Below are 140,444 nucleotides of genomic sequence, written 5' to 3'. Positions count from 1 at the left end.
TCTGAGCCACGCCCCCAGCCCCTCACTGTGGATCCTAGACAAGTGCTCTACCTCTGAGCCACGCCCCCAGCCCCTCACTGTGGATCTAGACAAGTGCTCTACCTCTGAGCCACAACCCCAGCCCCTCACTATGGACTCTAGGCAGGTGCCCTACCTTTGAGCCACGCCCCCAGCTCCTAACTGTGGATTCTAGACAAGTGCTCTACCTCACCCGGCTCCACAAAATATTTAAAAATAGAAATAAAAACAAGATGGGCATGGTGGCACACGCCTTTAATCCCAGCACTTGGGAGGCAGAGGTAGGAGGATTGCCATGAGTTTGAGGCCATCCTTAGACAACATAGTGAATTCCAGGTTACCCTGAGCTAGAGTGAAATCCTACCTAAAACAAGCTGTAAGAAAAAAATAAAAAATAAATATTAAAATTTTGTTGAGTAAACCTAAAAAGGATAGAAAAGGGACCCCCCTGCCAAAATAAAAAGATTTGTTAAGCACTTGGGAGGTGGAGGTAGGTGGATTGCCATGAGTTCAAGGCCACCCTGACATAGTCATTCCAAGTCAGCCTGGGCTACAGCAAAACCTGATCTTGGGAAAAAAAAAACAAAAAACAAAAAAAACACACCTGGAAGATGAAAAACAGGGGGACTGGAGAGATGGCTTAAGTGGTTGAGGCACTCACTTGCCTAAAAAGCCAAAAGACTCAGGTTCAATTTCCCAGGACCTACATAAACCAGATGCACAAGATGGCACATGCATCTGAAGTTTGTTTACAGTGGCTGAAGGTCCTGGTGTGCCCATTCTCTCTCTCTCTCAAATAAATAAAATAAATAAATTTTAAAAAACATTAAAAAAAAGAAAAACAGCCAGGCGTGGTGGCGCATGCCTTTAATCCCAGCACTTGAGAGGCAGAGGTAGGAGGATCGCCCTGAGTTCGAGGCCACCCTCAGAATACAGAGTTAATTCTAGGTCAGCCTGGGCCAGAGTGAGACTCTATCTCAAAAAAAATAAAAACAAAACAAACAACAACAAGCAAACAAACAAAAACAACCAGGGTACTGCCAGATGGTAAACGCAAACCAGTGGTTTCCACAGCCACAAATCAATGTAAATGAATGCTCTAAGTGGAAGGCAGGGTCAGCAGATTGAGTAAGAAGGCAAGACCTGCCGTGTACAAGACTGAAACATTTCAAAATCTCTCTCTGACCGTAAAGGAAGCCAATTTTAGGAAGCTATCTCAAAAAACCCACAAGTATTCAGAAAGTAAATAACCCGGAGGTCAAAAGAAGAAATCACAAGAGGAAGGAGAATAATATAAAACTAAATGAGAAAGAAAAATAGCGCTGGCCGTGGTGGTGCACCCCGTTAATCCCAGCACTCGGGAGGCAGAGGTAGGAGGATTGCCATGAGTTCGAGGCCACCCTGAGACTCCATAGTGCATTCCAGGTCAGCCTGGGCTAGAGTGAAACCCTACCTCGAAAACCAAAATAAATAAATAAAATAATAATAATAAAAATAAAAAGGAAGGAAGAAAGGATATGGCAGGATCTGGTGGACATTAGCAGTGTTGGAACCTGAGGCAGTAACATGGCTGCAAGTTGGAGACCAGCCTGGGCTACACGCAGAGACCCTGTCTCATCATAAATCCCAAAACTAAAACAGTCCAAAAGAATAGTTCATGGGTCTAAGGAGATGACTCAGTAATTAAAGGCATTAGCTTGTAAAGCCTGTCTTCTTGGGTTCGATTCCCCAGTACCCACGCAAAGCCAGGTACACAAAGAGGTGTGTGTGTATGGAGTTCACTTCAGAGGTAACAGGCCCTGGTATGGCCATTCTCTCTCTCTCTCTCTCTGTAATAAGTAAATAAAGACCAGCAGATTTTTTATTTGTTTGTGTGTTTTTGTGAGGTAGGGTCTCACTCTCTGTCCAGGCTGACCTTGAATTCACTATGTAGTCTCAGGGTGGCCTCGAACTCACAGTGAGCCTCCTACCGCTGCTCCCGAGTGCTGGGATTGAAGACATGTGCCACCATGCTTGGCTCCTGTTTCCACTTTTAAAAAATTAATATTTTATTGTTACTTACTTATTTGAGAGAGGGAGAGACAGAAAGAGAGAGAATGGGCATGCCAGGGCCTCCAGCCACTTCAAACGAACTCCTGATGTACACACCACCTTGTGCATTTGGCTTACTGTGTCCTGGGTAATTGAACCTGGGTCCTTTGGCTTTGCCGGCAAATGCCTTAAGTGCTAAACCATCTCTCCAGCCTCCCCGCTCCCAGTCCACTTTTTTTTTTTTTTTTTGATTTTTCGAGGTAGGGTCTCACTCTGGTCCAGGCTGACCTGGAATTAACTCTGTCATCTCAGGGTGGCCTTGAACTCATGGCGATCCTCCCGGGTGCTGGGATTAAAGGCGTGCGCCACCACGCCCAGCTCCCAGTCCACTTTTAACAATGTAACCTGGAAGGAAGACTGGGCCGTGGGATGTGGCTCGGATGATCAAGTGTTTGCCTAGTGCACACAGAGCTCTGGGTTTCACCCCCGCAGGGCATGATGTGTGTATGGTGTCCCGTGTATGTAAACCTGTAATCCCAGCCAGGGGTCATCCTTGGCTAAGTAGGAAGATCAAGACCACCCTGGACTGCATGAGACCATGTCCCCAAAATGAAATTAAATTGGTTGTGACAATTGTTGTTCAAGTGTGAATGTAAAACAGGCTACTGAAAGGTGCACCTTTCTTTGAGGTAGGAGACACTCCAGTCTCACCTCTAACTTGCAATCCTCTGCCTCATTCCTCCAGAGTGCTGAGGTTATGGGCCTGAAGATATGGCTTTTACTTCTTTATTTTATTTTATTTATTTGAAGGAGAGAGAGAGAGGATGGATGCACCAAGGCCTAAGCCATCTCTCCAGTCCTTTTTTTGTTTTGTTTTGTTTTCTCTTTTTCACCTAGGGTCTCACTCTAGCCCAGGCTGACCTGGAATTTGTTATGTAGTCTCAGGGTGGCCTTGAACTCATGGAGATCCTCCTACCTCTGCCTTCTGAGTGGTGAGATTAAAGGCGTGCACCACGCATCTGGCCTTGATATGGCTGTTTTTAAACAGGAGAGCAAAATTAGAAAAGAACAAAAGAATATGCCCAAACAGATTAATACAAATGTAATTTTGTGCTGGGCATGGTGGTGCACACCTTTAGTCCCAGCAATCAGGAGGCAGAGGTAGGAGGATCGCCGTGAGTTTAGGGCCATTCTGAGACTACATAGTGAATTCCAGATCAGCCTGGGCTAGAGCAAGACTCTACCTCGAAAAACCAAAAAAAAAAAAAGCAATTTTGTAAACACCCCCAAGTGCAACATCTTGTGGGTTCAATGCCCATCAACGACATTGAATGTGTCACTTTCAAGGGGGGGAAACACTGAGAGGGAATCCTCTGGACAGCTTACCTTGACCTGGGCAAAGAGAAGTCAAGCTATTCCCAGGGAGGGATAGGAGCCTCTGCCTAGAGAAGGACAGCTTCCTGTCCACCGTCCACCAGCCTGGAGGCTCCAAGAGTCCAGTCTCTGCGTTGTCGCCAGAGTTCAAACATGCGTGAGGTCCCAACCCCAGCGGCCATGCTGACCCCTGGCTGCCTCCTCTATCTCACTTCTCAGGGAAAAAAAATAAAATAAAACACAACTCAAGGCAGGAAGCATCCATCATGAGCTGTCCAGTTTAGGCCGGTGGGGCAGGGGGTCAGCAAAGAGATGACCTCAAGGTCTCCCTGAGGACCAGGATATGGCCGGGGCCGGGGGTTGAGAAGCTGGAAATTTTCCCACCCCGAGATCTTCCTGCATCAACCCAGGAGGGTGCCCTGGATGCCGCCGGCCCAACCCCCAACCTCCTTCCTTTTTGGACACAGCTTCCCGCTAAGGATGGATGGGGAGGGCCATGCCAGTGTGGCACCCACCGCCAAGCCCCGAACAGGCCACGCACGTTGAGATGAACAAAAATGACGGTCCTTGGCTCAAGGAGTCAGGGGACCACCTCAGAACCAACCTGCCACGATGACATGGTAGCAAAGGACAGCGGGCAGTAAGTGGCCTTCTCAGAGTTCCTCCCATGTTTACTGTACGGCCTGGGAGTTGGACCCTGGCCCTGGTGGCCTTGGGTGTGTGCAAAGCCCTTGGCCCTGGGCCCTGCCCCCGTCCTTCCTCCCCCACCCCCAGGCACTTGGGACTCAGCCCTTCCTAGTGTTAAATAGAAACCTCTTTATTCCAAGTATCGAACATTCCTTAATACATTGGATTTGGGCCAGACCTTGAGGTGAGGGGGAGAGGGGTGGAGCTGAGATATTTGTGTAGTCTAGAGCCTTCCAGAACACCACTGGCCATGCTGGCCTATGGAAGGGGACGTGGGGGGAAAGGGGTGCTGGGAAGAGCTTCTCTTGCTCTGGCCTCTGTCTCCCTTCTGGAAGGGAAACTCGGGGGCAGGACAGGACTAGTAAGCTTGCTCCCATGTCAGGGGGACCTCGGAGAACGGCGATCTCTCAGCAGCACGGTGGGAGGCAGCCCGAGCCTCAGCGCTGAGCCTGGGGCCTTGCCCTGGAGGGGGGCCGGGGGCGCAGGGGCAGGCAGGCCAGCCTGGAGACGGGGAGGCGGCCCAGGAAGAGAGGGAGACTGAGGCAGAAGGATGCGCGGGGCACAGGGATGTCGGTGAAGAAGGCACAGTCCCGAGGGGGCGACAGGGCGCAGCTCTCTGACAGCTCCAGGTCCCGGGCCACTGCCAAGATCTCCTGGCGAGCAGCTGCGTTGTGAAGGCCTCGGACATCAAGGAGGGCGGCCACGTGTTTCTGCCTGTGGGTAGAGCCACGGGTGAGGACTTGGAAGGCCCAGGTTCCCGAGGAGACATCCAGGCCCCCTGAGGCCACCACAGTCCTTTGGTGCCAGTCGCTCCCTTCCCGCCAGACCCCTCTCATAATTCCCAAATCCTCCACTTAGGATCTTCGCCTATGGGATGCCGGAGCAAGCCCTCACTTCCATCTTCACGTTCCTCCCCAGCGGCTTCACCAGCATCACTTCCAAAGGAGTCCTGTCCCCGGCCATCCCAAGCCTCTTCTTCCTCAAAGGCAAGTCTGTCTGTCTGGAACCAAGTCCTGACCACACTCAGTTGGAGAACTTTCATTTCAAGCAGAGCACTGGGCCTTCACACTGACATCTTCCATACAGCTCAGTATCTTCCTGTTTTTAATTTTAATTTTTTCGAGGTAGGGTCTCACTCTAGCCCACGCCCACCTGGAATTCACTGTGCAGTTTCAGGGTGGCCTCGAACTCACAGCGATCCTCCTACCTCTGCCTCCTGAATGCTGGGATTAAAGGCGTGCGCCATCATGCCCGGCTCTTTTTCTTAAGGATTTATTTTTATTCATTTATTTATTAGAGACAGAATGGAAGAGAGAGAGAGAAATGGGCATGCCAGGGCCTCCAGCCGCTGCAAACGAACTCCAGACGCGTGTGTCACAATATGCATCTGGCTTATGTGGGACCTGGAGAATCGAACCAGAGTCCTGAGGCTTCGCAGGCATGTACCTTAACTGATAAGCCATATCTCCAGCCCTTAAAAAATATTTTATTTTATTCACTTGTTTGGCAGAGAGAGAGATACAGAAACAGTCAGGTAGAGAGAGAGAGAGAGAGAATGGGTGCGCCAGAGCCTCCAGCCACTGCAAACGAACTCAGATGCATGTGTCCCCTTGTGCATCTGGCTTAGGGGTCCTGGGGAGTCAAACCTGGGTCCTTTGGTTTTGCAGGCAAGTGCCTTGTCCGCTAAGCCATCTCTCCAGCCCTAGCTCGGTATCGTTATCTTCCTTGACCCTTTGTTTGGAGTCTCCGCTTCTCCAGGATGGCACACAAAACAGGACTCAAGAACCTTTCGAAGCCAGGCATGATGGCATACACCTGTAATCCCAGCACTCAGGACCCAGAGGCAGGAGCATCGCCATGAGTTAAATACCACCGAGATTACATAGTGAATTCCAGGTCAGCCTGGGCTAGAGTGAAAGCCTACCTTGAAAGAACAAAAAAAAGAAAAAGAAAAAAAGAAAAGAAACTTCCAGCTCAAGCACAAAACACAATAACTATACTGACTTCACAACCCAGACGATGAAGTCTCAAACGCAGCATCAGCCTGAAGTTCTCTCACCTCCCCCCATCCAAGAGTTTCCTTTAACAGGACGCAGAGAGACCTTAGGGATTGACCATCTTCAATTCTCTCCCCAATCCAGTCTCTGGACGCCTATCCTCCACCTCCAAGCTCAGCCTGTTTGTGTCTCATGTCTTCCTCCTGAAGAGTGTGCAGCCACGAGTGTACCAGGTCTGGATGTGACACGGACCAGAGCAGTGCCAGAGGAGCTGTTGCTGTCCCTGCCACTACCTAGAGAGTGTCCACCACTATACACTTACAGATGACAAGTGCTGTACCTCTGAGCCACGCCCCCAGCCCCTCACTGTGGATCTAGACAAGTGCTCTACCTCTGAGCCACGCCCCCAGCCCCTCACTGTGGATCTAGACAAGTGCTCTACCTCTGAGCCACGCCCCCAGCCCCTCACTGTGGATCTAGACAAGTGCTCTACCTCTGAGCCACGCCCCCAGCCCCTCACTGTGGATCTAGACAAGTGCTCTACCTCTGAGCCACGCCCCCAGCCCCTCACTGTGGATCTAGACAAGTGCTCTACCTCTGAGCTACGCCCCCAGCCCCTCACTGTGGATCTAGACAAGTGCTCTACCTCTGAGCCACGCCCCCAGCCCCTCACTGTGGATCTAGACAAGTGCTCTACCTCTGAGCCACGCCCCCAGCCCCTCACTGTGGATCTAGACAAGTGCTCTACCTCTGAGCTACGCCCCCAGCCCCTCACTGTGGATCTAGACAAGTGCTCTACCTCTGAGCCACGCCCCCAGCCCCTCACTGTGGATCTAGACAAGTGCTCTACCTCTGAGCCACGCCCCCAGCCCCTCACTGTGGATCTAGACAAGTGCTCTACCTCTGAGCCACGCCCCCAGCCCCTCACTGTGGATCTAGACAAGTGCTCTACCTCTGAGCCACGCCCCCAGCCCCTCACTGTGGATCTGGACAAGTGCTCTACCACTGAGCTACGCCCCCAGCCCCTCACTGTGGATCTAGACAAGTGCTCTACCTCTGAGCCACGCCCCCAGCCCCTCACTGTGGACTCTAGACAAGTGCTCTACCTCTGAGCTACGCCCCCAGCCCCTCACTGTGGATCTAGACAAGTGCTCTACCTCTGAGCCACGCCCCCAGCCCCTCACTGTGGATCTAGACAAGTGCTCTACCTCTGAGCCACGCCCCCAGCCCCTCACTGTGGGTTCTAGACAAGTGCTCTACCTCTGATCCACGCCCCCAGCCCCTCACTGTGGATCTAGACAAGTGCTCTACCTCTGAGCCACGCCCCCAGCCCCTCACTGTGGATCTAGACAAGTGCTCTACCTCTGAGCCACGCCCCCAGCCCCTCACTGTGGATCTAGACAAGTGCTCTACCTCTGAGCCACGCCCCCAGCCCCTCACTGTGGACTCTAGACAAGTGCTCTACCTCTGAGCCACGGCCCCAGCCCCTCACTGTGGATCTGGACAAGTGTGGATCGTTCCAGAGACAAGGCAGCCTTCTTTGAACACAGGCACGCGGCCTCTGGAAGCTGGCACAGAGTCCCCACCATCCTCCTCTGATGACAGACAGGCCTATTGTCCCCAGGAGGTGGACGAGGATCGTGACTTTGTGAGGTCACATCTAAAGGAAGTGGCCCACCAGGATCGGGAACGCGCCTGTCCTGGCAGATGTCCCCTTGCCTTTGCGCCCCCAGCGTGCCCACGTGTGCGTCCCCGGCGGCTCCCCTGCAGGGCCAGCCCTTCCTGCCCCAGGGCGGCCTGGCGCCCCCCTGCCCTGGGCTTCCTGTGACCGCTTGTTTGTTTGCAATCCCGGGTGGAGGTGGCGGTGGTGGCGGCAGCAGCAATAGAAGGAGGGAAATCGTATTAATAATGCCCTGGTTGGGCAGGAAACGGCCGTCAGACACGCTCATCCGAGGGGGGCAGGAAACGCGGGGACGGATGCCAAGGCTTGCCAGAGACCCGCGCGGCAAAGGGACGGCCTCTCTCACCTGATGTCCGGGTAGTCGCGCACCAGCACCCCCACCTCCACCTGGATACTCGGGGTGTCTTCCAGCTGCAGGACTTCAGCCAAATGTGGCACCACCGCGTCCAGCCACGAGGCCTGGGACTCCTGGGAGAATGACAAGAGCTCACAGTGGACCCCATGTTCCCCTCCCCCCAGTCACCCTTCTCGAGCTGGGGCCTGTGTTCGCCCATGCTCCTCACCCTCTGGGTCCTTCCCATCCAAAGGGTCAGAAAATGGGGCTGGAGAGGTGGCTTAGTTGTTAAGATGCTTGACTGGGAAGTCTAAGGACCCTGGTTCGATTCCCCAGGACTCATAAAAGGCAGCTGCACTAGGTGGCACGCATGTGTATGGAATTCATTTGCAATGTCGGGGTGCCCATTCTCTCTTTGCCTTTTGTCTTTCTCCCTCTCAAATAAATAAAATATATTTTTGTTTTGTTTTTTAAAAGGGATCAGGCTGGGCGTGGTGGCGCACACCTTTAATCCCAGCACTTGGGAGGTAGAGGTAGGAGGATTGCTGTGAGTTCGAGGCCACCCTGAGACTCCATAGTGAATTCCAGGTCAGCCTGGGCTAGGGCGAGACCCTACCTCAAAAAAGAAAAAAAAGAGGGGGGGTCAGAAAATGGAGATGCCCCAGTGGTGAAAGGCACTTGCTTGCAAAGCCTGACCACTTGGGTTCGAGTCCCCAGAACCCACTTAAAACCAGATGAACAAAGTGGTGCATATGTCTAGAGTTTCTTTGCTGTGGCACTAGCTCCTCGCCCACCCATTCTCATTCTCTCTCTCTTTCCTTTCCTTTCTCCCTCCCTCTCTCTCTCTCATCTTCCCTTGCAAATAAATAAAAAAGCATTAGGAGAAGCCAGGCTTGGTGGCTCACAAGGTTAATCCCAGTCCTCCCGAGGCTGTCATGAGTTTGGGGCCAGCGTGGGCTAGAATGAGACCCTTCCTCAAACAACAACAGTAAAAGGGTCAGGCAACAGACTGGCCAGGGGTTAGCTAGGACCTTCTGGTTTGTTTTTTTTTTTTTTTTTTTTTGTTTTGTTTTTTGTTTGTTTGTTTGTTTTGAGAGCGACAGACACAGAGAGAAAGACAGGTAGAGGGAGAGAGAGAGAATGGGCGCGCCAGGGCTTCCAGCCTCTGCAAACGAACTCCAGACGCGTGCGCCCCCTGGTGCATCTGGCTAACGTGGGACCTGGGGAACTGAACCTGGAACCGGGGTCCTTAGGCTTCACAGGCAAGCGCTTAACCGCTACGCCATCTCTCCAGCCCACCTTCTGGTATTTTAAGGAAAATTCTATTTATAATCACTTCAGAACTTTTCAGAGAACCTGTTAGGTAACTCAATTTAAAATCTAATTCCTGGGCTGGAGAGATGGCTTAGCAGTTAAGGTACTTTCCTGCGAAGCCTAAGGACCCAGGTTCTATTTTCCACTACCCATGTAAGCCAGATGCACAAAGCAACACAAGTGTCTGCAGTTCGTTTGCAGTGGCTGGGGGCCCTGGCGTACCCATTCTCTCTTTCTCTAGCTGCCTCTTTCTCTTGCTCTCTCTCTCTCAGTCAAATAAAGTAGCCGGGCGTGGTGGCGCACACCTTTCATCCCAGCACTCAGGAGGCAGAGGTAGGAGGATCGCCATGAGTTCGAGGCCACCCTGAGACTACATAGTGAATTCCACGTCAGCCTGGGCTAGAGTGAGACCCTACCTCGGAAAAACCATCCAAACACACAAACAAAAATTCGATTCCAGCTGGGAGTGGTGGCACATATAACCCAACACACAAGAGGCTGAGACAGGAAGGACTGGAGTTCTAGGCTACTCTGGGTTACATAATGAAATCCTGGCTCAAAAATAAGTCTGTGAGGGCTGGAGAGATGGCTTAGCAGTTAAGGCACTTGCCTGCAAAGCCAAAGTTCCTAGGTTCAACTCCCCAGGACCCACATAAGCCAGATGCACAAGTTGGCACATGCATCTGGAGTTCGTTTGAAGTGGCTGGAGGCCCTGACACACCCATTCTCTCTCTCTCTCTCCCTACCTGCCTATTTCTGTATCTCTCTCTCTCTCTCTGTGTCAAATAAATAAATAAAAATAAAATACTAAAAAAAATAAGTCTCTGAGGGGGCTGAGGAGATGGTTCAACAGTTAAGGTGCTTTCCTGCAAAGTCTAATGACCTGAGTTTGATCCCCCAGTACCCATGTAAAGCCAGATGCACAGTGATGCATGGGTGCGGAGTCTGTTTGCAGCAGCTGCCACACTCATTCATTCATTCTGTCTCTCTTCTTGCAAATAAATAATATTTTTAAAAAGTTGGCCAGGGAGATCCCTGATGCTTTCAAAACATTATAGGTCATTTCTGAGGCCCTTGGTTTCCCACCAGAAATAGATGGTAAGACCCTATTGTTGAAGACTCCACATACTTGGGCTGCAAGGCCACTGAGAAATCCTGCTGGAACTGAGCTGATAACCTCCTCCATGTAGACCAGCTGACAGAAAGCTGGGAAAGCCATGCTGCATGCAGTTCAATGGGAGAAAAAGAAATCACCAGTGAAGATACTCAACAGTGGACACTGCAAGCCTTAAAATTGGCCAGCCAGGCCAAAAGAGCCAACGGGTGCAATAGTGGCACATCTGTCATGGTGGAAACCAACTGCCCTCTAATTGGACTAGAGACCTGCTCCATGGGAGGGAATACATGCCTGATACTGAAAACCTACAAAAGGGGTAGTCATGAGCCCTAGGGGTGTAACGTCTGATGCTGTCTGGTTAAATGCATATACTATGCTCATGAAACTGCCCAGTAAGCACTTCTCTTAATGTTCATACACATATATTAATGTTACTCTCACTTTTAGTTCTCTTTTCAGATGCCAGTGACCTTGGGATGACTCAGAAGGCACTATGGTGCTGAGAAGTGACAGAGGAGTGCTCAGCACTGAAACATCTCTATCACACCTTCCAAGGCTCAGGGTCCATTGCAGAAGAGGTGGTGGAAAGAATGTAAGAGCCAAGGGAAGGGTAGGACACCTTACAACGTGCTCCTCTGGACACAAAATGGCCTGGATCTCCATGACCTCACAGTGCCTGACACTACCTACATAAGACCATCCTAATAGGAGGAAAAGATCATGACATCAAAATAAAAAAGACTGGGCTGGAGAGATGGCTTAGCGGTTAAGCACTTGCCCGTGAAGCCTAAGTACCTGGTTCGAGGCTCAATTCCCCAGGACCCACTTAAGCCAGATGCACAAGGTGGCGCATGCATGTGGAGTTCGTTTGCAGTGGCTGGAGGCCCTGGTGTGCCCATTCTCTCTCTATCCATCTGCCTCTTTCTCTGTCTGTCGCTCTCAAATAAATAAATAAGAATAAACACACACAAAAAAATTTCAAACAAAATAAAAAAGACTGATTGAGAGGGGGCGGGGATATGATGGAGAGTGGAGTTCCAAAGGGGAAAGTTGGGGGAGGGAGGGCATTACCATGGAATATTGTTTATAATCATGGAAGTTGTCAATAAAAACAAAACAAAATAAAATAAAATAAATAAGGCTGGGACTGTAGCTCAGTGGTTGCTTATCACAAGGCCTGGGGTTCAGTGTGTGTGTAGGGGGGTCATGACAAAATAAAACAAAACTGTTTCAAGGCCTTGGGGTCCAGGCGGCGGGGGAGGGGGGGTTGAATCAGCAATAGAACGCTTGCCCAACATGTACAGAGCTCTAGTTTCCGTCCCTAACAATGCCAAAAGAAAAGAACAAACAAACAAACAAAAATACCCTTAAGTTTGCAAATTGTTATCATTCCAAGAAAACTGGATAAAAATACAGAGGAGGGCTGGAGAGATTTCTTAGCGGTTAAAGCCTTTGCCTGCAAAGCCAAAGGACCTCAGTTCGATTCCCCAGTACCCGTGTAAGCCAGATGCAAAAGGGGGCGCATGCGTCTGGAGTTCCTTTGCAGTGGCTGGAGGTCTTGGCACACCCATTCCCTTCCTCTCTCTCAAATAAATAAATAAATAAAAATAAAGTTTAAAAAATATTTAAGGGCTGGAGGGATGGTTCAGCAGTTAAGGCGTTTGCTTGCAAAGCCAAAGGACCCAGGTTCGATTCCCTAGGTCCCACGTTAGCCAGATGCACAAGGGTGCGTACGCGTCTGGAGTTCGTTTGCAGTGGCTGGAGGCCCTGGCGTGCTCATTCTCTCTCTCTCCACCCCTTTTTGTCTGTTAAGTAAATAAAAATAAAATATTTTAAAAAACTGAAGTTAGGCATGGTGGCATACACCTTTAAGCCCAGCACTTGGGAGGCAGAGGTAGGACGATCACCATGAGTTCAAGGCCACCCTGAGACTACATAGTGAATCCCAAGTCAGCCAGAGCTAGAGTGAGGCCTTACCTTGAAACAACAGCAACACAATAAATAAATAAAATAAGAATAAATAAATAAATAGATAAATATAAAAAAGAAAAGAAAAATTTATAAAATATACAGAGGAGCACTGTGCCTTGTTTCTTACAATTATCCCAAAAGCGGTTTAAAAATGGTTAGAAGCTCTTGTACCTGGTACATTTTCCTGCTCTTTTTCCAACCAACTGAGGATGAAGGAAACCTGGTGGCTTGTGTTGTTCTTGTTTGCTTGTTTTGTTTTTCTTTTATTAAGGAGAGAATGGCTGCGCCAGGACCTCCAGCCACTGGACAAATTCCAGATGCCTGAGCCACCTTGTGCTTCTTGGCTTATATGGGTGCTGGGGAATGGAACCTGGCTCCTTAGGCTTCACAGACAAGTACCTTAACCACTAAACCATCTCTTCAGCCCTGGTTGAATGCTTTCTCAAGGTAGGGTCTCTCTCGTTCTAGCACAGAGGACCTGGAACTCACTCTGTAGTCCCAGGCTGGCTTTGAATTCATGGTGATCTTTCTCACTCTGCCTCCCAAGTGCTGAGATTAAAGGTATGCACCACCATGTCTGGCTTTTCTGAATTTCTTTCCTTTCTTCTTCTTCTTCTTTTTCATTTTTTCTCCCCTCCCCCCGCTGCCCCCCCCCCACCCCCCGGGCCCCGAGGTAGGGTCTCCCTCTAGCCCAGGCTGACCTGGAATTCCATTCTCCTACCTCTGCCTCCTCAGTGCTGGAATTAAAGGCATGCACCACCAGGCCTGGCCTGAACTTTTTATTTTTCCAGGTAGGGTCTCACTCTAGCCCAGGCTGACCTGGAATTCTCTATGTAGTCTCAGGCTGGCCTCAAACTCATGGTGATCCTCCTACCTCTGCCTTGTACTTTTTATTTTATTTTACTTATTTCAGAGAAAGAGTGGGCACACCAGGGCCTCTAGCTTACTGGGGAATTGAACCTGGGTCTTGAGGCTTCGAAGGAAAGCGCCTTAACCTCTAAGCCATCTCTCCAGCCCCTGAACTTCTTTAAAAAAAAAAATAAAGCATTTATTATTTATTATTTTGTTTTAAAGGATAGAGAAAACCATGGACATGTCTGGGCCTCCCACCCATCACTGCAAATGAACTCCGGATGCATGTCATGTGCCACTTTGTGCATCTGGCTTTACGTGCATACTAGGGAATGGAACCCAGGCCAGTCAGGCTTTGCAAGCAAAGGCCAATAACCGCTGAGCCATCTCTCCAACCGCTAGGTTTGTTTACTCGAGACAGGACCACGCCACGTGGCTCAGGCTGGCCTCAACTGGCCATCCCCCTGAGCCTCTGCACCCCTAGGCCCTGGTGGACAGGGGTGCTTCAATCACCTGCACATCGCCCCCACGTCTGCAGCCCAAGGCCCCCTCCCTCCCGGAGCCCCACCCCGGGGCGCTCACCAGCCTCCGGAAGAGCCGCTGCAGCTGCGCCGCGTCCTCGCGGAGCCTCCCGGCCACGCGGCTGCGGGTCCTGGCCGAGCGGCAGCGCAGACGCCCGCGGAGCAGCGGCCGCACGTACTCCACCAGCGCCCGCCGGTGCAGCTCGGCCACCAGCGCCTGGAAGGATGGCACACCTTAGGATGCCCCCAACTCCCCAAACTCTGCACCCCAGATCAGGGAGGCATGGTCCCCCTGCTAGCCCCAGTCCCTCCTCCCCCCAGCCAGCTGCTCCCTACTGGGGAAGGGTCCTTACAAGCCCACCTTCCGGCCGCCGCAGCCACCAAGTCCCCCACCTGGTAGGGTTCATCCTGCATCCGACGCAGTGCTAGGGCCTGGGCTCCCAGGGTGCCCACGATGCCATCCAGGGCCTCCGTGCTGGTCAGCCACTTCCTGCGCATCAGCTTCTTGAAGTGCGGCTGGGGGACACAGACCACGGGGGAGGGTCACAGCTCGCCTCCCTTCATCCGCCCTTAGTAACTTTGTTGTTTTCGTGGTAGGGTCCCATTCTAGCTCAGGCTGACCTGGAATTCACTATATCGTCTCGGGCTGGCCTGGAATTTTGGTGATCATCCGACTTCTGCCTCCCAAGTGCTGGGATTAAAGGCATGGGCCACCAAACCCGGAAGTGACGCTCTTTAAACTATTTCTATTTATTTATTTATTTATTTGCAAGCAGAGAGGAAGAGAAGAGAGAACGGGCTCACCAGGGCTTGCGAACAAACTCCAGACACATTGACCACTTTGAGGAACCAAACCCTGGTCCTTAGGCTTTTCAGGTAAGCGCCTTAACTGCTGAGCCAGCTCTCCTGTCCCAGTAACTCCAGGGCCTCCAGCTGCTGCAACCGAACTCCAGATACATGTGCCATCTTGTACATCTGGTTTACGTGGGTTCTGGGGAATTGAACCTGGGTCTTTTGGTTTTGCAAGCAAAAGCCTTAACTGCTAAGCCAATTCTGCAGCCCAGCTCTTTTTAAAAATGTTTTTGGGCCAGGTGTGGTGACTCACACCTTTAATCCCAGAATTTGGGAGGCAAACTAGTGTGAGACCCTACCCTGAAAAACAAAAAAAAAAGGAAAGAAAGAAAAAGAGGAAAATTTGGGGGCTGGGTGTGGTGGTGCACGCCTTTAATCCCAGCACTGGGGAGGCAGAAGTAGGAGGATCACCATGAGTTTGAGGCCAGCCAGAGACTACATAGTGAATTCCAGGTCACCCTGAGCTAGAGTGAGACCCTACCTGGAAAAACCAAAATAAGTAAATAAACAAAATATATATATATATATATATATATATATATATATATTTTTTTTTTTTTTTTTTTTTTTTGCAAGGAGAGGGAGACAGACAACAGAATGAGCATATCAGGGTCTCTTGCCACTGCAAATCAACTCGATGCATGTGCCATTTTGTGCATGGGGAATTGAAGCTGGGTCATCAGGCTTCATGAGCAAGTGCCTTTAAGTGCTGAGCATCTCTCCAGCCTCAAGTAATTCTTTTTAAGATAGTAACTTATTTATTTATTTATTTATTTATTTTGGTTCTTTTTTCCGAGGTAGGGTCTTACTTTAGCCCAGGCTGACCTGAAATTCACTACATAGTCTCAGGGTGGCCTTGAACTAATGACGATCCTCTTACCTCTGCCTGGGATTAAAGGCATGCGCCACCATGCCTGGCTTATTCATTTATTTGAGGGAAAGAAGCAGAGAGAGAGAATGGCTATGCCAGGGCCTTCACCCACTGCAAATGAACTCCAGATACATGTACCACCTTGTGCATCTGGCTTACATGGGTCCTGGGGAATTGAACCTGGGTCTGTTGGCTTTGCAGGCAAGCGCTTTAACCACTAAGCAATCTCTCCAGCCCCTCAAGTAATTCTTTTTTTATTGAGGGGTTTTGGGGTAGGTTCTTGCTGTGGCTCAGGCTGACCGGGAATTCAGCATGCAGTCTCAGGGTGACCTTGAACTCACAGCGATCCTTCTACCTCCGCCTCCCGAGTGCTGGGATTAAAGGCATGAGCCACCATACTGGCTTTAGTAACTCATTTTTATTGACATAAGGTCTCCTATAGCCAAGGTTGGCCTTGAACTCCTGATCCTCTTGCTTCTGTCTCCCTTGTGCTGTGAGTATAGGTGTGAGCCAGCATACCGGGCCAGGAACATGTTCCCTAAATCCGGACTGGAGATGAAGCAAGGCTGTGGGACATATACTTGGGAACATCTCACAGCGAAGACAGTCCCTGTTGTGCCTTCCTGGGACTTCTCATCAGAGAGGGAGATGGACTGACGCCCAGGTAGTAAGAACCCAGAGCTTCTCCTGTAAGACCTCTGGATCCTGACTAGCCCAGGAAATCAAGGAGGGCTTTCTGGAGGAGGAATCCCAAAGCTGAGGCCTGGAGGATACTAAGTATGGGGTGAGGAAGGACCAGGCTCTGTCAGAAGTACAGATTGCAGAGCAGGAGACATAGCTCAGCAGTTAAGGCGCCTGCCTGCACTGCGTAATGACCTGGGTTCGATTCTCCAGTACCCACTTAAGGCCAGATCCACAAAGTCATGTATACATGTGGAGTTTCTTGACAGCGGCTAAAGACCCTGGTGTGACCATTCTCTTTCTCCCTCTCTCTCCTTACAGATAAATTAATATATTACTTAAAATGTCCAGATTTCAGATGGGCACTGGCGGGCCCTCCTTCAAAAACAGCCTGAGGGGGCTAGAGAGATGGCTTAGCGGTTAAGCATTTGCCTGTGAAGCCTAAGGACCCTGGTTCGAGGCTCCATTCCCCAGGACCCACGTAAGCCAGGTGCACAAAGTGGTGCATGCATCTGTAGTTCGTTTGCAGTGTCTGGAGGCCCTGGCGTGCCCATTCTCTCTCCCTCTCTCTCCTTCTCTTTCTCTGTCTGTTGCTCTCAAATTTAAAAAAAACAAAAACAAACAAACAAAAAAAAAAAAAACCAGCTCAAGATTACATACTGAATTTCAGGTCAGCCTGGGCTAGAGCAAGACAAAACAACAGCAACAACAAAAAACAACTATTAGCCAGGTGTGGTGGCACATGCTGGGAAGAGAATTAAATGGTTAAAGGAGCTTGCTTGCAAAGCCTGATGGCCCAGTACTCAATTCCCAAGCCACCCATAAACTGGGAGCAAGAAGTGTCACAGTCTCACAGTCCCTTGGCAAGTGGTTCTGGCACACCCAAACACACACAAGTAAATAAGCAAAAAAAGGAAAAAATCAGGGTTGGAGAGATGGCTTAGTGGTGAAGGCACTTCCCTGCAAAACCAAAGGACCCCAGTTCATATCCCCAGGACCCACGTAAGCCAGATACACAAGGTGGCACATGTATCAGGAGCTGGAGGCCCTGGTGCACCCATTCTTTCTGCCTCTTTCTCTTAAAGCGCGTGCACACACACACACACACACACACACACACACACACACAGTTTTTCAAGGGCTGAAGAGATGGCCCAGGGGTTAAGATGCTTGCCTGAAATGCCTTAATGCCCTGGCTTTGATTCCCCAGTACCCACGTAGATCCAGGTGCACCCAGCGATGCATGCATCTGGAATTTGTTTGCAGTGGCTGGAGGCTCTGGCCTGCCCATTCTCTCTGTCCCTCTCCTCTCTCTGCTTGCAAAGGAATAAATAAAAACAAAATGAAAGAAAAAAATAAAAGTTGTTTTTTTATATAAAGGATCCAGGGGGTGCTGGAGAGATGGCTCAGCAGTTAAGATGCTTGCAAGTTTGAATCCCCAGTGCCGATCTTTCCTTTTCCCTTTATAAATAATAAATGAGTAAAAATAAAATATTTTTAAAAGGAATCCATATATTGGAGAGATGGTTCAGCAGTTACAAGATGCTTGCTTACAAAGCCCAGGGATCCAGGTTCAATTCCTCAGTGCTCACCTTTCTCTCTCATACACAAATGAAATAAAATGTTTTTTAAAAAGGAACCATAGGGACTGGAGAGATGGCTTAGTGGTTAAGGCACTTGCCTGCAAAGCCAAAGGACCTCACTTCGATTCCCCAGGACCCACATTAGCCAGATGCACAAGGTGGTGCATGCATCTGGAGTTCATTTGCATGGCTGAAGGCTGTGGTATGCCCATTCTCTCTCTCCCTCTCTCTCTCTCCAATAAATAATTTTTTTTTTTTAGGATCCATAGAGTTGGGCGTGGTGGCCTTTAATCCCAGCACTCAGGAGGTAGGCAGATTGCCATGAATTCGAAGCCACTCTGAGACTATATAGTGGATTCCAGGTCAGCCTGGGCTAGAGTGAAGCCCTACCTCAAAAAAAAAAAAAAAAAAAAAAAGAAGAAGTAATAGGCTGGACGTGGAGGCACATACCTTTAATCCCAGCAAGCACTTGGGAGGCAGAGATAGGAGGAATGTTGTGAGTTCAGGGCCACCCTGAGACTACATAGTGAATTCCAGGTCAGCCAGGGCCAGAGTGAGACTCTACCTCAAAAAAACAAAAAAAAACCCACACCAAAATATAAAAAATAAATAAAAATAGAGAGTATATGTGAGACCCTACCTCCATAAACAAACAAACAAACAAACAAAAAGACTCCGTAAACTGAAGAGATGGCTCAGCAGGTATAGGTGCTTGCTTGTAAAGCCCAGCGGTCCAGGTTTAATTCCCCAATACCCACATAAAGCCAGATGGAAATTGTTTGCAGTGGCAGGAGGCCCTGGTGTGTTCATTCTCATCTGTCTCTCTCCTTCTCTGTTTCTCTCACTCTCTCTCAAATAAGTGAAATTATTTTAAGATGAAAAAGTAGCCAGGTGTGGTGGCACACGCCTTTAATCCCAGCACTCGGGAGGCAGAGGTAGGGGGATTGCTGTGAGTTCGAGGCCACCCTGAGACTACATAGTGAGTTCCAGGTCAGCCTGAGCTAGAGAGACCTTATACTGGAAAACAAAGTATCCAGTGAGAAGCTGCGTGTGGGGTCCCACACCTGTAAGGACAGTACTTGGAAGGGGACAGCAGCAGGATGCTGAGTTCCAAGTCAGCCTAATCCCCTTGTGGCGTTCAGAGCCCAAAGATGGCTGAAGGAGGGTCCAATGGACGGAGCCAGGCATGAACTTGGGGAGCTCAGTGAGGAGGGTCTAGTAAACCCCATTCCTAGGGCAGCTGTCTACCCACCCTCCGGCCACACCCTCCCACCTCTTCCTTCCTATTCCCCCCTCTTCCCGCAAACAGCGCCAGCATGGCCCTCACCCCCACCCCTGCCTGCTTCCCCACACTGAGTCACAGGCTGGAGGGAACCGGGCAGCTTGCTGCTCGGCCCTGGCACGGCCTCGCCCCAGCCCCTGCCTCACCTGCAGCTCCTGGAACAGTAGGTCAGCCAGGACTCGATGGCAGAGCCGGGTCACACGGTCCAGAGCACTAGCTGAGGCTTCTCGCGCAGGCTCACTCTCGGGGGGCCCCACCCTGGCCATGCGCTCAGCCAGAGCCCTGTGAGGATGAGGAGAGCCAAAAGTCAAAAGTCCCAACATCCCAACTCAAATGCCAGGGCCTGATGCTGCAGACCTGTGATCTCAGGTATCTGGGAAACTGAGACAGGAGGATTGAAAGGTCAAAGCCACCTGGGGCTATAGAGTGAGTTCAAGGCTGGCCTGAGCAACTTTGTGATACCCTTTAATCCCAGCACTAGGTGGGCCAGGTAGGGAGTATCGTTTTGAATTTGAGGCCAGCCTGGGTGGACATAAAGAATTCCAGGTCAGCCGGGCATGGTGGCACACGCCTTTAATCCCAGCACTCAGGATGCAGAGGTAGGAGGATCGCTGTGAGTTCAAGGCCACCCTGAGACTACAGAGTTAATTCCAGGTCAGCCTGGACCAAAGTGAGACCCTACCTCGAAAAACCAAAAAAAAAAAAAAAAAAAAAAGAGAGAGAATATCCAGGTCAGCCTACCTAAAACAAAGGCGGGGGGTGGGTGCTGGAGAGATGGCTTAGTGGATAAGGCATTTGCTTGTTAAGCCAAAGGACCCAGGTTTGATTCCCTAGGACCCACTTAAGGCAGATGCACTAGGTGGCGCGTGTGTCTAGAGTTCGTTTGCAGTGGCTGGAGGCCTTGGTGTGCCCATTCTGTCTCTCTATCTGCCATCTCTCTTTCTCAAATAACTGGCTTAGCAGTTAAGGCACTTCTCTACAAAGCCAAAGGGCCTTGGTTCTATTCCCTAGGACCCAGATGCATAGGGTAGCATAAGACCCTTTGTTCAGATTTAATAAATTAATTAATTAATATGTGTGTATGCACACATGCATCCTTGCTAGGTGCAAATGACAAATGAATTGACTTTTTTTTCTCAATTTTTTTTTAAATTTTTATTTATTTATTTGAGAGCGACAGACACAGAGAGAAAGAGAGATAGAGGGAGAGAGAGAGAGAATGGGCGCGCCAGGGCTTCCAGCCTCTGCAAACAAACTCCAGAGGCGTGCGCCCCCTTGTGCATCTGGCTAACGTGGGACCTGGGGAACCGAGCCTCGAACCGGGGTCCTTAGGCTTCACAGGCAAGCGCTTAACCGCTAAGCCATCTCTCCAGCCCATTTTTTCTCAATTTTTATTAACATCTTCCATGATTATAAAAAATAACCCATGGTAATACCCTCCTTCCCCGCACTTTCCCCTTTAAAATTCTATTCTCCATCATATCCCCCCCACCCATTCTCAATCAGACTCTCTTTTATTTTAATGTCATGATCTTTCCTCCTCTTATGATGGTCTTCGGTAGGTAGTGTCAGGCACTGTGAGGTCATGGATATCCAGGCCATTTTGTGTCTGGAGGGAGCACGTTGTAAGGAATCCTACCCTTTCTTTGGCTCTTACATTCTTTCTGCCACCTCTTCCACATTAGACCCTGAGTGAATTGGCTTTTTTACAAAATATTTTTAAATAAAATATTGTTTTCGGTCGGGCGTGGTGGCGTACGCCTTTAATCCCAGCACTCGGGAGGCAAAGGTGGGAGGATCACCATGAGTTCGAGGCCATGCTGGGTCTACATAGTGAATTCCAGGTCAGCCTGGGCTACAGCAAGACCCTACCTCGAAAAACCAAAAAAAGAAAAAATAAATAAAATATTGTTTTCTTTTTTTTTAATTTGAGGTAGGGTCTCACTCTAGCCCAGGCTGACCTGGAATTCATTATGTAGTCTCAGGGTGGCCTTAAACTCACAGCAATCCTCCTACCTCTGCCTCCCGAGTGCTGGGTCCCTGCTGCTTAAAAATATTTAAAAAAATTATTCTCACTTGTTTATTTGAGAGAAAGAGAATGAAGCAGACACAGAGAGAGAATGGGTGTGCCAGCACATTCAGCTGCTGCTAATGAACTCCAGACCCATGCACTCCCTTGTGCATCTGGCTTACATGGGTCCTGGAGAATTGAACCTGGGTTCTTTGGCTTTGCAGGCAAGCACCTCAACTGCTAAGCCATCCCTGCAACCCTTAAAAATATTATTTAGTTATTTGCAAAGAGAGAGAGAGAAGGAGAGAGAATGGGTGTGCCAGGGCCTCTAGCCACTGCAAATGAACTCCAGATACATGTGACACCTTGTCTATCAGGCTTTATGTGGATCCTGAGGAATAGAACTCCTGTTGTTAGGTTTTGCAGGCAAGCACATAATCACTGGGTCATCTCTCCAGCTGCCCACTTGGCTTTTTTTTTAAATATTTTTTTAAATTTATTTATTTGAGAGCGACAGACACAGAGAGAAAGACAGATAGAGGGAGAGAGAGAGAATGGGCGTGCCAGGGCTTTCAGCCTCTGCAAACGAACTCCAGACGCGTGCGCCCCCTTGTGCATCTGGCTAACGTGGGACCTGGGGAACCAAGCCTCGAACCGGGGTCCTTAGGCTTCACAGGCAAGGGCTTAACTGCTAAGCCATCTCTCCAGCCCTGCCCACTTGGCTTTTATGTGGGTGGCAGGGGAGTTGAAACTTGGTTGGCAGGCTATGCAAGCAAACACCTTTAACTCCTGAGCCATCTCTCCAGCTCCCCACTGCATCCCCCCAAATAAATAAATAAATATATATATATTTATATTTATATATATATATATATATTTTTTTTTTTCAAGGTAGGGTCTCGCTCTGGTCCAGGCTGACCTGGAATTCACTCTGTAGTCTCAGGGTGGCCTTGAACTCATGGCGATCCTCGCACCTTTGCCTCCCGAGTGCTGGGATTAAAGGCGTGCGCCACCACGCCCGGCACCTTGTGTATATTTAAAAATTTTTTTATTTAATTATTGGAGAAAGAGAGAATATGAGCATGCCAGGATGCTGGAAACAAACACCAGATACTTGTACTACTGAAAAAAAATTGTTTATATTTATTTATTTATTTGAGAACAACAGAGAGAGAAAGAGACAGTTAGAGAGAGAGAGGGGACAGAGAGAGAGAGAATGGGCACGCCAGCACCTCCAGCTACTGCAAGCAAACTCCAGACACGTGCGCCCCCTTGTGCATCTGGCTTACGTGGATCCTGAGGAAGCGAGCCTTGAACTGGGGTCCTTCAGCTTCACAGGCAAGGTCTTAACCACTAAGCCATCTCTCCAGCCCCCCTTGTGTATTTTTAAAAATATTTACATCTGTTTTCTATTTTCAAGGTAGGGTCTCGAACTCATGGTGATCCTCCTACCTCTGCCTCCTGAGTGCTGGGATTAGAGATGTGCATCACCATGTCTGGCTCATGATTTTTGTTTTGTTTTGTTTGTTTTTTGAGGTAGAGTCTCCCTCTACCTCAGGCTGATTGGGAATTTGTCTCAGGGTGGCCTTGAACTCATGGCGATCTTCCTACCTCTGCTTCCCAAGTGTTGGGATTAAAGGTGCATGCCACCACACCTGGCATGAATTGCTTTTTCAAAAATGTATTTATTTATCTGAAAGAAGAACGGAGAGAGAAAGTGGGGAGAACGAACAAACCGGGGTCTCCTAGTACTACAAACACACACCAGATGCATGTGCCCCTTTGTGCATCTGCCTTCACATGGGTACTGGGGAATGGCACCCAGATTGTTAGACACTGCAAGCAAGCGCCTCTAACCACTGAGCCATCCTTCCAGGCCATGAATCACTTTTTTTTTTCTTCCAGGAAAGTCTCAGTACAGCACAGAGTTAAAGGTCTGTGCTCAAGCATAAAATCAAAGCTATAGAGTCAGGCGTGGTGGCACACGCCTTTAATTAATCCCAGCACTGAGGAAGCAGACGGAGGAGGATTGCTGTGAATGCAAGGCCAGCCTGAGACTACATAGTGAATTCCAGGTCAGCCTGGGCTAGAGTGAGACCCCACCTCAAAAAACCAAAATAAATAAATAAATAAGTAACAAAAGCAAAAACCAGTTCACAGAAGAAAAAGATTAGAGGCACAATATGTGTGTGTGTGTGTGTGTGTGTGTGTGTGTATCTCATAGAGCCTTTGAGGGCAGTTCTTGGAAATCACTCTCATGGTAACACAACAATATTCTCCCAGGCCTTCCGAGTGTGGGGATTGCAACTGTGACCAACCAAGAAGTCTGGAAGTCTCAGAGATATGATGCCTCTGAGGCTCTATATCGAACCCCCTGCTATAAGATCCCCAAAATGGAACATGGTTTCCCCATCCAGCGGCCACCCAGGACTCTTACACACACACTGTGGGGGTGTTCTCACCTCAAGGGGGGCCCACAGTTTACCAGAGCGATAGTCTTGCTGATGTACGTGTCGGGTGGCAGTTCTCGTATTACAGGGTTCTCATGGAATCGTTCCACGCGCTGCTGGAAGCTTTAAGGGGACAAGATGATGGGCAGGAAAGATGGATCATGGACCTTGTTGGGCACCAGCCTGCTCTACTTCTGAGCCACGCCCCCAGCCCCTCACTGTGGACTCTAGACAAGAGCTCTACCTCTGAGCCACGCCCCCAAAACCTCACTGTGGATCTAGACAAGTGCTCTACCTCTGAGCCACGCCCCCAGCCCCTCACTGTGGATCTAGACAAGTGCTCTACCTCTGAGCCACGCCCCCAGCCCCTCACTGTGGATCTAGACAAGTGCTCTACCTCTGAGCCACACCCCCAGCCCCTCACTGTGGATCTAGACAAGTGCTCTGCCTCTGAGCCACGCCCCCAGCCCCTCACTGTGGATCTAGACAAGTGCTCTGCCTCTGAGCCACGCCCCCAGCCCCTCACTGTGGATCTAGACAAGTGCTCTACCTCTGAGCCACGCCCCCAGCCCCTCACTGTGGATCTAGACAAGTGCTCCACCTCTGAGCCACGCCCCCAGCCCCTCACTGTGGATCTAGACAAATGTGCCGTAACTTCCCTTCACCCTCACACTTGCGTTTCATTTTGCCCGTTAGTGTGTCCAGGTCCTGATGCCCCTCACCGTCAGACTCTCCCCCCTCCCCCTACCTCTGCAGGAACTCGGCCAGTCCCCCGAGGCAGCAGTGCGCCATCCGCTCCCCAAACTCCTGACTGATGCGGGGTGCTTTCTCTGTGTGCTCTTCCAGCAGCTGGGGGGACCAGAGGGAAGAAAGGAGGCAGGGTGTGAGGCCCCCCTTCTTCGCGGTGCGGGGCCCAGCTTCCTCCTCCGTCCTCGTACCTCGCACACATCCTGGGCCAGGCTGCTGGGCGCGTCCTCCGCGCAGGGCCACCGCTCCGCGTCCTCCTGCAGCGCGCGCAGGAGCGCCGCGCGCGTCTGGGCCTGCGGGGAGCGAGGCAGGGTGGGCCCACTTACGTCGGTAAGTGGGGCAGTTCCATGAACCTTTGTCATTGCCCTTTTAACCTGGGGCCTCCAAGCAGCTCTGGGGTTCATTCCACCCAGGGGCTCCAAGGGCCAGGCAATGCTGTGAAGACAGGCTGGCCAGGAAAGTCCCCTAGACTCTTCCTAGCCTGTTTGGAAGTTGAGGGCTTGATAGTAGGCGGGTTTTTTGTTGTTGTTGTTTTTGTTTTTTTTCCCCCTGAAGTAGTGTCTCTCTCTGGCCCAGGCTGACCTGGAATATTCTATGTAGTCTCAGAGTGGCTTCAGACTCACAGAGATCCTCCTACCTCTGCCTCCCAAGTGCTCTCTCTCTCTGAAATTAACATATATATATGTATGTGTGTAAATATATATATATTTCCCCTTTTTCTCACGGTAGGGTCTCACTCTAGCTCAGGCTGATCTGGAATTCACTATGTAGCCTCAGGGTGGCCTCGAACTCACAGCGATCCTCCTATCTTGGCCTCCCGGGTGCTGATATCAAAGAGGTGCGCACCACCACTCTGGACCAAGCCCCTTCTCATCCCAAAGTACAATGCCAAGTTCTAAGTACCTTGACATCTGTGACACATTCATCTTCCAAACCCCGTAGTGTTCCCGGGGACAGAAGCGGCCCCAGCTCCCCGTTCTCCAGGGCAACCATATCCACCAGGCCTAGGACTTCTCTGTAAGTGGACAGATAAGAGGCAGCTCAGTGATAGGTGGGTCTGGGCCGTGGGATCCGTCTCCATGTCCCCGCGGCCGCTGCGTGGTGACCCGGGGCCACTCCCTTCCTTGTCTGGGGGCCAGCTTTGCCCATCCTTCAAAGGAAGCGTTTGGAACCTTAGCTTTTCCCTGGCTCCAGCTCTCTGAGTCAGCTCTGTGACCGATGGTGTCCGGGCAAGACCTATGGGGGTCAAGTTCAGGCTTGATGACAAGACATGCCAAACCTCGCCCCCGCTCTGCTTCACCAGGCCCTAGCTCCCTTCCACCTTGGAGTCCAGAAACTTCAGCTCACCTGGCCTCAGGCCTCCCCAGTCCTGCCCCCAGAGTGCCCTCATGGCCCTGCCCACCCCAGCCCGCTACCCTCCCTGGAACCAACTTTTCCCACATGGTGGCGTCTACTTGGCTTTCCTGTGAATCAGACTCAACCCATGTCTTTGTGATCCGGAGAACATTCCAGACTCCATATCCTGCCCCACTTGTCATGGGTGGCCCCGGGACCATTACTGACATGAATTTCCTAAATAGAATCTGTATCAGTAACTGCTGCCTTGTCATTGTTTTGATGACCGTATCCTGATTTTTTTTTACTTATTTTTTGGAGGGGTTTAATATTATATTTTATTTGTTTGAGAGAGAGAGAGCAGGGAGAGAGAGAAAGCAAGCCAGGGGCTCCAGTCACTGTAAACGAACTCCAGATGCATGCGCCCCCTTGAGCATCTGGCTTATGTCGGTTCGCTTAGGTAGGTCCTGGGCAATTGAACTGGGGTCAGTTGGCTTTGTAGACAAACACCTTAGGCGCTAAGCCATCTCTCCAGCCTTAGTATTATTATTTTTTGCTTGTTTGAAGTACGCTCTCTCTTTAACCCAGGCTGACTTGGAATTCCTTATGTAGTCTCAAGGTAGTGTTGAACACAAAGTGTTCCTCCTGCCTCTGCCTCTAAGAGTACTGGGCTCCCTGGCATGCGCCACCACACCTGGCCTGATTGATTGATTGATTGATTTGAAAAAGAGAGAAATAAGCTCCCTCTATCTGCCTCTCTCTCTCTCTCTTAAATATTTTTTTTTTTAAAGAAAGCATTTCTAAGGGTGTGTCTAGGACCTCAAGCCTCCAGGGCTGGCAGTCATACCAGACCTTGGGCGTGTGGGGGAAGGGGCGGGGAAGGGTTACCCTGGCTCACCTGGGGTACACCTGATTGTGCCAGTGCAGCAGGGCATAGCGGTCGGCCAGGGGCAGCCTCCTGCGCGCCGCGGCCCCCAGCCAGTCGGCCAGCGCTCCGTGGTAGCCTCGCAGGTAGACGCCGAAGGCGCCCAGGCCGGCGGGGTAGGCGGGCGCCAGGCGACCCCGCACCGCGGCCATGTCCTCCAGCAGGCGCGCCCTCAGCGCCTCCAGCTGCCCGGCCAGACCCCCGGGGGCCCCGGGCGCCGCCGCCTCCAGACGCTCCCGGGCCGCGCGGGCCACCGCGTCCGCCCAGCGCGCGCGCAGCCTGCGGGCCGCCCCGGGACCCCGGCGCCCGTCGGCCGCCTCCTCCTGCACCAGCACCTGCGCCAGCTGCGCCACCGCGCTCGCCCCGGCGCCCGCGCCCGGACCCGGGCCCGCCAGCGTCTCGCGAACCAGCGCCCACAGCTCGCGCTGCAGAGCCTCGTACAGCAGCGCCACGTCCCGCGCCCGGCGACCCCCTTCGCTCTGCGGGGCCCCCGGGGAGACGCCCCCCGACGCCGCCAGCTCCTCGGCCTCCAGCTCCAAGATGTGCTCGTCCGCCCGCGCCAGCTCGCGCCTCTGAATCAGGCTCAGGATCTCCAGGACTGCGGGCAGGGGAAAGATGGGGGGCAGGAGAAAGGGGGGGGTATCGAGGCTCAGGACCCCTGCGCAGAGCCACCAGAGAAAGTGAAAAACGGTGGTGGGGGGTCCTGCTGGAGATGTGGCTCAGCTATGGACGACCCTTGCCTGCGGAGCCTGCAAGCCCAGGTTCAATTCCCCATTACCCACCTAGGGCCGGATGCACAAAGTGGTGCATGCATCTGGGGTTCACATACGGCAGGAAGAGGCCCTGGCACGCCTGCCCATACCCATTCTCTCTCTCTCTCAGATAAATAAAGGAGCTGCTCCGGATGTGCTGACGCACACCTTTAATCCCAGCACTTGGAAAGCAGAGGTAGGAGTATCAACGTGAGTTCGAGGCCAGCCTGGGACTACATAGTGAATTTCTGGTCAGCCTGAGCTACAGGGAGACCCTTCCTCGAAAAAAAAAAAAAGTGCTGGAAGACTGGAGGGGATGGCTTAGTGGTTAAGGCACTTGCCTGCAAAGTCAAAGGACCCAGATTTGATTCCCCAGGACCCACGTTAGCCAGATGCACAAGGGGGCGCACACATCTGGAGTTCGTTTGCAGTGGCTGGAGTCCCTGGCGCGTCCATTCTCTCCCTATTTGCCTGTCAAATTATATATATATATAAACTGTGCTGGAGGGATGGCTCCGCGCTTAAGGCGCTTACCAGCGAAGCCTAAGGACCTGGGTTTCATGATTCCCCAGAACCCACGTAAACCAGATGCACAAGGTGGCACATGCGCCTCGAGCTCTTTTTGCAGTGACTACAGGCCCTGGTACATGCGCTCTCTCTCTCTAAATGCCTCCTCTCTCAAATAAGTAAATAAAATATTTTTAAAGCCTTAAAAAAAAAAAAAACACCCAAAGAAGTTGGGCGTGGTGGAGCACACCTTTAAAAAAAAAAGATATTCTTTTATTTCAGACACAAAGACCTTGACTTTTTTGTTTGTTTGTTTTCAAGGTAGGATTTCACTGTAGCCCAGGCTGACTTAGAATTGACTATGGAGTCTCAGGGTGATCTCGAACTCACGATTATCCTCCTGCCCCTGCCTCCTGAGTGCTGGGCTTAAAGGCCTGTGCCACCACACCCGGCTTGGAGATCGCCTTTAATCCCAGCACTCAGGAGGCAGAGGTAGGAGGATTGCCATGAGTTCGAGGCCACCCTGAGATTCCATAGTAAATTCCAGGTCAGCCTGAGATAGACGGAGACCCTGCCTCGAAAAAAAAAAAAAAGAAAAGAAAAGAAAGAAAGAAAGCAAAACAAAATTCTGAGATCAGTTCTAGGGGGGAAGAGACGAAGGGAGGAGGAAGAGAGAGATGGGGGAACTCGGGAAGATGGGGAGAGTGGGAGCGCAGAGTTAGGTAGAGAAGAAGATAAGCCAGCCGTGGTGGCGCACGCCTTTAATCCCACTAGGGAGGCAGAGGTAGGAGGATCCCCGTGAGTTCGAGGCCACCCTGAGAATACATAGAAGTGAGGAAGGGGGGCAGGCATGAGGGCTGGCGCTGGGGGTGGGGGAGAGAGGGAGAGGAACTGGAAGGGAGAGAACCAAAGAGGCAGCTTGGGAGGGGGAGAGGGCGAGGGGCCTCCTAAGGGGATGGAGGCCACAGGGATGATGTGACAAGAGAGTGTGGCATGGGTGGACCCAGCCAGGTGTGAAATCTCAAGCCTGTCTCCCCAGGACACCCCAGGCAGAGGCAGGAGGATTGCCTTGAGCTTGAGGCTGGCCTTGGCTGCATAGTGAGCCTCGAAGTCAGGGGGTGAGGGAGTTGGGGATGGGGGGTGCTGGGCCAGAAGGGAAGGGTTATGGAAGATGTCAGGATTGGAGAATTCATTCATTTGTTTATTTATTGAGAGAGATTGGGATTCATTTAATTAATTTATTTAGTGAGAAAGAGAGACAGAGGCAGACAGGGAGGGAGGTCAGAACTGGAGGACAATCTATCTATATATCTTATTTAATTAATTAATTTTGGTTTTTTAGTGTTTCACTCTAGCCCAGATTACCTGGAATTCACTCTGTAGTCTCAGGGTGGCCTTGAACTCATAGCGATCCTCCTACCTCTGCCTACCAAGTGCTGGGATTAAAGATATGCACCACCACGTCCAGCTAGAGAATTTATTTATTTATTGAGAGAGAAAAAGAGAGAGAGTGTGCCTCCTTCCAGGACCTCCTGCTACACTTCAAACAAACTCCTCACACATGCACCACTTTGTGCATCTGGCTTTAAATAGGTTCTGGGGAGTCAAACTCAGGCTTTCAGGCTTTGCGAGAAAGAACATTCAACCACTGAGAGATCTCTCCAGCCCTTGGATGTGAATTTATAGGAGTGCGTGAAAGATGGAAAAGTTATGAGAAGGAAAACCATACCCATCAGGACTGGAAGGAGGGGGGTCCTGGGGAAGTGGGAGGAGCTAAGATCAGGAGGAAGATCAGACCAGTGACACTCCCCCCCCCCCCACCTTCTGAAGACAGAGCTCAGAGCCAGGTAAGTGGAGAAGGATGGAGGTGGCCACAGGAGACAGGCAGGGTTTGGGTTAGGGGTCCGGGCAGTGGGAATGGCTGTGGAGTGGGGTCCACTCTCTAGAACGGCTGGTCACTCCTGAAAGGGGAACCACGGGTGGGAGGCCTTAAGTGGAGGCAGAGGGAAGATCCCATGAAACCAAAGAGTTACCCCTCAACACCTCCCCCCCCACACTTCCTCCCTGGCAGAAAACTGTTTCCTGACCACAGCTATTTCTGCCCATCCGTTTCCAGAAGGCGGGGGCTTCAATCACCCCCTCCTCACCTCCCTCAGTCCTTCAGTGCCCTCCCAGTCCCCAGGGAGCCGAGGCTGAAATAGCCTCTGTCCAGGATGTGAAGGGCATCAGAGGACAGAAGGAGCTCTGTGGGGGGGGGGGTCCTCTGGGCCAGCAGGAGCCTGGGGGGCAGGGCTGGGGAGGAGGCGGGCAGGGCTGAGTCAAGAGGGAGTTGGGACAGCGCTGGAGGTGAAGACAGTTTTAGGGTTGGGACAGAAGAGAAGGTAGGAGGCAAGGTGTAGTTGAGATGAAGGCATTTTCTGTTTTCTTTTCTTTTTTAAAATATTTTTTATTTTTTTGGTATTTTTCAAGGTAGGGTCTCGCTGTAGCTCAGGCTGACCTGGAATTCACTATGTAGTCTCTCAGGCTGGCCTTGAACTCATGACCATCAATCCTCCTATCTCTGCTTCCCAGTTCTGGGCACGACCATACCAGGCCTAGAAAAAGGCATTTTAACTTGGGGGTGAGGTTGAGATTAGAGTCTAAAGCCAGGCCTGGGGGCATAGGTATATATAATGCCAGTTATTAGGGAGGTGGAAGTTGGAGGAAACCAAGTTCAAGGCCAGTCTGGACAATTTAGTGAGTCCTAGTCTTAAAATAAAAAGTAAACTAGAGCTGGGCGTGGTGGCGCACGCCTTTAATTTCAGCACTCGGGAGGCAGAGGTAGGAGGATCGTTGTGAGTTTGAGGCCACCCTGAGACTACATAGTGAATTCCAGGTCAGCCTGGACCAGTGTGACCCTACCTCGAAAAAAAAAAAGTAAATTAGAGTCCAGGAGTGGTGGCGCACACCTTTAATCCCAGGACTTGGGAGGCAGAGGTAGGAGGATCGTTATGAGTTTGAGGGCACCCTGAGACTATAGCGAATTCCAGGTTAGCCTGGGCTAGAGTGAGACCCTACCTCAAAAAAAAAAAAAAAAATAGGAGAGCTGGAGAGATGGCTTAGCGGTTAAGCGCTTGCCTGTGAAGCCTAAGGACCCCGGTTCAAGGTTTGATTCCCCAAGACCCACGTTAGCCAGATGCACAAGGGGGCGCACGCGTCTGGAGTTCGTTTGCAGTGGTGACTGGAGGCCCTGGTGGGCCCATCCTCCCTCTCTCTCTCTGCCCTTTCTCTGTCTGTCCCTCTCAAATAAATAAAAATAAAAAACAAAAATAATTTTTAAAAAAACCCCAAAAATATATATAAAAAATAAATGAGATCTCAAGTGGGGAAGATGGCTTAGCAGTTAAGGTGCTTGCCTGGGGGAAGTTGTCAGTAAAAAAAATTTTTTAAAAATTTAAAGATAGGCATCTTTATAAAAAGGAAGATTTTTTTTTCCCCCCACAGAGTATGAGCCTTAGTGAGGCAGTTTAGGAGTAACAGGGTCCCCAAAAGAAAAAGTGGGGAATGTCCTTGACCCTGACAGGGATAATCTGGTTTTTTCCTGATCTCTCCTTTTTTATTTAAATATGCATCATTTACTTATTTGAGAAGGAGAGACCGTGGGCCCACCAGGGCCTCCTACAGCTGCAAATGAACTGCAGACACATGCACCACTTTGTGTGCCTGACTTTAACACGGGTGCAGGGAATCGAATCCAGGCTGTCAGGCTCAGGCAGGAACCTTTCGTCATTGAACCATCGCTCTGGCCCTCCTTATCTCTTTTCACCTAAAAACCTGATCCGAGGATATAATAAGTTGGGATCTGTTTTTTCTTTAATTTTTTGTTTTTTTTTTTAAATAAGGTCTCACTCTAACGTAGACTATGTCGTCTCAGGCTGGCCCCAAACTCACAGCGATCCTCCTACCTCTGCCTCCCAAGTACTGGGGTTAGAGGCGTGCGCCACCATGCCGGGGTAGAGGAATTCTTTTGAGTATGTGTGTGTGTGTGAGATGTATTTGTGTGTGTGCAGATGCGCACACCCTGTGTGTGTGAGTGCTTGACCACAGAATGTTGCGTGCCTCTTTTGCTGTCCTACATGAATGTTGTCAGCCTCTTTTGCTGTCCTGCATGTTTCCTAGAGACGGTTTCCCACTGAACCGCGAGCTGACGTTTCTAGTGACATGGGCTGACCAGTGAGCCCCACTGATTTTCCAGCCTCTGCTCCCCATAGGACAAGGGTTACAGGTGTGCATGGCCACCTTGTTACCTGGACACCGGGGACGGAACTCAGGAAAAATTAGGCCCTCTGCAGTCCCTATAATTATGTGGCAAATACTCTTATCTGCTGAGCCATCTCCCCAGACCCAAATATTTTTGTTTTGGGGTTGTTAAATTTTAATTTAGTTTTATTTATTTAAAAGAGAAAGAGGCAGATAGAGAGAATGGGCACACCAGGGCCTCCAGCCACTGCAAATGAACTCCAGACGCATGTGCCACCTTGTGCATCTGGTTTACAAGGGTCCTGGGAAATTGAACCTGGATCCTTTGGCCTTACAGGCAAATGTCTTAACCTAAGCCATCTCTTCAGGTGTGTGTTTTTTTTTTTTTTTTTTTTTTTTTTCAGGGCAAGACTTGACCTGGAACTCACTCTGTAGTTCCAGGCTGACCTTGAATTTATAGTGATCCTAACTCTGCCTCCCTAGTGTTGGGATTAAAGGAGTACGTCACCACACCTGCCTCCCACATTTAATTTTAATTTTTTTATTTTGGTTTTTAGAGGTTGGGTCTCACACTAGCCCAGGCTGACCTGGAATTCACTCTGTAGTCTCAGGTTGGCCTCAGACTCACAGTGATCCTCCTGCCTCTGCCTTACAAGTGCTAGGTTCAAAGGCATTAGCCACCATACCTGGTCTAGCTCCCAAATTTTAAAGGGTGGGGGGGGGTGCTGGAGATATGGCTTAGTGGTTAAGGCACTTGCCTGCAAAGCCAAAGGATTCAGGTTTAACTCCCCAGGGCCCACATAAAGCCAGATGTATAGGGTGGCACATGTGTCTGGAGTTTGTTTGCAGTGGCTAGAGACCCTGGTATGCCCATTCTCTCTATCTGCTTTTCTTTCTCTCTCTCTCTCAAATAAGTAAATAAAATATAAAAATAACTTAAAAATAAACTAAAGAAGGAAATTTAGATATAGAGGGGAAAATGCTATGACCATATACAGAGAGAGAACACCATACAAAGATGAAAGATTAGGGGGCTGGAAGGGTGGCTTAGTGGTTAATGCATTTGCCTGCAAAGCCAAAGGACCTGGGGTTCAATTCCTCAGGACCCACGTTAGCCAGATGCACACAGGGGCGCATGAGTCTAGAGTTTGCAGAGGCTGGAGACCCTGGGGCCCATTATCTCTTTCTCTCTACCTCTTTCTCTATCAAATAAATAAACTATTTTTTTAAAGATGAAAGATTAGGGCTGGAGATATGGCTTAGCAGCTAAAGTGCTTTCCTGTGAAGCCTAAGAAAGCAAGTTTAATTCCCCAGGTCCTGTGTAAGCCAGATGCACATGGTGGTGCATGCATATGGAGTTCCTTTGCAGTAGCTAGAGGCCCTGGCACACTCATTCTTTCCCCCTCCTTCTCTCTCATAAATAAATATATAATATAATGTAAAGATAAAAATGTAAATAAATATAAAAAATGAAAAATTAGGGGGGCTGGAGAGATGGCTTAGTGGTTAAGGCACTTGCCTGCAAAGCCAAAGAACCTTGGTTTGGTTCCCCAGGACCTTTGTAAACCAAATGCACAAGGTGGCAAATGTGTCTGGAGTTTGCTTGCAGTGGCTGGAAGCTCTGGTGCACCCATTCTCTCTCTCTCTCTCTCTCTCTCTCTCTCTGCCTCTTTCCCTCTCTCAAATAAATAAAAATAAAATATTTTTAAAAATGAAAAAAAATTGGAGCGCTGCATTTGCAAGCGCCAATGCCCAGCAAACTTCAGGAGTCTGGAAAGAGGTATGAATGGATGGATCTCCCCAGGAGGAGCCCAGCCATGGGACCAAACATTTCTGCTTTGTAGAAATGGATCTTGGTGGTGACTTAATTGGGGTGAATAGCTGGGGAGGGGTGACAGCAGAGGCTGGATGTGGAGACAAGTTTGAAGATCAAATCTGGCCGTGGGAGAGGTGGAGTTGAAGGTGGGGTTGGATTGGGATGGACTTGGAGGTTGGGGTGAGAATGGGATGAACCAGGTGTGGCGGCGCACGCCTTTAATCCCAGCACTTGAGAGGCAGAGGTAGGAGGATCACCATGAGTTCGAGGCCACCCTGAGACTACAAAGTGAATTCCAGGTAATCTGGGCTAGAGTGAGACATCTAATCTCGGAAAACCACAAAGAGAGAGAGAGAGAGTAGGATGAAAGTATAAGGGAGTGGGCCGTGGTGGTGCACGCCTTTCGACCCAGCACTCAGGAGGCAGAGGTAGGAGGATCACTGTGGGTTCCAGGCCAGTCTGAGACTACACAGTGACTTCCAGGTTAGCCTGGGCTAGAGCCAGACCCTACTTCAAAAAAACAAGGGTGGCTGGGCGCGGTGGCGCACGCCTTTAATCCCAGCACTCAGGAGGCAGAGGTAGGAGGATCACCGAGAGTTCGAGGCCACCAGGAGACTACATAGTGAATTCCAGGTCAGCCTGGACTAGAGTGAGACCCTACCTCAGAAAAAAAACAAAACAAAACAGGTGTGTGTGGGGGGGAAAGTGAGGGAATCAAGGAGGATATAGTTTGAGTCTGGGCCTATAAGGGTAGAGTGGGCTGTGCTGGGGTTCAGTTTAGGGCTTAGGGAAGGTCGAGACTGATACCTGAAATGGGATAAAGTTGGTCAGATTGGGGAGGGAACAGAGGGAGAAGTCTGGGAGGGGCAAGGGACCCATGTGGGGCTCATGAACATGGGAAGTGCTGGAGATGGCAAAAGGAGCTAAAGAGATGGCTTGGCTGTTAAGGCATTTGCCTGTGAAGCCGAAGGACGCAAATTCGGTTCCTCTGAACCCGCTGTAAGCCAGATGCACAAGACGGCGCATGTGTCTGGCATCTTTGCCTCTTTCTCTCTCTCTCTCTCTCTCTCTCTCTCAATTAAATTAAATTAATCTTAAAAAAAAAAAAAAAGGACTGGTATCACACTCACACGTGGGGCCTGGGATGGGCATGAGGAGAGAGGATGCCCGGGGTGGGAAGGACACAGCACTGTGAGGCCCCCAAATCCAGATCAGGGCCCCCCACTCACCTGACAAGGGCTGCTTAATCTTTGGGGGCTCTGGAATCTTCGGTGGGGGTTCAGGGGCTGCCTCTCCGGCAGGTACCACCCTCTCGGCCAGGGATGCCCGCCGCGGCTTGGAGCCACGCCCCAGGCGCAGGAAGGCCAGTCTGCGAGCCGCTTCCTCGTCACCCCCTTGGGCCCGGAGCCCCTGAAGCCGGGTCAGGAGGCCGAAATCTGCCGAACTCCTTCGGATGCCGGGGGGCAGCACACGGCCCAAGAAAGAGCGAGGTTGCCCATCTCCTGGGCTGCCCGCCCGCCGGCCCGTGGGCCAGCCCAGCCGGAAAGGGGACAAGCCTGCCAGCTTGTCCAGGGTGGCGCGGCGGCGACAGGATGTCCCGTTGGGCAGGGTCCCCAGCCCCCCGGGCTCTTCTTCCAGTCCCGGGACTTCATCGAAGGGGTTACGAGAGGATCGAAGGGGCAGGGTCCCTGCCCGGGGCATCTTAGGGTCTGCCACTCCTCCACTCTTGAGGATGGGCATTTTGGCAGGAGGCACCTGCAGAAAAATAAATGACCATCAGCGGTGTTGGAGACAATGTCTGTCTGTGGGCAGTATATTGAGAAGTTGGGGGGGGGGGAGGGGAAGGATCCAGGTACTGGTCTGGGCTCATATAAATAGGGTCTTCAGGGCTGGAGAGATGGCTTAAGTGTTAAGGCGCTTGCCTAAGAAGCATAAGAGCCCAGGTTCAATCCCCCAGAAGCCATGTGAGCCATCATGCGTCTGGACTTTGTTTGCAGTGGTTGGAGTCCCTGGTGTGCCCGTTCTCTCCCTCTATCATAAACAAATAAACAATTCTTTTTTGAAAATAAAGAAATTAGCCTGGCATGGTGGCACACCCCTTTAACCCCAGCACTCAGGAGGCAGAGGTTGGAGGATCGCCGTGAGTTCGAGGCCACCCTGAGACTCCATAGTGAAGTGCAGGTCAGCCTGGGCTAGAGTGAGACCCTACCTCAAAAAACAAAAAAACAAAAAAAAAAAAAAATAAGAAGAAAGAAAGAAAGAAGAGGGGCTGGAAGGATGGCTTAACAGTTAAGGCGTTTGCCTGCAAAGTCAAAGGACCTGGTTCAATTCCCTGGGACCCACGTTAGCCAGATGCACAAGCGTCTGGAGTTCATTTGCAGTGGCTGGAGGCCCTGGCGCTCCCAGTCATTCTCTCTCTCTCTCTCCCCCCCCTTTCTCTGTCAAATAAATAAAATAAATCAAACAAAAGCACCAAAGGCCAGGCATGGTAGTGCACACCTATAATGCCAGCACTTGGGAGTTCCAGGCTACCCTGAGACTACAGAGTGAGTTCTAGATCATCCTGGGCTACAGTGATACCCTACCTCAAAAAAACAAAAAAAGAAAAAGAAAGAAAGAAAAGAAAAAGAAAGAAAAAACTGGATGGGTATGGTGGCTCACAACTTTAATCCCAGCACTGGGGAAGCTGAGGTAAGAGGATCTCCAAGTTTGATGCCAGCCTGGAGCTACAGACTGTATTTCCCGTCAGTTAGGGCTAGAGACCCTGCCTTGAAAACGAATAAACAAACAAGGGGCTGAAGATATAGCTTGGTGGTTAAGGCATTTGCCGGCAATGCCTAATGACCAGAGTTTGATTCCCCAGCAGCCACGTAAAGCCAGATGGACAACGTGACGCACGCATCTGGAGTTCTTTTGCAGCAGCTAGAGGTCCTGGCGCATCCATTCCCTCCCTCTCTCTCTATTTCACATATACAAATTTTTTTCAGGGCTGAAGAGATAGCTTAGCGGTTAAGCACTTGCCTGTGACCTAACGACCGCTGCTGGAGATTCAATACTCCAGGGCTCACATGAGCCAGATGCACAAGGGTGCGTATGCATCTGGAGTTTGCAGTGGCTGGAGGCCCTGATACACCCATTCTCTATCTCTCAGCCATTTTGTCTGTTGCTCTCAAATAAATTAAAATAAATAAATAAATAAATCTTTTACAATTTTCATATAGCTAGCGTGGTGGCGCACACCTTTAATCCTAGCACTTGGGAGGCAGAGGTAGGAGGATCGCTGTGAGTTTGAGGCCACCCTGCGTGAATTCCAGGTCATCCTGAGCTAGAGTGAAACCCTACCTCGAAAAATAGGAACAAAAAACAAAACTTTCATATAGAAAAAAAAAAAACCAGAAAAATTTCATATAAAACTAAAAATAAATGGACAAAAAAGAATGCATGAATCAACCACACAGCCATGTAAAGGAATAAAATATCAACTGGTTGTGGTGGCGCACATTTATAGGAAAGTGCTGAAGAGGTGGAGGCAGGAGGGTCAGGAGTTCAAGGCTAGCCTGGGCTACACAAAAAAAAAAAAAAGAAAGAAAGAAAATACCGGGGGTGGATATGAGACTGAACACTATGGTGTTTGTCTAGAACCCACAGTGAGGGGATGGGGGCGTGGCTCAGAGGTAGATCACTTGTCTAGGATCCACAGTGAGGGTCTGGGGGCATGGCTCAGAGGTAGATCACTTGTCTAGGATCCACAGTGAGGGTCTGGGGGCATGGCTCAGAGGTAGATCACTTGTCTAGAGTCCACAGTGAGAGGCTGGGGGCGTGGCTCAGAGGTAGAGCACTTGTCTAGATCCACAGTGAGGGGCTGGGGGCGTGGCTCAGAGGTAGAGCACTTGTCTAGGGTCCACAGTGAGGGGCTGGGGACGAGGCTCAGAGGTAGAGCACTTGTCTAGGATCCACAGTGAGGGGCTGGGGGCGTGGCTCAGAGGTAGATCACTTGTGTAGGATCCACAGTGAGGGGCTGGGGGCGTGGCTCAGAGGTAGATCACTTGTCTAGGATCCACAGTGAGGGGCTGGGGGCGTGGCTCAGAGGTAGATCACTTGTCTAGAGTCCACAGTGAGGGGCTGGGGGCGTGGCTCAGAGGTAGATCACTTGTCTAGGATCCACAGTGAGGGGCTGGGGGCGTGGCTCAGAGGTAGATCACTTGTCTAGAGTCCACAGTGAGGGGCTGAGGGCGTGGCTCAGAGGTAGAGCACTTGTCTAAAGTCCACAGTGAGGGGCTGGGGGCGTGGCTCAGAGGTAGAGCACTTGTCTAGGATCCACAGTGAGGGGCTGGGGGCGTGGCTCAGAGGTAGAGCACTTGTCTAGAACCCACAGTGAGGGGCTGGGGGCCTGGCTCAGAGGTAGATCACTTGTCTAGGATCCACAGTGAGGGGCTGGGGGCGTGGCTCAGAGGTAGATCACTTGTCTAGAGTCCACAGTGAGGGGCTGGGGGCGTGGCTCAGAGGTAGAGCACTTGTCTAGGATCCACAGTGAGGGGCTGGGGTCGTGGCTCAGAGGTAGAGCACTTGTCTAGAATCCACAGTGAGGGGCTGGGGAAGGCTCGGAGGTAGCTATTCACTTACTGTGGGCTAGCGCTAGGCCCTTGGTTCCATCCCAACTCTACCAAGAACACAGTAACTGACTAGGTCTGTGGACTTCTTTATACAGGCACCGGGGACACCATGGTGACCAAGTTTGGCCCTTGCCCTGTGCTGTGTCTTCCCCCCCATGGCCCCTAGCGCCCTTGCAGCCTGCTTTTCTTCTTCAGGTTCATTTTTTTTTCCTGTATTTTATTATCATTTTCTCTTTTTTCTTTTTTTTTCCTAGAGAGAAAGAGAAGACGAGAATAGGTGTGTCAGGGCGTCCTGCCACTACAAACACATTCCAGATGTGTGCACCATTTTGTGCATCTGGTTTTACATGGATCCTGGGGAACTGACCCTGGGCCATCAGGCTTTGCAAGCAAGCACCTTTAATTGCTGAGCCATCTCTCCAGCCCCATTCCTTTTTTTTTTTTTTTTTTGAGGTAAAATTTCACTCTAGTCTAGGCTGCCCTGGAATGCACTATGTAGCCTCAGGGTGGCCTCGAACTCATGGCTACCCTCCTACCTCTGCCTTCCGAGTGCTGGGGTTAAAGGTGTGCGCCACCACACCCAGCCTTTTTTCTTTTTTTCTTTTCTGTTCCGTTCTTTTTTTTTTTTTTTTAGGCAGGATCCATGGGGCCCAGATATACAGGGCATTAAGGACCGTGACTTCCTGGTTGTGGAGCGTCTGTTTTCTGAGCGCTGAGAAGACAGGCCACGGATGACAGCTCTCAGCCTCCAGTCCTGGCGCCATCAGCACAGCTTTGACAGAGGACTTTGACATCGCCCCAACCTTCCCAGCTCCCCTCCCCAGGACTGCCTGTAGCTCCCAGAGGCTTTGCTCTGAAGTTCAGATGATGACTGCCTGGGTGGTGTCTGCTCCCTGCACGCCTCACCAAAACCCTCCACACTCCTCCTCTCTGACATCTTCCCTCTGGATTTCACTGTCTGCCAGTCCTCCTACATGGCAGTCTTTCCTCCATCTTTTTTATTTATTTATTTTTTTCAAAAAAAATTTTGTTTATTTTTATTTATTTATTTGAGAGCAACAGACAGAGAGAGGGCGAGAGAGCCCATCTTTTTATTTTTATTGTATCTTATTTTATTTTTTGGTTTTTCAAGGTAGGGTCTCACTCTAGCCCAGGCTGACCTGGAATTCACTTTGTAGTCTCAGGGTGGCCTCGAACTCTTGGCGATCCTCCTACCTCTGCCTCCCAAGTGCTGGGATTAAAGGCGTGAGCCACTATGCCTGGCCTCCATCTTTGTATTTTTTTAAAATTTAATCTTTATTTCCTTATTTGAGAGAGAGAGAGAGGGAGAAAGAGAATGAGCGCGCCAGGGCCTCCAGCCACTGCAAACGAACTCCAGACGCGTGCGCCCCTTGTGGCTTACGTGGGTCCTGGAGAATGGAGCCGAGGTCCTTTGGCTTTACAGACAAACACCTTAACCACTAAGCCATCTCTCCAGCCCTCTTTCCTCCATCTTTTCCGACTCAGGCCCCTCGCCCCCCACTCATATTCCCTGGGCTGTCCCATTCCAGCCCTTCCCTAAAATTGTCATGGTCTGGGACAGGACTGTGTGTCACACTAGACTGTGAGCCTGGGCCGTCAGGGTTGGCCCTATATCAATCATTCCCCATGTCCCTGGCTCCAAGCACGGGACAGGGACTCTGGAGTGGGTGCGAACAGGAAACGGAGGAAGGAAGCAGACAGTTCATTCCTTGTGGGGGAGGAGGGCAGCGAAGAGCAGGCCACAACAGGGCCGAGCACTGTGACAAGGGACTTGGGTTTTCTCCCAAGGGCATCGTGGAGCTAGGGAACAGCGTTTCATCCCCATCCTCGCTGCTGCTGCTGCTGCTGCTTTATCAGTTCTGAGGATGGAACCAGAGCCCTGCGAACACGCCGGGCAAGTGCTCTACCGCTGAGCCGCAAGTGAGCCTTATTTCATCATATTTTAGTTTTTCCGAGGTAGGGTCTCGCTGCAGCTCAGGCTGACCTGGAACTCACCGTGTAGTCTCAGGGTGGCCTCGAACTCACGGCGATCCTCCTACCTCTGCCTCCCGAGTGCTGGGATGAAAGGCATGCACCACCAACCCGGCTTAATATATAAAATAATATTTGATTTTCTTATTTATTTACCTGAGAGTCAGAGAGAGAGGGAAAGAGAGAGAGAGAATGAGCACACCAGGGCCTCTAGCCACTACAAACGAACTCCAGACACATGTGCCTCCATGTGTATCTGGCTTTCATGGGTACTGGGGAATTGAACCTAGGTCATTAGGCTTCACAGGCAAGTGCCTTAACCACTAAGCCATCTTTCCAGCCCTCTTTTATTTTTCTTTTATTTTTTTCTTTTTCTTTTGAGGTAGAGTTTCACTGTAGCCCAGGCTGACCTGGAATTCACTATGTAGTCTCTGGGTGGCCTGGAAATCACGGTGATCCTCCTACCTCTGCCTCCCGAGTGCTGGGATTAAAGGCGTGTCCCACCACACCTGGCTTCTTCAGCCCATTAAAAAAAAAATTATTTATTTATTTATTTGCAAGCAGAAAAAGAGGTAGAAGAGAGACAGAGTGTATATGAGTGTGCCAGGGCCTCCAGCCACTTCAAATGGACTCCAGGTGCATGTGCCACTTTATGCATCTGGCTTTACATGGGTGCTGGGGAATTGAACCCAGGTAACTAGGCTTTTCAAGCAAATGTCTTAACCAGGGACTCACTGATCCAGGCCTATTTCATTATTTTAAATTTTTTTGTTTATTTTTATTTCTTTATTTGAGAGGGACAGACAGAGAGAGAGAATGGGTGCGCCAAGGCCTCCAGCCACTGCAAATGAACTCCAGATGCATGTGCTACCTTGTGCATCTGGTTTACATGGGTCCTGGGGAATAGAGCCTTGAACCAGGGTCCTTAGGCTTCATAGGCAAGCGCTTAACCGCTAAGCCATCTCTCCAGTCCTATTTCATTATTTTAAAAGCTACTCTTGGGGCTGTAGAAGTGGCTCACAGGTAAAATGTTTGTTCAGCATGCACCAGGTGCTGGGTTCTGTCCCCAGCACTGCAAAAACAATAACTAAATGATGAATACTTCAAACATTCAGAGAAATATAGAAAACAGGGCTGGAGAGATGGCTTAGCGGTTAAGCGCTTGCCTGTGAAGCCTAAGGACCTCGGTTCGAGGCTCGGTTCCCCAGGTCCCACGTTAGCCAGATGCACAAGGGGGTGCACGCGTCTGGAGTTCGTTTGCAGAGGCTGGAGGCTCTGGTGCGCCCATTCTCTCTCTCTCCCTCTATCTGTCTTTCTCTCTGTGTCTGTCGCTCTCAAATAAATAAATAAAAAATTAAAAAAAAAAAAGAAATATAGAAAACAAATTGTCAGGCTGGAGAGATGCCTTAGCAGTTAAGGCACTTGCCTGCAAAGCCTAAGAGCTCATGTTCCAATCTCCAGGTCCCAGGTAGCAAGATGCACAGGGACGCAAGCATGCAATGTCACACATATGCACAAGGGGGCGCACAGAGTTCCTTTGTAGCAGGCTGGAGGTCCTGGCACACCCATTCTCAATCTCTCTGTCTCTCGCTCTCTCAAAAATAAAAATAACAAAAAAGGAAAAAAGTTATATACCAAGTGTGGTGGTTTGTGCTTGTAATCCCAGCACCTGGGAGAGTGTGGCAGGAGGATTTCCATGTGTTCAAGGCTAGCCTGAACTACATAGTAAGCTCCAAGACTCTGTCTCATTTATATTTTTATTTTTTAAACTATTTTGTTTTTATTTATTTGACAGAGATATATACAGAAATAGGCAGGGAGAGAGAGAGAAAGACAGGGAGGGAGGGAAGGAGAATGGGTGCCCCAGGGACTCTAGCCAGTACAAACGAATTGCAGATGCATGCAACCCCTTGTGCATCTGGCTTATGTGGGTCCTGGGGAATAGAACCTGGGTCCTTTGGGTTTGCAGGCAAGTGCCTTAACTGCTAAGCCATCTCTCCAGCCCTATATTTTTATTTTTTATTTTTTGTTGCTTCTGAGGCAGGGTCTCACTCTATCCCAGGCTGACCTGGAATTCACTGTGTAGTCTCAGGCTGGCCTCAAATTCAGTGACCCTACCTCTGCCTCCTGAGTGCTGAGATTAGAGGTGTGTATCACCACACCTGACTTGTATGAGGATTTTTTTTTTTTTCTATGAAGTTTAAAAACAAAATCCAGAGCCAGAGAGATGGCTTAGTGGGTGAGCATTTGCCTGCGAAACCTAAGGACCCTGGTTCAAGGCTCGATTTCCCAGGACCCACGTTAGCCAGATGCACACTGGGGCTCACACATCTGGAGTTCATTTGCAGTGGCTGGAGACCCTGGCACTCCCATTCTCTCTCTCTCTATCTCTATCTAGCTACCTCTTTCTCTGTAACTCTCAAATAAATAAATAAAAATGAACAAAAAAAAGTCCAGGTCTGGAGAGATGGCTCAGCAGCTAAGTGTCTTGCCTGCGAACCTAAGGACCTAGGTTCGATTCCCTAGGACCCATGTAAGGTGGCACATGCATTTGGAGTTCATTTGCAGTGGCTAGAAGACCTGATGCGCCCATTTTCTCTTTCTCTCTCTCTGCCTCTTCCTCAGACACTCTCTCTTTCCCTCTCTAAAATAAATAAATAAATAATTAAATAAATCCAGCATTAAAATAATGGGCTGGTGAGATGGCTCAGAAGTTAAGAGCACTTCCTTTGTGAGAGTGAGGGCCTGAGAGACCTCTCAAGCTGGACCTCCAGGACCCACATAGACAGCTGGGGGTGGCCACAGATGTCCATAACTCCAACCCCCAAGGCGAGCAGAGAACCAAGATCCAAGGATTGCTAGAGGGATGGAGAGCCATCTCAGCAGTTAAAGTGCTTGCCTGAAAAGCCTAACTACCCAGGTTCAATTCCCCAGTACCCACGTAAAAGCAGATGCACAGTGGCACATACATCTGGAGTTCATTTGCAGTGGCTGAAGGCCCTGGCATGCACATTCTCTCCGTCTATCTCTCTTTTAACTCTCTCTGCTCACAGACAAATAAATAAATTTTTTTTTTTTTTTAAAGAAGGAAATGCTGGCTGGGTGTGGTGGCGCACATCTTTAATGTCAGCACTGGGGAGGCAGAGGTAGGAGGATTTCCATGAGTTTGAGGCCACCTTGAGACTGCATAGTGAATTCCAAGTCAGCCTGAGGGAGAGGGAGATCCTACCTAAAAAAAAAAAAAAAAAAAAAAAAAGGAATTGCTGGCGCTTCTGAAAAAGACAGCAAGCTTCAGAACCAGTAGAGATTGGCTCAAACAGGATGGAAGAACAGCCCAGTGGGGACACCTGACACAGAAAAGAAAACATTAAAAAAATGCCAGGCATGCCTGGCATGGTGGCACACGCCTTTAATCCCAGCACTCGGGAGGCAGAGGTAGGAGGATCGCTGTGAGTTCAAGGCCACCCTGAGACTACAGAGTGAATTCCAGGTCAGCCTGGGCTAGAGTGAGACCCTACCTCGAAAAACAACAACAACAACAACAAAGCCAGGCATTGGGCTGGAGAGACAGCTTAGAGGTTAGGGCGCTTGTCTGCGAAGCCAAAGGACCCATGGAAGCCAGATGCACAAGGGGGCGCACACATCTGGAGTTTGCAGTAGCTGGAGGCCCTGACGCGCCCATTCTCTCTCTGTCTCTGTCTCTCTCTTTCTACCTGCCTATTTCTGTATCTCTCTCTCAAATAAATAAATAATAAAACATTAAAACAAAACATGCCAGGCCTTCAATCCTAGCAGTGGAGTAGGAGGAGCACCACGAATTCGAGATAGCCTCAGACTGCAGAGTGAGTTCCAGGTCAGCATGGGCCAGAGTGACACCTCTTCTCAAAACAAACAAAATTAGAGCTGAAGAGGTGGCTCAGTTGTTAAGGAACATGCCTGTGAAGCCTAAGGGCCCAGGTTTGATACCCCAGTACCCATGTAAGCCAGACGTACAAATTGGCACATACATTTGGAGTTTGCAGTGGCTAGAGGTCCTGGTGAGTCCATTCTCTCTCTCTCTTTTTCCAATAAATAAGTAAATATATATATTGGTTTTGTTTTTGGAGATAGGGTCTCACTCTAGTCCAGGTGGACCTGGAATTCACTCTGTAGTCTCAAGGTGACCTTGAACTCATGGCACTCCTCCTACCTCTGCCTCCCGAGTGCTGGGATTAAAGGCATGCATGACCATGCCCAGTTTCAAATAAAAATTTTTTTAAATTAAAAACAAAATAAGAAGAGGAGCTAGAGAGCTGGCTTAGCAGTTAAGGCACTTGCCTGCGAAGCCTAAGGACCCAGGTTCCATTGCCCAGAGCCCATGTAAACCAGATGCACATTGTGGTGCATGCATCTGGAGTTTGTTCACAGTGGCTAGAGGCCCTGGTGTGCCCATTCTTTCTCTCATAAATAAGTAAATAAAAATAAAATATACCAAAAAAGGGGCGGAAGCCGGGTATGGTGGCACATGCCTTTAATTCCAGCACTTGGGAGGCAGAGGTAGGAGGACCTCTGTGAGTTTGAGGCCATTCTGAGACTCCATAGTGAATTCCAGGTCAGCCTGGCCTAGAGTGAGACCCTACCTCGAAAAAACAAAAATAAGTAAATAATGAAATATAAATAAACAAAATAAACAAACTGGGCCTGGGGTGGTGGTGCACACCTTTTATTCCAGCATGCAGGAAGCAGAGATAGGAGGATCGCCATGAGTTCATGGTTACCCTGAAACCACACAGTGAGTTTCAGGTCAGCCTGGGCTAGAGTGAGACCCTACCTCAAAAATAAAAAGGGGGGGGGGGGAGTTGGTGGAGAGATGGCTTAGCACTTAAGGCGCATGCCTGTGAAGCCTAAGGACCCAGGTTTGATTCTCCAGGTCCCACGTAAGCCAGATGCCCATAGTGGCGCAGGCGTCTGGAGTTCATTTGCGGTGGCTAGGCCCTGGTGCGTCCATTCTCACTCTCTCCCTCTCTGACTGTAATAAATAAATAAAAATAAAATAAGTAAATACAGGCCCAGCATGGCGCATGACGATCCCCAGTGTTGAACTCCCTGGAACTTCTGTAAAATGCTACTCATGGCCTGCACATCAGTAACCCCAGCCCTGAGGCGGTGGAAACAAGGGGTCACTGGGACTTGGTCTCCTTGAAAACCCCGTGAGCTCCAGGTTCAGTGAGAGACTGAAGGAAGTAAGTCAGAAAAGCAATAGAGAAACCTCAATGTCCTCCACTGGTGTCTCCATGTGTGTGCATCTGTGCACACCTATGCATACACCACACACACAGATTCTGACCTTCCAAGAAATATTAAAATGCTAAAGAGCAATTTTTTAAGAAAACACGATCCTATAAAAATAGGGCTTGTTGGGCGTGGTGGCTCACGGCTTTAATCCCGGTACTTGGGAGGCAGAGGTAGGAGGATCACCCCAAATTCGAGGCCAGCCTGAGAATACAGAGTGAATTCCAGGTCAGCCTAGACTAGAGTGAGATCCTACCTCAAAAAAAAAAAAAAAAAAGAAAAAGAAAAAATATAGGGCTGGAGAGATGGCTTAGCAGTTAAACACTTGCCTGAGTAACATAAGGACCCCAGTTTGAGGCTCACATTGCCCAGGACCCACGTAAGCCAGATGCACAAGGGGACACATGCATCTGGAGTTCGTTTTGCAGTGGCTGGAGGCCCTGGCGCGCCCATTCTCTATCTATCCAGTCTTTCTCTCTGTCTATTGCTCTCAAATAAATAAATAAAAACTAAACAAAAAATTAAAATAAGTAAATAAATGATGCCAGGCGTGGTGGCGCACGCCTTTAATCCCAGCACATGGGAGGCAGAGGTAGGAGGATCGCCGTGAGTTTGAGGCCATCCTGAGACTACATAGTAAGTTCCAGGTCAGCCTTGGCTAGAGTGAAACCCCCTCAAAAAATAATAAAGAAAGAAAAAAAAGGAAGGAAGGAAGGAAGGAAGGAAGAAAGATGACCAGCGAATGGCGGCTCACACTGTTAATCCCAGTACTCAGGAGGCAGAGATAGGAGGATTGCTGTAAATTTGAGGCCAGCCTAGGACTAGGTCAGCCTAGGCTTAGTAGGACCCTACCTTGAAAAATCTAATAAAATAAAATAAATAAACTCTCTAATTGATTATTTATTTATTTGAGAGACAGAGAGTGTGTGTGTGTGTAATTGGTGGGCCAGCCTCTTGCACTGTAAATGAACTCCAGACGCATGCGCCACTTTGCGCAGCTGGCTTTGCGTGAGAAACTGGGTAATGGAACCTGGGTGTTAAATTTAACTGCTGAGCCATCTCTCTGCAGACCCAGCCCACTGATTTTAAAAGGGCTTTTTAATACTGTGCTCTGTGGTTATCACAGAAATTGCTTAAATAAACTGTTAGATATGTACCTATTTTCCTATTTGGACCTGTAGTGTTTTTTTTTGTTTGTTTGTTTGTTTAATTCTTTTGGTTTTTTTTTTTTTTTTTGAGGTAAGGTCTTACTCTAGCCCAGGGTGACCTGGAATTCACTATGTAGCCCAGGGTGGCCTCGAACTCATAGCAATCCTCCTACCTCTGCCTCCTGAGCGCTGTGATTAAAGGTGTGCACCACCACACCCAGCTTGTTATTTTTTTGTTTCTAGGTTTTTACTTTGTTGTTGTTGTTTTTATTTATTTATCTGAGGGACAGAGATATTTGAGAGAGAGAAAGATGTGGAGAGAGAAAGAGAATGGGCACACAAGGGCCTCCAGCCACGGTGAACAAACTCCAGATGCATGCTCCACCTTGTGCATTGGACTAATGTGGGTCCTGGCGAACCGAACGCCTGTCCTTTGGCTTTGCAGACAAACGCCTGAACCGCTAAGCCATCCCTCCAGCCCCCCCCCTTTTTTAACCCTGAAATAGTTGGAAGCAAGTGAGGGACAAGGTCAGAGCAGCTTGGCATTCATGGGTGGGCAGGAGGTCTGAGGGGAGGTTGAGGCTGTGCCATTCTATGGCTGGCTTTTGTCTCTTGTTGTTCAAAATTTCCGCTGCCCATGGTGGGCTATTCTGTATGTATCTTAGCTTGTAGACACCAGCTCGTGCGCCTCAGTTTTTTCTTGGTTTCTAGGCAAGCCACGGTCCCACCTCTCTCCAGTCTCCATGGTCCCCTACCTGCTAGGGAGGTGGTTGCCATAGCAACCCCTTGCTTGGAGCCCCCCCCCTTGGCTGTGTGGAATCACTACACCCTTTCCCCCCAACCCCCAACAACACATGCTGATCACACCCTGTGGTGTGAGTCCATTGTCTTCCAAACTGGTTTCTACATGCCTCACCCCAAAAGGCTCCAGCATCCCTCAGCACTGGCTCCAACATCACCCAAAACTGTCCCCCCAACACCCCACAATGGCAGGTTCCATCAACACCAGCTCCAACATCACCCCAAAACTGTCCCCCCACACCCCACAATGGCAGATTCCATCAACACCAGCTCCAATATCACCCCAAACTGTCCCCCACACCCCACAATGGCAGGTTCCATCAACACCAGCTCCAACATCACCCCAAAACTGTCCCCCCACACCCCACAATGGCAGATTCCATCAACACCAGCTCCAATATCACCCCAAACTGTCCCCCACACCCCACAATGGCAGATTCCATCAACACCAGCTCCAACATCACCCCAAAACTGTCCCCCCACACCCCACAATGACAGGTTCCATCAACACCAGCTCCAACATCACCCCAAACTGTCCCCCCAACACCCCACAATGGCAGGTTCCATCAACACCAGCTCCAACATCACCCAAAACTGTCTCCAACACGCCTCATAAAACAACAGGGTCTATCAATGCCGGCTCCAACATCACCCCAAAATTGACTTCAACCCCCTACCATGACAGGCTGCCGTGGATCCTACGGTTCCATAAATAGAATTGCTGGTCCCCAGCAGTCAGCTCTAACATCTCTCCAAAACTGCAACTAATTCCCCCAAACTACCTCCAACACTACCCAAAACCTGGCTACTCTTGCCCCAAATTGGCCCCCACCTTCCTCCCACCCCACCCCACCTCCGCCGTTCCTGGCTCCCGCACACCCCCTCCGCAAACTCACTCGGACATCCTGCCTCTTCCAACGCCCTCCACTTACCTCCCGATGCCAGGGCCCCTGACTCACTTCCGAAGCCTTCCTCAAGCCCCCAAGTCCTAGCAGGATGTCTCAGCCTCCGCTGCTTCCCTCTCTGGGCCCCTCCTCCTCTTCCTCGTGCTTGCCAATCTTTCCCTGACCTCGGGAGCAGCCTGCTCTCTTTAGAGACCCCTGTCCCCATTTCAAGTAGCCACCACGTACCAGGGTGTGGTGGTGCATGCCTGTAATCAAGCACTCAGGAGTCCGGGAGAATCCTGAAATTTTTTTGATGCCAGCCTGGACTATATAGTGAGACTGTCTCATTAAAAAAAAAAAAAAGGAAGGCTGGGTATGGTGGTGCACACCTTTAATCCCAGCACTTGGGAGGCAGAGGTAGGAGGATCACTGTGAGTTCGAGGCCACCCTGAGACTACATAGTGAATTCCACGTCAGCCTGGGCTAGAGCAAGACCCTGCATTGAAACACCAATATAGAAAAAAAAAAAAGAAGAAGAAGAAGAAGAAAGAAAAGGGTTGGAGCAACAGCTTAACAGTTAAGGCTCTTGCCTGTAAAGCCAAAGGACCCAGGTTCAACTCCCCAGTACCCACGTAAAGCCAGATGCACAAATTGGTGCGTGAATCTGGAGTCTGCGGCAGCTGGAGACCCTGGCGCGCCCGCATTCTCCTTCCTTCCCTCTCTATCTCTCTCTCAGATAACTAAAAACAATTAAAAAAAAAAAAAAAGGTAAAAAGAAAGAAGCCAGGAGTGGTGGCACACGCCTGTGATCTCAGAACTTGGGAGGCAGAGGTAGGAGGATCACTGTAATTTTGAGGCCACCCTGAGACTACATAGTGAGTTCCAGGTCAGCCTGGGCTACAGTGAGACCCTACCTCAAAAAAAAAAAAAAAAAAAAATCAAAGTCTGATTCCAATCTACACAACCATAGTTCAGTCTATGCTCCCAAACACTGTCTTACTTACTGTCAGCTAGGGGACCTTTAGCTCGGACCCCAATTTCGCTTGTGTTTTCTCTTCCTTCTCTCTTTCAAGGTCTCTCTCACCCAGGGTGGCTAACCTCAAATTCATTGCAGTACTCACTTCAGTGTCCTTAGTGGCAGGATTACAAATATATGCCTTCTCGCCCAGTTTTCACCTTCTTTTTCTTTCTTTTCTTTTTTTCCTTTTTTTTGAGGCAGAGTCTCATTCTAGCTCAGGCTGCTCTGGAGCCCCAGGCTGCTCTGGAATTCATGGTGATCCTCCAACCTCAGCCTCTGAGTGCTGGCAATAAAGGTGTGCGCCACAATGCCCAGCGTGTGTCTGTCTCTGTCTCTCTGTCTGTCTGTCTGTCTCTCTCTCTCTCTCTGAGGTAGTGTCTTGTTCTAGCCCAGGCTGATCTGTAGTCTCAGGCTCACCTTGAACTCAGGGTGCTCCTCCTACCTCTGCCTCCCTAGCTCTGGGATTAAAGGTGTGCGCCACCACGGCCGGCTCTTTCTTTTTTATTTGAGACATAATCTATAGCCTAGGCGGGCCTACAGCCCTCAAATCCTCCTGCCTCCGCCTTCCGAACGTTGAAATGATTACAGGTGTACCCCCATAGGCCTGGCTTTCCCAGTCTGGCCTCTGCGACCCCTTCCTCTTGGGATGGAGTGTCTCTCAGTCTCAGTCCCCATCTAGGCACACAGTGCACTGGAGGCAATGTCCCATCTCCTCCTCCTCCTCCTCTGAAGAGTCTCAAGACTCCTTCTCCATCGCTCCGGATCCCTGGAGCCCCTGAAGTCTATTCCCCTTGCTGTCTCTTCCCTAGGACTCATCAAAGTCCTCCTTCAGCCTCCCCCTTTGCCCACTTCCCTCTTGTGGGTACAAGGTCTTGTGGCATCAAAAAAACAAACAACAGCAACAACAAAAAAACCAGCCTTCCCACCTTAACATTGACCCAGCCGGGTCCCTTGCAGCACCTCTCACCTGAAGGACGCTGGGGACTGAGTTCTCCCCGGGTCACCTAAGTACACTCACCTTCTGTCCTCCGGGCCAGTCCCTCTGTCCCCTCTTGCTGTCCAGTCCCTAGGCTACTTGGGCCAGGACTGCTGAGAGCTTGGATCTGAGAAGGGGGGTCGGCTTTGGAGGAGCAGAGTTTCCTGTCAGGAAACCCCTCCCTTTCTGGGGCCAGGGGCGGGAAGGGTTCATTATCTGTCTGTCCTTTTAGGTCAGGCTCTGGTTGGGGCCAGCTGGGGAAGGACCAAAAGCTACAGCCCTTCCCCACCTTCGCCCCCACCCCAACCCCTGGGACTTGCCGGAATCTGCCCTCCCGCCCCCCTCCCGCCTGCTCTTCACACCTCCCAAGGTGACAATGCCATCCTGTGCACCCCGGGAGACACCCCTGTGCTGGACTTGAGCCCAGAGCCGATCTTCAGACCGCCCTCAGGCCCAAAGCTAAGCTAGAGAAGCCGCTGGGGGCTCCAGGGGAGTGTGTTTCAGAAAAGATTCCAAGAGATGGCTTAGCGGCTAAGGTGCTTGCCTGCAAAGCCAAAGGACCTCGGTTCGATTCCCCAGTACCCAAGGTAGCCAGATGCACAAGGTGGTGCATGCATTTGGAGTTTGTTTGCATTGTCTGGAAGCCCTGGTGCACCCATTCTCTCTCTCTTTCTCCCTCTCTTTCCCTCTTTCAAATAAATAAATCAAAATAAAATATTAAAAAAAAATAGATTCCAGGAAACAACTCTTCTGGCCCCAGAGGCTGGACCTGAGGTCACAGAGTGCGTCCTGGGCATGACTTTGGAGTGACTTTGTGTAAAACCCCCTGCCCATGTTTCCATTATCCCTCCCCTGGAGTCTAATTTTTTTTTTCCCCCTGAAGTCGAGTCTGGCTCTAACCCAAGCTGGCCTCAAAGTCACAGCGATCATCCTACCTCTGCCTCCAATGCCTGGAGATTTAAGGCGTGTGCCCCTGGCCCACCCTCCCAGCCCTCTCCCAGGAACATGGCTATGATTTCCTTTCTCTGTTTCTTCTTTTGTTTGTTAATATTTAATTAATTTATTTATTTGAATGAGAGAATGAGAGAGAGAAAAGCAGAAAGTGAGAGAGAGGCAGAGAGAGAATGGGTTCACCAGGGCCTCAAGCCAATGCAAATAAACTTCAGACACATGTGCCACCTTATGCATCTGGCTTGCTGGGTCCTGGGGAATTGAAACTGGGTCCGTTGGCTTTGCAGACAAAACCCTTAATGATTAATCCATCTCTCTGGCCCTATTTAATTTTACCTTTTTTTTTTTTTTTTTAGGTAAGGTCTCGCTCTGGCTCAGGCTGACCTGGAATTCACTATGTAGTCTCAGGGTGGCCTCAAACTCTTGGCGATCCTCCTACCTCTGCCTCCTGCGTGGTGGGATTAAAGGTGTGTGCCACCATGCCCAGCTTATTATTTTTTATTCCATTCTATTCTATTTCAGAGAGAGAATTGCATGCCAGTGCCTCAGCCCCTGCAATTATTCTCCAGATGCTTCCATCACCTGGTGGGCGTGTGCAACTTTGTACTTGCCTCACCTTTTGTGTGTCTGGCTTACATGGGATCTGGAGAGTTGAACATGGGTCTTTAGGCTTCTCAGGCAAGCTAACCACTAAGCCATCTTTCCAGACCTCCAGCCTTTTCCCTCTGTACTTAAATGTATTTATTTGTTAGAGGGAGAGCCCGTGTACACACTAGAGTCTCCTACTGCTGCAAACTCCAGACACACACACCACTGTGTATCTAGCTTTATGTGGGTACTGGGGAATTGAACCTGTGCTTCCAGGCTTTGCAAGCAAATACCTTTAACTGTAGAACTCTCTCTCCAACCCTTTCCTTTCTCTTCTTTTTTAAATATTTAATTTTTATTTATTTAAGAGAGGGAAAGAGGGAGAGCAAGAAAGAGAGAGTGAGAGAGAAAAAATGGGCACTCCAGGGCCTCCAGCCACTGCAAAAAAAACTCCAGACGCATGTGCCACCCTGTGCATCTGGCATACATGGGTCCTGGGGAATCGAACAGAGGTCCTTTAGCTTTGCAGGCAAGTGCCTTAATTGCTAAGCCATCTCTCCAGCCCTCTTTTTTTGGGGGGGAGTTCAATGGAGGGTCTAGCTCTAGTGCAGGCTGACTTGGAATTCACAATATAGTCTCAGGGTGGCCTCGAACTCATGACAATCCTCCTACCTCTGCCTCTGGAGTGCTGGGATTGAAGGCATGTGCTACCACACCCAGCTAAAAGGTATTGTCTGAAGGCGGGGGCGTGGGGGATGGTTTAGCAGTTAAGGTGCTTGGCTGTAAAGCCAAAGGACCCAGGTTCAATTCCCCAGGACCCATGTAAGCCAGATGCACAAGGTGGCATATGCGTCGGCCATTCATTTGCATTGGCTAGAGGCCCTGATGTGCCCATTCTCTGTGTGTGTGTGTCTCTCCCAAATAAAACAAATAAAAATAATAAAAGGTATTGTCTGTTCTTTGTCATCCTGCTCCTCCTCCTTCTTTTGGTTTTATGAAGTAGGGTCTCTCTAGCTTGGATTGTTCTGGAATTCACTATGTAGTCTCAGGCTGACCTTGAACTCACGAGGCTCCTCCTACCTCTGCCTTCAGAGTGCTGGGATTAAAGATGTGCACAACCATCTTTCCTTTTTTTTTTTTTTAATTTTATTTATTTATTTATTTGAGAGCGACAGACACAGAGAGAAAGACAGATAGAAGGAGAGAGAGAGAATGGGCGCGCCAGGGCTTCCAGCCTCTGCAAACGAACTCCAGACGCGTGCGCCCCCTTGTGCATCTGGCTAACGTGGGACCTGGGGAAGCGAGCCTCAAACCGGGGTCCTTAGGCTTCACAGGCAAGCGCTTAACCGCTAAGCCATCTCTCCAGCCCCATCTTTCCTTTTTTTGAGGAAAGAATCGAACATTAGTCCGGGCTGACTTGGAATACTATATCCTCAGGCTGACCTTGAACTCACAGTGATCCTCCTACCCCAGCTTCCTGAGTGCTAGGATAAAACTGAGGAAGGAACTTGTTCCCTCCTTCTGAGCACCGTCCACAGCCTAAAGAGAGACCTGTCTGCGTCCTTCCTACCTCGGACTCCCGTACTCATGTCCAGGAAGCAAACTGCACTGGGTTGTTCATTTTGTTCAACTCCATAATGGTAGACAAGAGCCCTGCACAGAGTAGGTGCTCAATAAACATCTGTTAGGGGTGATGGGGCATGGCTCAGAGGTAGAGCACTTGTCTAGATCCACAGTGAGGGGCTGGGGTCCTGGCTCAGAGGTAGAGCACTTGTCTAGAATCCACAGTGAGGGGCTGGGGGCGTGGCTCAGAGGTAGAGCACTTGTCTAGAGTCCACAGTGAGGGGCTGGGGGCGTGGCTCAGAGGTAGAGCACTTGTCTAGAGTCCACAGTGAGGGGCTGGGGGCGTGGCTCAGAGGTAGAGCACTTGTCTAGATCCACAGTGAGGGGCTGGGGGCGTGGCTCAGAGGTAGAGCACTTGTCTAGAACCCACAGTGAGGGGCTGGGGGCATGGCTCAGAGGTAGACACTTGTCTAGAGTCCACAGTGGGGGGCTGGGGGCGTGGCTCAGAGGTAGAGCACTTGTCTAGAGTCCACAGTGAGGGGTTGGGGGTGTGGTGGTGCATGCCATTAATCTCAGCACTTGGGAGTCAGAGGTAGGAGGATCACTATGAGTTTGAGACCACCCTGAGACTACATAGTAAATTCCAGTTAGCCTGTGCCGAAGTGAAACCCTACCTCATAAAAAAAGAAACCTGGAAGCTGGACATGGTGGCATACTTGGGAGGCAGAAGTAGGAAGATCACCTTGAGTTCAAGGCCACCCTGAGAATACAGAGTGAATTCCAGGTCAACCTGGACTTCAGTGAAACCCTACCTCAAAAAACCAAAAACAATAAAAAAAAGAAACTAAGGACCCCTGTTTGATTCTCCAGATCCCACAAAAGCCAGACACACAAAGCTGAGGCAAGTGCAATGCTGCACATGCCCACTGGGTGGCATAAGTGTCTGGATTTCAACTCCAGTGGCAGAGGCCCTGAAGCGCCAGCTCTCTCTCTCTCTCTCTCTCTCTCTCTCTCTTTCTCGCTCACTTGCTCACTCTCTAAAATATAAAAGAAACACAAAATGTAAGAAATTTTAATTATTTTTTTAAACTCAGAAGATTCTCAGGCACAAACTCTGCATGACCTTGTCATGTCACAATGTCACACAAAATAAAGGTGTATGGACAGCCTGTGTGTTATGCCTGAGCCTGGAATGAACCAGAGATCGTCTCCAAGCTCCCCAGAACTCCTTTGAAGGATGGAATTCTCCAGAAAGCACACAGTTGTGGAGAAGCTGGATGCTCAGTGGGTCCTGGGGAGTTAAACCTGGTCCTTTGGCTTCATAGGAAAATGCCTTAATCTCTGAGCCCCAGATCTTGCTTCCTTCCCTTCTTTTTTTTTGGCAGTTTTTAAAAATTTTTATTAGCATTTTCCATGATCTTTCTTTCTTTCTTTCTTCCTTCCTTCCTTTCTTTTTTTTTTGGCAGTTTTTAAAAATTTTTATTAGCATTTTCCATGATTTATATCTCTTTCTTTCTTTCTTTCTTTCTTTCTTTCTTTCTTTCTTTTTCATTTTTGGTTTTTCGAGGTAGGGTCTCATTCTAGCCCAGGCTGACCTGGAATTCACTATGGAGTCTCAGGGTGGCCTCGAACTCATGACAATCCTCCTTTCTTTATTTTTATTTATTGAGGTAGGTCCTCTCTCTAACCCAGGCTGATCAGATCCAGATCTGGAATTCACTATGCCATCTCAGGCTGTTCTCAAACTCACGGTGGTCCGCCTACCTCTTCCTCAAGTGCAAGGACTTGAAGGCATGTGCCACTATGCTTGGCCCTTTTTTCTTTTTTCCATCATCATCATCCATCATCATGATTCACATACCGTAAAATTTGCCCATTTATTTATTTATTTATTTATTTATTTGTTTATATTTTGGTTTTTCAAGGTAGGGTCTCACTGTAGCCGAGGCTGAGCTGAAATTCACTAGGTAGTTTCAGGGTGGCGCCCAATTCATGGTGAGCCTCCTACCCGTGCCACCCGAGCGCTGGGATCAAAGGTGTGCACCACCACACCTGGCAAATTCGTCCTTTTATATCCTACAACTTAATGAGTTTTAGTATCCTCCCAAAGGTTCAACAAGAAGCCCCAGTACCTATTTCAAAACATTTTCATCACTGGTAAAAGAAATCCCTGGACCATGAGAGTCAATCCCTGTTTCCAGCACTGTCCCTGGCAAACCAGTAACTCATAGAATTTTCAGATTTACTTATTACAGACATCTCATATAAACAGAATCACATAGTGTCTGCCTCATTCACATATATATATATATATATATATAATTTTGTTGTTGTTTTGTTTTTCGAGGTAGGGTCTCACTCTAGCCCAGGCTGACTAGGAATTCACTATGTAGTCTCAGGGTGGCCTTGAACTCACAGTGATCCTCCTGTTTCTGCCTCCCGAGTGCTGGGATTAAAGGTGTGCCCCACCATGCCCAGCTCCTAAATATATTTAAGGTTCATCCGCTTGGTAGACTCCCCCTAAGCTTCAGTCTCCCGCATCTGGAAAATGAAGTGGAAAGACCCTTGTGGTGGCCCATGCCTTTAATCTCAGCACTGGGGTGGGAGGGGGCAGAAGTAGGAAGATCAACGTGAGTTTGAGGACAGCCTGAGACTACATTTCTAATTTCCAGGTCAGCCTGGGATAGAGCAAGGCCCTACCTCGAAAAAAAATAAATAAATAAAAATAAATAAATAAATAATAAAAATGAGGTAGGGGCAGGTGGAAGGGGACAGGTCTTTATAAGGTGTATGAGATTCGGTTGTAGTGGTGCACGCCTTTAATCCCAGCACTCCGGAGGCATAGGTAGGAGATTCACAGTGAGTTCGAGGCCACCCTGAGACTCCATAGTGAATTCCAGGTCACTCTGGGCTAGTGCGTGAGGAATGCATGAGGAGGTGTCCTGCTGCCCCCTAGTGGTGCCCAGTAGTACTGCAACTGTCAGTGCTGGGGCGGAGAAATGCTCACAGGGTCCCCCGCAGTTCTGCCCTCACCCGCGTGACTGCACCGCACCCGCACCGCAGAACTTTGGAACCACGAAGTTTATAGAGTCCCATTCTGAACTCCTCCCTTAATACTCCTTAGGATCCACTGGTTAAGTAATTGCAGTAATGAAAGAGTTTTTTTGTTTGTTTGTTTGATCTGGAATTCACTATGCAGTCTCAGGGTGGCCTCGAACTCAGGTGATCCTCCTACCTCTGCCTTCTGAGTGCTGGGATTACAGGTGTGCGCCATCACGCCCTGCAGAGGTACTTTCGTTTTTCAAGGCAAGGTTTTACTGCGTAGCCCAGGGTGGCCTCAAACTGCCCATTCTCCCTTCTTTTGTCCCCAAGTGCTGGAATGACAGGTGTGAACAACTATGCTGGCATAATGCCAAGGCTCTCATATGGTCCCTGTGAAGCATTTTATTTACATATTCTGAGAGGATCGCAAATAAGGGAACAGTTCGCCTACATGGTAAGATCTTGTCTCCAAAAAAAATTTTTAAAAAGTTATGGTGTGGTGTTCACAGCATTTGGGAGGCTGAGACAGGAGGATTGGTTAGTTCAAATACAAGAATAGCCTGGTCTACATAGGGAGACCTTGCCTCAAAAACCAAAACTACGGGGCTGGAGAGGTGGCTTAGCAGTTAAGGCGCTTGCCTGCAAAGCTTAAGGCCCAGGTTCAATTCCCCAATACCCACCATGTAAGCCAGATGCACAAGGTAGTGCATGTGTCTGGGGCTCATTTGCAGTGGCTAGAGGCCCTAGTGTGCCCATTCTCTCCTTGAATCTCTCTATGTCTTTCTCTCTCTTTCTCAAAAATAAAAAAATTAATTTATTAATTTTTTTTAATTGAAAATTTTAAAAAGGGCTAGAGAGATGGCTTACTGGTAATGGCACATATAATACTATATATACACTATAATATACTAAGTGAGGTAACCCAGGCCCAGAAAGCCAAGCGCCACATGTTCTCCCTCATATGTGGATCCTAGCTACAGATGATTGGGCTTCTGTGTGAGAAGGAAAAAACTCAGTAGCAGAGGCCAGCAAGTTAAAAAGAAGATATAAAGGGAAGAGAAAGGAAGGGAGGAGGGCACTTAATAGGTTGGTATTGTATATATGTAAGTAGAAGAATAGATTAACAGGGGTGAAAAGGCCCAAAGTGAGGTCAGGGGAAGAGATTGAGTAAAGGAAAGGTGGAGGGAGGGCTAATCAAAATCTAAGAGGATGCAAATAAATCATTTGGAATCCTCTGGTTTCAGATAAAGCATCACTCAGGAGCCATAGATTGTTGTTAGAAAAATTTTCAGTGCCAGGGATGGGATACCTCCAGTGAGTTGTTGGCCAGGGAGGTCCCTGATACCCCCAAAACATTATAGGCCATTGCCGAGGCCCTCGGTTTCCCACCAGGAATCGATGGTAAGATCCTATTGCTGAAGACTCCCCACATACTTGGGCTGCAAGGCCACTGAGAAATCCTGCTGGAACTGAGCTGATAACCTCCTCCATGTAGACCAGCTTACAGAAAGCTGGAAAAAGCCATTCTACATGTAGTTCAATGGGAGAAAGAGATATCACCAGTGAAGATACTCAACAGCGGTGGACACTGGAAGCCTTATAACTGGCCAGCCAGACCAAACGAGCCAACGGATGCAATAGTGGCACGTCTGTCATGGTGGAAACCAACTGCACTCCAATTGGACTGGAGGCCCACTCTATGGTGGGAAATACATCCCTGATACTGAAAACTTAAAGCAGGAGTAGTCATGAGCCCTGGAGGTGTAACGTCTGCTGATGTCCGGAAAAATGTATATACTATGCTTATCAAACTGCCCAGTTAGCACGTCTCTTAATATTCATACCCTTATATTAATGCTACTCTCACTTTGGGTAGAGAATCTTCTCTCTTCAGATGGCAGTGACCTTGGGATGACTCAGAAGGTATCATAGTGCTGGAAAGAAGTGACTGGAGTACTGAGTAACATCTCGATCACACCTTCCAAGGCTCAGGGTCTAATGCGGAAGAGGTGGCGGAAAGAATGTAAGAGCCAAAGGAAGGGTAGGACTCCTTACAACATGCTCCCTCCAGACATAAAATGGCCTGGATATCCATGACCTCACAGTGCCTGACACTACCTACACAAGACCATCATAATAGGAGGAAAAGATCATGACATCAAAATAAAAGAGAGACTGATTGAGATGGGGAGGGGATATGATGGAGAATGGAATTTCAAAGGGGAAAGTGGGTGGGGGGAGGAAGGGTATTACCATGGGATTTTTTTTTTTATAATCATGGAAAATGTTAATAAAAATTGAGAGAAAAAAAAAGGGCTTTCCTGGTTAAGGCACATGTCTGAAAAGCGTAAGGACCCAGGTTCAATTCTCCAGGTCCCACGTAAGCCAGATGTACATGGTGGCCCATGTGTCTGGAGTTAGTTTGAAGTGGCTGGAAGACCTGGTGTGCCCATTCTTTTTCTCTGTCTCTCTCTCCCTCTCTCTGTCTCTAATTAAGCAAACAAATAAATAAATAAATCTTTGTTTTTAAAATTTAAAAACAAACCAAAACTGGGCTGGAGAGATGGCTCAGCTAAGGTGGTTGCTTACAAAGCCTAATGACCCAAGTTTGATGTCCCGATACCCATTTGAAGCCAGATGCACAGGGTGGGCATGGATCTAGAGTCCGTTGGCAGCAGCTGGAGGCCCTGGTACACCCATTCTTTCACTCTGTCTCTCTAGTCTCTCTCTGCTAACAAACATATAATATTTTTTGTTTTGGTTTGTTTTTCAAGGTAGTTCTCACTCCAGCTCAGGCTGACCTGGAATTCATTATGTAGTTTCAGGGTGGCCTCGAGTTCATGGCGATCCTCCTATCTCTGCCTCCCACACCTGGCTCAAATAAAAATATTTTTTGGAAACACAAAACTATGCTGAAGAGATGGCTTACTCAGTAAAGTGCTTACCTTGCAAGCACAAGGACCTGAATTCCATCCCCAGCTCCCAAGTAAAAGGCCAGACATGAGGGCTGGAGAGATGACTTAGTGGTTAAACGCTTGCCGGTGAAGCCTAAGGACCTCAGTTTGAGGTTCTATTTCCCAGGACCCACGTAAGCCAGATGCACAAAGTGGTACATGCATCTGGAGTTCCTTTGCAGTGGCTGGAGGCTCTGGCATGCCCATTCTCTCTCTATCTATCTGCCTCTTTCTCTATCTGTTGCTCTTAAAAAAATAAATAAACAACAACAACAGCAAAAAGAGGCCAGACGCGGAAGTGTGTGCCTGTATCCCACAGCTGGGGAAATGAGACAAGAGGATGCCTGGAGCCTTCTGATTGGCCATCTAGCCTGATTGGTGAGCTCCTGGCCAGTGAGAGACCCTGTCTCGAAGGAGGTGGAAGGCATTCGTGAGTATGACAGTCTGGCCTCCACACACGCGCACATACACTTCTCCAACATGCGCTCATAAGTACACACTTGCATAAGAAACACATAAGTTGGGCGTGGTGCCTCACACTACAGCTCCAGGACTTGGGAGGCTGAGGTAGGAGGATCATTGTGAGTCCCATGTCAACCTGGGCTAGAGTGAGACCCTTCCTCAAAAAAAAAAAAAAAAAAACACAGAAAAAGGGGCTGGAGAGATGGCTCAATGGTTAAGGCACTTGTCTGAAAAGACTAACGACTTGGGTTCAATACCCCAGTGCCCACGTAAAGCCAGATGCACAAAGTGGTGCATGCATCTGGAGGTCGTTTGCAGTGGCTAGAGGCCTTGGTGCCCCATTCTCCTCGCACTCTCCCTGCTTGCAAATAAATAAATACTTTTTAAAATTTTATTGGTCTTTAGAGAGAGAATTGGTGCACCAGGGCTTCAGCTACTGCAATCAAACTCCAGACACTTGTGCCACATAGTAGGCATGTGCGACATTGCAGTTACCTCACCTTTGTGCATCTGGCTTAGGTGGGATCTGGAGAGTCAAACATGGGTCCTTAGGCTTCGCAGGCCAAGGCGCTTGCCTGCAAAGCCTAATAACGATTGAATCTCCAGGTCCCACATAAAACCAGATGCAGAAGTGACGCACACGTGCAATGTTGCACATGTACACAAGGGGGCGCACGCGCCTGGCGTTTGTTTACAACCGCTGCAGGCCCTGGAGTGCATTGTCTCCTCTGCCTTTCTCCCTCTCTGTCTCTCTCAAAAAAAAGAAAGAAACAAAGAAAGAAAGAAAGAGATAGAGAGAGGGGGGAGGGAGGGAGAAAGAAAGAAAAAAAGAGAGAGAGAAAGAAAGAAAGAAAGAGGGAGAGAGAAAGAAAGAAAGGGGAAGAAAGAAAGAGGAAAGGAAAGGAAAGGAAAGGAAAGGAAAGGAAAGGAAAGGAAAGGAAAGGAAAGGAAAGGAAAGGAAAGGAAAGGAAAGGAAAGGAAAGGAAAGGAAAGGAAAGGAAAGGAAAGGAAAGGAAAAGGAAAAGGAAAAGGAAAAGGAAAAGGAAAAGGAAAAGGAAAAGAAAAAAGAAAAAGAAAAAGAAAAGGCGTTGTGGTGCATGCCTTGAATCCAGCACTCGGGAGGCACAGGTAGGCCGATCTCCATGACTTCAAGACCACCCAGAGACTACATAGTGACTTCCAGGTCAGCCTGGGCTAGAGTGAGACCCTACCTCGAAAAACAAAAACAAAACAAAAGGGCTGGAAAGTCAGGTGTGGTGGCGCACGCCTTTAGAGGTAGGAGGATAGCTGTGAGTTTGAGGCCACCCTGAGACTGACTACATAGGTCCATGATCCTCTTATGTCTGGTCTTTGAGCTACTGTGGATCTCCTTCCAAACAGGCCTTGGGGGCGTTTGCATCATGGGAACGGCCCAGCGCGTTCTGAAGGCAGGCACTGATCCCACGCCCAGACAGCTACTCGCTGGATAGTTTCCCATCCTGTGCAGACTGGGGAAACGCCCTTTCTCCACCCAGGGAGGTGGGAATCTTGCCTATCACTCATTAACTGTTTTGGAAATAGAGGCCCAAGGCACGTGTCCCCTAAGTGACGAGAGACTGCTAATGGCAAGGCTGGGATTTCTTTATGTAGATTCAAGTTTTTGTTTTGGTTTGTTTTTGTTTTGTCTTTCAAGGTAGGGTTTTGCTCTAGCCCAGGCTGACCTGGAATTCCCTATGTAGTCTCATGCCTTGAACTCATGGCACTCCACCTACCTCTGCCTCCCAAGTGCTGGGATTAAAGGTGTGAGTCACTATGCAAATAAATAAATAATACTTTATTTGTTTGAGAGAGAGAGAGAGAAAGAAGCAGAAAGACAGAGAGAGAGAGAGAATGGGCATGTCAGGGCCTCTAGCTACTGCAAACAAACTCCAGATGCATACACTCCTGGTGCATCTGGATTACGTGGGTACTGGGGTATCAAACCTGGGTCCTTAGGCTTCACAGGCAAACGCCTTAACCACTGAACCATTTCTCCAGCCTAATTATTATTACTTTTTTTTTTTTTCGTCGTAGAGTCTTGCTCTAGTCCAGGCTGCCCTGGGGATTCACTATGTAGTCTCAGGGTGGACTCCAACTCATGGCAATCCTCCTGCCTCTGCCTCCAGAGGGCTGGAAGTACACCACCACTTCTGACCTGTATTTGTTTATTTAGTCAAGTTTTAAAAATTCATTTGGGGCTGGAGAGATGGCTTAGCGGTTAGGCGCTTGCCTGTGAAGCCTAAGGACCCCGGCTCAAGGCTCGGTTCTCCAGGTCCCACGTTAGCCAGATGCACAAGGGGGCGCACGCGTCTGGAGTTCGTTTGCAGAGGCTGGAAGCCCTGGCGCGCCCATTCTCTCTCTCTCCCTCTATCTGTCTTTCTCTCTGTGTCTGTCGCTCTCAAATAAATAAATAAATAAATAAATAAAAATTCATTTGCATGACAGAGAGAGAGAGAGAACTGCAAACAAACTCTAGATACATATGACATCTTGTGCATGTGGCTTACGTGGGTCCTGAGGAATCGAACTTGGGTCCTTGGCCTTTGCAGGCAAGCACCTTAACCACTAAGACATCTCTCCAGTCCTGTATTTATTTATAACATATTTTATTTATTTATTTGAGAGAGAGGGAAAGCTTCAGGTCCTCTTGCTGCTGCAGACACATGTGCTACTTTGTGCATCTGGCTTTACATGGGTACTGGGGAACTGAATCCCAGTCAGCAGGCTTTGAAAGCAAGTGCTTTAACCACTGAGACACCTACTCTAGTCCTGGTTTTCTTTTTTTAATATATTTTGTTTATTTATTTGAGTAAGAAAGAGGCCGGGGGTGGGGGAGAAAATGGGCATGCGAGGGCCTCCAGCCAGTGCAAAGGAACTCCAAATGCATGCGCCCCCTTGTGCATCTGGCTTACGTCGGTCTAGGAGAATCGAACTGGGATCCTTTGGCTTTGCAGGCAAACGCATTAATCACTAAGCCATCTCTCCAGCCCCTTTATATCTACATTACTACATATATTATGTATATAATATGTATTATATGATATACAAATATATTTATTTATTTGAGAAAGAGGCAGAGAGAGAATTAAAAAAAAATTTTGTTCATTTTTATTTATTTATTTGAGAGTGACAGAGAGAAAGAGGCAGATAGAGAGAGTGAGATTGAGAATGGGCGCGCCAGGGCTTCCAGCCACTGCAAACGAACTCCAGACGCGTGCGCCCCCTTGTGCATCTGGCTAACGTGGGTCCTGGGGAACCGAGCCTCGAACCGGGGTCCTTCGGCTTCACAGGCAAGCGCTTAACCGCTAAGCCATCTCTCCAGCCCCAGAGAGAGAATTTAAAAAAATATGTTTATTTATTTATTTGAGAGGTTTTTTGAGACAGGGTCCCATGTAGTCTCTAGGCTGTACTAGAACTCTACGTAACCCAGAATGACCTTGAATTCCTGATCCTCCTGCCTCCACCTTCAGAGTGCATACACCATCATTCAGCTTCCAAATTTTGTTGGCTGGGGCTGAGTGTCATTGAGGCAAAGCTCACGGTGGTCTTGACTTGCAGTAATCCTCCTGGATTCCAAGCGTGCCTCTGCCTCCCCCCGACCCAGCTCTCTTGAGACTTTATTCCCTTTCTTTGCAGACCTGCGCATCCCTTGGTTTCTCTCTCTCTCCCTCCCTCTCCCTCTCCCTCCCCCCCCCCATTTTAATTTTTACTTTTGGGTTTTGGAGGTAGGGTCTCATTCTATCCCAGGCTGACCTGGAATTCACTATGTAGTTTCAGGGTGGCCTCCATCTCACTGTGATCCTCCTGCCTCCCGAGTGCTGGGATTAAAGGTATGCACCACCACGCCTGGCTAGGACGATTATTTTTATTTGATTTTTCTTTTCTTTTTGGTTTTTCGAGGTAGGGTTTCACTCTAGCTCAGGGATGCAGAGAAATGGGGAGATGCTGAGAAAGGGTGTGGGGTGGGGAGGGGTCACAGAGACGGAAGCTGACCTGCAAATCACTATGGAGTCTCAGGGTGGCCTCAAACTCACTGCGATTCTCCTACCTCTGCCTGGGGTTAAAGGCATGTGTCTCCACACCCAGCTATTTTTTACTTATTTCAGGGGGTCGGGAGGGAAGGCGCCAGGGTCTGTAGCCACTGCAAACAAACTCCAGATGCATGCGCCACCGTGTGCATCTGGCTTACTTTGGGTACTGGGGAACCGAACTTGGGTCCTTGGGCTTCGCAGGCAAGTGCCTTAACTACTAAACCGCCTCTCCAGCCTCTCTCTTTGTCTCTCCCTCCGTTTCCGAGGCTGTCTCTTTCTGTCTGTCTGTCCTTGGCCTCTCTGCCCATCTTTCTGTGTCTCTGCCCCTCTCTCTCTCTCTCTCTCTCTCTCTCTCTCTCTCTCTCTCTCTCTCTCTCTCTCTCTGTTCACCTGGATCTCCGTCCCTGTGCCCCCTCCCCACCCCACACCCTTTCCCAGCATCCCCCCCCCCACCTCTCTGCATCCCTGGGCGCCCTGTCTCAGCACGTCCTCCTCAACCCTTCCCTGCGCGGCCCGCGAGTCCTCAGCTCTCCTGTGAGAACTTGCTCGGGCTCCCGGCGCGCCCAGACCTGCCTCCTCCGCCCCCACCCCGTGCACCCCACCACCCCATCACCCCACAGCAGCAGCCGCCAGCCCGGGCCTGCGCCTTTAAGAGCCGCCGGCGACGGGGCGTGGCCTCCCGAGGCCCCGCCCACGCCGCGCTCCCCTCCCCCTGACGTCCCTTCCTCCCCGACCCCCTCCCTCCTCCTCCTCCTCCTCTTCCCTCCTCCTCCTCCTCCCTCCGCCGCCGCCGCCCCGGGCCGGCTCCGCGCCCCGGTCCCCGGCCCCCCGCCCGCTCGCCCGGGCTCGCCTCCCTCCCGCCGGCCGCCCCGATGGCTGGCCGGGCCCCGCTGCTGGCCAGGGGTCACTAGCGCCCTCGGACGCCTCCTCCCCCCCCATCCCCCGCTCCCCGCCCTGAGCGCCCCCCCACACACCCCGTGCACCCCGCTCCACCTCGGGTCGCGCTCGGCGCGGTGGAGGCTCGGGCGTCCACGGCGCCCCCCCCCCAACACACACGCACACCCCTCCGGCTTTTTCTTTTTCTCTTTTTCTTTTCTTTTCTTTTCTTTCTTCCTTTTTTTATTTTTTATTTTGGAGAGCTCGGCGTCCCCAGGCCGGCGGCGGCTGGGGGGGGGAGGGGACTTGAGGGGACCCCTGGATCCCCACCCCCCCCTGCCCGGCCGCCCCTGCCCCATCCCTCCCTTCCCCTCTTCCCAACCCTCGGCACCCGGGGAAGATGTCTTCGCGGACGGCGCTGGCCCCAGGCAACGATCGGAGCTCGGACGCGGTGAGCAGGGGGTGGGGTGGGGTGTGTGTGTGTGTAAGGGGGAGGTCCAGTCCTCTCTCTGCCCCCCGGGGCAGCCTTAGCCCGAGACCCGTCCCTGAACCCCCTCATCTCACTGTAATCACTTGCCGTGCCAACCCTGACTCTGCACCCCCTCCCAGGTCAGACCCTGTTCCCTTGACCCCTCCCCTGACTTCCAGGCCCCTCTCGCTCCATCTCTCTCATTCTCTCTCTCTCTCTCTCTCTCTCTCTGTCTCTCTCTCTCTCGGGACTCCTCTGGGCCCCTCTGCAGACCGCTTCCGCTCGGGTCTCTTTCCTCCAGGAAGCCCCCTCCCCTGCCTTCCACGGCTGTAATGTGTAAGCCTGTCCCTTCCTCACTGTCACCCCCCCACCACCACCACCAAGCCACAACTCGACCCTTCCCGGATTTGCAGGCCCCCTGGTCTCCCCAAGGCCTTCCCCCTGCAGAGCTTAGTCCCGCTGTGTCCTGTTCTCCAAACCTCCACCGGGTCCTCGGTCACTCCCGAGCAGCAGCCCCCACCTCTGCCAACCCCCCCCCCAGGCCGCCTCTGGGGCCCTGCCTGGCTCCTTCAAGGTCTCTCCACCCCCAGGCCCGGCCCTCATCTACCAGAGCAGCCTTGTCCTTGGATTCTTGGCCCCCTGCCCCCCCCCCCCATCCTCCAGATGCCACCCAGACCCAGTCAGATCTTTCCTTCCCAGGGAGCCTTGGCTTCCAACATCCATGCTTCTAGCCCCGGCTTGCATTTCTAGGCCCTGGACCCTGCTGACTCGGGCCTCCTTTCCCACTGTGTTGCTTATCAGCTGTGGGAAACCGGGTCCCTGGGATGTCCCCCCCCCACCCCTTCTTGACCCCCTGCTAGGTCCAATATAGCGCCCTTCCCTCTCTTCCTTCCCCTACATTTAAAGTCCCTCATCTCTTAACAGGAGAACCTCCGGTTCCTTGCTGGGTCTGGCTTTTGGAGGAAGCCCCTTTCAGCTTCCCAGCCTCCCTCAGCAACCTCCTGCTTCCAGGACACTTCTGGACTCGAACCCTGTCATTAAGGCATTTTCCCTTGGGGTCACTCTAACCAGAGCTCTCCAGATTTCCTAAGCCATGGCACCTTGGCAAGGTTCAGCCCTTAGTCCTTCGAGCTGCTCCTTGCTCCAGAAGCACCTCCCAGACTTCCAGGCCCGCAGGCCTGTCTCAGGACCTCAGCATTGCTTCTAGAAGCCCCCCTCTGACAGCTGGGAGTTTCCCAAGGCCCAGACCCCTGGCCCAGGGGTTTCTGGGTCCAGTCTTCCGTCCCCCACTGGCGGCTGCTTTTTGTGGCATTCCCTAGCCCCTTGCTCCAGTTCCCAGTGAGACCTTGCACTCCATTTTCCAGGTTTCTTCTCGCAGTATCGATCAACCCGAGCTTCCTGTTTTGGATGGGATCTGCGATCCTTTACCTCCCTCCCAGACACCCTTACCCGCCCCCCATCCTGACATTTGTCTCCCCGTTTTTTCACCTCACAAAGAAAAAACACCTCTCCTCCAGCGATGAGCACTGACTCAAGCCCCACTCCAGAGGTTCCAGCCAATCCCACCCACTTCCCTTCCACAGTTACTCCGGGAAGGTTCCCAGTCCACGGCCCTGGGTTTGAATGCTGGCCCCGTGTGCCAGCTCGCAGACAACTGGTTATCCCTCTCTGAGCCGGTTTCCCGCCTTGCTTTGTGACAACTGGAGTCCTGCAAAGGATTCCCCCGGACCATGTGGGTGTCTAGGAAACACTGGTTGATGTCGGTGCTGGCGTGACTGTGGCTGTGAGTCAGGAGGCGGCAAGCTTGCAGAGCCTGCTCCCGCCTCAATTTCCTTCTCTTACAAGTGGGTTGATGTTGGCACCTCCCTGTCAGGGACCTTTTATTTTTATTTTTATTTTCAGGTTGCTTGTTATCATTTATTACTTTAATTATCCAGATAACTTCTGGGTCAGCAGGTTTCTGTTCCTCCCTTGCTGTATGATCCCAGGCCAGGGATCACATCTCTGAACCTCAGTTTCCATATCCGATGCACTCCTTTCTTAAAAATGTTTCTTATACTTTTATTTTTATTTATTTATTTGAGAGAGAAAGAGGCAGAGAGGGAGAGAATGAGCAAATGAACTCCAGATGCATGCGTACCCTTGTGCATCTGGCTTACGTGGGTCCCAGGGAGGCGAACTGAGGTCCTTTGACGTTGCAAGCAAACACCTTAACCACTAAGCCATCTCTCCAGCCTTTTTTTTTTTTTTTTCTTTTTTGAGAGAGAGAGAGCGCGTGCGAGCAAGCGAGCATGAGAGAATGGGCACGCCAGGGCCTCTAGCCACTGCAAATAAGACTCCAGACATGTGCCACCCTGTGCATCTGGCTTACATGGGTCCTGGGGAATTGAACCTGGGTCCTTTGGCTTTGCAGGCAAGTGTCTTAATCGCTAAGCCATCTCTCCAGCCCAGATTCCATATCTGTAAAATGAGCTTGAGCGTAGGTTTCCCTTTTCCTTCCTTTGCTAAGATTTCTGTGTAGTTGGGGGGGGGATGAGGATGAGTAATTCTCTTCTGTCCCAAGACTTGTCTGTGAGGCCTACCTGTCACTCCTGACTGGGAATCCTTCTGTAATCTGTAGATACAACCTCCTCCCCTGCTACCTGGTTACCATGGTGACAGCCACACAGGGTTCTGCTCCCCTACCCCAACTTCTAGGACCCCCCCCCACACCCAACCAGGGGCCCAGCTTTCCCAGGTTCCCTAGCAACAGGCCTGGTGTTGGGGCGCCAGCCGGGCGGGAAGGGATCTGGGCCAGCTGGTGGTGCAGGCCAATTTTAGCGCCCGCCCCCAGCCCCTGGGGGGCTATGCCACTCACTTTCCCAGCCACCCCTTCCTGGAGGGTCTCCCAGCCCTGCCACCTTCCGCGAGGTGCCATCCCACCTCTAAGGGAGCTTCTGGTGCCCCCCACTGGGGAGTGTTTCTTCCTGGGTTGGAGCCCTTTTCTGTTCTTTCCCCACCACCCTCTGCCTGTCCTGGGGCTGTAATGGGGGGAGCAGCCGCACCTGGGGAAAAGCTGTCACCCAGGAGCCCGGGCTGGGGCGTGAGTGCCAGGCACTGTGGTTCCTGCGCCCTGTGACCTTGGCCAAGGGGCTCTGGCTGCCTGAGCCTTGGGGAGCCTTCAGGGTCTGGCCTGGGGAATGTACCTTGTGATTGTGCTCATGGGGAAGGTGGGGCGAGGGGGCCGGTGGTGTGACAGACGCTGTGCTGTTGGGGGCCCAGCAGTGGAAGTTGGTGTCACCCAGCTGGCGACAGTGTCCTTTTTTTATTTTTTTTTGTTATTACTGTGTTATTGGAGCCCAGGGCCTCACACACACTAGGCAGACACTAGCTTATTTTTTTTTCCTTTTTTTGGTTGTTCCAGGTAGGGTCTCGCTTCAGTCCAGGCTAACCTGGAATTAGTCACAGGCTGGCCTCAAACTCACGGTCATCCTCCTGCCTCAGCCTCTGGAGTGCTGGGATTGAAAGTGTGTGTCACCACACCTGGCTCTGCTCTTGAACTACAACCTAAACCCTAAACCTTTTGTAACCAGCTTCCCCCCCCCCCCCGCCTCTCCCCCAGGTAGGGTCTCACTCTAGTCCAGGCTGACCTGGAATTCACTATGTAGTCTCAGGCTGGCCTTGAACTCAAGGTAATCCTTGTACCTCTACCTCCCGAGTGCTGGGATTAAAGGCGTGCGCCACCACGCCTGGCTTTAGTTGCAACTTTGAGACAGAGTCTCACTAAGTTGCCCAAGCTGACCTTGACCTCACTCTGTAGAATCCTTGACTTTGTGATCCTCCCGCCTCAGCTTTCCGAGTAGCCAGGATGGATAACTAGCCTGCGCCTGACGTTGCCTTCCTGTCTTTTGTGGCCGAGCTGTGCGGCCTTGGCTCAGGAACTGCAGACCTGTTTCTCCTGTGGGCGACAGAGGTGCAGGGCCTCCCTGTTGGGCTCCACTGGGAACAGTGTAGGTGAGGTGCTTGTCTGCACAGGTTGTAGCGGATGGTGATAGATGCTTAGTAAAAAGGGAGTTGGGTGTGGTGGTGGAGGCTGAAACTGGAGCAATTCAAGTTCAAGACCTGCCAGGGCAATTTAGCAAGACCCTGTTTCATAATCAAAGTAAAGCACTTTCCGGGGGCGTGGCTTAGTAGCAGAGCTTGTCTAGAACCCACAGTGAGGGGCTGGGGGCGTGGCTCAGAGGTAGAGCACTTGTCTAGATCCACAGTGAGGGGCTGGGGGCGTGGCTCAGAGGTAGAGCACTTGTCTAGGATCCACAGTGAGGGGCTGGGGGCGTGGCTCAGAGGTAGAGCACTTGTCTAGGATCCACAGTGAGGGGCTGGGGGCGTGGCTCAGAGGTAGAGCACTTGTCTAGATCCACAGTGAGGGGCTGGGGGCGTGGCTCAGAGGTAGAGCACTTGTCTAGATCCACAGTGAGGGGCTGGGGGCGTGGCTCAGAGGTAGAGCACTTGTCTAGAGTCCACAGTGAGGGGCTGGGGGCGTGGCTCAGAGGTAGAGCACTTGTCTAGATCCACAGTGAGGGGCTGGGGGCGTGGCTCAGAGGTAGAGCACTTGTCTAGATCCACAGTGAGGGGCTGGGGGCGTGGCTCAGAGGTAGAGCACTTGTCTAGATCCACAGTGAGGGGCTGGGGGCGTGGCTCAGAGGTAGAGCACTTGTCTAGAGTCCACAGTGAGGGGCTGGGGGCGTGGCTCAGAGGTAGAGCACTTGTCTAGAGTCCACAGTGAGGGGCTGGGGGCGTGGCTCAGAGGTAGAGCACTTGTCTAGATCCACAGTGAGGGGCTGGGGGCATGGCTCAGAGGTAGAGCACTTGTCTAGAGTCCACAGTGAGGGGCTGGGGGCGTGGCTCAGTGGTAGAGCACTTGTCTAGATCCACAGTGAGGGGCTGGGGGCGTGGCTCAGAGGTAGAGCACTTGTCTAGATCCACAGTTAGGGGCTGGGGGCGTGGCTCAGAGGTAGAGCACTTGTCTAGAACCCACAGTGAGGGGCTGGGGGCGTGGCTCAGAGGTAGAGCACTTGTCTAGATCCACAGTGAGGGGCTGGGGGCGTGGCTCAGTGGTAGAGCACTTGTCTAGGATCCAAAAGGCTGAGAGTGGCCAGTTTCATACTCAGGCTTGGGCCTCAGTTTCTCTTGCTTATACAATTAGTGATGATGGTGCAGCAATGACCAGCACTCATGAAATCTTGACTGCTTAGAAGTGGGCTGGCAGTGGTGCCCTATAAGGATTGTTCCCAAGCCCTCAGGTCACTGGCTGCCTGGCTTTGTCCCTCCTCCCAGTTCTGCGTCCCCTGCTGCCTGTCCCTAGCCCTGATTAGGACACAGAAGCAACTCGGGTGGAGCGTTTGCCCAGGCCTGAATCAGAAGCCTGGTCCCTGGAGCTCACAGTCAGGACAGGGCAGCTGGGCCGGGGCAGGTGACCTGCCCGGGGACAGAGACTGTAGAGGGGCAAGCTGGCAGAGGTGGAAACAGAATATCAGAGTACTGAGGACAGAAGGCGAAGGCGTGGGAGATGGCATGGCCAAGTGGGCGCTGTCCTGCTGGGAGAGTGGTGGAGGACCGCAGGAATGCGACTGCTTCCTGCGGGAGGATGTGGTGAGGGAAGCGGGCGTCGGGGCAGACCAGAGCGCTCAGTTCCAGTATTCACAGCTGATTTAGGGCAGCAATGATAAGAATACAATAGACCCCCTTATCTGCTGTAGACATGTCCTGACACCCCCACCAATCTCCCTGAAACCGGGGCTATTCCACGAGCCAGGCATGCTGGTTCATGCCTGTAATCCCAGCACTCAGACATGGAGACCAGGGGTTCAAGAGGCTAGCCTGGGCTACATAGTTTTAGCCCAGTCTGGGTTAATGAGGCTCTGTCTGGCTGTCCCTCCCCACAGAGGGAAAGAACTGGGGGCTGGAGGGATGGCCCAGTGGTTAAGGTTCTTGCCTGCGAAGCCTACGGACCCAGGTTCGATTCTCCAGGTCTCACATAACCCAGATGCACATGATGGCATGTGCATCTGGAGTTTGTTTGCAGCGGCTTGAGGCCCTGGTTCACCCCTTCTCTCTCTCTCTCTCTTTCTTTCTCTCTCTCCCTCTCCCTATCTCTAATATAAATAAAAATTGGAAGAAAAAAAAAACTGGAGGCTAGAGCAGATGAAGTAGGGTGTCAGGATTCATGATAGTTGAGGTAAGGCATTGTGTTCAAATGAGGTCAACGTTGATTGGGGGTTGAGGTTGGCAACGCTGAGAAGAAAATATTATGGGATGGTTGGCAGTAACAGGAATGGTGTAGACTCAGCAGTTGACTTTTTTTGTTGCTATTATTCCTAGAGACTTTTTTCTCCTCTCCCCCCCTCTCTTTTGCGGTACGATCTCACTCTAGCTCAGGCTGACCTGGAATTCACTATGTAGTCTCAGGGTGGCCTTGAACTCATGGCAATCCTCCTACCTCTGCCTCCTGAGTGCTGGGATCAAAGGTGTGCATCACCACGCCTTGACATTCAGCCCTTTTTTTTTTTTCTCAATTTTGATTAACATTTTCCATGATTATAAAAAAATACCCCATGGTAATACCCTTCCTTTTGTTAAAATATATACGTATGTATTCGCAAGCAGAGAGAGAGAGACTGGGCATGCCAGAGCTTCTTGGCTGCTGCAAATGAACTACAGATGCATGTGCCCCTTTGTGCATCTGACTTTATATGGGTACCGGGGAATCAAACCTGCGCTACCAGGCCTGGCAAGCAAGTGCCTTTAACCACTGAGCATCTCTTTAGCATAAGGCTCAAGTGTGACCAAAGAACCTGAAGATGGCAGCAGCCAGGGCGCCAGCAAACCACCCTGGTTGCCGCACCCTCCCGGAGGTGGGCTGGGCTTACGGTGCCTCATGTTTGTGTCCTCTCCCTCCCCCCGCAGCATGGCACTTTGGGCAGTGGCCGTTCATCAGACAAAGGACCATCCTGGTCAAGCCGTTCCCTGGGTGCCCGTTGCCGGAACTCCATCGCCTCCTGCCCCGAGGAGCAGCCCCACGTGGGAAATTACCGCCTGCTGAGGACCATTGGGAAGGGCAACTTCGCCAAGGTCAAGCTGGCCCGGCACATCCTCACTGGCCGGGAGGTGAGTGTGGGCACCGGGACGAGGCTGGCTGGCCCGGCCGCTCCAGGCTCAGGGAAGAGCATAGGACCAGGAGGGTTCGGAGGGTCACACATTGAGAAGTCAGAGTTAGTACTGGCTTGGCTTCATGGCCTCAAGTAAGACCCTGGCTCTTTCAGAGTTATCCTGAGATGCCCCAGTGGGAAACAAACCATCTTCAGACTTCCCAGAAGTTGTCACAAAATCTCAGAGCACAGATATGTGTTATGTATTTTTATTTGAGAGAGGGGGAAAAAAGAGGCAGAGAGAATGGACACACCAGGGCCTTCAGCCACTGGGAACGAAGTCTGGATGTATGCGCCACCTTGTGCATCTGGCTTATGTGAAACTGGGGGAATCAAACCTGGGTCCTTAGGCTTCATACACAAACACCTTGACTGCTAAGTTGTTTCTCCAGCCCCAAATTTTCTTTCTTTTTCTTTCATTTATTTATTTTTTGGTTCTCAAGGTAGGATCTCACTCTAGCCATCCAGGCTGACCTGGAATTCACTATGTAGTCTCAGGGTGGCCATGAACTCATGGCAATCCTCCTATCTCTGCCTCCTGAGTGCTGGGAATAAAGGCGTGTGCCACCACACCTGGCTATATTTTCTCTTTTTTTTTAAGGAAAAAAAAGCTTTTTATTTATTTATTTGCAAGCAGAGAAAGATGGGGAAGAGAGAGACAGAGAGAGAATGACTGTGCCAGGGCTTCTAGCTGCTGCAAACAAACTCCAAATTCACATTCCACGTTGTGCATCTGGTTTTGTGTGGGTACTGGGGAATTAAACCCCGGGTTGTTAGGCTTTGCAGGCAAGCGCTTTAACCACTGAGCCATCTCTCCAGCCCTTTAAATAATTTTATTATTTATTTGAAAATAAGAGAGGGAATGAGTATGGGTATTCCAGAGCCTGCCAACATTGCCAACAAGCTCCAGATGCATGCCACAGTTTGTGCATCTGGCTTTATGTGGGTGCTGGGGAGTTCAGCCCAGGCCATTAGGTCTTGAAAGCAAGCACCTTTAACCACTGAGCCGTCTTCTCAGCCCCCAGTTTTCTTTTGTCTTGTTTTGAGGCAGGGTCTCACTCCAGTTCAGTCTGTTCTAAAGGTTACTCTGTAGCCTGGGCTGGCCTCAAACTCATAGCAATTCCCCTACCCCAACCTCTCCATTGCTGGGATTATAGACCTGAGTCCAGTCTTTGTTGCCTTTTGAGACGGGGTGTCCCTGCGTGTCCCAAGCTGGGCTTGAACTCTAGATTCTTCTACTTAGAATACTGTGTCACCATGTCTAGCTTTTTGTGATGTGTTTTGATTTTTTTTTTAATATTTTTTTTAATTTTATTTATTTATTTATTTGAGAGCGACAGACACAGAGAGAAAGACAGACAGAGGGAGAGAGAGAGAATGGGCGCGCCAGGGCTTCCAGCCTCTGCAAACGAACTCCAGACGCGTGCGCCCCCTTGTGCATCTGGCTAACGTGGGACCTGGGGAACCGAGCCTCGAACCGGGGTCCTTAGGCTTCACAGGCAAGCGCTTAACCGCTAAGCCATCTCTCCAGCCCCCTGTTTTGATTTTTTACGAGGTATTGTCTCACTGTAGCCCAAACTGACCTGGAATTCACTATGGAGTCTCAGGCTAGCCTCAAACTCAAAGCAGTCCTCCTACCTCTGCCTCCGAAATGCTAGGGATTAAAGATATGTACCACCACACCCGGCTATTTGTTTTGTTTTGTTTTCTTTTGCATGTGCGTATGTGTGTGTTTTGTGTATGCGTATGTGTGCACATATTTATGTATGTGTGGGCACATGTATGTGCATGGGTACGTGTTCACGTGTGTGTGCATACAAGTGGACGCCAGAGGTCAGTATCACGCGTCTTCCTCAATCCTTCATCTTATTGAAATAGGGTCTCATTGGGCCTAGATCTCATCCACTGGGCTACACTGCTGGCTGGCCAGCTTCCCTCTGGGATGTGCCCGTCCCTCCAGATACCCGGATTGCAGACATGCACTGCACGTGCCCCTGAGGAATGCGGGCCCATGCACTTGTGTAAGAAGCACTTTCCCAACTGAGCCGTCCCCTTGGCCCCTGTCTGTGATAAACATCTATGAACACACATGGCTTCTTTTTTAAAAGATTTTTTCCCCTGAGGCAAGCCCAGCAGACTGGCCTTTTTTTATTTTTATGCATGAGAGAGAGAACTGGTATGCCAGGGCCTCCAGCCCCACGAGCCCCTGTGCGCGTGCGCAACCTCACTTGCTGGCGTCACTGTGCCTCTGGCTTCCGTGGAAACTAGAGTCGAACATGAGCCCTTAGGCTTCGCAGGCAAGCGCCTTAACTGCTAAGCCATCTCTCCAGCCCCCCATTTCTCTTTGAGACAGATCTGATGTATCCTAGGCTGGCCTTGAATTTACTCTGTGGCCCACCTTAGTTTGCCAAGCGCTGGGTTAATAGGCATGCTCCACCATGCCTGGCTTGGCATGTGTCTTTGGGCATAAACCTGGGTCACTGCCCCCATTTGTTTTTCCTCTTTTGCTTGTGTGTGTATGTGTGTGTGCAATGTGGTGTGCTGTGCTGTGGTGTGTGTGCCGTGTGGTCATATCGTGTGCCCTTGCAGGCACCCCGTACATTTGCCCATTGCAGGGGGTTACTCTCCTGCAGTGACCAGAACAGAATGTCCCACGGCACTGATGTCCTGCTCTTTGTTTTTGTTGTTGTTCTTCTCTTCTTCCTCCTTCTTGTCCTTCTCCTTCGTCTTCCCCCTCCCTCACTCTCTCTCTCTCCCTCTGCTTGCAAATACATATGTGTGTGGAGAGAGAGAGAGAATGACTGCAACAGAGCCTCTTGCCACTGCCGATGACCTCCAGATGCTTGTGCCCCTTTGTGCATCCGGCTCTATGTGGGCACTGGGGAATTGAACTAGGGCCATTGGGCTTTGCCTGCAAGTGCCTTAACCACTGAGCCATCTCTTCAGCCCTCTTCTACCCTTTCTTATTTGAGCCGCGTCTTACTGATCCCAGAGCTTGCTGCCACGGTCACTGCTCCCTTGTGGACCTGGGGTTACAGACGGGGCTGGCTGTGCTTAGCTGTTTAACATGGGCTCTGGAGATTTGCACTTAAGCAATCTCAGGCTCTCGTGCTTGTGTAGGAAGCGTCCTTAGCTACTGAGCCATCTCACCAGCCCCACCTCCCCATTTTCATTTTGTTGGTTTTTATTTTTCAAGGTAGGGTCTCACTCTACCCCAGGCTGACTTACACTATGTACTCTCAGGGTGACTTTGAACGCAAGACAATCCTCTTACCTCTGCCTCCTGAGTGCTGGGATTAAAGGCATGTGCCACCATGCCCGGTCCTGACTCCCTGTTTTAATGGTGGGATCTGGCTTCTAGAATCTGTCCAGTGGTCCAGTGAACACACCATCTTTATTAAAATTTGTTAATTACAATTGCACTTTCCCACTTCCTTCCTGAGGGGACAGCTGCGCTGAGTGTAGCCACAGTGCAGGAAGAACCCATGCAAAACGGCCGATGTGGCCGGGCTTGGTGGCGCACACCTTTAATCCCAGCACTCGGGAGGCAGAGGTAGGAGAATTGCCATGAGTTCAAGGCCACCCTGAGACTACATAGTGAATTCTAGGTCAGCATGAGCTAGAGTGAGACCCTACCTTAAAAAACAAACGAACAGCTGGGCGTGGTGGTGCATGCCTTTAATCCCAGCACTCAGGAGGCAGAGGTAGGAGAATTTCCGTGAGTTCAAAGCCACCCTGAGACTCCATTGTGAACTCCAGGTCAGCCTGGCTAGAGTGAGACCCTACCTCAAAAAAACAAAAAACAAACAAAAAACAACAGCAGCAACACTAAAAAACACTGCTCATGAAGCCGAGAGGCCTCTGACTTGGTGGGTCCTGCCTGTATTTTCCAACATTGGGGAGATGGAAGGAGGATGGTCAAGAGCGCAAGGTTAGGCCTGGAGAGGTGACTCAGTGGATGAACGTAGCCCAGTGGTCTGGGCTCAGTTTCCCAGTATCCAAGTAATACCTGATGCACAAAGTGGTACGTCCATCTGGAATACATTTGTAGTGGTAGAATCCCTGACATGCCCATACTTTCTCTCTTTCTCAAATAAGTAAATAAGTTACACATATGTGTGTTTTAAAAATATTTTTGGGGGGCTGGAGAGATGGCTTAGCGGTTAGGCGCTTGCCTGTGAAGCCTAAGGACCCCGGTTTGAGGCTCGGTTCCCCAGGTCCCACGTTAGCCAGATGCACAAGGGGGCGCACGCGTCTGGAGTTCGTTTGCAGAGGCTGGAAGCCCTGGCGCGCCCATTCTCTCTCTCTCCTTCTATCTGTCTTTCTCTCTGTGTCTGTCACTCTCAAATAAATAAATAAATAATTAAAAAAATATATTTTTGGGGTCCTTTATTTGAAAGAGAGAGAGAGAGGAAGAAGAGGCAGAGAGTGAGAGAATGGGCACGCCAGGGTCTCTAACCACTGCCAACGAACTCCAGTTGAATGCTCCACCCTATGCATCTGGCTTACACGGGTCCTGTGAAATTGAACCTGGGTCCTTAGACTTCTCAGGCAAATGCTTTAAACACTGAGCTATCTCTCCAACCCTACATATTGCTTTCTTTTTTTTTTTTTTTTTTTTTTGCAGGGGAGGGGTTGTCCAAAGTAGTTTCTTACTCTAGCCCAGGCTGACCTGAAATTCAGTATGTAGTCTCTGGTTGGCCTTGAACTCATAGTGACCCCCCTACTTCTGCCTCCCGAATGTTGGGATTAAAGGTGCGTGCCACCACGGCCAGCATATGTGTTTTTTTTTTTTTCTTTCTTTCTTTTTTTTTTTCAAGGTAGGGTCTCACTCTGATCCAGGCTGACCTGGATTCAGTATGTAGTCTCAGGGTGGCCTTGAACTCATGGTGATCCTCCTATCTGCCTCCTGAGTGCTTGAATTAAAGGCATGCATCATCATGCCTGACAATAATGTTTTTTCCTATTTTATTTTCTTTCTTTTCTTTCTCAATTTTCATTAACATTTTCCATGATTATAAAAAATATCACATGGTAATACCCTCCTACCCCCGCCATTTTTCCCTTTGAAATTCCATTCTCCATCATATCCCCTCCCCATCTCAATCAGTCTCTCTTTTATTTTGATGTCATGAACTTTTTCTCCTCTTATGATGGTCTTGTATAGGTAGTATCAGGCACTGTGAGGTCCTGGATATCCAGGCCATTTTGTGTCTGGAGGGAGCACATTATAAGGAGTCCTACCCTTCCTTTGGCTCTTACATTTTTTCTGCCACCTCTTCCACATTAGACCCTGAGCCTTGGAAGGTGTGATCAAGTTGTTACTCAGTACTCCAGTCACTTCTTTCCAGCACCATGATACCTTCTGAGTCGTCCCAAGGTCACTGCCATCTGAAAAGAGAAGATTCTCTACCCAAAGTGAGAGTAGCATTAATATAAGGGTTTGAATATTAAGAGAAGTGCTTACTGGGCAGTCTGATGAGCATAGTATATACATTTTTCCAGACATCAGCAGATGTTACACCCCCAGGGCTCATGACTACCCCTGCTTTAAGTTTTCAGTATCAAGGATGTATTCCCTCCCATGGAGCAAGCCTCCAGTCCAATTGGAGGGCAGTTGGTTTCCACCATGACAGACGTGCCACTATTGCATCTGTTGGTTCATTTGGCCTAGCTGGCCAAATATAAGGCTTGCAGTGTCCACTGTTGAGTATCTTCACTGGTAGTATTTCTTTCTCCCATTGAACTGCATGCAGAATGGCTTCTTCCAGCTTTCTGTCAGCTGGTCTACATGGAGGAGGTTATCAGCTCAGTTCCAGCAGGATTTCTCAGTGGCCTTGCAGCCCAAGTATGTGGGGAGTCTTCAACAATAGGGTCTTACCATCTATTCCTGGTGGGAAACCAAGGGCCATGCCAATGGCCTATAATGTTTTGGGGGCATCAGGGACCTCCCTGGCCAGCAACTCACTGGAGAGAGAAAGAATTGCTGGGCCAGGGCTTCAGCAGCTGAAATCGAAATTCAGTCACTTGCACCACATAGTGGGCATGTGTGAAGTTGCACTTATTTCACCTTCTGCATCTGAGTTATGTGGAATCTGGAGAGTTGAACATGGGTCCTTAGGCTTTGCAGACAAGTGCCTTAACTGCTAAGCCATCTCTTCAGCCCAATAAATAATTTTTGTTTTTAAAAAAGAGTTGAGCTAGGTGTGGTGGCGTACATCTTTAATCCCAGCACTTGGGAGGCAGAGGTAGGAGGATCGTCTTGAGTTCAAGGCCACCCTGAGACTACATAGTGAATTCTAGGTTAGTCTGGGCTAGAGTGAGACCCTACGTTGAAAAACAAAAAAAAAAAAAAAAAAAAAATTTCAAGAGCTAGAGAGATGGCTTAGCAATTAAGGCGCTTGCCTGCAAATGACCCAGATTTGATTACCCAGTGCCAACGTAAGGTCACGCGCACAAAATGGTACATGTGTCTGAAGTTTGTTTGCAGTGGCTGAAAGCCCTGGCGTGCCCATTCTCTTTCCCTTAAATAAATAAATAAATAGTAAGAGTTCAAGGGCTGGAGAGATGGTGTGGCAGTTAAGGGCACTTGCCTGCGAAGCCTAAAATTTCATGTTCTACTCCCCACGTCTCATGTACGCCAGACACACAAGGTGATGCGTGCGCAGGGTTGCACATGCTCACAAGATGGTACTGCAGCATCTGGAGTTTGATTGCAGTGGCTGGAGGCCCTGCCACGCCAATTCTCTCTCACTGTCTCTCTTGTTCTCGCTGTCTCGCATTTAAAAAAAAAAAAAAAGCCAGGTGTGGTGGCGCACGCCTGTAATCCCAGCACTTGGGAGGCAGAGGTAGGAGGATCGCCATGAGTTCGAGGCCACCCTGAGACTACGTAGTGAATTCCATGTCAGCCTGAGCTAGAGTGAGACCCTACCTCGACAAACCAAAAAAAAAAAAAAGAGTTCAGGGTTAATCTGGGCTACCTGAGACCTGGCTCCAAAAAGAAAACACTTGAGGAAAAGTGACTGACCTTTCTCGTACCACTGGGCAATTCATGACATATGCCAAGTCGCACTGGGTCGTGATGGTTTTAGAGGTAAATTCTACTAAATGTTCAAATCTCATGCCAGTTCTCCAGAGACTAAAGAAAAAGGTTCCACTCTTCTTTTAATTTTTTTTTTAATTTTAATTTTTTTTGGAGGGGGCGGGGTTCAAGATAAGGTCTCACTCTAGCCCGGGCTGACCTGGAATTCACTATGGAGTCTCAGGGTGGCCTCGAACTCCCGGTGATCCTCCTACCTCTGCCTCCCGAGTGCTGGGATTAAAGGTGTATGTAACCACTCCTCTTAAAAAAAAAAATAAAGGAAGGGGGGACTGGCACGCCAGGGCCTCTACCCACTGCAGTTGAACTCCAGGTGTGTGTGCCACCCTCTTTGTATGCATGTGTGCCACCCTCTTTGTATGCATGGCCATGTGCTCTTGCATCACTCGGTGCCTCTGCCTTACCAATCCTGGGTCCTCTGGCTTCGTGGGCAAGTGCCTTAACCGCTAAGCCATCTCTCCAGCCCTCACTCTCCCATTGTTACTATTTATTATTATTATTATTATTATTATTATTATTATTATTATTTTTTGGTTTTTTGAGGTAGGGTCTCACTCTAGCCCAGGCTGACCTAGAATTCACTATGGAGTCTCAGGGTGGCCTTGAACTCACGGCGATCCTCCTACCTCTGCCTCCCGAGTGCTGGGATTAAAGGCGTGCGCCACCACGCCCGGCTGTTACTATTTATTGTTGCAGGTGTCCCTGTGTGGCCCAGGCTGACCTCAAACTCTCCATCCTCCTTCCTCAGCCTCCAGAGTACCATAATTGCATGTGTCCATCATGACCCCCCCCCCCCATTTTCCCCTGAGGTAGGGTCTCACTCTAGCCCAGGCTGACATGTTATTCACTACGTACGCTCAGGTTGGCCTCGAACCCATGGTGATCCTCCTACCTCTGCCTCCCGAGAGTGCTGAAATCAAAGGTACACTATCATGCCAAGCATTGCCTGTTATTTTTGTTGTTGTTCATTTTTATGTATTTATTTGAGAGTAACAGAGAGAGAAAGAGGCAGATAGAGAATAGGTGCGCCAGGGCTTCCAGCCACTGCAAAGGAACTCCAGATGCATGCGCCCCCTTGTGCATCTGGCTTATGTGGGTACTGGGTTGTAAGGCTTCGCAGACAAATGCCTTAACTGCTAAGACATCTTTCCAGCCCATACCCCACTACTTTTATGTAGTGATTTATTATTCACAAGAGCAAGAGATCAGATCTTGACTAGAATCCACCAGTAAGGGGCTAGGGCCATGACTCACCAGTAGAGTCCTTGTCTGCCATTGCCTCAGATCTGGGTTCGCCCCCCAACACTAGCTATAGCTACAAAGCCCCTTAAAAAGAAAGCCAGATGCACAAAGTAGCTCATGTGTCTCCAGTTTGTAGTGGCTGGATGCCCAAGCGTGCCCATTCTGTCTTTCATCTATCTGTCTCTGCTTGCAAAGAAGTAATAAATAAAAATATATTTTTTTAAAAAGTGTCTGGCATGGTGGCGCTCGCCTTTAAACCCAGCACTCAGGAGGCAGAGGTAGAAGGATCGCTGTGAGTTTGAGGCCATCCTGAGACTCCATAGTGAATTCTAGGTCAGCCTGGCCAGAGTGAGACCCTACCTCGAAAAACCAAATAAACAAACAAACACATTTTGCTTGGCATGGTGGCACACACCTTTAATCCCAGTACTCAGGAGACAGTGGTAGAGGATCATTGTGATTTCGAGAACAGCTTAGGACAATAGAGTTAGTTCCAGGTCAGCCTAGGCTAAAGCGAGACCCTACTATGAAGAAAAAAGTGGTGGTGGGGTGGCGCTGGACAGATGGCTTAGTGGCTAAACGTTTGCCTGTGAAGCCTAAGGACCCTGGTTCGAGGCTCGATTTCGCAGTACCCACATAAGCCAGATGCATAAGTTGGTGCATGTATCTGGAGTTCATTTGCAGTGGCTGGAGGTCCTGGTACACCCATATATATTCTCTCTCTCTCTCTCTCTCTCTCTCTCTCTCTCTCTGTCATTCTCAAATCTCTCTTTCTCTCTCTCTCTCTCATTCTCAAATATATTTTTTTTTTTTTTTTATTTATCTTAAAAGCTCCTCCCAGCTCCCTGGTCCCAAAGGTAGTGAGACCGGAGGAGATAAACCACCCCTCACACTTCAGCCAAGCCAGAGCTGAAATCAGAGGAATTGGGGAGATGAGCAAGAGTGCTGCTTCCTTGCTGAACCTGATAATCAGAGCCAGGGTGAAGGAGACAGACCCTGAGGACACTTAACACCTACCAAAGCAGAGATCCAGAGGCTCCTAAGAGCTCTTCATTGACATAGACTTAAAACTCACCCACCATGGCTCAGGGAATTTTGCAGAAGAGTGGGCGGGAAGATTGTAAGAGCCACAGGTTGAGACATCATGCCCAGAGGCATTCCCTCTCCCCCAAAATAACTGACTGCTGCTGTCACCGTGCATAACTCACAACCCCATTGAGGAGGAGGATACCCAGTGGAATGGAGGCAGGGACCAGGGACAAGAGGGTACCGACACATGATGTGTCCATACGAACCATCTTGTTAATAATAGTAATAAACATTTTTTTTTTTTACTTTTATTTATTTATTTGAAAGTGACAGAGAGAAAGAGGTAGAAAAGAGAGAGAATGGGCTCGCCAGGGCCTCCAGCCATTGCAAACGAACTCCAGATGCGTGCGCCCCTTGTGCATCTGACTAACGTGGGTCCTGGGGAATTGAGCCTCGAACCGGGGTCCTTGGGCTTCACAGGCAAGCGCTTAACTGCTAAGCCATCTCTCCAGCCCTAATAAACATTTTTTTAAGCTTTATTTTGGCTGGGCGTGGTGGCGCATGCCTTTAGTCCCAGCACTTGGGAGGCAGAGGTAGGAGGATCACCACAAGTTCGAGGCCAGCCTGAGACGACATAGTGAATTTCAGGTCAGCCTGGGCTAGAGTGAGACCCTACCTCAGGAAAAACAAACAAACAAACATACTTTGAGATGGGGTCTTCTTATGTTGTTCAAACCCCAAAATTCTTAAACAGAATACTATTGGCAAGTAGGATCTGGAAAATGCTTTGAAGCCAACCATGTGGTGACAATGCCTGCTTACCCCAGGAAGGCAGAGTTCTTTTCCACTTGACAATTTATTCATGCTTCGTCACATTCGCAGATTAAAGGAAAGAAACCATATGATCGTCTTGATACTGGCATGAAAAGTGTTTGACAAAATTTTTTTAAAATCCCTTCGTGAGAATCTGAGGAAAGCTAGGGGACCCGTTCCCCACAAAGAACATGCTGTTCCCCATATGTGAATATCTTTCATGCTTCCAGAGGTTTCTTTCTCTTTCTTTCTTTTTATTTTTTTCGAGATAGAGTCTCACTCTAGCCCAGGCTGACCTGGAATTCACTATGTAGTCTCAGGGTGGCCTCGAACTCACAGCAATCCTCATACCTCTGCCTCCTGAGTGCTAGGACTAAAGGCGTGCGCCACCACGCCCGGCTTTTCTTTCCTCTTTTATTTTTCTTTTTTGTTGTTTTTTTGATGTAGGGTCTCGCTCTAGCCCAGGCTTGACCTGAAATTTACTATATAGTCTCAGGATGGCCTCGAACTCATGGTGATCCTGCTACCTCTGCCTCCCTAGTTATGAGATTAAAGGCGTGTGCCACCACACTTGGCTTGTTTCAGCTTTTTATTTTTTGTTTGAGAGTGACAGACAGAGAAAAAGGCAGATAGATAGAGAATGGGCATGCCAGGGCCTCCAGCCACTGCAAATAAACTCCAGATGCATGTACCCCCTTCTGCATCTGGCTCACGTGGGTCCTGGGGAGTCAAACCTGGGTCCTGTCCGTCTCCCAGGCCAAGGGTACCTTGATCATTCCCGGTATTTCTTTCTTCCCTTCTTCTGCCTCTAGGTTGCCATCAAAATCATTGATAAGACCCAACTGAACCCCAGCAGCCTGCAGAAGGTGAGCCCCAGAAAGGGGAGGTGGGGGAGCTCGCCGGAAGGTGCCGGCAGCATCCTGGTCACTCACCTTCATACCTGTCTCTTTTTGGCTTCTCCCAGCTGTTCCGAGAAGTTCGCATCATGAAGGGTCTCAACCACCCCAACATCGGTGAGGAGGGGACGGGAGCCAGCTCAGAGACAAGGCCCTCGTGCAGGAGGAGAGTCAGGGACCAGGGGACCCGTGACTGACAGTTAGTGACCGAGTTACTCAAAGTGGCATCACCGCGTGTGGCTTTGGACAAGGCGCTCCGCCTCTCTGCGCCTCTGTTTTCTCTCTTGGAGGATATGGGTTTCAAGGTCACTGTGAGGATTGGAGAAGGTTCTGCATCCTATACATGTCATTCGAGGCTGAGCTGTGTGGGGTGTGACCTACCCCACTTTATCTGAGCTACCATGGTCATTGTCATTCTCTTTAGGTAGAGGAGTGATTTCTGAGAGGAGCAAAGTTTAGACTGCCCTGCATATAGTAGCAGCAGTTTTTAAAAACATTTTATTTTTTATATTTTAAAATATTTATTTATTTATTTGAGAGAGACAAGGAGGCAGAGAGAGAGAATGGGTGCACCAGGACCTCCAACCATTGCAAACGAACTCCAGATGCGTGCGCCCCCTTGTGCATCTGGCTAACGTGGGTCCTGGAGAATCAAACCAGGATCCTTTGGTTTTGCAGGCAAACACCTTAACCACTAAGCCTTCTTTCTAGCCCTAATATTTTATTTATTTGAGAGATAAAGGAAGAGGCGGAAAGAGAGGATAGGCATACCATGCTTCTAGACATTGCAAGTGAACTCCAAATGTATGCACCACCTTACGCATCTAGCTTACGTGAGTACTGGGAAATTGAACTGGGTCCTTAGGCTTCATAAGCAAGCAAGCCTTAACCAGTAAGCTATCTCTCCAGCCCAGCTTTTTTTTTTAATGTTTTTATTTTTATTTATTTTTAGTTATTTAAGAGCAACAGACAGACAAAGAGAGAAAGAGGGAGATAGAGAGAGAGAGAATGGGCACACCAGGGCATCCAGCCACTGCAAACGAACTCCAGATGCATGCGCCCCCTTGTGCATCTGGCTTATGTGGGTCCTGGGGAATCTAGCCTTGAACTGGGGTCCTTAGGCTTCTCAGGCAAGCACCTAACCACTAAGCCATCTCTCCAGCTCACCAGTTTATTTTTTTTTTTTTCCAGTTTTTCAAGGTAGGCTCTCCCTCTAGCTCAGGCTAACCTGGAATTCACTATAGAGTCTCAGGGTGGCCTTGAACTCATGATGATCCTCCAACCTCTGCCTCCCAAATACTGAGATTAAAGGCGTGTGCCACCATGCCTGGTTCCTTTTTTTTTTTTTTTTTTTTTTTTTTGAGATAAGAGAATTGGTGCACCAGGGCCTCCAGCCACTGAAGTGGAACCCCACACACGTGTGCCATCTAGAGCACATTTGCGACCTTTCACATCTGGCTTACATGGGATCTGGAGAGTCAAACATGAGTCCTTAGGCTTCACAGGCAAGCGCCTTAACCACTAAACCATCTCTCCAGCCCACATTTTTTTTTTTAACCCAGTTAATACTACATAGAGCCAGGCATGGTGGTGCATGCTTTTAATCCCAGCAGGAGTATTGCAATTTAAAAGCCAACCTGGTCATGGAAAATGTTAATAAAAATTTAAAAATAAAAAATAAAATTAAAAAAAAAATAAAAGCCAACCTGGGCTACATATATATGTGTCAGATCAAGCTCAGCTACATAGTGAGTGTTCTCAAGAAAAATGGCTGAGGGCTGGAGAAATGGCTTAGTGGGTAAGGCATTTGCCTGCAAAGCCAAAGGATCCCGGTTCAATTCTAGCCAGATGCACAAGGGGGCACGTGTCTGTAGTTCATTTGCAGTGGCTGGAGGCCCTGGAGTGCCTATTCTCTTCCTCTCTCTCTACCTCTTTCTCTCTCTTCAATAAATAAAAATATGCCAGGCATGGTGGTGCACGCCTTTAATCCCAGCACTTGGGAGGCAGAGGTAGGAGGATTGCCGAGAGTTCAAGGCCACCCTGAGACTACGTAGTGAATTCCAGGTCAGCCTAAACCAGAGCGAGACCCTACCTCGAAACAACAACAACAACAAAAATAAATAAAAATATATTTAAAAAAAGAAAATTAAAGAACAATGGCTGAGACCAAGCCTGGTGACATATACTTTTAAAATCCCAAGCACCCAGGAGGCAGAGGTAGGAGGATCGCCATGAGTTTGAGGCCAGCCTTGGACTACAGAATGAGTTCCAGGTCAGCCTGGGTTAGAGTGAGACCCTACCTTGAAACAAACAAAGGCATAGATGTTCTAGGTGCTGGGGACACAGGGAGGAATAGGCAGGTAGACAGATCCCCAGCTCCACTGAGCCCATGTTCTTGTGTGGGAAGGGTGAGAAAGGAGTGGGGATGGGATGCGCAGCTTGGGAAATCTGGCCACTGCTAGGGAGCCACTGAGGGTTCGTTTTGTTTATTTATTTGACAGAGAAAAAGGGAGAGAGAGAGAAAAAAATGGGTGCTCTGGGGCCTCCAGCCACTACCAGCAAACTCCAGATGCTTGTGCCCCCTTATGCATCTGGCTTATGTGGGTTCTGGGGAATCAAACTTGGGTCCTTTGGTTTGCAGGCAAACACTTTAGCCACTAAACCATCCCTCTAGCACTCCTTTTTTTCTTTTTTTAAATTAATTTATTTATTAGAGGGAGGAAGAGAATGGGTGCACCAGGGTCACCAGCCACTGCAAACAAACTCCAGATGCATGTGCCCCCTTGTGTATCTGGCTTACGTGGGCCCTAGGGAGTCAAACCTGTGTCCTTTGGCTTTGCAGGCAAATGCCTTAGCTGCTAAGCCATCCCTCCAGCCCTCTTTTTTTTTTTTTTAATTAATTAATTTATTTAATAGAGGTAGGGGGAGAGAATGGGAGCACCAGGGCCTCCACCACAGCAAACAAAACTCCAGATGCGTGCACCCCTTGTGCATCTGGCTTCCGTGGGTCCTGGGGAATCGAACCTCTGGAGGTCCTTTGGCTTTGCAGGCACATGCCTTAACCGCTAAGCCATCTCTCCAGCCTGAGGGTTCCTGAGTATGTGTGGGGGGGCGGGGAGCGGTGATGATTGGCATATCCGCATAGCTACTGAGTCTGCGTGGAGGGTGGAGGGGACGTCCCTTGCCACCTCACCAGTGCCCTCCCCTCCCCCATGTTGGCAGTGAAGCTCTTCGAGGTAATCGAGACTGAGAAGACACTGTACCTGGTGATGGAATATGCAAGTGCTGGTGAGGCCCTGCCCCTGCACCCCGCCTTGCACCCCCATCTCTGTCCCCCCCCACACACCCGCCAGCCTTGACCCCACTTGGCCTCTGTCTGCAGGGGAAGTGTTTGACTACCTCGTGTCGCACGGCCGCATGAAGGAGAAGGAGGCCAGGGCCAAGTTCCGACAGGTGAGACGTGGGCTGCGGCTCCACCCCCCCCCGCCGCCCCCCGCATCTGGCTCCCTGGGGAGCCGTCCTGGGAGGGTGCAGAACTTCCCTGGTGTCCTGGACACACCCAGGTGTGAGGCACTCTGGTGAGTTGGGGCCTCAGGGATCCCAGGTGTGCAGGGGATGGAGGGGCGGGTGTGCAGGTACGAAGCCCAGGTGCAGAGGTGTGTGGGTGCCAGAGCCAGTGTGAAAATGTGCCAAGGCCTGTGAGTTCAGAGAAAGAGCCAGAAATGGAAGCAGGAGGATCAGGAGTCCAGGGTCATTTGGCCAACTTATGAGGTAGCCCCAGCTACTCAAAAGCCAGATGGAAATACAAAGAAATTAAAAATGAGGGCTGGAGAGATGGCTTAGCAGTTAAGGCACTTGCCTGTGAAGCCTAAGAACCCAGGATCAGTCCCCTGTAAGCCAGATGCATATGGCGGCACTTGTGTCTGGAGTTCACTTGCAATGGCTGGAGGCCCTGGTACGCCTGTTCTCTCCTTCTCTCTCCCTGCAGTAAATACGTAAAAATAAATCTTTAAGGCGTGAGAAGATGCATGAGAAAATGTTTGTTGGTGCCTGAGGGTGGGTGTGTCAAGTGTGAGTCACAAGGCGTGGCTGCTGTTTGGTGTGCAGGTGGGGGATGGCATGGAAGTTGGCTGGTAAGAATGCCAGTACATGGAGAAGAAAACCCATGCTGCTGGGAAGCCGGGGTTGGTGAGGGCAGAGGCCCAGGTGTGTGATGAGTAGAATGTTATGTGATCGTGTGTGTGTGGTGTTGTGTCCTGTGAACATACGTGTGTCCTTCACAGACTTTCCAAGTCCTGTCTCCTCTCCCAGGAAAGCAAGCTGTAATTTTTTGGTTTTTTTTTTTTTGGTTTTTCGAGGAAGGGTCTCACTCTAGCCCAGGCGGACCTGGAATTCACCGTGTCATCTCAGGGTGGCCTCGAACTCACAGTGATCCTCCAGCCTCTGCCTCCCGAGTGCTGGGATCAAAGGAGTGTGCCGCCATGCCCAGTGCAAGCTGTGATCGTTTTTTTTTATTATTATTATTAATTTATTTATTTGACAGAAAGAGGGGGTGGAGAGAGAGAGAGAATGGGCACACCAGGGCCTCCAGCCACTGCAAAACAATTCCAGGCGCATGTGCCCCCTGGTGCTTCTGGCTAACGTGGGTCCTGGGGAATTGAACCAGGGTCCTTTGGCTTTGCAGGCAAACGCTTTAGCCACTAAGCCATCCCTCCAGCCCACGAGCTGTATTTTGATCACTCCTGTTTTCATGCCTGGTGCATTCCTATGGAGGTCTCAGACAGGGAAGTTTTGAGGAGCTTGGCCTTTGTGATGACGCTCTGCCCATGGATGTGCGAGTGTCTGTCAGGTGTGTTTGTGGGGGGCAGTTGTTTCTCTGCCTGGTCCCTGGATGTCTCTCTTGTGAGGTTGTGTATCTTCAGGACCCCAGACTATGCATAAGGCAGGTCTGCGGTGTTAGGGTTAGGTGTGAATGACTTCATGGGCACTGAGGGACATGGAGGGCTTTGGGGGGGCCACATGTAACTCCCCTTCCCTCCCCCCCAGATTGTGTCAGCTGTCCACTACTGTCACCAGAAGAACATTGTACACAGGGATCTGAAGGTAAGCCCTCCCCATCTTGGGGACCCCACCCTGCACCTCATCTCCTGGCTCCCCTGTTTCTCCTGCTCCCCCTGGACACTTAGAGCCCTGGTTCCTTCCCAGGTTGATGTGGCCGAAGCCAAGTGAGGGTCGGGGAGGGGACAGTGTGGAGAGAATTGTGCTGACCCTGGGTGGCTACATGGTTGCTGGAGGAGGACTTTGGGGTGTTTTAAGGAGTCTTGAAGCCTGCAGAGCCTTGGGGTCTGTCAAACATGAGACCTTTCAGTAACCTGTCACTGTGGCGAAAGTCTTACGAGTCCAGGGTCTTAGTGGAGGACAGTGAAGAGAGGGTTGCCAAGCCCGCACTGGCCCAGTATGGAAGAGGGACCCACAGACCCAGCTGCCTGCTACAGCCGAGCTGGACACCCTCCCAAGTGGCAGCTTGGACAGACTCCTGTCCTTCACCCCCACTTAGTGAGAACTGCAGAAACTGAAGGCCAGACAGACGAGCAGGCTGTGAATTGAGCAGCCTCAGTTGTTACTGTTGATATCCACTTCCTGGGTGCTGGCTGGGGCTTTACAGAGTCAGCCTTCTGTGGCTCACTGGCCCAGGATCAGGGTTGTGTTTCCATTGTTTCAGGTAAATAAATAAATAAAATTCTTTATTTATTGGGCTGGAGAAATGGCTTAGTGGTTAAGGCACTGCAAAACCAGAGGTCCCAGGTTTGATTCCCCAGGACCCATGTAAGCCAGATGCACAAGGGGATCACAGACATCTGGAGTTCGTTTGCAGTGGCTGGAGGTCCTGGCGCGCCCATTCTCCCTGTATCTCTCTCCCTGCCTATTTCTCTCTCTTTCTCAAGTAAATAAAGAAAAATTCAACTTAAAAAAAAAAAAAAAGCTTTTAAACTATTTATTTATTTATTAGACAGTGAGAGAATGGGTGTACCAGGGCCAACAGTCACTGCAAATGAACTCCAGATGCATGTGCCACGCTGTGCTTCTACCTTATGTGGGATCTGGGGAATCGAACTGGGATCCTTAGGCTTTACAGGCAAGCACCTTAACAGCTAAGCCATTTCTCCGGCCCAAAATAATTTTAAATAAATAAAATAAATTTTAAGCCAGATGTGGTGGCACACATCTTTAATCCTAGCACTTGGGAGGCAGAGGTAGGAGGATGGCTGTGAGTTCGAGGCCACCCTGAGACTACATAGTGAATTCCAGGTCAGCCTGGGCTAGAATGAGACCCTACCTCGCAAAACCAAAAAAGAAAAAAGAAAAAAAAGAAAAGAAAAGAAATAATAATAATAAATAAATTTTAAATAAATAAACTATTTTTCAAATAAATTAGTTATTAAAAAAAAAAAAAACTTTTGTGAAGAGCCAGGCATAATGGCAGTTCTCCAAGACAGAGGCAGGAGGGTCTAGAGTTCCAGGCCACCTACACAGGAAGACCCTGTATCAAAAATAAAGTAAGGGGAGCCGGGCGTGGTGGCGCACACCTTTAATCCCAGCACTCGGGAGGCAGAGGTAGGAGGATCTCCAAGAGTTCAAGGCCACCCTGAGACTACATAGTGAATTCCAGGTCAGCCTGAGCCAGAGTGAGACCCTACCTTGAAAAACAAAAATAAATAAATAAATAAAGTAAGTAAGGGGCTGGAAGATGGCTTAGTGTTTAGGCAATTCCTGCAAAGCCTAAGGACCCATGTTTGACTCTCCAGGTCCCACGTAAGCCAGATGCACAAGGTAACACAGAAATGCAAGGCCTTGTATTCGCACAAGGTGGCGAATGTGTCTGGAGTTCGACTGCAGTGGCTGGAGGCCTTGACACACTAATTCTGTCGTCTTTCTCTCTCATTCTCACTCTTGGCTCTTGCTCTCAGTCTCGCGCATTAAAAAAAAAAAGCCAGTGGGCTTGCCTCAAAAAATAGTAGCTGGGGGCTGGAGAGATGGCTTAGCGGTTAAGCGCTTGCCTGTGAAGCCTAAGGACCCCAGTTCGAGGCTCGGTTCCCCAGGTCCCACGTTAGCCAGACGCACAAGGGGGCGCATGCGTCTGGAGTTCGTTTGCAGTGGCTGGAGGCCCTGGCGCGCCCATTCTCTCTATTTCTGCCTCTTTCTCTCTGTCTGTCGCTCTAAAATAAATAAAATAACAAAAAAAAAATAATAATAGCCGGGCATGGTGGTGCACGCCTTTACTCACCAGCACTCGGGAGGCAGAAGTAGGAGGATTGCTGTGAGTTCGAGGCCACCCTGAGACTCCATAGTGAATTCCAGGACAGCCTGGCCTAGAGTGAGACCCTACCTTGAAAAACCAAAAAATAAATAAATAAGATAATAATAATAATAAAATGAGTAAAAATAAAATAATGGCCAGGCATGGTGGCGCACGCCTCTAATCCCACCACTCGGGAGGCAGAGGAAGGAAGATCCCTGTGAGTTCAAGGCCACCCTGAGACTACATAGTGAATTCCAGGTCAGCCTGAGCTAGAGTGAGCCCCTACTTCAGAAAAACAAAAAAACTATAAACAAATTAATAAAAATAAATTATTTTGGGGGCTGGAGAGATGGCTTAGCGGTTAAACGCTTGCCTTTGAAGCCTAAGGACCCCAGTTCGAGGCTCGATTCTCTAGGACCCACGTTAGCCAGATGGACAAGGAGGCACATGCGTCTGGAGTTCGTCTGCATTGGCTGGAGGCCCTGGCGCACCCATTCTCTCTCTCACTCTCAAATAAATAAATAAAATGAACGAGCAAATTAAAAATAAAATATTTTTTAAAATAGAACCTTATAGCAGTATGAAGCATCCATTGAATGTTGGGGCATATTTGATCAGCTGATGTGAGCATGTGATGTTTCACCCAGCCCCTCCCCCACACACATGTTAGGTAATTTGAGTTCCCTAGTGTACACACAGGGAAACAGGCTCTGGGAGGTATCGTAACCCATCCAAACATGGAACAAGTGAGTAAAGTGATAGGAATCTTCTAGAACCTGTACTGTGGCTTTTTACTTATTCATATTCAAATGGAGAAGACAAGAGAGAACGGGCACGCAGGAGCCTCCGGCTTTCTATGAACAAACTCCAGACACATGCGCCACTGTGCATCTGGCTTTACTTGGGTACTTGGGAATCGAACTTGGCTCTTCAGGCCTTGCAGGCAAGTGCCTTAACCACTGAGCAATCTCTCCAGCCCTTTACTCTGGCTTTCGTGAAACAGGGTCTCATTCCACATCCCTGGCTCTCACTAGCTAGGTAGCCCAGGTTGGCCTCAAACTTGCAGCAATCCTCCTGTGTCAGCCTCCCAGGTACTGGAATCACAGGCGTGTCCCACCCAGCTCAGCTTTTGAAATCTACATTTCTTCTTTTTTTTTTTCCAATACAGGGTCTCATATAGTACAGGCTGGCCTCAAATTCCTTAGATAGCTGAGGGTGACCTTGAACTTCTGATTCTCCCACATCTGTTATTCTTTTTTTTTTATTTTCATTAGCATTTTCCATGATTATAAAAAAATACCCCATGGTAATTCCCTTCCCCCCCCCCCCCGACACTTTCCCCTTTGAAATTCCATTCTCCATCATATTACCTCCCCATCTCAATCATTGTACTTACATATATACCATATCAACCTATTAAGTACCCTCCTCCCTTCCTTTCTCTTCCCTTTATGTCTCCTTTTCAACTTACTGGCCTCTGCTACCAAGTATTTTCCTTCTCATGCAGAAGACCAATCATCTGTTATTCTAAGAGCTGGAATTACAGGTGTATATCACCATGCCTCACTAAAAACTGTCCTCTCAGGGCTGGAGAGATGGCTTAGTGGTTAAAGTGCTTGCCTGCAAAGCCATAGGACCCAGTTTCCATTACCGAGGGCCCACACCAGCCAGATGCTCAAGGAGGCGTGTGCATCTGGCTTGTGCGTCTGGAGTTCATTTGCAGTGGCTGGAGGCTCTGGTGCGTCCATTCTCTCTCTCTCTCTCTGCTATCAGTGGTCTACAAAACCTAGCCTGTGGTAGGTGTGTAATAAATAGAAGTATTTATGTGATTCTTCAGCAATCTGTTTATATATAATTTATGATTATTATTATTTTTTTTTAATATTTTGGGGTTTTTTTTTAATTTATTTATTTGAGAGCGACAGAAACAGAGAGAAAGACAGATAGAGGGAGAGAGAGAGAATGGGCGCGCCAGGGCTTCCAGCCTCTGCAAACGAACTCCAGACGCGTGCGCCCCCTTGTGCATCTGGCTAACGTGGGACCTGGGGAACCGAGCCTCGAACCGGGGTCCTTAGGCTTCACAGGCAAGCGCTTAACTGCTAAGCCATCTCTCCAGCCCTATGATTATTATTTTACTTTTATTTATTAATTAGAGACAGAGAGAGGGAGGGGGAGAGAGAGAATGAGAATGGGCATGCCAGGGCCTCTAGCCACTACAAACAAACTCCAGACACATGCGCTCCCTTGTGCATCTGGCTAACGTGGGACCTGGAGAATCAAACCAGGGTCCTTGGGCTTCTCAGGCATGTGCCTTAACGACTAAGCCATCTCTCCAGCCCTAGTATTATTTTTTTATTTAATTTCATTTATTTATTGAGAGAGAGGGAGAGGTGGATAGAGAGAGAGAGAATGGGCACACCAGGGCCTGTAGGCATTGCAAACAAACTCCATATACACGGGCCACCTTGTGCAGCTGGCATACATGGGTACTGGGGAATTGAACCTGGGTCCTCAAGCTTTGCAGGCAAGTGCCTTAACCACTAAGCCATCTCTCCAGCCCCTATTTTAACTTTTTAATATTATATTTATTTGAGAGAGAGAAAGAGAGGCAGATAGAGAAAATGAGAGGGCCAGGGCCTCTAGCCATGGCCGATGAGCTCCTGATGCATACGCCACCTTGTGCACCTGGCTTATAAGAGTACAGGAGAGGGCTGGAGAGATGGCTTAGCGGTTAAGCGCTTGCCTGTGAAGCCTAAGGACCCCGGTTCGAGGCTCGGTTCCCCAGGTCCCACGTTAGCCAGATGCACAAGGGGGCGCACGCGTCTGGAGTTCGTTTGCAGAGGCTGGAAGCCCTGGCGCGCCCATTCTCTCTCTTTCCCTCTATCTGTCTTTCTCTCTGTGTCTGTCGCTCTCAAATAAATAAATTTTAAAAAAAAATTAAAAAAAAATGTTTTAGCCAAAGGAAGGGTGGGACTCCTTACAGCATGCTCCTCCAGCCACAAAATGGCCTGGATATCCATGACCTCACAGCGCCTGACACTACTTACACAAGACCATCATAATAGGAAGAAAAGATCATGACATCAAAATAAAAGAGAGACTGATTGAGTGGGGGAGGGGATATGATGGAGACTGGAGTTTCAAAGGGGAAAGTGGAGAAAGGGAGGAAATTACCATGGGATATCATTTACAATCATGGAGGTTGTCAATTAAAAAAATGGAGGCTGGGAAGATTAAAAAAAAAAAATGTTTTAAAAGAGTACAGGAGAATTGAACCTGGGTTCTTAGACTTTGTAGACAAGCACCTTAACCGGTAAGCCATTTCTCCAGCCCTGATTTATTTTTTATAGTCTTGGGATGGAACCTAAGTCTTGTGCATACTAAGTAAGCCCTCCAACATGGAGCCATACCACCACACTATATATATATTTTACTTGTTTGTTTGGTTTTCAAGGTAGGGTCTCACTCTAGCCCAGGCTGACCTGGAATTCAGTGTAGCTGACCTCGAACTCACGGTGATCTACCTCTGCCTCCTAAGTGCTGGGATTAAAGGCATGCACCACCATGCCTGGCTTAATCTTATTTATTTATTTATTGCTAGGTAAACTGAGACACAGAAATTTGCCTGATTACCCCAGATCTGCAGATACCATGGAGTAATAGTAATTTTACATTAGTTCTTACTGGGTACAAAATGCCATCCTAGGCCTTATATGGAGATCAACTCCTTTCATCCTTTCATACCACCCTGTGAGGCAGTTTCAGTGCTATTTCCACTCCATGGGTGAGGAACTGGAGGGTACAAAGAGGTAAAGTTATTGTCAAAGGTCACACACAGACTGGGGGACTGGCTCAGTGGTAAAGCGTGTGCTGCGTGAAAGCAACTGAGTTTGGGGTCGCCAGCACTCTTGTAAGCCAGGTGCCTATAGCCCCTTGCTTCTGTAACCTCAGTGCCCCTAAAGTGAGAAGGTGAGGTGGAGACAGAATTGACCAGAAGCCCATAGCCTAGGTAGCCTGCTAAACAAGTGATCCTGACTCAAAACAAGGTGGAAGGCACAGGCTGAAGACATGGCTCAGCAGTTAAGGTGCTTGTCTGCAAAGTCAAAGGACCCAGGTTCGATTCCCCAGTACCCACATAATGCAGTGCACACTCAGGAACCCACACACACACACTAACAAACACACACGCCAACAAAAAAGGGGTGATGCACACAGAGTTGGGCATCATGCCACATACCTGTAATTCCGCAGCCTGCGGCGGAGGCACAAGGGTGATAAGTGGAAAGCCAGTGCGGGCTCCACAGTGAGACTTTGCCCCTGCCTCCTTCCTCTCGCCCCCAGGCCGAGAACCTGTTGCTGGACGCCGAGGCCAACATCAAAATCGCCGACTTTGGCTTCAGCAATGAGTTCACGCTGGGCTCCAAGCTGGACACGTTCTGCGGGAGTCCCCCTTACGCCGCGCCCGAGCTCTTCCAGGGCAAGAAGTACGACGGGCCGGAGGTGGACATATGGAGCCTGGGAGTCATCCTCTATACCCTCGTCAGCGGCTCCCTGCCCTTCGACGGGCACAACCTCAAGGTGCCAGGGGGCAAGCTGGGTGCAGGGTTCACCCTGCTGCACAGGGTCAGGGGATGGGTGCTCCTGACCATTCATGGACGGCCACTACAGGAGCAGACTGGATCCAGGTTCCCACTGTCCTGAAGCTGCCGCTGTCAGCCCATGGTGTTCCAGGGTGGCCTTGAACTTGCAGCCGTCCTCCTACCTCGGCCTCCTGAGTGCTGGGATTAAAGGCGCGCGCCACCACACCTGGCTCTCTTTCAAGGGTTTCGATTCTGGTCGTGCTTTGCTCAGGAGCATGCATTGGACATGGCTGGGTCCTGCCCATAGCGAGGTTTGCAGATTCCATGTATGGGAGACAGATGCTGCAATGGTTGATCCTTGCAACCTGGGCTCAGTAACAGAAGCTGGCGAGTGAAGGCCACAAGTGTGATTTTTTTTTTCCCCCGAGGTAGAGTCTCACTGTAGCCCAGGCTGACCTGGAATTCACTATGGAGTCTCAGGGCGGCCTCGAACTCACGGCAATCCTCCTATCTCTGCCACCCAAGTGCTGGGATTAAAAGGCGTGCGCCACCATGCCTGGCAGATTTTTTAAACATATCATTTATTTATTTGAAAGCAGAGTGAGGGAAAGAGAGAGAATGGGCATGCCAGGGCCTCTAGCCACTGCAAAGGAACTCAAAATGAATGAGCCATTTATGCCTCTGCCTTGATGATGGTTCTAGGGAATTGAACATTGGTCATTAGGCTTTGCAGGCAATTGCCTTATACCCGAACTGTCTCTTCAGCCCCCAACTATGATTTTTCTGTGCAGTGTTCAGAATAAATAAGTCCACGCAAAGTGGAAGCAGATGAGTTCTTGCCTGTCACAGTGAGAGTGGGGGAATGGGAAGCTGGACTTCACAGCTAAAGGGACAGGGATTCAATTGTGTGTATTGTTGGGGATGAAAGTCAGGAAGTAACACCTACTGAACAAGTGTCTACCTCTGAGCCACTGCCCCAGCCCCTCACTGTGGACTCTAGACAAGTGCTCTACCTCTGAGCCATGCCCCCAGCCCCTCACTGTGGACTCTAGACAAGTGCCAGTCTCGTTGATGTCATGATCTTTTTTCCTATTATGATGGTCTTGTGTAGGTAGTGTCAGGCACTGTGAGGTCATGGATATCCAGGCCATTTTGTGTCTGGAGGAGCACGTTGTAAGGAGTCCTACCCTTCCTTTGGCTCTTACATTCTTTCTGCCACCTCCCGCAATGATAGAGATATTGCAGTGCTGAGCACTCCTGTCACTTCTTTCCAGCACCATGATGCCTTCTGAGTCGTCCCAAGGTCACTGCCATCTGAAAAGAGAAGGTTCTCTAACAAAAGTGAGAGTAGCATTAATATAAGGGTATGAACATTAAGAGAAGTGCTTACTGGGCAGTTTGATGAGCATAGTATATACATTTAGCCAGACAGCAGCAGACATTATGCCCCTACGGCTCATGGCTACCCCTGTTGTAGGGTTTCGGCATCAGGGATGTATTCCCTCCCATGGAGCAGGCCTCCAGTCAATTAGAGGGTGGTTGGTTTCCACCATAACAGACTTGCCACTGTTGCACCCGTTGGCTCATTTGGCTTGGCTGACCAAGTATAAGGCTTGCATGGTCCACTGTTGAGTATCTTCACTGGCAATTTCTCTTTCTCCCATTAAACTGCATGCAGAATGGCTTCTTCCAGCTTTCTGTCAGCTGTTCTACATGGAGGTTATCAGCTCAGTTCCAGCAGGATCTCTCAGTGACCTTGCAGCCCAAGTATGTGGTGTCTTCAGCAATAGGGTCTTACCGTCTGTTCCTGGTGGGAAACCAAGGGTTTTGGCAATGGCCTGTAATGTTTTGGTGGCATCAGGGACCACCCTGGCCATCAACTCACTGAAAGGTATCCCATCCCTCACACTGAAAATTTTAGTAGTAACAATCTATGGCTCCTGAGCGTTCCATTGTCCAAAAAAGTAAGTTTTCATATGACTTATTTATATCCTCTTAGATTTTGATTAGCCCTCCCTCCACCTTTCCTTTACTCAAGCTCTTCCCCTGACCTCACTTGGGCCTTTTCACCCCCATTAATCTGTTCTTCTACTTCCATATGTACAATACCATCCTATTAAGTGCCTCCTCCTTTCCTTTCTATTCCCTTTATATCTGCTTTCTGGCCTGTGCTACTGAGTTTTCTCCCTTCTCACACAAGTCCAATCATCTACAGCTTGGATCCACATAAGAGAGAAAACATGAGTCGTTTGGCTCTCTGGGCCTAGGTTATCTCACGTAGCTTTTTTGACTTAATGAAAAATATTCTCAAATTAATTGTGATGATTGTGCAATTTGGTGAATATAATAAAATTCCTGGGATTGTACATTTATAGCAAAAAAAAAAAAATTGCTTTTTTTCTTAAGACCAGACTGGACGCTGAGGCAGGACTGATTGCAAATTCAAGGCTACTGTGGGCAAGTTAATGAGACCCTTTTTCAAGTAAGAAAGTAAAAGGGGGGCTGAGCGTGTAGCTCAGTGGGGCTCTGGCTGAGCATCCGTGGGGCTCTAGGTTCAGTCCCCAAGTGCTACGAAAGAAAACACAAAACTTTCCAGTCTCCTGTACTGACATTTCAGTGGTGGAGCCTGGCAGAAAATAAAGAGATGAGCAGAGAAGATAAATTGTCTGAAACGGGGGCCCCTGCTGGGGAACCGGAAGTTTCAGGGGTTTGGGTTTTTTTTTTGTTTTTTTTTTTTTTTGCGGTTGTTGTTTTCCTTTGAACTTTTTGCTTTGAAACACTGCCAGTTTTCAGGAAAGTTTGGGAACACCCGTACCTGCCCAGAAGTCTGATGAGCGGCTGTCGGGCCACAGAGCCCCCTCTGTCGCCATGTATACGTGTGCCGCTGTCACCCATGGTGATGGACTACCTGACAGTTCCCTGGGGACACTGTGTCCCTCTCCCTGCAGCTGATTATCTCTTGAGACCAGGGGGTCATTGTCACACACAGGAAGTAAAGTGCTGATAAAATCCTGGCCTCCACCCTGTCTCAGCTGCTGGTTCCTCCAGGTCACAGGTCTCTGGGTGCATCCAGCCAATATCTAGACACTTGGAACACTTCTCAATCTGGTTTTTTGTTTGTTTGTTTGTTTTTGTTTTGTTTTTCAAGGTAGGGTCTCTCTCTCTAGCCCAGGCTGGCCTGGAATTCACTATGTAGTCTCAGGGTGACCTCAAACTTAAGGCAGTCCTCCTACCTCTGCCTCCCAAATTCTGGAATTCAAGATGGCACCTGGCATCTTTATTGACCTGGGTCCCTTTTATGAATGTTAATTTGCTTCTGATGGGTGTTAATTAGCTTTTGCCCTGACCACGCCTGCCTATGAAGAGTCATCTTTTTTTTATTAAGATTTTACTTTTATTTATTAGAGACAGAATGACAGATAGAGAGTGAGTGAGATGCCAGGGCATCTAGCCACTGCAAACAAACTCCAGACACATGCACCACCATGTGCATCTTAACGTTGGACCTGGAGAATCGAATGTAAATCCTTAGGCTTTGCAGCCATGCGCCTTAACCGCTAAGCCATTTCTCTAGCCCCAAGTGGTATCTTTTTTTTTTATTTATTTATTTGAGAGTGACAGAGAGAGAAAGAGGCAGAGAGAGAGAGACTGGGCGTGCCAGGGCCTCCAGCCACTGCAGACAAACTCCAGACGCATGTGCCCCCTTGTGCATCCGGCTAATGTGGGTCCTGGGGAATTGAGCCTCAAACCGGGATCCTTAGGCTTCACAGGCAAGCGCTTAACCTCTAAGCCATCTCTCCAGCCCTCAAGTGGTATCTTTTTAATTAATTAATTAATTAATTATTTTGTTGGTTTTTTTTTTTTTTTTTTTTTTTTTTTGAGGTAGGGTCTTACTCTAGTCCAAGCTGACCTGGACCTCACTATGTAGTCTCAAGGGTGGCCCCGAACTCACAGCAGTCCACCTACCTCTGCCTCCCAAGTGCTGGGATTAAAGGCGTGCGCCACCATGCCCAGCAATTAGTTTTTTTTTTTTTAAGAGGCATCGTTAAGCCTCATGTTCAGATGGAGAAACTGAGGCCCCCAAAGCTCTCTGACTTACCTCCCCTCTTATGTGGCTTACAGATTCACTCTTTAGCTAAGATTTCCTGGACTGGAGCGATGGCTCAGTGATCAAGGCACTTGATTTCAAAACCTGCTGGCCTAGGTTGGATTCCCCAGTACTCATGTAAAGCCAGATGTACAAAGTGGCACATGTGGGCTGGAGAGATGGCTTAGAGGTGGAGGCGCTTGCCTGCAAAGCCAAAGGATCTAGGTTCGATTCCCCAGAACCCATGTAAGCCAGATGCACAAGGTGGCACATACATCTGGAATTCATTTGCAGTAGCTAGATGCCATGGTGTGCCCATTCTCTCTCTCTCTTTCTCTAACCCCCCCTTTCTCTTTTTCAAATAATTTTTTTATACCTGCAAGTGGCATATGCATCTGGAGTTTTTATTATTATTATTATTTTCTTATTTATTTACTTGAGAAAGAGAAAGAATCAGAGATAGAGATGGATAGACAGAGAATGGGTGTACCAGGCCCTCTAGCCACTGCAAAAGAATTCCAGCCGTATGCACCGCCTTGTGTATCTGGCATGTGTGGGACCTGGGGAATTGAACCTAGGTCCTTTGGCTTTGCAGGCAAGCACCTCAACTGCTAAGCCATTACTTTAGCCCACATCTGAAGTTCTTTTGCAATGGCTAGAGACCCTGATGTGCCCATACACCCTCTTACACACTCTCTTTCTTTCTCTCTCTGGTGGAAATACATAAATAATAATTATTATTTGTTTTGTTTTTTCAAGGTAGAGTCTCAATTCTAGCCCAAACTGGTCTGGAATTTACTATGTAGTCTCAGGCTAACCTCTAACTCATGGCGATCTTCCTACCTTTACTCCTCTGGGAATAAAGGCATGCACCCCCATGCCTGTCAGTAAAAATATTTTTAAAAAGTCTTAGGGGGCTGGAGAGATGGCTTAATGGTTAAGGCTCTTGTCTGTGAAGCCTGAGGACCCAGGTTAGATTCCCCAGGACCTACATAAGCCAGATGCACAAGGTAGTGCATGCGTCTGGAGCTCATTTGCAGTGCCTAGAGGCCCTGGTGCGCCCATTCTCTCTCTCTGTCAAGTAAATGAATAAGTTACATGGCTGTAATAGTCACCTTCCTTGTTACTGTGACAAAATGCTAGACAGAAACAATTCAAGGTAGGGAAGTTGTTGGGTCACATTGCAGCTGCTGTCAGCTAGCAATGGGTGACACATGCTGGGACTCAGCCATCTTTCTCCTCTTTTTTTTTTTTTCTCTCTCTCAAGGTAAAGTCTCACTGTATCCCAGGCTGACCTGAAATTCACTGTGTAGTCTCAGGATGGCCTCGAACTCTTGGTGATCCTCCTACCTCTGCCTCCCATGTGCTGGGATTAAAGGTGTGTTGTACCAGGCTGTCTGTCTTTCTCCTTAAAAAAAAAAAAAAAGTTGTGTATTTATTAGAGAGAAAGAGAGGCAGGTATGAGAGCAAATGGGCTCGCCAGTGCCTCTAGCCAATTCACATGAACTCCAGGCACCTGTGCCACCTTGTGCATCTGGCTTATGTGGGTCCTGGGGAATTGAACCTGGGTCATTTGGCTTTGTAGGCAAGTGCCTTAACCACTAAGCCATCTCTCCAGCTCTTTCTTCTTTTTACTCAGCTTAGGACTCCAGCCCATGAGAATGGGTCATCTAGTTAGGATAGGTCTTTCCATCTCAATTAATGAATCTAGAAATATCCTCACAAGACATGGTCAGAGATTTGTCTCCTGGGTGATTCCATGATACTTTTTTTTAACAATTTTTTTTTTTTGGTTTTATCTATTTAATTTATTTATTTGAGACAGAGAAAGGGAGAGAGAATAGGCACACCAGGGCTTCCAGCCACTGCAAATGAACTGCAGACCCGTGCACCCTCTTGTGCATCTGGCTAACATGGGACCCAGAGAAAGGAACCTGGGTCCTTGGGCTTCGCAGGCATATGCCTTAACCGCTGAGCCATCTCCCCAGCCTTGTCCTGGGTGGTTCTAGATCCAGTCAGGTTGACAGTAGACTTTGTGATAACCTTTGAGAAACCCGGCAGCGGCTGCACTTGTGGGTGGCCCCCGGTTACAGATGAGGAAGCGGGGTCACAGGAAGGGGCCAGAGTTCTGCTCACATCATCAGTGCTGGGTCCGAGGGCGTCTGTCAATTTTGCCAGGGGATCCCGACGAGCCTGTGTGCGTGATAGAGGAGGAGAAGCCTGGGAGACAGGGTTCCCCCCTCCCCTAGCGACCCCGCGTGTCCCTGCAGGAGCTGCGGGAGCGAGTCCTCAGAGGAAAGTACCGGGTCCCTTTCTACATGTCAACAGACTGTGAAAGCATCCTGCGGAGATTCTTGGTGCTGAACCCTGCAAAGCGCTGTACTCTAGAGGTGAGCCCTACCTACCCCGAGCTCGTAGGGCCCTCCCGTGTCCTGCCCCCCCCATACACCGACCCTAAGTGGGTCGGATGACAGGCTAGAAGAAGTTCCCAGGAGGTTCCATTGCCATCCTGGCAGCCTCACCCCCTCTCTGCCACACCAGTAATTAACTAATGAGCTCTTACTATGATTATAGGATGCTGGGGACCCAGATGATGCGGGGGAAGTGGGTGACTTCAAGAGGCTGCTAGAGGGAGGGGGAGGGGAGGGGACAGAACCAGCTCTCAGCCAACTCTTTAACTGTTAAAGTTTAAGAGGGGGCTGCTGGAGGGATGGATTAGTGGTTAAGGCGTTTGCCTGCAAAGCCAAAGGACCCAGGTTCAATTCCCCAAGACCCACGTTAGTCAGATTCATAAGGAGGCGCACGCGTCTGGAGATCGTTTGCAGTGGCTGGAGGCCCTGGAGCACCCATCTCTCTCCCCCTCCCCTTTTCTCTGTCAAGCAAATAAAATATATATTTTTTAAAGTTTTAGAGGGACAGGGCGTGATGGGGAGCTGTACTGTTTCGGGTGCCTACTGACGCCTGTCCCCACCTCTTTACCTCAGCAAATCATGAAAGATAAATGGATCAACATCGGGTATGAGGGTGAGGAGCTGAAGCCGTACACGGAGCCCGAAGAGGACTTCGGGGACACCAAGCGAATCGGTGAGGGTGGAGGGGAGACGGGTGACTCAGACGCCCTGAGCCACCATCCGCAGAGCCAAGTGTTGGAACTGCCACCGCTCTGGTCCGTGTCTCGGGAGAAACTTGCCAGGCAGCTGGAGAGAGCGACTGAGGAATCTGGGCTCCAACACCACCCGGCCACAGTTTCCAGCTGCGTGACTCTGCGCAAATTGTGTGTGTGTGAGAGAGAGAGATTGATTCTAGTCCTCCATCTGGGTAACAGGGATGATACAGGCTAGCTCATCGAGTTGCACACATAAATATTTTGTTTATATTTATTTATTTGAGAGAGAGAGAAAGAGGCAGAGAGAATGGGCACACAATGGCCTTCTAACCAAGGCACACGAACTCCAGACGCGTGCGTCCCCTTGTGCATCTGGCTTACGTGGGTCCTCGGGAATCGAACCTGGGTCCGTAGGTTTCACAGGCAAGCACTTTAACCTCTAAGCCATCCTTTCAGCCCAGAGTTGTGCACGTTAAATTAGTCGAGCTACACAGGTCGGTGCTCCTTGGTACGTAAGTGCAGATGCTGAGTAGCATCACTTTGGCCGGGATTGGTGGTGCGAGTCATAATCCCAGTACTCGTGAAGCGGAAGCAAGAAGATCAGGCGTTCATGGTCATGCTCAGCTACACAAGGACTTTGAGGGCACCAGGGCTATCTGAGACTGTTTAAAAAGAAAAACAAAGTCAGGCGTGAGGGCGCATTCCTTTAAACTTGGGAAGCTGAAGTAGGAGGATCAACCATGAGTTCAAACCCAGCCTGGAGCTGTAGAGTGAGGCCCAGATCACCTTGACTAGAGTGCAACTCTGCCCCCAAAAAAGAAAGAGGGCTGTAGAGTGGTTAAGCGCTTGCCTGTGAAGCCTAAGGACCCCGGTTCGAGGCTTGATTCCCCAGGACCCACATTAGCCAGATGCACAAGGGGGCACATGCGTCTGGAGTTTGTTTGCAGTGGCTGGAGGTCCTAGCGCGCCCATTCTCTCTCTATCTGCCTCTTTCTGTCTCTCTTAAATGAATAAATTTTTTAAAAATTGAATAAAAAAAAAGAAAGAAGCCAGGTGTGGTGGCTCATGCCTTTAATTCCAGCACTCAGGATGCAGAGGTAGGAAGCTCATCGTGAGTTCAAGGCCACCCTGAGACTCTATGATGAATTCCAGGTCAGCCTGGGCTAGAGTGAAACCCTACCTTGAAAAAACAAAACAAAACAAAAAAGAAACCCAGAACATGACCTTTGTCTCCACTTTTCTCCCAGAGGTCATGGTGGGCATGGGCTACACGCGGGAAGAAATCAAAGAGGCCTTGACCAGCCACAAGTACAATGAAGTGACCGCCACCTACCTCCTGCTGGGCAGGAAGACTGAGGTCAGAGGGTGCATGGCCTCTGGCAAGGGGGGGGGGTGCCTGGGGTGGAGAGACGTGGGGCCGTGTGGCTTGGACCAGGGACTGAAGTGTGGGGTTCTCTTGTAGGAAGGTGGGGAGCGGGGCGCCCCGGGGCTGGCCCTGGCTCGGGTGCGGGCGCCCAGCGACACCGCCAATGGGACGAGCTGCAGCAAGAGCAGTGCCCACAGCAAAGGGCAGCGGAGCTCATCCACTTACCATCGCCAGCGGAGGCACAGCGACTTCTGTGAGTGCCCGCCTCCCGCACCCGGCCTCCTGGGCCTGGGAGGCAGTCGGAGTTGTTGTTGTTTTTTTTTTAACTTCTGTATCTATTTGCCTGCGTGCAGGTACATTTACGCTCATGTTATGTGCATGCCACAGTTTTTGTTGTTGTTTGGTTTTTTTTCTTTTTCAAGGTAGGGTCTCACTCTAGCTCAGGCTGACCTGGAATTCACTTTGTAGTCTCAGGGTGGCCTCGAATTTAGGGCAATTCTCCTGCCTCTGCCTCCTGAGTGCTGGGATTAAAAGTGTGCGCCACCACGCCCAGCTATGCCCGAGGCTTTAAAAAAAATATTATTTATTTGAGAGAGAGAGAAAGAGGCAGAGAGAGAGAGAATGGGCACACCAAGGCCTCCAGCCGCTGCAAACTCCAGATGCATGTGTCACCTTGTGCATCTGGCTTAGGTAGGTCCTGGGGAATTGAACCTGAGTCCTTTGGTGCTCTCTCTCCAGATACACACACACACACACACACACACACACACACACACATATACACACACCTTTTTTTTAAATAGAGAGAATTGTACATCAGGGCCTCAACCAACTGCAATCAATCTTTAGACGTTTGTACCATCTAGTGGGCATATGCAACCTTTCACTTGTCCCACCTTTGTGTGACTGGCTTACATGGGATCTGGAGAGCCAAACATGAGTCCTTAGGCTTTGCAGGCAAGCACCTTAACCACTAAACTGTCACTGCAGCTCATTTTTTTTGTTTTGTTTTGTTTTTGGTTGTCGAGATAGGGTCTTACCCTCGCCAAAACTGACCTGGAATTCACTATGTAGTCTCAGGGTGACCTCGAACTCATGGCAGTTCTCCTACCTCTTCCTCCTGATTGCTGCCACTAAAGGCATGAGCCACCACACTACATGCCAGTTTCTCGCCACGGAAGGGTCTTACTGTGGCCCAGGGTGACCAGGAACGAACTCTGTAGTCACAGTCTGACCTCAAACTCACCACAATCCTCTTACCATTGCCTGCCAGCACATAGCAATAGAGCACTTGTCTAGACTCCACCAGTGAGGGGCTGGGTGAATGGCTCAGTGGGTTGGAGAGGTGTCTTAGTGGTTAAGATGCTTGCCAACAAAGCCTAAGGACCCAGGTTCAATTCCCTAGGACCCACGTAAACCAGGTGGCTCACACCTTTAATCCCAGCACTCGGGAGGCAGAGGTAGGAGGATCGCTGTGAGTTCGAGGCCACCCTGAGACTCCATAGTGAATTCCAGGTCAGCCTGGGCTAGAGTGAGACCCTACCTCGAAAAACCAAAAATCAAAAATCTTAAAAAAAAAAAAAAAAAAAGAACCCTCTATATTGCTGGGCACTATGGCACATGCCTTTAATCCCAGCACTTGGGAGGCCAAGGTAGGATAATCACTGTGAGTTAAAGGCCACCTGAGACTATGTAGTGACTTTCAGATCAATCTGGGCTGGAGCTTGACCCTACTTTGGGGGGTGGGGGGAACAACAGGAGCCCTCTATATTGACTGGAGCCTCTCTACACAGAAATGTCTTAAGCTCTAGCGATCACCAGGGTCCCTCCTGGCTTTCCCAGGTGTCCTCAACGCTAACCGCTCCTGTCCCTCCACCAGGTGGCCCGTCCCCTGCCCCACCGCACCCAAAGCGCAGTCCAACCAGCACGGGGGAGACGGAGCTCAAGGAGGAGCGGCTCCCGAGCAGGAAGGCGAGCTGCAGTGCGGCGGGCAGCGGAAGTCGCGGGCTGCCCCCCTCCAGCCCCATGGTCAGCAGCGCCCACAACCCTAACAAGGCAGAGATCCCCGAGCGCAGGAAGGACAGCGCGAGCACGCCCGTGAGTGGCCGGGACGGAGCGGGGTGGAGGTGACCGCCTGTGTCGCGCTGTGGCAGCGCTGAGGTCGTTCAGCTCACCAGAGACCCATATCCATCCGTTCACCCTTTCGTTGACCAGCGTTTGTGGAGGGCTGGCTTTTACCTGCTGTGGCAGATGAACTTCCAGACCAGGCACGGTTGTGGAGGAAGCGATGCTTATTGAAGCTCACAGATCCAGGGGAAGTCCCATAATGGCAGAAGCTGGTCTGCTTTCACAGATCCAAGCAGAGAGAGAGAGATTGAGAGAGAGAGACAGAGAGAGAGAAGCACAAGCCAAAAGCCACACAGCGCAGCACACTTCAGGAACTCCAGCTAGGCACACTTTGCATATCTTTAGATTGAAATCTCAAACCACCCCACCTGAAGATCCGCCAGTGACAGCGCCTCCAGCCACGTGGCTGCAGATGCAAATGACAAACTAATAAAACAGTGAATGTATTGGGGACCATCTGTTCAAATACCACTCCCTAGCCATGTTTCATGTCAGACCTCAGGGTCACAGTAAGAAGGGTCACAGGTGCTTTTGACAGGAAGGATTGAATGAGAGGAATTATGTCCTTCCAACATCTGTGGAAAGACTCTGGGAGCTGGGCGTGGCGGTGCATGCCTTTAATAAACCCAGGACTTGGGAGGCAGAAGTAGGAGGATCACTGTGAGTTCAAGGCCAGCCTGAGAGTACATAGTGAATTCCAGGTCAGCCTGGACTAGAGTGAGATGCTACCTCTTAGAAAAAACAAAAAAATAGGGTTGGAGAAATGGCTTAGCAGTTAAGGTGCTTGCCTGCGAAGCCTAAAATCTCAAATGTTTTTTGTTTTTTATTTGTTTGTTTGTTTTTTGGTTTGTGAGGTAGGGTCTCACTCTAGCTCAGTCTGACCTGGAATTTACTATGTAGTCTCAGGGTGGCCTCGAACTCACAGCAATCCTCCTACCTCTGCTTCCCAGATGCTGGGATTAAAGGTGCGCGGCACCATGCCCAGCCTCAGTGCTTGAATCTCCAGGTACCACGGAGCCAGACATGGTGAGGCAAGCATGCAATGTTATACATATGCCACAGGGGGCCACATGTGTCTTGAGTTCAATCTCAGTAGCTGAAAGCCCTGGCACACCCATTCTCTCTCTCTCTCTGCCTCTTTCTCTCTCTCCTTCAAAATTAAAAATAAAGCCAGACATGGTGGCACACGCCTTTAATTCCAGCACTTGGGAGGCAGAGGTAGGAGGATCGCCATGAGTTCAAGGTCACCCTGCGACTACATAGTGAATTCCAGGTCAGCCTGGGCTAGAGCAACACCCCTAACTCAAAAAACAAAAAAAATCAACGGAAGAAAAAAATATAGGGCTAAGGATTTACCTCAGTTTTTAAGAGTGCTTGCTTAACATGCATGAAGCCCTGAGTTCAATCCCAATACATAAACCAGACATGGTGACACTCACCTGTATTCCCAGAGTCACAGTGGTGGACAGATTTGTTCAAAGTTATCTTCAGCTGCAAAGCCTAATGACCTTGGTTCAATTCCCCAGTACCCACATAAAGCCAAGTGCATAAAGAGGTGCACGTATCTGAAGTTCATGTGCAGCAGCAGAAGGCCCTGCTGCAGACTCACACCCTCAAATAAATAAATATCTTTCAAAAATAATAATAGAGGGCTGGAAAGATGGCTTAGGAGTTAAGGCGTTTGCCTGCAAAGCCAAAAGACCCAGGTTCGATTCCCCAGTACCCACATTAGCCAGATGCACAAGGGGGCACATGTGTCTGGAGTTCGTTTGCACTGGCTGGAGGCCCTGGTGTGCCCATTTTCTTTCCTTCTCTCTCTCTCTCTCTCTCTCTCTCTCTCGCTCTCTTCCCTCCCTCCCCGCTCCCTCACTCTTTCTCTGTCAAATAAATAAATAATAGGGAAAAAAAGGACTGGAGAGATGGCTTAGCAATTAAGGCACATGCCTGCGAAGCCTAAGGACCCAGGGTCAATTCTCCAGGTCCCACAGAAGTCAGGTGCACATGGTAGTGCATGTGTCTGGAGTTCTTTCTGTCTCTAATAAATAAATAGAACATAAAATCTTTTTAAAAAAATAATAGTAAAGCCGGGCGTGGTGGCGCACGCCTTTAATCCCAGCACGTGGGAGGCAGAGGTAGGAGGATCGCCATGAGTTCAAGGCCACCCTGAGACTACAGAGTTAATTCCAGGTCAGCCTGGACCAGAGTGAGACCTTACCTCAAAAAACCAAAAAAAAAAAAATAATAATAATAATAATAATAGTAAGCCGGGTGTGGTGGCACATGCCTTTAATCCCAGCACTCGGGAGGCAGAGGTAGGAAGATTGCCATGAGTTCAAGGCCACCCTGAGACTCCATAGTGAATTCCAGCTCAGCCTGGGGTACAGCGAGACCCTACCTTGAAAAACCAAAAATAATAATAATAATAATAATTTTAAAAATAATAGTAATAGGCCACGTGTGGTGATGCCTTCCTACCTTTAAGCCCAACACTTGGGAGGCAGAAGTAGGATGATCACTGTGAGTTCAAGGCTAGCCTGGGACAGAGTGAGACCCTACCTCAAAAAAAAAAAGAAAAGGAAGAGGAGGGCTGGAGAGATAGTCCAGTGGTTAAGGGACTTGGCAACAGAGCCTAATGACCAGAATTCAGTTACCTAAAGTGAGTGCACAAAGTAGCACACGCATCTGGTGTTTGTTTGCAGTAGCTTGAGACCCTCGTGTGCCCATTCTGTCTGTCTGTCTCTCCTCTATCTCTCTCTGCTTTCATATATATATTTCAAATATAAATGCATATGAAATAATTTCAGAACTGGGAATATGGCTCAGTGGTAGAATACTTGCCAAGCGTATGGAAAGCTGTGTGTGATCTCCATCATTGCAAATAAAAAGAGAATGAAGGGAGGAAAGAAAGAAAATCCTTTCTTTTAATATTTGAGGTATTGGAGTTTGAACCCAGGGCCTTGAGCATACTCGGCAAGCGCCGTACCACTGAGCTACCCTCTTAGCTCCTCATATAGCCAAGGACTCTACTACTGAACTATGTACCTGTACTCTCTTGCTTTCTCTGTCTCTCTCACTCACTTGCTTTCTCTCCCTCCCCCCAGGTAGGGTTTCACTCTAGTCCAAGTGACCTGGAATTCACTCTGTATTCTGAGGGTGGCCTCGAACTCAAGACGATCCTCCTACCTCTGCCTCCTGAGTGCTGGGATTAAAGGCATGCACCATCATGCCCAGCACTTTCTCTTTATTTACCTGAGTTTTAAATTGTTTTTAAATTCATTTATTTGCAATCAGAGAGAGAAGAGAGGAAGACCGAGAGAGAAAATGGGCACGCCAGGGCCTCCAGCCACTGAAAATGAACTCCAGATGCGTGTGCATCTGGTTTATGTGGGTCCTGGAGAATTGAACCTGGATCCTTTGGCTTCTCAGGCAGACACCTTAACTGCTAAGCCATTTCTCCAGCCCTGTTTACCTGAGTTGTTAAAAATATTTTCATTTATTTATTTGCAAACAGAAGGAGGTAGAAAGACAGAGAATGGGTGTGCAGGGGTGTCCATCCACTGCAAAGAACTCCAGATGCATGCACTTATTTTTTCGTCTGGCTTGCCTGGGTCCTGGAGAATCAAATTTCCTTGGGTTTATAGTCAAGCACCCCAACCACCGAGCCATCTCTCCAGCCCTGTCTTAGGTGGGGGTTATTTATTTATTTATTTTTGGTTTTGTGAGTTACGGTGGCCTCAAAATCACTATCTCCAGATTTTATTTACTTATGTTTTTCCCAAGGCAGGGTCTCATTCTAGTTCAGGCTGACCTGGAATTCACTATGTAGTCTCAGGGTGGCCTTGAACTTGACAGTGATCCTCCTACCTCTGCCTCCCAAGTGCTGGGATGCACCACCACACCTGGCTTTTTTTTTTTTAAATATTTTATTTATTTACTCATCTATTTGAGAGAGAGAGAAGAGGGTAGATAGAGAGAATAGGTGCGCCAGGTCCTTTAGCGACTGCAAACTAACTCCAGATGCATGCTCCCCGCCGCCCTTGTACATCTGGTTTACATGGGTCCTGGGGAATTGAACCTGGGTCCTCAGGCTTCACACACAAACACCTTAACCCCTAAGCCATTTCACCAGCCCCACTATCTTAGTTTTATTTTTCCTTTATTTTTATTTATTAGAGAGAGAGAGAGAGGCAGAGAGAAGGAGAGAGAGCATGGGTTTGCCAGGGCCTCTAGCCACTGCAGACAAACTCCAGACGCGTGCCCCCTTTGTACACCTGGCTAACGTGGATCCTAGATAGTCTAACCGGGATTTGTGGCTTTGCAGGCATACTCCTTAACCGCTAAGCCATCTTTCCAGCCCCCTATCTTAGTTTTTGAGGGAGTGTCTCAGTCTGGCACAGGCTGACCTGAAACTTGCCCTTGAGCTCACAGCGATCCTCCTACCTCTGCCTCCCAAGGCCTGGGATTAAAAGCGTGCGTCACCACGCCCAATCCTGTGTCGTTATAGACCTCTCTGTCTAGCATGGGAACTGTAGCAGACAGCCTCAGGTTCCTTGAGCTGAACTTCCAGACCAGGCACAGTTATGGAGGAAGGGATGTTTATTGAAGCTCACAGATCCAGGGGAAGTTCCATTACGGCAGAAGCAGCTGGCCTGCCTTCACAGGGCCAGACACACAGAGAGAAGCCACAAGCCAAAAGCCACACAGCGCAGCACACTTCAGGAACTCCAGCTAGGCACACTGCATATCTTTAGATTGAAATCTCAACCCCACCACCCCACCTTAAGATCCGCCCAGTGACAGCGCCTCCAGCCAGGTGGATGCAGATGCAAACTACAAACTAGCAAAACGGTGACTATATTGGGGGCCATCTATTCAAACCACCACGGGAGCATACACGGGAGTGAGTACACGCTGACAATGCACAGTGATCACAGCGGTGGGAGCCAAGAGCCCACTGAGTCACCTGGGCTGGGTGTGGGGACATTAGGATTGACAACCCTGAAGGTTCTGTAGGAGAGAATGAGGGGCGGGGAGGAGTGGGAGGAATGTTCTGAGCCGGTGACAGTACATGGGAGACAGTGTGGCATGAACAAGTAGGTTCAAAGGAAAGTTGCCATGAGCCTCAACTGTTGGGTTCATCTGTAATTCCAACTCTTGGGAAACTGAGGCAGGGGGAATCTCAAGTTCAGGGACAGCCTGTGACACGTAACAGGCCCCTATCTCAAAAAAAAAAAAAAAAAAAGCCAAGAGTGGTGGCGCACGCCTTTAATCCCAGCACTGGGGAGGCAGAGGTAGGAGGATCGCCATGAGTTCGAGGCCACCCTGAGATTACAGAGTGAATTCCAGGTCAGCCTGGGCTAGAGTGAGAACCTACCTTGAAGAAAATATTTTATTTACTTATTTTAATTTACGGGAGGAAGGAAGGAAGAGCAGTAAGTTGGAAGTAGTGACACACACCTTTATTATTTTATTGACAACTTTCATGAATGTAAACAATATCCCGTGGTAATTCCCTTCCTCCCCCAACTTTCCCCTTTGAAACTCCACTCTCCATCATATCCCCTCCCCCTCTCAATCAGTCTCTCTTTTATTTTGATGTCATCATCTTTTCCTACCATTATGATGGTCTTGTGTAGGTAGTGTCAGGCACTGTGAGGTCATGCATATCCAGGCCATTTTATGTCTGGAGGACCACGTTGTAAGGAGTCCTACCCTTCCTTTGGCTCTTAAATTCTTTCTGCCACCTCTTCCACAATAGACCCTGAGCCTTGGAAGGGTGACACACACCTTTAATCCCAGCACTCGGGAGGCAGAGGTAGGAGGATCTCCATGAATTTGAGGCCAGCCTAAGTTACAGAGGGTCAGCCTTGGCTAAAGTGAGATCTTGCTTCCAAAAACAAAGGAGTGGGAACAAACGGAGGAAAGGAGGGGCTGAGGAATGGCTCTGTCAGTAAAGTCCTTGCTTTGAAACCATGAGAGCTGGGTGTCCTGGCGCATGCCTTTAATCCCAGCACTCAGGAGGCAGAGGTAGGAGAATCGCTGTGAGTTCGAGGCCATCCTGAGACTCCATAGTGAATTCCAGGTCAGCCTGGGCTAGAGCGAGACCCTACCTCAGAAAACCAAAAAAAAAGAGAGAGAGAGAGAATGAGAGAATGATTGAGAAAGACTTCCCTGGCATTGATCTCTAGCTTCCACACACACGTGCACATGTGCACACACATCACGTGCGCACTCACAGGAACATGTATGCACACTTACACCACACACACACACACACACACACACACCCCAGGGGAGGTAAAAAAAAAAAAAAAAAAAGATGAAAAACTGCAGCAGCCTGTCAGGGTGCACCTTGAGAGGGCAAACTGAGGACAAAGAGAAGTCGGGGCTGTTTTCTCAGCTCACACCCTTGCTGGCCTTGTCTCCCGCAGAACAACCTCCCCCCCAGCATGATGACCCGCCGGAATACCTACGTCTGCACAGAGCGCCCGGGTGCTGAGCGCCCCTCCTTGTTACCAAACGGCAAAGAAAACAGGTATGGGGGGGTTGGGAAGGAGGAGGAGGGGTGAAGGCAGCAGGTGAACAAGATGCCTCCTGTCAAAGATGACAGCTGGGTGGGTGGAAGCCATGGGCTGTCCCCTACCCTGGGGAGACCCAGCCCGTCGCCCCCCCCCCCCAGAAAGCATCCTCACCCAATAAAAACTAGAGCCAATGCCAGGCGTGGCGGCGCACGCCTTTAAATCCAGCACTTGGGGAGGCAGAGGTAGGAGGATGGTGGTGAGTTCGAGGCCACCCTGAGACTGCAGAGTGAATCCCAGGTCAGCCTGGGCCAGAGTGAGACCCTACCTCGAAAACACAAAAACAAAAAAAGCAAAAAAACTATAGAGTCAACAGTACAGGAAGGAAGTAGGTTCCCCACCTACGTGCCTGGGAGGAGTGGAATTTCTGAATGAGCCGATTTTAGAACTTTTGAGCTTCTGATGCTGTTAGCATCCTCTGGGCAGGGGGGGAGGGTGGGGGGGCCAGGGGGCGGGGCTGGCAGCCTGCATCTGAGAAGAACCTCCCAGCAGAGAAGCGAGGGACCGCTTCTAGCAGATGGAACCTAGAAAGTGAGAAAACTGAAGTTGTCAATAAAAAAATAATTATAAAAAGAAAGGAAGGGAGAAAATTGTTGTGGCACACTCCTGCCTCAGAGCGGAGACAGGAGGATTGAGTTTGAGCTCAGCCTGCGCTGCACAGCGAGGGCTTGTCTCAATTTAAAGGGGGCGGGGGCTGGAGGGATGGCTTAGCGGTTAAGGCGCTTGCCTGCAAGGCCAAAGGACCCAGGTTCGATTGATTCCCCAGGACCCATGTAAACCAGATGTACAAGGTGGCACAGGCAACTAGAGTTCATTTCCAGCAGCTGGAAACCCAGGCACGCCCAGTCTCTCTCTCTCTCTCTCTCCCTCTCTCTCTCTCTCTCTCTCTCTGCCTCTTTCAAATAAGTAAATAAAAATAAAATATTAAGAGCCGGGCGTGGTGGTACACATCTTGAATCCCAGCATTTGGAAGGCAGAGGTAGGAGGATCGCAGTGAGTTCAAGGCCACCCTGAGACTACATAGTGAACTCCAGATCAGCCCAGACTAGTGAAACTCTACCTCCAAAAAGTAAACTTAAGAGAAAAAAAAAAAAAAAAGGCTAGCCTTCCAGGCACAGCGATTTGCACCTTAATCCCAACACCCAGGAGGCTGTGGTTTCAAGGTCAGCCTGGGCTACAGTGAGATCCTACCTCAAACACACACACAAAGAAAATGATGGTGCTCATCTGTAATAGGAGCATTCAGGTGCAGGAGCAGGAGGATGTGGATTTCAAAGCCCTCCCAGGCAACATAGTAAGTTCAAGGTCAGCCTAGGCTACATGAAACCTGTCTTAAAAAAAACAGGGACACGACATGGCTCATATGTAAGCCATGATAGAGCCTTGGGCTCATTAATGATTGGCACCCAGGTGCTCTGGGAGGCAGCTGGTAAATGCTGTAGGTGGATGAAGATTACAGTTCTGTGGCTACTCCATTCTGAGTTTGAGCCCTATAGAATGACTCAGTTTACAGGAGACGTTGGGCGGATCTCCAGACCTCTGGAAAATGAGACCGATGTTAACAACTTCCAGGCCCTGTGTAGTCCTGTATTGAGCACATGGCCATGGAAGGCGTTTGCTGACCACACAGTAGCCATGGGCCAGGCCTCCGTCCTCTTTAGGTATCTTCATTCATCCCACTACATTTTCTATATATAAGAAGTGACCTTTGGGTCTGGAGATATTAGCATTTAAGCACTTGCCTGTGAAGTTTAATAACCCCAGTTCGAAGCTCAATTCCCCAGGACCCACATAAGCCAGATGCATCTGGAGGCCCTGGCGTGCCCATTCTCTCTCTCTCTCTCTATCTGCCTCTTTATCTCTTTGTTGCTCTCAAAGAAATAAGTTTAAAAATAAAAAAAAAAGAAGTGACCTTGGAGGGCTGGGTGTAGTGGCACGTGCCTTTAATCCCAGCACTCCAGAAGCAGAGATGGAGAGTTGCCCTGAGTTCGAGGCCTCCCTTAGACCACATAGTGAATTCCAGGTCAGCCTGAGACAGAGACCCTGCCTTGAGAAAAAAAAAAAAAAAAAAGGCTGATGGCTCTAAGCCATTCAAAATCGGGTTCTCCTGATGTGCCACTCTCCATGGGACACCCCAGCTCTGGATCTGAAGCCACTGTGCCAGTATCCTTTTTTTTTTTTTTAATTTATTTATTTGAGCAAGAGACAGATAGAAAATGGATGCACCCGGGCCTGTAGCCATTGCAAATGAACTCCAGATGCCTTGTACGTCTGGCTTACATGGGTAACTAACTGGTCAGTCAGACCTGGCTCCTTAGGCTTCACAGGCAAGCGCCTTCACCACTAAGCCATCTCTCCAGCCCATCTTAGTATCTTTTTTTTTCTAAATAAAAGTACTTTATATTTATTTATTTATTTACTTGTGAGAGAGAGAAAAAAATGTCAGGGCCTTCAGCCACTGCAAACAAGCTCCAGATGCATTTGCCACCGTGTGCATCTGGTTTATGATCCTAGTTCCTTTGGCTGCAGGCAAGCGCCTTAACTGCTAAGCCATCTCTCCAGCCCCCTTAGCATCCTTTTTAAAGGTATAGCATGAAGGGCAGTTTCTTATCTCCCATTGCCCAGAGCACAGTCACGTGATCCTCCTTTGCAGCAAGGAAGGCTGGGAAGTGTAGTCTCTGCCTGAGAAGCCATATGTAAAACTCCTACTCTTATTTTTTTTTAATATTTTTAAAATTATTTATTTATTTCAGAGAGAGAGAGAGAGAATATGGGCATGCCAGGGCCTCCAGCCACTGTAAACAAACTCCAGACACATGCGCCCCCTTGTGCATCTGGCTTACGTGGGTCCTGGGGAATGAAACCTGGGTCCTTTGGCTTTGTAGACAAGTGCCTTAACCACTAAACCATCTCTCCAGCCCAAGATTCCTGCTCTTTAAGGGTGTAGGTGCCAAGAATGGAAAACGGGGAGGTTGTATTCTGTGGGAGAGGTAGGCCTCTCTACCACTGGGTTTGCTAGCTGAGGTCCATGCTGGTCTCTAGGAGCCTTGAGATCACAGAAATTACAGGTGTACTGTGTGGCCAGATCCCTGAATATAGTCTGACCTGGGAAGCTTGGCCTGATCAGATCCAGTTAGGCCTTGAATAGAAGAAAGTGGAAGGACTGTCAGTGAGATCACGCAAGGGCTCTGTAATGCAGCAGATGTGGCAGTCCTGTTTCTGGGACACACACACACCCCCCCCCCCACGGCTGGCTGGCCCCGGATTACCTTTCCTTGGGCCCCAAACCTGACTTACCTTTCTCTGCTCACAGCTCGGGTACCCCACGGGTGCCCCCTGCCTCCCCCTCCAGTCACAGCCTGGCTCCCCCATCTGGGGAACGGAGCCGTCTGGCACGGGGCTCCACCATCCGCAGCACCTTCCACGGCGGCCAGGTCCGGGACCGCCGGGCAGGGGGCGGGAGTGGCGGGGGGGTGCAGAATGGGCCCCCCGCCTCCCCCACGCTGGCCCATGAGGCTGCGCCCCTGCCCTCCGGACGGCCTCGCCCCACCACCAACCTCTTCACCAAGCTAACCTCCAAACTGACCCGAAGGTGAGCTGCAGGGGATGCGGAACCTGGGGATTCGGGGTGGGGGGGACCCCCATCCAGGCTGGGGGGGTGGGAGGGCCTAAGCTGTCCTCTGTGCTTCACCTCCTGCGCCTGACTTCTCTTCCTGCCGTCCTCCTCCTCTTCCTCCTCCACCCCCGTCGCTCCTCTCCACCCCCTCGCCCTGCAGGGTCACTCTCGATGCCTCTAAACGGCAGAACTCTAACCGCTGTGTCTCGGGCGCCTCTCTGCCCCAGGGATCCAAGATCAGTAAGTCTCCGCTCGCTCCACTCGGCCTCCCGAGCCGCATGTGTGCCTGTGTGTGCCTCATCCGCAGGGACCCTGTGGCGTGCAGTGACTGTATTGTGGGGTCTCTTCAGTGGCCGCATGTATAGCCCGCCCCGCCCCACCCCTGAGCTAGCCAGGCCTGGGGGCCGGTGTCAACGCTTCTGAGTAACTTTCCGAAATCTTGGGAAGGCCACCCACCCTCTCTGGGGCTCCCTTCACTTCCCTCTTGTGACCAGGGGGTAACGTCGCATAAGTTGAGACAGAGCTCAGAACATCACACACCTTGTTGCAGTCATATTCACATTGCTGGTAGAAATCACCCAACCAAGTGCAGCTTGTTGGAAAAAGAGGTTTATTTTGGCTTACAGGCTCGAGGGGGAAGCTCCATGATGGCAGGGGAAACAATGGCATGAACAGAGGGTGGACATCACCCCCTGGCCAACGTAAGGTGGGCCATAGCAACAGGAGAGTGTACCAAACACTGGCAAGGGGAAATTGACTATAACACCCATGAGCCCGCCTCCAACAATACACTGCCTCCAGCAGGCGTTAATTCCCAAATCAGCTGGGAACGTAGCATTCAGAGCACCTAAGTTTATGGGGGACGTCTGAATCAAACCCCCACACCTTGGAAAGTGCGTTATGAGTGTATTATTGAGACATATTCAGACATGCAATAATGTGATCATTCAGTGGGCACCTAGCACGTTCCCCAGCCCTGGAGCAGCGAGAACATAATGCGCATATCTCTGTCCTGTCAGAGACAGCCTTTTGTGTAGCAGCACAGACTAAGAGGAAGAGAAGATGAAGCCAGGGCCTGAAATCATAGCACCGGGGATGGCTGAGGCACGAGATCACCAAGTTGGAGGACAGCTTATGCTATAAAGTGAAACTGACTGAATATTTAAAAGGAAAAAAAAAAAAAACCAAAGAAAAAATGGTGGAGTAGCAGGGCTCTTGGGGGAGGAAGGGACATGATGTGTGGATCAGAGGTAGAGCACTTGTCTAGAGTCCACAGTGAGGGGCTGGGGGCGTGGCTCAGAGGTAGAGCACTTGTCTAGATCCACAGTGAGGGGCTGGGGGCGTGGCTCAGAGGTAGAGCACTTGTCTAGATCCACAGTGAGGGGCTGGGGGCGTGGCTCAGAGGTAGAGCACTTGTCTAGATCCACAGTGAGGGGCTGGGGGCGTGGCTCAGAGGTAGAGCACTTGTCTAGAGTCCACAGTGAGGGGCTGGGGGCGTGGCTCAGAGGTAGAGCACTTGTCTAGAGTCCACAGTGAGGGGCTGGGGGCGTGGCTCAGAGGTAGAGCACTTGTCTAGATCCACAGTGAGGGGCTGGGGGCGTGGCTCAGAGGTAGAGCACTTGTCTAGATCCACAGTGAGGGGCTGGGGGCGTGGCTCAGAGGTAGAGCACTTGTCTAGGATCCACAGTGAGGGGCTGGGGCGTGGCTCAGAGGTAGAGCACTTGTCTAGAACCCACAGTGAGGGGCTGGGGGCGTGGCTCAGAGGTAGAGCACTTGTCTAGATCCACAGTGAGGGGCTGGGGGCGTGGCTCAGAGGTACAGCACTTGTCTAGGATCCACAGTGAGGGGCTGGGGGCGTGGCTGTGTGATAACTGAGTGGCTCAGGACGGTGTCTGCTATGTGAATGTCTGCCAGTTGCCCCTCTTGTGCCCCTTCTGTGTATGAGTGTTTGTGTTTGTCTTCCCACCCTCTTTTCTTTTCTTCTTCCAAGTCCTTCAGTATCTTCTTCTTACCATCTGCACTAACCATCTCTGAATGAGGGGATCACCTGAACCCTTGCCCTCCCTAGCCCAGCTCCAGCCAACAGGAAGGACTGAGCTGTGGCTGGAGCTGCCAGGAGTCCGATGGCTGTGGTTTGGGAAGGGAGGCTGCCCACCATCAGGTTTTCACTCCACTCCCTTCCATCCCCTAGGGTCGCAGACGAACCTGAGAGAATCGGGGGACCTGAGGTCACAAGGTGAGTGAAAAGTCTCAACCCACTTTCCTCAGCTCAGTGTTCCTCACACAACCTTGCTCCCCCCACAAAGAAAAAAAAAAAAAAGTTTGCCAGGTGTGGTGGCGCACACCTTTAATCCCAGCACTCAGGAGGCAGAGGCAGGCGGATCGCCATGAGTTCAAGGCCACTCTGAGTTTATATAGTGAGTTCCACCATGTCAGCGTGAGCTAGAGTGAGACCCTACCTCCAAAAACCAAAAAAAAACCACAAGTGTCCTAAAATGCTTTAGGATCTCTGGTCTAGCCAGTGTCAGACTCCTGGCTCAAGATGTCTTATTTACGCTTCAGTTTCAAGCACTCCACTGTGGGCACCAGTTTCTTAACCCTTATCCTCCTGCAGTATGACATTCTGCCAACACCTCCTCTCCTCCCGGGCCACAGAGGGGATGTGGACAGCTCTAGGCCACATTAGCATATAGTGTCTATCTCCGCACCGTCATAAATATTTTACTTTTGAGAGCGAGTCTCTGGCAGTCCATCTCTGTACTTCCATTCTAGGGTAAAAGAAGCCACCTTCATTCCAAACAAACAGGTGTTGCTATGTCCCAGTAATACTTCGTTTCTGCACTGGAGAGTGGGTTCAGTGGTTAAGGTGCTTGCCTCCCAAGCCTAAGGACTCAAGTTCAACTTCCCGGTACCCATTGTAAACCACATGCACAGAAAAGTGCATGCGTCAGTGGCTCATTTGCAATATTGGAGGCCCTGGTGCACCCATACTCTCACTCTCTCTTCCATCCTTCCTCCCTCTCTCTCTCTATCTGCTTGCAAAAAATAAAAAGTTTTTAAATACTTTTTAAAAACTGGGACCTTGGGGTTGGAGAGATAGCTTAACAGTTAAGGCGTTTGCCTGCAAAGCCAACGGATCCCAGTGTGACTCTCCAGGACCCACATAAGCCAGATGCACAAGGGGCACATACATCTGGAGTTCGTTTGCAGCGGTTGGAGCCCTATCATGCCCATTCTCTCTCTCTCTTAATAAATTATATATATATATATATATATATATATATATATATATATGTATATGTATGTATGTATGTATATACGTATGTGTGTGTGTGTGTGTGTATATATGTATATATATATATGTATGTATGTATGTATGTATATATTTGTGTGATTCATTGGCTGGGACTAGGTCACATGTCCTTCTCCAAGCCAAGGCCTAAGTCTTATCATAATGGTTCAGAACTGTGATTGGTCAGGCTTGGTCTTATTTTTATTTTATTAAAATTTTTATTAGTATTTATTTGTGTATTTGAGAGAGAGAGGAAGAGACAGACTGGGCACACCAGTGCCTCCAGCCACTGCAAACAAACTCCAGACGCATGTGCCACCTTGGGCATCAGCCTTATGTAGGTTCTAGGGAATTGAACCTCAGTCCTTAGGCTTCACAGGCACACGCCTCAACCACTAAGCCATCTCTCCAGCTCTATCCTTGACTTAATCACACTGGCCAGTGATGGGGGTTATGCTCTCTTTGGCCAGAACGGGCATGTGCTTGGCCAAACCAGAGTTTGGTCTGGAAAGTTTGTTGAGAAGATATGTTTACCCCAGCACTTAGAAAGTCTGAGTCTCGCTGTTTGAAGATAGCCTCAGATACAGGATGCGTTCTAGGTTATCCTGGGCTAGAGTGAGATCCTGCTCATTAAAAAAAGTTGGCTGTGCACCTTTAATCCCAGCACTCGGGAGGCAAAGGTAGGAGGATTGCCGTGAGTTTGAGGCCACCTTGAGACTACATAGTGAATGAACTCCAGGTCAGTCAGCCTGTGCTAGCTGGAAACACTACCTCAAAAAAAAAAAAAAAAAAAAGTATTAGTAGTAGTTGGCAGTTTGTATCTACTGAGATTGTAACCGTAGCACTGGGGATCCTGAGGCAGAAATAGCAAAAACACCCATGCCTTCAAAAAATAACAGGTCTGTCATGGTGGCTCACACCTTTATTCCCAGTACTTTTTTTTTTTTTTTTTTTTTAAGTTTTTCGAGGTAGGGTCTCACTCTAGCCCAGGCTGACCTGGAATTCACTATGGAGTCTCAGGGTGGCCTCGAACTCACGGCGATCCTCCTACCTCTGCCTCCCAGGTGCTGGGATTAAAGGCGTGCGCCACCACGCCCGGCTCCCAGTACTTTTTAAAATATTTTGTTTATTTATTTGAGAGAGAGAGAGAATGGGCACACGAGTAACAGTGCTGAGATTAAAGACATACGCGACCACACCCAGCCTAAAATAAATATTTTTTAATGTTTAAAAACAAAAACTGGAAATTTCCAGACACCCTTTTGTGCAGTGTTGTTCTCAGCGAATGTTTCTGTTTTGAGTGAGGTGCTTGGTTCCTAAGGGAGAAGCGATCCTCACTAGTTGACAAGGATGGGTTGGTTAGAATGCTGGCTCAGCTGGTCCTAAAAATAGACAGGGGAGCTCACAGCCAAGCCAGGCTGGCGGGGTGGCTCTGCTCCATGACGTCATTTGTTCAAGCATCCATTTCTGCCAGCCCTGACGCTTGCCAGTCTTGCTGGCATCTGGTCCCTTGCTGCTGCCTAGGCCCGCGGTGTTCTGGGAAGACAGTGACATGGGTCCCACACCTGCATTCTGTCCCCAGATAGGCTGCAGGGGAGACTCTCAGTTTTTGTTTTGTTTTTTTGGTTTTTTCAAGGTCAGGGCCTCATTCTGGTCCGGGCTGACCTGGAATTCACTATGTAGTCTCAGGGTGGCCTTGAACTCACTGCGATCCTCCTGCCTCCCCAGTGCTGGGATGAAAGGCGTGCACCACCATGCCCGGCTTTTGCTGGTGCCCTTGTCACTGTGAGGGAAAAGGGGGGGGTGTCCCCCAGCTGTCCCCAAGTGCGTGGGAAGAGGCGCTCCCCCTGAACCCTCCTTTTGATCCCTGCTGTCCTTCTCCCGTCAGTTGCCATGTACCTTGGGATCAAGCGGAAACCGCCCCCCGGCTGCTCCGATTCCCCTGGAGTGTGAAGCTGACCAGCTCGCGTCCACCCGAGGCCCTGATGGCAGGTCTGCGACAGGCCACCGCGGCCGCCCGCTGCCGGTGCCGACAACCACAGCCGTTCCTGCTGGCCTGCCTGCACGGGGGTGCGGGCGGGCCCGAGCCCCTGTCCCATTTCGAAGTGGAGGTGTGCCAGCTGCCCAGGCCGGGCCTGCGGGGGGTCCTCTTCCGGCGTGTGGCGGGCACCGCCCTGGCCTTTCGCACCCTTGTCACCCGCATCTCCAACGACCTCGAGCTCTGAGCCACCAAGCACCGCCGCCGCCGCCGCCGCCACGGTCCCCCGGACCCCTTCCTCTTCCTCTCCCCTGGCTCCCTTCACTTCCACGAGAGGGGAAGGGGACAGAGGCAGGGAGTCCCCATGTCGTCACCTCTCTTTACCCCGGATTCGATTGGTGGACAGACACATGGTCCCCTCTGCTATTCCCCAGGGGACACAGGGCATGAGGAAAGCATCAGGAGTCCCAGTAGGGGGAGCTGGCATCCTCCTGGAACCTTTAGTGGGTTCTGTTCAACACCCCCCCCCAACTGCCCTGCCAGTGGGCACCCTAGGAGACTGTGGGGGCAGGAAACAGAAGCGACTCTCCCATTCCTCCCAACAGCTCAAGAATGAGGCCTCGGGCAGGGGCAGAAGTGGGGGGAGCTGCTTAAAGACTGAAGAGGCCGTGGGAGTAGGGATCCCGGGTAGATTCCTTGCCCTCCCCGCCCCACGTGCTCGAACCCTCCTCCCGCCCCAGGCTGGCGCGGGGCACTTTGTACCGATCCCTGTAAATAGTCCCCTCCCCTCTGCAGAGGTCTCGGGGAGCGGCCTGCCGTCACCTCCGGTTTTTAAGTTATTGTCCCCGCCCTTCTGTCCGCCCCTTACTTGCAGCCTGTTGCCCAATAAACGTAGGAGAGCCCCCTCCCCCGCCCCAGCCAGTGTGGGCTTTTGCTTCCCTGCCCCGGCGCACAGGAGAGCCGGGCAGCGGGGACCTGGGGGGCCTGGTGGTTTTCTCATCTGCAGAATGGGAGCAGTGGGGTGGGGGAGCTCAGCGTGATGGTCGCGGGTGGAGCGGAACTCAGCCTTATCTGCGAGGCCCCGGGACCTCTGTCAAGCCACCCACGCGGCCACTTGTCCTCCCCCCCTGCCGTATCACACTGGACTCAAAGCCTCTTCCTACTCCAGTAATAACATGTATTCAATAAACAGTCATTGGCCGGTGCCGACTCTACGCCAGGCCCAGCTCTGCATACAGAAGCATTGGTGGGGGGGGAGGGGTGTCCCTGCATATAGGGGACAAGCGCCTCAGTACCCTGGATGGCCTGGAAGATAACAGGAGAGTTAGAAAATGTGTTCTCGCCGGGTGTGGTGGCGCACGCCTTTAATCCCAGCGCTCAGGAGGCAGAGGTAGGAGGGTTGTCATGAGTTCGAAGTCAGCCTGAGCTACAGTGAAACCCTACCTCGAGAAGCCAAAAAGAAGAGAGGATGATGTGAGCCTGTGGCTGTGGCTCAGTTGGTAGAGTACCCACCTGGCATGCGCAAAGCCTTGGGTGCCAGCAAGCTAGCCAGTGAGTCCTCGGAATTCTCTTGTCCCTGCCTCTCCGGTGCTGGGATTACAAGCACGTGTTGACCCACTAGGCTTTCACATGGGTGCTGGGCATCCGAACTCACGTCCCCCAGCCTAGGCTCAAGCTAGCTATGTAGCTAAACGTTGCCTCGAACTTCTGCATCTGCCTCCTGAGTGGTGGTCTTCGGGTGTGTGCAGCCAACCCTGGCTTATGCGCTCAGAGGACTGAGCTAGGAGGCTCAAGTCTGAGGCCAGCCTGGGCTGCAGTGTGAATTCAAGGTCAGTCTGGGTTAGAGACTGCTTCCAAAACAAAAAAAAAAAAGGCATGGTGGCGCGCACTTTTAATCCGAGCACTGGAGGGGGCGGGGGATGTAGAGGTGGGAGGATCGCCATGAGTTCGAGGCCACCCTGACAATACATTCTGGATTCCAGGTCAGCCTAGGCTAGAGTGAGACTCTACCTTCGGGGGGGGGGGGGAGGACACAAACACACAAAGGCTGGGCATGGTGGCACACAACGTTAGTCACAGCACTTGGGAGGTAGAGATAGGGGAATTGCTGTGGGTTCGAGGTCACCGTGAGACTACAAAGTGAATTCCATGTCAGCTTGGACTAGAGTGAGACCCTGCCTCGAAAAAGAAAACAAAAAGGTAGAGATGAACCAGTGAAGGGGTCTGCTATCAACCCCTGTCCCCTGTACACGTGAAGTTACAGGAACTGATGCCAGAGTCAGGCCATGAAGGATGAGTAGCCTGTCCCTGGAGCTTTGGACAAAATCTCAGCAGAAACGGAAGCGCGTGGTGTAATTTCAGAGACCTGAGCCCCATGTTAGGTACTAATGTTGGGTGTTCATGGAGAATTAGCAAGAAAAATGCAATACTTTAGATTAGTGGCCTGTCTGCACTACCTAAACAGTGGCTGTTAGTTTATGTTGCTTAAAACTTCAGGGATGGGACTGGAAAGATGGCTTAGCAGATAAAGTGCTTGCCAGCATAAGCCTAAGGACCCAGGTTCAATTCCCCAGAACTCACTTAGGCCAGATGCACACAGTGGTGCATTCATCTCGAGTTAACAGTGGCTAGATACTCGGGCATGCTCATTCTTTTTCTCTCTCTCTCAAATCAAATGTAAAAGAATGTAGGGCTGGTGAGATGACTTAGCTGTTGAGGAACTTGCCTGTGAAGCCTAAGGACCCAGGTTCAATGCCCCAGGACTCACATAAGCCAGATGCACAGTGGTGCATGCGTCTGGAGCTCGTTTGCAGTGACTAGAGGTCCTGAGGCATCCATTCTCATTCTCTTTCTCTACCTCTATTTCAAATAAATATTTTTAAAAAGCCAAGCATGATGGCAAACACACACCACATGCACAGATTCCAACCCTCCAAAAAATACTAAAATTCAAAGGAGCAATTTTTAAGAAAAATAAATAATGCCAGGCGTGGTGACACACGCCTTTAATCCCAGCACTCAGGAGGCAGAGGTAGGAGGATCACTGTGAGTCGAAGCCACCCCTCAGACTACATAGTGAACTTCAAGTCAGTCTGGACTAGAGTGAAACCTTACCTCAAAAAATAATAATAATTAATAGGTAAATAAAAATGAACAGATGGGATTAAAAACATGTCTCCTGCCGAGCGTGGCGGCGCACACCTTTAATCCCAGCACTTGGGAGGCAGAGGTAGGAGGATCGCTGTAAATTCGAGGTCAGCCTGAGACTACAGAGTGAATTCCAGGTCAGCCTGAGCTAGAGTGAGACCCTACCTCGAAAAAAAAAAAAAAAGTCCCCTGCATGCCCAGGATGGGCAAACCACTTGGAAGGGCACAGCCGCTCCTTTTCCCACGTCAAGAAACCCTCCGCACAGCACACGCAGAGCTAAGGCCACCAAAGGTTTTATTAATGGCTTGGCATGGGAAAGCTCCTGCTGGTGGGCGGGGCTCCGGAGAGCGTGAGGGAGGCTCCCATTGGCCAGAACCCAGAGGATGGAGCCCATTGGCTGGAAGTCAGAGAAGGCGGGTCTCCCAGGGCGAAGGGGGCGGGGCGGGCGCGGGTAGGGGGCGGGGCTCCGGTAGGGCCAGGACCCTCCCAGCGGCCGGGGGTTCCGGGGGCCCTGAAACAGGGGCCTCCGGGACGTCTACTTCTGGGCAGGGATCATGTCGTCGATGGACTGGCCCTTTTCCAGTTTCTTCTCCATCTCCACCATGAGTTTCACCCCATCCACCACCAGCTGCACCTGCTCCACCTCGGACGAGCCCAGCCGATCGGCGTTGGAGATGTCAAATACCGAGCCCACCGCGGCGGTGTCCACGCCACCTGAGAGGGAGCAGAGGCCAGGGCCGTGAGCGAGACACGCGGGGAGGGATGCTGTGTCTCCCGCTGCCACACCCGCATGCACTGGGTTGTGCGTGTGTATAATTTATTTTATATTTAAAAATTTTTATATTTAAAAAATCCCCAAACTAATATATATATATCCCCAAACTAATATATATATATATATATATATATTTATTTATATTTATATTTATTTATATTATATATTATATTAGTTTGGGGATATATATATATATGTGTGTATATATATATATATATATATATTAGTTTGGGGGATTTTTTGAGATAGGGTCTCACTCTGCTCCAGGCTGCCCTGGAATTCACTGGATTATCTCGAATTCATGACGATCTTCCTACCTCTGCCTCCCGAGAGCTGGGATTAAAGGCGTGCGGCCACCACGCCCGGCTAATTTATTTATTTATTTGTGTGTGAGAGAGAGGCAGAGAAAGAGAGAGAAACAGAGAAAGAATGGGCGCGCCAGGGCCTCCAGCCAGAGCAAACGAACTCCAGATGCATGTGCCACCTTGGGCATCTGGCTAACGCGGGTCCTGGGGAATCAAACCTAGGTCCTTTGGCCTTGCAGGCAAGCGCCTTAACCGCTGAGCCATCTCTCCGGCCCGCGGGTGTTATTAACGTGCTTGAGAGCCATGTGCCTGGCTTTAGACACCCGCATGGAACTGTACAGCACAATGCTTTTGTCGCGGGGAGTGGGGGGGAGTTGTCCAATCCTGGCCACACCTCACTGACAGATGACTTAATACTGAGCCGCGCCCTCCCACCTCTTGCAAGGGCACCGATGGGCACGCAAAATGCATAGCAGAAGCCAGGCACGGTGGCTCACCCGGATCGTCCTAGCACTCGGGAGGTGGAGATAGGTGGATCACACGAGTTCGAGACCAGCCTGGGACTACAGAGTGAATTCAATGTCAACCTGGCCTAGAGTGAGACCCTGGCTCAAAAAAAAAAAAAAAAAAAAAATGTAGCTGGGTGTGGTGGCGCAGGCCTTTAGTTCCAGCACTCAGAAGGCAGAGGTAGGATCACCGTGAGTTCGAAGCCACCCTGAGATTACATAGTGAATTCTAGGTAAACTTGGGCTAGAGCAAGACCCTACCTCGAAACAACAACTTAGAGGCTTAGAGGTTAAGGCGTTTGCCTGCAAAGCCAAAGGACTCCGATTCAATTCCTCAGGACCCACGTTAGCCAGATGCACACGGAGGCGCATGTGTATGGAGTTCGTTTGCAGTAGTTGGTGTCCCTAGCGCGCCCATTCTCTCCCTTTGTCTCTCTCTCTCTCTCTCTCTTTTTCTAGCTCTTAAATAAATAAATAAAAATATTTTTAGGGGCTGGAGAGATGGCTTAGCGGTTAAGGCATTTGCCTGTGAAGCCAAACAACCCAGGTTCGATTCGCCAGGACACACGTAAACCAGATACACAAAGTGGCGCATGCATCTGGAGTTCGTTTGCAGTGGTTACAGGCCCTGGTGCGCCCATTCTCTCTGTGTGTGTCTCTCTTCTCTCTCGCTCTCTCTCCTTGCACACAATAAATTAACTAATTAAAATAAAAATAAATAAATAAATGTAAGCCAGGCGTCGTGGCGCACGCCTTTAACCCCAGCACCCAGGAAGCAGAGGTAGGAGGGTCGCTGTGAGTTTGAGGCCACCCTGAGACAACTACTGGGTAAATTCCAGGTCAGCCTGGAGCAGAGTGAGACCCTACCTTGAACAACAACAACAAAAAAAAAAAAGAAAAACAAAAAGAAATAAATGCACACACACACACATACGTGTACACATGCGTGCACACACAGGGGCGCACACACACACTTCACATAGCCTGGAGCCCAGCACTGGCTCGGGGCGCAGAGGGCGTGAAGGCCCACCTGTGCCGCGCTTCTGCAGACGCAGGCGGGTGAGGATCTCCTCGAATTTGGCGTGCTTGCTCAGGTGGGCCAGCTTGACGTGCACGCCTCCGCGCAGCCCGGTGCCCAGGTTGGAGGGGCAGGTGAGCACATAGCCCAGGTGCTCGTTCCACATGAAGGGGTGCCCAGCTTTCTTAAAGATCTCCTCGATCTGAGGCGGGGTTGAGAACACCAGGGGTCAGTTTCAGCCACACGCCTGCCCTCCACAGGGACCGGGGTGTGGGGGACAGGTGGGGGGCCCAGGGGGTTGGGTGACGGGTCTGGAGGACAGGGGGGGAGGAGGTGATGTGACAACCAGCCGCGGCAATGATCGAGGTGGCGCTGGAGGACACGGGTTAGGCGGCGGTGTTTGGGAGGAGTGGGGGGTGGCTGGAAAGTAGAGATGGGGGGCTCGGTGTGGGGAAGGGGCGTGGCTTGCTGAAGTGGGTGTGGCGTTCTGGGTGGGCAGGCAGGCGCCCACCTTCTGCAGTCCCACGCAGAAGCGGCGGAAAACCTCCTTCATGTTGCCCCCCTTCTCCATGGAGATGACGCGGAGGTGGTCCTCCTCGTTCACCCACACCAGGAAGCTTTTGTTGTCATTGTGCCTAGGGCGGGACAACAGGAGGTCAAGGAGTCGTCCTGCAGAAGCCCGGTCCCCCAGAAATCCCATTCCACCTAGATGAGAAGTGGGGGTGCTGAAGGGGTTAAAGTCAGTGACACCAGCTTGCTCAAGGCAGAGGTAGGAAGATCACTGAGTTCAAGGCCACCCTGAGATTACATAGTGAATTCCAGGTCAGCCTGAGCTAGAGCGAGACTCTACCTCAGGGGAAAAAAAAAAATCAGGGCTGAAGATATGGCTTAGTAGTTAAGGTGTTTGCTTGCAAAGCCAAAGGACCCAGGTTCGATTCCCCAGGAACCACGTTCGCCAGGTGCACACAAGGGGGCGCAGGCGTCTGGAGTTCGTTTGCAGTGGCTGGAGGCCCTGGCGCGCCTGTTCTCTCTCTCTTTCAAATAAATAAATAAAAATAAAGTTCAAAGAGGGGCTCACCAGATCCCACGGGCGTCGGGCCAGTCGCGAGCCATGCCCGAGGCCAGCAGCAGCGGGGACACGGGCTTGTCGAACAGGAAGTGGTCGTCGATGAGCTGCTGCTGCTCCTGCTCCGTCATGCTCTTCAGAGGGTAGTACTTGCCCTTGAACTCTCCCGTCAGGCTGTTGAGGGCTGCGGGGCACACAGGGTGGCACAGTCAGCAGCCTGCCTCTCTCCATCTCCAAGGCCAGAGCCCCCTAAACGCCTCGCCTAAGTCCAAATGCATGACCTGTCCCCAAACCCCAGCCCTGGCTGCCCGCCTTCCCATCTGATTCACTAGAAAAGGACAGTGTGTGGGACCCACACCTGTCTTTATTTATTATTTTTGTTTGTTTGTTATTTTTGTTTATTTATTTGAGAGAGACAGAGAGGGACAGAAAGAGGCAGATAGGGAGAGGGAGAGAGAATGGGTGCACCAGGGTCTCCAGCCACTGCAAACGAACTCCAGACGCGTGCGCCCCCTTGTGCATCTGGCTAACGTGGGTCCTGGGGAACCGAGCCTCGAAGCGGGGTCTTTAGGCTTCGCAGGCAAGCACTTAACCAGTAAGCCATTTCTCCAGCCCTGTTTGTTTGTTTTTTGACGTGGAATTCACTATGTAGTTTCAGGGTGGCTTCAAACTCATGGCGATCCTCCTGCCTCTGCCACCTGAGTGCTGGGATGAAAGGCGTGAGCCACCACGCCCGGCTCAAAATGAACAAAGAAAGAGAGAGAAAGGTCTGATGAGCTGCTTCCCTGGCAAGGCAGGACTAGGCGTGTGGCATGGGGTGGTGTGGTGCGTGAGCTGTGTGTGTTTGCATGTGTTCATGTGTGGTGTGCGTGTGTGGTGGCTGGGTTTATATGTGGAACAGGCATCATTGGGTTTTAAAAAATGTTTAAGCAGGGCGTGGTGGCGCATGCCTTTCATCCCAGCACTCAGGAGGCAGAGGTAGGACGATCACCTTGAGTTCGAGGTCACCCTGAGACTATATAGTTTATTCTAGGTCAGCCTGGGGTACAGTGAAACTCTTACCTCAAAAAAACAAAAACAAGTAAAGAAAAACAAAAACAACAACAGCAAAAAAAAAAAAAAAAAAGACATTTGTGGTCATTACCATGTATTGTTTGTTAACTCACAACAATCCTCCTGCCTCAAACCTAGTGCTGGGATCACAGATGAGCTCCACCACACAGAGATCTTGATCTGACTCAGCTGCCTGGAATTTTGGAACTGTTTGCTCATCTGTTGGCTTCCGTTTCCCTCACCCCTACCGCCCCCACTGGGGTACCAGAGGTATCCCCATGGCCAGAGCACCTAGAAATGTCTGCTGAAAGCCTAGCATGGTGGCCCACACATTTAACCCCAGCACCAGGGAGGCAGAGGTAGGAGGATCCTCCGTCAGTTCAAGGCCAGCTTGAGGCTACATAATGAATTCCACGTTAGTCTGGGCTAGAGTGAGTCCCTACCTTGAAATACCAAAATAATAATAGTAATGATGATGATAAAAGAATGATAGGTAATAGATAGCTAGACATAGAGGCCCTCTGGCAGGTGGCTGTGAAACTTCCCAGAGTGTGGTCAGAGTATGCCACCCCAGGCCCTCCAACATTAGGTACTGGCTCTTGGGCTGCACAGGGCTGGGCGTTTGAAGCAGGGGGTCAGGAGGTTGAGGACCTGCCCAGAGAAGCTCACCTTCCACGGACAGCTTCTCCACGGCGCGGCGCTCCCCGCGGGAGCAGTGCGGGGGCAGCGTGTAGCCCTTGATGCTGCGGCCAGTGCGCACGCGGCTGCTCAGCACGTAGTTAGGGTCCAGGTCGTCTCCACCCTGGGGAGCGCAAGGATCAGCAAACAGCTCCTGGAGCCCACCCGGCAAGCCCAAGGCCCCCTGCAGAGCGCACCCAGTCTCCCCCCTAGATTCTCCCGCTCCCACCGCTGCCTCCTCCCAGAGTTCTCCCTGAGTTCTTTTTATTTATTTATTTATTTATTTATTTATTTATTTGAGAGCGACAGACACACAGAGAAAGACAGATAGAGGGAGAGAGAGAGGGAATGGGCCCTCCAGGGCTTCCAGCCTCTGCAAACGAACTCCAGACGCGTGCGCCCCCTTGTGCATCTGGCTAACGTGGGACCTGGGGAACCGAGCCTCGAACCGGGGTCCTTAGGCTTCACAGGCAAGCGCTTAACCGCTAAGCCATCTCTCCAGCCCTCCCTGAGTTCTTTTGTTATTTTCCAGAGAAACACAGAGAGAGAGTGAGCGAGCATCAGGGCCTCCAGCCACTGCAAACGAACTCCAGACGCATGCGCCCCCTTGTGCATCTGGCTAACGTGGGTCCTGGGGAATCGAACCTGGGTCCTTTGGCTTTGCAGGCAAACGCCTTACCTGCTAAGCCATCCCTCCAGCCCTTCTTTTTCTTTCTTCTCTCTTTCTTTTTAATTTTTTTTTTTTTTCAGGTAGGGTCTCCCTGTAGCACAGGCTGACCTGGAATTCACTATGTAGTCTCAGGGTGGCCTCGAACTCACTGTGGATCCTCCTCCCAAGTCCTGTGATTAAAGGCGTGCGCTGCCACCACACCTGGCCCTTTCTGAGTTTTTCCTCAATGGCTCTCTGCTCTCCGCTGTGCCCTGCCCTCGGTGACACCCATGCCCACCTTTCCTCGCCACCAAGCTGGGCAGGGGGCCACTGACCTTGAGGTTCTCGTGGTTGAGGTCTGTCTTGTGCTTGTCGGTGGGTTTGTAACCCCCATGGCGGTCCTGGATGATGGGGTCGAAGAGCTCCTTGAAGACATCGTAGGACTCCTCGTCCCCTGCCACGCAGCCCACAGTCATGATGAAGGGGTGACCTGGGGGGGCGGGGAGGGGTGTCAGGCTGAGATCTGAAGAGCTGCTTCCCTGGCAAGGCAGGACTAGGCGTGTGTTGCATGGAGTGGTGTGTGTGACGCTGTGTGTGTTTGCATGTGTTCATGTGTGGTGCGCGTGTGTGGTGGCTGGGTCTATATGTGGAACAGGCATCATTGGGTTTTAAAAAAATGTTTAAGCAGGGTGTGGTGGTGCAGGCCTTTAATTCCAGCACTAGGGAGACAGAGGTAGGAGGATCACCGTGAGTTCGATGTCACCCTGAGACTGCAGAGTGAATTCCAGATCAGCCTAGGCTAGAGCGAGACACTACCCCCCCCCAAAAAAAATGTTTATATGATTTATTTATTTATTTGAGAGAGAAGCAGGCAGAGAGAGAGAGAGAGAAAGAATGGGTGTGCCAGGGCCTCCAGCCACTGCAACCAAATTCCAGACGCACCTTTTGCATCTAGCTTCTGTGGGTACTCGGGAATCGAACCTGGATCTTTTAGGCTTCACAAGCAATCACCTTAACCACTAAGCCAGTGGGGTTTTATTCAAGACTTCAAGGTCAGAGCCAGAAGTCATGGTTTGTAGCAGTGAGGCTGGAGGCGGGGGAGGTCAAGGAGAAAGGGGATGGACCAAGGAGAGGGAAAAAAAAGAAAAAGTTAATGCCTTGGAGTCTCCAAATCATGGCATCTCAGCCCAAAATGTTTAGAAAATCAGGCAAGGAGCCAGGCATGGTGGTGCCTTTAATCCCAGCACTTGGGATTAGGTAGATGTAGGTAGATCGTCATGAGTTCGAGGCCAGCCTGAGAGTAAGTACATAGTGAATTCCAAGTCAGCCTGGCCTAGAGTGAGACCCAACCTCGAAAACGTGAATAATAAAATAATAATAATAAAGAAGATCAGGCAAGGATGGGCTTCCAGAGATGATCAATGCTGAAAGATGGACGTGTGGTCCAGCAGTATACCATTTGCCTGGGTAGGTGTGCACCCCAGGTGTGGGGTGCATGTCTGCGATCCCAGCACTGAGGAGGAGCCAGACACGCAAAACTGCCCTAGTTTATTTTCCCAGCTGGGGAAGCACAGGCCTGGCCCACCTCCTCCTCTCACAGGAGTTGTCCCAACCTCGATGCTAACAGCATCCCTAGCATCTTGGGTATGCCCACACTGTGCCAGGTCCTACTGCAAACCCTGTCTACAGAGGAGGAAACTGAGGCTCAGAGAGTCACTGACATCCTCAGATGACCTCACGTAGGAACGCTGCGTGTCCCTGACTTGGTACCCCACGTTCCCAACCTCTCCCATCCTTTCTGTATTCACTCACTTGGGTCTTACAACTGCTCCCAGACTGTGGTCCTCACTGTAAGAAAACAAGCAGAGGGCTGGAGAGATAGATGGCTCAGAGGTTAAGGCACTTGCCTGCAAAGCCTAAGGACCCAGGTTCGATTCTCCAGGCCCCACTTAAGCCAGATACATAAGGTGGCCCATGCATCTGGAGTTCGTTTGCAGTGGCTGGAGGCCCTGGAGCACCCATTCTCTCCCTCTCTCTCTCTCTCCCTTGTCTCCAATAAATAAGTAAAAGTTTTATAAAGGCTGGTGGAATGGCTTAGCGGTTAAGGTGTTTGTCTGCAAAGCCAATGGACTCAGGTTTGATTCCCCAGGACCCACTTTAGCCAGATGCATAAGGGGGCACACGCGTCTGGAGTTCGTTTGCAGTGGCTGGAAACCTGGCACACCCATTCTTTCCCTCCCTCTCTCCCTCTCTCTCTCTCTCCCCTCTTCTCTTTCTCTCTGTCAAACAAATAAATAAATAAAATATAAAATATATAAAAAATAAAATAAAATAAAAAACAAGCAGACTGAATCCAGGGGTGGCCCAGGTCTCTAATTCCAGTGATTGGGACTTTTCAGTTTGCAGTTGGAGTTGTTTTCCCATCCTTTGGGGAACTGAACCCAGGAGGACATTGAACGTTCTGTGCATGTGCTCTACCACACTTAGCCGTGCCTCCAGCCCAGGCCCAGATATTTGGGGTGCTAAGGCAGGAGAACAACAAGCTCAAGCCTAGCCTTGGCACTTTAGTGAGGCCCTATATCAAAATGAAAAAGTAAAAGAGAACGGGGCATGGTGGGGCATGCATTTAATCCCAGCACTGAGGAGGCAGAGGTAGGAGGATTGCCATGAGTTCAAGGCCACCATGAGACTGCACAGTGAATTCCAGGTCAGCCTGGGCTAGAGTGAAACACTACCTTGAAAAACAAACAACAATAAAAAGATAAAAGGGGTAAGAGTGTAGTTTAGTGATAGAACACTTCAGTCCAATCCATCAGCCAGTGAGGGGCTGGGGGCGTGGCTCAGAGGTAGAGCACTTGTCTAGAACCCACAGTGAGGGGCTGGGGGCGTGGCTCAGAGGTAGAGCACTTGTCTAGAGTCCACAGTGAGGGGCTGGGGGCGTGGCTCAGAGGTAGAGCACTTGTCTAGGATCCACAGTGAGGGGCTGGGGCGTGGCTCAGAGGTAGAGCACTTGTCTAGAATCCACAGTGAGGGGCTGGGGGCGTGGCTCAGAGGTACAGCACTTGTCTAGATCCACAGTGAGGGGCTGCGGGCGTGGCTCAGAGGTAGAGCACTTGTCTAGATCCACAGTGAGGGGCTGGGGACGTGGCTCAGAGGTAGAGCACTTGTCTAGATCCACAGTGAGGGGCTGGGGGCGTGGCTCAGAGGTAGAGCACTTGTCTAGAATCCACAGTGAGGGGCTGGGGGCGTGGCTCAGAGGTAGAGCACTTGTCTAGAATCCACAGTGAGGGGCTGGGGGCGTGGCTCAGAGGTAGAGCACTTGTCTAGATCCACAGTGAGGGGCTGGGGGCGTGGCTCAGAGGTAGAGCACTTGTCTAGATCCACAGTGAGGGGCTGGGGGCGTGGCTCAGAGGTAGAGCACTTGTCTAGATCCACAGTGAGGGGCTGGGGGCGTGGCTCAGAGGTAGAGCACTTGTCTAGATCCACAGTGAGGGGCTGGGGGCGTGGCTCAGAGGTAGAGCACTTGTCTAGATCCACAGTGAGGGGCTGGGGGCGTGGCTCAGAGGTACAGCACTTGTCTAGATCCACAGTGAGGGGCTGCGGGCGTGGCTCAGAGGTAGAGCACTTGTCTAGATCCACAGTGAGGGGCTGGGGACGTGGCTCAGAGGTAGAGCACTTGTCTAGATCCACAGTGAGGGGCTGGGGGCGTGGCTCAGAGGTAGAGCACTTGTCTAGAATCCACAGTGAGGGGCTGGGGGCGTGGCTCAGAGGTAGAGCACTTGTCTAGAATCCACAGTGAGGGGCTGGGGGCGTGGCTCAGAGGTAGAGCACTTGTCTAGATCCACAGTGAGGGGCTGGGGGCGTGGCTCAGAGGTAGAGCACTTGTCTAGATCCACAGTGAGGGGCTGGGGGCGTGGCTCAGAGGTAGAGCACTTGTCTAGATCCACAGTGAGGGGCTGGGGACGTGGCTCAGAGGTAGAGCACTTGTCTAGGACCCACAGTGAGGGGCTGGGGGCGTGGCTCAGAGGTAGAGCACTTGTCTAGAATCCACAGTGTGGGTCTGGTGTTGACATGCCCTGGGTTTCAGGCCCCACCTCACAGACACACACACACACACACACACACACACACACACACGGGCATGGAAAGGAAATCGCTCCTTGCTGCCCCGTGAAGGCTCACCTGGGTTGTCCACCCCTGTCTGGATGACATCATCGAGGGTGAAGCCGGAGGGTGTCTCCTTGTCTCTCAGCTTCTTGTAGAGGTCAGGGGTCAGCACCTTGGCCATGTGGTTGTTGTGCTTGCTGAGGTCCGGGTATTCCTCCTCAGGCTTGTAGTTGAGCTTGAACTTGTTGTGCGTGTTGCCGAACGGCATGGTGGCGGCCTGGCGGGGGCTGGGTGCAGAGGAGGGGATGGTGAGCTTGGTGTCCAGAAAGAACGGCAAGAGGAGGGAGTGAGGTCAGGGTCAGGCAGGCCGTGGACTTGAAACAAGAAGGGTCCCTTAGGGCCTGGCATGGTGCCACACACCTTTAAGCCCAGCACCTGGGAGACTAAAGTAGGCGGACCTCCATGAAGGGTCCACTGTATGAATGCCAGCTCAGTAAATCCTGTCCTTTGGGGAGCAGAGATGAGAGAGAATTCTTGGGGTTTGCTGGTCGGCCAGAGTAACTGAAAACAGCAGTTCCAGGTTCAGTGAGAGACCAAGGAAAAAGGGGAAGAGTGGGCTGGAGAGATGGCTTAGCGGTTAAGCACTTGCCTCTGAAGCCTAAGAACCCCGGTTCGAGGCTCGGTTCCCCAGGTCCCACGTTAGCCAGATGCACAAGGGGGCGCACGCGTCTGGAGTTCGTTTGCAGAGGCTGGAAGCCCTGGCGCGCCCATTCTCTCTCTCTCCCTCTATCTGTCTTTCTCTCTGTGTCTGTCGCTCTCAACTAAATAAATTAAAAAATGAACAAAAAAAAGGGGAAGAGTGATGGAGGACACGTGCCACTGACCACACATGTGCATCACCATTCACATCACACCACACCACGTGGGCTGCACAGAAAGATAATAAAAGGGGCTGGAGAGAGAGTTCCGTGATTAAGGTGTTTGCCTGCAAAACCTAAAGACTTGAGTTCGGCCGGGCGTGGTGGCTCACGCCTTTAATCCCAGCACTCGGGAGGCAGAGGTAGGAGGATCCCCGTGAGTTCGAGGCCACCCTGAGACTCCATAGTGAATTCCAGGTCAGCCTGGGCTAGAGTGAGACTCTACCTTGAAAAGTAAAAAAAATTAAAATAATTAAAAAAAAAAGACTTGAGTTCGATTCCCCAGTACCCACATAAAGCCAGATGCACAAAAGAAGACGCAGGCATCTGGAGCTTGTTTGCAGTGGCTAGAAGCCCCGGTGTGCCCATTCATGCTCTCTCTCTCCTTGCACATAAATAAATATTTTTAAAAAATACATTAAAAGAAAAGATGCTGGGGGTGGTGACACACACCTTTAATCCCAGCACTTGGCAGGCAGAAGTAGGAGGGTCACCGTGAGTTCAAAGCCACCCTGAGACTACATAGTGAATTCCATGTCAGCCTGGGCTAGAGTGCAACCCTACCTCAAAAAAATATAAATAAATAAATAAAAATAAAAAATAAAATAAAATAAATAAAAATTAAAATTTAACAAAAGACAATAAAAAAGAAATATTGAGCTGGGTATGGTTGCACACACTTTTTATTGCCACACGCAGGAGGCAGAAGTCAGAGGGTTAGTGTGAGTTCAGGAGCAGGACTACAGAGTGAGTTGCAGGTCAGCCTGAGCTAGAGTGAAACCATTTCACAAAAAAATAAAAAATAAAAAGGATTGGAGAGATGTATCAGCAGTTAAGGCACTTAGGTACAAAGTCTAATTTCCCAAGTTCAATGCCTCTGTAGCCACATAAAGCCAGATGCACAGTGTCGCATGCATCTGGAGGTTCCTTTGACACGGCTGGAAACCATCATGCACTTATTTTCTCTCTCTCTCCCTCTCCTATCTTTCTCTGCTTGCAAATAAATAAATAAAAATATTGAAAAAGGGCTGGAGAGATGGCTTAGCGGTTAAGGCACTTGCCTGCAAAACCAGAGGACCCAGGTTCAATTCCCCAGGACCCACATAAGCCAGATGCACAAATGATGCATTCTTTCTGTCTCTCAAATAAGTAAATAAATAAATTTAACTAAAAATAATTTAAATAAAGAATTCCATCTGGAGTGGGGCACGGTGGCATATACCTTTGATCCCAGCACTTGGGAGGCAAAGGTAAGGGGTTGACCTTGAGTTCGAGGCCACCCTGAGACGACAGTGAATTCCAGGTCAGCCTAGGCTACAACAATACCCTACCTTGAAAAGACAAAGAGAGAGAGAGAGAGAGAGGGAATACCAGGTCGGCTAGAGACACGAGAAAGCTCAGTGGTTAAAGACACTTGCTTGCAAAGCCTGGGGGGAGTTCGAATCCCCAGTACCCATGTACATTCAAGGTGGTACATGCATCTGGCATTCATTTCCAATGACAAGAGGTCCTGGTGTGCCCATCCTCTTTTCTCTCTCCCCCCCCCATCTCTCTCCTTTTCTGCTTGCAAATTAAATTAGTTAGAAGAATGCCATCCACTTTTTTTTTTGGTTTTTCAAGGTAGGGTCTCACTGACCTGGAATTCAGGGTGGCCTTGAACTCACAATCCTCCCACCTCTGCCTCCCTAGTGCTGGGATTAAGGGCATGTGCCGCCACGCCCGGCTCACTTTTTTTTTTTTAAACACGGATTTCTCACTGGCCTGGAGCTCACCAAGTAAGCTAGACTGGCTGGCCTCTGAGCCTCGGGGGTCTGTCTGTCTGCTACAGTCCTCCGCTCTACCCACCCTGCTCTCGAAGGCCTCGCTCGATCCTTCTATCTCTGTCAGTTCTGAGATGACAAGAGGGCTCCAACATTTCCAGTTATTTTATTTTTTTTAAGTATGTATTTATTTATTATTTGTCTATGTGTATGGGCACGCCAGGCTCTCTTGCTGCTGCGAATGAGTGCTCATCTGGCTTTACCTAGGTAGCTAGGGAAATGAACCTGGTCAAAAGGCTTTGCAGGCAAGCAGCCTTAACCACTGAGTCATTCCCCTAACCTTTTTTTTTTTCCCTTAACTTTTTATTTTTGGATTTTTTTCAAGGTAGGGTCTTATTCTAGCCCAGGCCGACCTGGAACATACTCTATAGTCCCAGGCTTGCCTTAAACTCACAGTGACCCTCCCCCCTCTGACTGGGTTTAAAGGCATGTACCACCATCCATGGTTGCTAGCCTTTTAAATTTTAATTAATTAATTAATTAATCTATTTAGCTCAGGCTGACCTGGAATTCACTGTGTAGTCTCAGGGTGGCCTTGAATTCACAGTGAATCCTCCTACCTCTGCCTGCGGAGTGCCGGGATTAAAGGCAGACACCACCATACCTGTTTTATTCTATTTATTTATTTTTCTAAAGGCATGCACCACCATGCCTGGCAATCTTTTATTTTTTTAATTTTTGTTTGTTTATTTATTTATTTGAGAGCAACAGACATAGAGAGAAAGAGGCAGAGAAAGAGAGAGAGAGAGAGAATGGGCACATCAGGGCCTCCAGCCACTGCAAATGAACTCCAGACACATGCACCCCCTTGTGCATCTGGCTAACGTGGGTCCTGGGGAATTGAGCCTCAAACCTGGGTCCTTAGGCTTCACAGGCAAGTGCTTAACCGCTAAGCCATCTCTCCAGCCCTGTTTTATTATTTTCTTAACGTGAGTTCTAAGAGTCCAGCTCAGGCCCTTACACTTCAAGACAAGCATCTTACAGACTGAGCCATCTCTTCAGCCTCTTATATTATTACTTTATTCCACTGTGTCAAGAGAGAGAGAGAGAAAGAGAGAGGGAGAGATTCAGCAGAGATGACAAAGGGCATCCATCCCAGGCTCACTGATGAGAGGCAGGCGGGATTGTGGGAAGGAAACAGACACCAACTTGAGCAGAGAGGTGGGGCAGGAGGACAGGGACCTCACCACCTCCCCCCACCCCCAAGCCTTTGAAGCTGTCCTAGGACCTATTTTTAGCCAGGTGCCTCCCTGGCCACCCCCACCCGCCCCACCCCGCCTGGCTGGTCAGTTTGCACCTAGTCAGCATCGGGACGAGTGGCCAGGGTGGCAGGTAAGGACATGCAGCCAGACCCTGGGGCTCAAGGACATCCTGGGCTTCCAGCCCAGACCCCTCCCTGCAGGGGGGTGTCCCCACCCCAAACTCTGCCAGAAACACCCCAGGAGAGACGACACTGAAGTAAGATACCCAAGCAGGGACAGCCTTACAGCCACACACACACACACACACAAACCATAGTCATGGACTCTCCCAAGACGCCACTGATGTCCACCTGCACGATCAGGGAGACGCCCCAAATACTGGGGACTCAGAAGGTCACAGCGACACAGTACAGAGGCACGCCACCATCCACGCAGAGAGCCCCCAGCTCCTGCTTTCCCAGCCCCCCCTCACCACCGACAGGTGACATGCAGAAACCTGCCTCCACGGTGACCACCCGCGAGGCACACAGCTCTAGCCCACCCGCCCCTTGCAAGGGGGGAGGACAGGTGACAGCTGTCAAAGCCCCCTGTCGTCTCCAGGGATTTTGTCCCATGGCCTGCGCTGCAAAAGCCACAAGTCGCAGAGGGATCAGGCGCTCCCACAGGCAAGGGGGCTGGGGGGGGGGGCTGTCGCCTGCTGTCACACCCTTCCCCCACCCCAGTGCTGTACCTGGTTGGGCTTGTGAGTGACTGTCTCTAACCTGGAGGTGACGCTGACCCAGGGGGACAGTTTGCAGCCTCCCGGTTATATAGAGGGGACCCAGGGCTTTGCTATTGACTGGGAGGGGCTGTCCCCAGCGGACAGCTCAGCTCTCACTTCATTGCCCAGGCACAGTGCCCACCCTGGATCGAGGCGTGCCCCCCGTGCCCAGCCCCATGGCCTTGTATGGGCAGCCTCAGGGGCTGGAGCCCGCCTTCCCAGGCTCTCCAAGCTGATTCCCATACCAAGTGCTGAGTCTAGCTGGCAGGAGATGACAGCTGGCCCCCCGCCGGGAACACGGGACAGGGACTTGGGATGGTCCAGGCACGTAGAAACCCTGGCCGCTGGGCCTGCTGTAGCCATCACAGCCCGGAGGCCAGCCGGTACCAGCACCCCTCCTTGCGTCTTACTGCTGGCTGAGATTTTGTTTCCATCTTACACTGCACCTTTCCCTCTTCCTTTCTTTTAATTTTTTTTTTTTTTCTATTTATGAGAGAGAGAGAGAATGGGAGTGCCAGGGCCTCCAGCCACTGCCAAAG

The 140,444-nt window shown here is 50.2% G+C and overlaps 3 protein-coding genes across 6 annotated transcripts; 1 reads left to right on the top strand and 2 right to left on the bottom strand.

Moving 5' to 3' along the window:
- Window positions 1-4,219: 4,219 nt before the first annotated feature.
- Window positions 4,220-50,767, bottom strand: Exoc3l2 (exocyst complex component 3 like 2). 2 transcript variants are annotated; one of them, XM_045134117.1, is made up of 12 exons: window positions 50,694-50,767; window positions 35,178-35,703; window positions 26,608-27,232; window positions 25,278-25,389; window positions 24,566-24,667; window positions 24,376-24,476; window positions 23,640-23,750; window positions 19,313-19,448; window positions 14,291-14,413; window positions 13,959-14,114; window positions 8,135-8,256; window positions 4,220-4,824 (listed from the first exon to the last, which is right to left on the bottom strand). In XM_045134117.1, the coding sequence occupies exons 2-12, from the start codon at window positions 35,686-35,688 to the stop codon at window positions 4,548-4,550; spliced, it is 2,376 nt and encodes a 791-aa protein (XP_044990052.1). In that variant the 5' UTR covers window positions 35,689-35,703; window positions 50,694-50,767; the 3' UTR covers window positions 4,220-4,547. The 2 variants fall into 2 exon arrangements, with proteins under 2 accessions (XP_044990052.1, XP_044990053.1); XM_045134118.1 differs by lacking the exon at window positions 50,694-50,767 and adding an exon at window positions 40,578-40,637.
- Window positions 50,768-65,277: 14,510 nt separating this feature from the next.
- On the top strand, window positions 65,278-123,115 carry Mark4 (microtubule affinity regulating kinase 4). 3 transcript variants are annotated; one of them, XM_045133885.1, is made up of 18 exons: window positions 65,281-65,587; window positions 72,551-72,751; window positions 83,788-83,841; window positions 83,940-83,988; window positions 87,094-87,159; window positions 87,254-87,324; window positions 88,918-88,974; window positions 95,513-95,749; window positions 102,109-102,228; window positions 102,823-102,922; window positions 104,192-104,301; window positions 104,407-104,563; window positions 106,190-106,407; window positions 112,869-112,972; window positions 116,329-116,607; window positions 116,792-116,871; window positions 118,823-118,867; window positions 121,812-121,973. In XM_045133885.1, the coding sequence occupies exons 1-18, from the start codon at window positions 65,537-65,539 to the stop codon at window positions 121,874-121,876; spliced, it is 2,064 nt and encodes a 687-aa protein (XP_044989820.1). In that variant the 5' UTR covers window positions 65,281-65,536; the 3' UTR covers window positions 121,877-121,973. The 3 variants fall into 3 exon arrangements, with proteins under 3 accessions (XP_044989819.1, XP_044989820.1, XP_044989821.1); XM_045133884.1 differs by lacking the exon at window positions 116,792-116,871 and having other exon boundaries at window positions 65,278-65,587; window positions 121,812-123,115; XM_045133886.1 differs by lacking the exons at window positions 65,281-65,587; window positions 72,551-72,751; window positions 116,792-116,871 and having other exon boundaries at window positions 87,099-87,159; window positions 121,812-123,115.
- Window positions 123,116-125,512: 2,397 nt separating this feature from the next.
- Window positions 125,513-139,932, bottom strand: Ckm (creatine kinase, M-type). Its single transcript, XM_004670353.2, has 8 exons — window positions 139,907-139,932; window positions 135,282-135,493; window positions 131,435-131,589; window positions 130,442-130,574; window positions 128,732-128,903; window positions 128,165-128,288; window positions 127,666-127,855; window positions 125,513-125,763 (listed from the first exon to the last, which is right to left on the bottom strand). The coding sequence occupies exons 2-8, from the start codon at window positions 135,472-135,474 to the stop codon at window positions 125,585-125,587; spliced, it is 1,146 nt and encodes a 381-aa protein (XP_004670410.1). The 5' UTR covers window positions 135,475-135,493; window positions 139,907-139,932; the 3' UTR covers window positions 125,513-125,584.
- Between the last annotated feature and the right edge of the window lie 512 nt (window positions 139,933-140,444).

This window comes from Jaculus jaculus, chromosome 14, assembly GCF_020740685.1.
Source record: "Jaculus jaculus isolate mJacJac1 chromosome 14, mJacJac1.mat.Y.cur, whole genome shotgun sequence".
Taxonomy (NCBI): Eukaryota; Metazoa; Chordata; class Mammalia; order Rodentia; family Dipodidae; genus Jaculus; species Jaculus jaculus.
This window is presented reverse-complemented; position numbering and strand designations above follow the sequence as displayed.

Bases quoted from the DNA above. Each gene is read 5' to 3' on its own strand.
- Mark4 (XM_045133884.1), top strand. From the start codon at position 65,537: ATGTCTTCGCGGACGGCGCTGGCCCCAGGCAACGATCGGAGCTCGGAC. The intron at 83,842-83,939 runs GTGAGCCCCAGA...GGCTTCTCCCAG, and splicing joins ACCCCAGCAGCCTGCAGAAG to CTGTTCCGAGAAGTTCGCAT. The intron at 83,989-87,093 runs GTGAGGAGGGGA...CCATGTTGGCAG, and splicing joins TCTCAACCACCCCAACATCG to TGAAGCTCTTCGAGGTAATC.
- Exoc3l2 (XM_045134117.1), bottom strand. From the start codon at position 35,688: ATGCCCATCCTCAAGAGTGGAGGAGTGGCAGACCCTAAGATGCCCCGG. The intron at 14,414-19,312 runs GTGAGGCAGGGG...TGTGTCCCCCAG, and splicing joins TACTGTTCCAGGAGCTGCAG to CCGCACTTCAAGAAGCTGAT. The intron at 8,257-13,958 runs GTGAGCGCCCCG...TCATTCTCCCAG, and splicing joins AGCGGCTCTTCCGGAGGCTG to GAGTCCCAGGCCTCGTGGCT.
- Ckm (XM_004670353.2), bottom strand. From the start codon at position 135,474: ATGCCGTTCGGCAACACGCACAACAAGTTCAAGCTCAACTACAAGCCT. The intron at 131,590-135,281 runs GTGAGCCTTCAC...CCGCCCCCCCAG, and splicing joins GACAGGGGTGGACAACCCAG to GTCACCCCTTCATCATGACT. The intron at 128,904-130,441 runs GTGAGCTTCTCT...TGTGCCCCGCAG, and splicing joins GGAGAAGCTGTCCGTGGAAG to CCCTCAACAGCCTGACGGGA.